Source organism: Thermobia domestica, chromosome 3, assembly GCF_964235325.1.
Source record: "Thermobia domestica chromosome 3, izTheDome1.hap1.1, whole genome shotgun sequence".
Lineage (NCBI taxonomy): Eukaryota > Metazoa > Arthropoda > Insecta > Zygentoma > Lepismatidae > Thermobia > Thermobia domestica.
The window spans coordinates 107,098,019-107,231,356 of record NC_137456.1 but is presented as its reverse complement, the minus strand read 5'-3'; the positions used below and the strand labels follow the sequence as shown (position 1 = coordinate 107,231,356).

The following is a 133,338-nucleotide window of genomic DNA, read 5'->3' as shown; positions in this document are numbered from 1 at the left end:
CAATGCGTTTGAAGAAATCAACACATAGTTATTTAGGGATGTAGCCTGCAAAATTTCCAGCGGAGCAGGTTTTTTATATTAAAAGCAAACCAAAAGTATATCTCCAAATTACGAAGGCTTCAATAAGGCAATAAATATCTGATATAACACACGCACATTATTATTATTATTATTATTATTATTTATTATCATTTATTATTATTATTATTATTATTATTATTATTATTATTATTATTATTATTATTTATTATTATTATTATTATTATTATTATTATTATTATTATTATTATTATTATTATTATATTTTCAGTTTGTTCCTTTCTGAAACCTGGGTTTTGACAGTGCGTGAATTTAAAACTACAGCTTTTGTACAATGTACGAATAAGTTAGTCATACGAAATCGGAAACTGTTCATGAAAGACCATTTGTTTGACTGTCTTCATCTTCTGTATTCTTATATAAAAGAGTTAAGATAAGTGACTTTCTGGTATACTACTTTAAGTAGAGTCGTTACATTTTAATTTAAAAATCATTTTCTTACGAAAGCAGGATATAAGAAAGAATTTTTTTTGAAATACGTGTCGTGAAAAGGGTGGGGTAAGATTTTTTTTAAAGAGTGGCATATCTCGCAAATCTCTGAAGCTAGTAAAATGAAACTTGACATGTTTATAAACTTTCCACTATAAAACATAATCTTTGATTTTAACTTCACGTACAATCAAGGCTCAGGTCTCAAAAATGTAGCATATTTGAATTATTATTATTATTATTATTATTATTATTATTATTATTATTATTATTATTATTATTATTATTATTATTATTATTAAAATAATAATAGATAATTCCAACGGTAACAGCTATGTTAGTAATACTAAAACTATTGTTAGTAATGGTAACGAGGAAACAGTAGTTAATTACGAGTATGACAACTATTTGCTACAGAAAGAGTTGAATACGATAAATATAGAAAAAAATATGTGTAAAAATAATTTACTTCAAATCAACACAAAGAAAGCAAAATTTATGACGTATATAACTAAAACACAACATTATGTTACTAATACAAGGCCAATGGTGTGGAAATAGAAAAAAAAAAATAAAAACAGACATTATGAAAGATCTGGGAATCACATTTGATAGGTAGTTAATATTTTGTCACCATACAAATGCTACATGCAAACAGCAAGGAAGAACAATAGGCTTTATTTATTTTTTTATTTCAGAACAATAGAATATGTATTTATATAATTTACTACTTACTTGTAAGAATTAAGCTAGAAGAGATGGTAGTGCTACAAGAGATTTTTTATGTCCAGTGATGTATAGGTCTTGTGCCGTTTAGGACTAGTGCTGTTTAGGGCTTACGCCGTTTATGACTTGTGCCGCAAAATGATTTTTAGGTCTTGTGCCGTTTGGTCTTATGCCGTTTAGGACTTGTGCCGCAAAACGATTTTTAGGTCTTGTGCCGTGTCCCCATGCACACTATTTACATTTCTGCTGAATAAATTTCTTGAATAAGGTACGTAAATCTTGTTAATTACAATAATATTTGTCATTTTGAGAATAACAAGTGAACATCTCCTAATTTAGTGTTATGTAACTAGTCAAAAACCTTATATTTCAAAGACACAGGTATATACAAAACCGACATTATACCTAATCCTACTGGATATTTTTGTCTTGAAAATAATTTTACATTTCGAATTTTCTAATAAAATGACTCGCGTTCCAATTATGGGTCTTCTCCTAAAGGGGCAATATTAGGAGAAACATTTGTCTTTCCTTTGTAATACTGGCATGTCCATCTCCTCTTTAAGTATGATAAATGTATCAAGTTCGTCAACTTGAAATCCTCTGAAGTAGGTGGGTTATTATTTTCCCTTGATTAGTTCTGCAAGTGCGAACATGCTAATTTTGATGATAAAATAGGTGTATTAGTTTGTTGTCTGTGAAGAGGAAAACTCCAGTAAGGAATACTTTGAGCGCCTTGAAAGTACTAAGAGTAAGCAACAGTTTCATGAAATAAGTGTCTATTTTTTCCTGAGTCTCTATAGTAACTAATTGGATACCATTGAGTACTCTCCCCAAATTGCATCAAAATTCTCGAAACTGATTTTCTCAAGACATTTGAAAACAAAGCTACCAGTTTCTAAGGCTTTACGAATTGTTGTTTTTATGAGTTCTTCTTTCAGTCTTTGAAAACTAGCCTCTGTAGTAGCCACTTGAATTTCACAATTTTAGGTATTAATTGCTGTAAGAGCTCTAAAATTTGTATAGGGTTCTTTATGTTCTTCCCAATATGGTTTAGTAATCTAAAAAAAAAACTCTCCAGTATTTTATAGTAGTATGTTACTGACAAATCTTGGTAGATTTAATGATCTTGTCTGAAATCTTATATCCAAATCAAGGTGTCCTGATGTCATATTTTTTATAATGAAATTTGCATTTTTCAACAGATAGCTTGGCTTCAGTTCATCATAATCTACAAAATATATCTTTCCAGAATTCCTGTAAATACGAGATGCATAGCATATAATACATACAATGCAAGACGTGTTCAAGAAAAGCATTCTCAAGTGTCGTTGTCAAAATTCTATTGTACACAGTTGGCTACCGAGACACCCTTGGGGAAGAGTTCAGAAACGGTAGTTCTCAATCTGTGGAATATTAAATGTAGTGACATCCTTATATTCCTCGAATGCGAACGGCGTAAAATGAATTTTTCATGTCTAAGCCATATAAGTTTTTGTTAGTAAATGGAAAGACTACTTTACTAATACGGGACTGTAAGCAAGAAGTAATAGAAGAAAAATGAATTTTTTTACTATTACTATTTTTATTAGGACTATTACTAAATTTATGGAAAGGAATTTCAAGCCAAAGAAATTATTTGCCCTAATAGTTTAAAATAATTGAAGCTAAGTTATACAAAAAGAAATTTTTTGAAAAGGTATTTACTCCAAAATAAAATATGATAAAATTAATATTCGTCTGAATTAAGTGTATTAAGATTTTTAGAACGAAAGACTATTAGTATTATCTTTCTTAGCCTCGCACTTTTAAGTGTACTTTTATTACTAATATTTAAAATTAAAATGTATTAATAAAGCGAGGAAAAGAAAGAAAACACAAACTAAAAAGACGATCTTTCGTGATCTTAATGTCTTACTATGCTTACGCTCTGAACAACAATTCGACCTTTACCGCGTATGCTGTGTAGACATAGTCAGACATTTAATCTATGTAAAATGTGAAAGAGAAAACTAATTTAGTCAAAATTTTACTTGACATTTTTGTGTTTCTGACTGATGGTTGTTTTTCTCTCTGAATTAATGTTTCGATAGTTTGCTTTGGCACGAGTGTCTAATTGAACCTGATGTCTTTTATTTGGTAGATATATTAACACAACGATAACGTTGATACCAAAATGTGTTCATTATGAAAAATAATTTAATACGCATCTAGATCTGCAATTACTAGATACAGATCACTTTCAAGCTACATTTTTCTATGTTAAGCTTTGAAGTTGTCACTGTTTTTATTTTTGTCTATTATTTTAATTTAACATACGTGTTCTTGCATAAAATGTCGAAATTATTTATTTTTCTAACTCTTCTTGTTTATGGAATCAAACGGAAAAAAACTTTAGCGCACTTTTTATTTGTCTCGAAGGATTAAACTACAGGTACAGTTAAACAGAATTATACGAAATGGTACACTCCATGTAAATTGTTACTTCTTATTGGAACTCAGTAGTTACAGCTACAGTTTTGAACAAAGAAACATAGATTATCATTGTTACATCAGGTGCAAATAAAAAATGTTTCTAAACAATCAACTGGACTATTAAATTTTTCGTACCTGTTCAGAATCACTGTTGTAGATACAAATCTATACGTGTGTTTGCACAATCTCTTGTATATATATATATTAAAATAACGCACACGGAGATACATATTTACTTAACAACATACTTTTGACCACAGAATATCCCACTTCAGTAATATATAACAGCTACCATCTGAATATGTGCATACATTAAAATACTATAAACAATAATATTTAAATAAAATAACCTACTCATCGTGTACACAGTGCCCAATGTTTACGTTTAAATATTTGTATAGGAGCGTTGCCTGAGCATTATTATATAATATTGTTAATAATTATAACATTTATTTATTTTTCAATCATAATCACAATAAGAGGGTTATAGAAAATAGAATGAAGATTCTATTTAATTACGTTACCCGAAATCAAAGGAACATAAAAGCACACACACATACACACTCACAGAATCGAACAAATTATCGAGCCCAGTTGGAAATATATGCTGTTAATGTATTGTCTCCAATGGTATTATTCGTTGCTGTAATATTTTTATCTTATGATTTAGTACCCTGTTGATAGTTCTTCGTGTATAAGAAGTACTTAAAATGAATACATAATTAAATGCTATTACTAAATACATGTATTTACGAGTATTAAGAGGAATATGAAATGCATCTGCGATATTAATGTAACTTTTCTGCATGTATAATATTAAGTATTTAATTTAGATAATGCAGTAACACGAGTGTCGTTTGAAATGTTAAGTAGCAGTTTAACAATATGATGCAGTTCATGTACTCACGATATTTGACGTAACTTGAACGATATTTGGGTTGAATGTAGCTTGCTATTAATTAGATTTCATTACCACAAAATAATTTGAAGAAAACATGAAGATAATTAGGAGCGTATACTTTTGTCATATGTTAAATCACTTATATCTGACCTACTGGCAATCCTAATTATAAACTATTGTGTTTCGATTCTTCGATGTGTAAGTTAGTATTAACCATTATCTTTCAGAAGATATAAATCCTAAATGAACTTATTATCCTTATCTGGAAAGTCCGTACGTAAAAAACCTTATTCTTAAAGGTTTTTAACTTTACAAATGCAATTTCTAATTTGTATCAAGGATGATGCAGGATGAAAAAACAGGAATCGATTAGGATTGAAATTACTAAAATTACTAGAATATTCGAACACTTATGTTAACTACGCTTGAAGATATCTATATACTGCATAAACAAAATCAAGCAATTATTAGTCTTATTCTGAAAACTTAAAAGTGACTTTTCTTTCGTAAGACCTACCTCTTATATGATTACCGGTACAGAACGCCAAAAAGCGGTAAAATGAAGAATTATAGCATAACATAAATATTTAATTTTAGCGCATGATTACTTAAAGTCTCTACGTAAGTAATTCCTCTTAGGTTAGAACTTGGATCTATGTCTCACTTTCATGATCTATCGTTTGTACTTAATACATCATTCTCAGTTACCTCAAGTGGAGAGATGGTCCGGAGCTCACTTTCGAAAAACTATTAACAAAAAGTTTCAAAAATTACGGCTTCTAACATGCATATAATAATCGATTTAGTTTGTATTCTGTGGATATTTCGGCAGAATATTACTCAATATACATTGACACTGTGTTAAAATAATTTAACTTGACAATCTAACTTCAGGCATTTATATGGAGTTTCAAGGAAAAAATCTAGAGATTTAGCTCTATTTCTGTGCATAACACAATTGATTTATCCCTTCTTTTGTCATTTATTATATTACAGGCATCATAATTTTAAATATTTATATTTACACTTTGACATACCTATAAATATATTTTTTTAAAGAAAAATTTGTCAACAACTTAGCCTTACTGCACGAAAATCAAAGTTTTCCTCGTGAATAGCAAAACTTTTTTCTCCCTAATGCAGGGAAATGCTGATTGGAAATATTTTATATCGGATCACTAGTTAGTAAATCAGTGTTTCATGACAGCAAGTGTTTTAAAAATATTTCAATATTAATTTAAGGAAAAAATGTATAGCATACATAAGTTGGTTTCTATTTTAGTGTACAGCAACAAGTTTGCCCGGCAATCACGAAACACCCAATACAGAAACCACATTCATAAAATTATCTGCGTAAGTGTATGTACAGTGTATAGTATTTGTATAATATCTTGACAGTAAGGTCCTTACAATTAATATTACAGTGTGGAAATAAAGATTAATTAAACTTCCTCTTCAGTTGCTCCGTGAATTTCTTCTATAACTTTATTTTCAAATTTAATATTAGCTATATATATATTACGAACAATATATAATGCAGTGGCGTATGATGGTTTGACGTCATGGGCTACCACTGACTTTCTATATTATTAGTAGTAATAATAATAATAATAATAATAATAATAATAATAATAAGGCACGTAGCCAAGGGGTGAGTCCAGAGGGTCCGGACCCCCCCTTCGGATCCAGAAATGAAAAATATTAAGGAAGGATAAAACAAAAAGAAACGAGAAAAAGTTAAATCTACGTCAAAAATACGAAGTACACCAAGCGTTGGGTTACTCTTTCTTATGAGGAGCTTTGTGTGGCGGAAACGGGGCAGGAGGGTCAAGTTAAAAATGGATATTATTCTGACGAAGCACTCCGAATTCCGTCTAGCTCCATGCTAATCCTATGGACTACAAATGACGATCGATAAACCGGTTGGATTAAATAGACTCTCAGGTAGAACTTAAGAAATGCTCAGAATCACCAATAATATGAGCCATTTTGAATTTCGCTGCAACACTAATCCTTTTTATAGGATGTCTTTACCCCCGAAAGAGATCTCGTTGCTATCCTTGACGGCATTAAACGAACATAAGAAAAAGAAGAAGACAAGTAAAACCGAGTTCAAATGACCTCGGAAGACTATCTTTTTCAATACTTTTTTAAAATATTCTTTTACTCAAGATTTCTTCATAGTTTTTTTTATTAAAATAATTACTTACATATCCTCATTTTATTGTCGTAACAAACCAATATGGGTATGTTGTCAGTAAAATAGTTTAGATTGATTGATCTCCTGGTGTGTAACCACAGTATTTCATGTCACGCCCCCTCCCCCGCCCCCATTACGAAATCCTGGCTAAACGAACGAACATATGTTGCCACTAAAATAGCGAATGATCGAGCCCCTGGTATGACAACCACAGTATTTCGTCACGGACCCCCCCTATTGCGAAATCCTGGCTACGTGCCTGATAATAATAATAATAATAATAATAATAATAATAATAATAATAATAATAATAATAATAATAATAATAATAATAATAATAATAATAATAGCAGTACTAGTAGACCTATACAAAGTCTGCAGAACAATGAACAAATAGTGGTTGGTGTGTTTCGTTTGAACTTTTGTTTTGATACCATTAATGTTTTACACTGTAAATAAAATGTCATCATACTCTGTGCAGTTAACTTCTTATGGATTACATTTATAAAATGTTAATTTTTACCAATGTCTCTGACCTTAAGAGTAGCCTCTGTTACTGTCGTTGGTTGTCATTCTTACCAGTCTTCGCAAAAATTCTGAGTTCATCAACGCAATGCAACGCAAAAATGCAGAGAGTTATTAAAATTCTTTTGCTAACTAAATCGCAAATTTTACCTTGTGTTAACGCAAACGGCTATGAAATGTGCACCGTTTTCCCATACAAAATTTTTCGTTCATCAGTTAGCATCACGAAATATATATAGTGTTTTTGCTATTTGACCTTAAAGCCACTATTGAAATGATTTTAGTCTTACAAACACACGTTCTACAGTCAATTTACTTTCTAACAAAATTTTAAAAAATGATAACTTTCTTTGTAGCATTTCATTTTACCGCTAGATGTCACTCACAACACTCACCAGAGTAAATAGAAGTTAACACATTCTCCAATCTACAATACTCTCTGCGGGCATAATTTTGTAATGGTTGGCGCAAAATCTGCTGATTCAACTCAAGGCAAAGAACACAATAAGTAATTATAACTACAATAATAACAATCACCAAATAGAACACAAATTTTGCATTGGATTGACTCAAAGCGCTACAAAATGGTGCCCCGAAATTCTCAGATAGCCCCAAAATGGATGCTATGGTATTGCTCTTAATTTTCATTTACTCGCTCCCCATACGGAAACCGACACACACAGAGGCTAGGACAGTGTTACAGCGAAACTTAAGTGGGCACGCAAGCAGTTACGCGTTTCTTTCTGCTGGCAGTAGGCTGTTTTATCCCAGGGGGTTGCCACATCATCAGTCTCTAATGGGGCGTTTACACTTAGTCGATTTGCGTTCAATTCAGTTGAATTGACGTCACTTTCAACTTAATCGACCGTGTAAACGGGACTTCAACTTAATCGCTTGTTGATCGAAGGCGACTAATCGACTGGCAACTGAATTGAAAGACATTCTACTTTCTGTGGTTGAAATAATTGAACACATCCATCGATCTGATTCGGCCTAGTTGCTTCGATTTAGTGGCAAATGCAGCGAGTCGATTTAGTCGTGCGACTAAATCGACCAAGTGTAAACGCCCCATAAGAAAGCGAGAGAGATTGTGTTCTAAGCGTTAACGGCTGTCTTAGTACGTATTCGCGTTTGCGAAAATTATAGCGAAACTAGTATCATGAAAAGAAGATAATAAACTTTAAAATTCAAGGATGTTATAAATATTTATGCTATTTTATAAGATCCTTGGTAAAATTATTATTTTAAATTAGTTTATACATGTTATATTAACTTTCTATATTAATGATTCAGGGCTACCACCGGTAGCTTCGATAAACCATAAAAAACACCTCTGATATACCTAGGTAATGTATTCATATCTTTAAAATGTTATTTCCATATATAATATATAAGAATTTTGTTTCCAGTTCTAGAAGTACGTTGGAATGACATTTCGAGTCTGGTTTCTGAGATTTAAGTATTTTATTTAAATAATAACAATTAGTTTAGAAACTCTTCAACTGCATACGATTTGATTCTATGACGGCTGGCCAAAAACAAGAGGAAAATCTAAGAGGAAGAGAAATAAATAATCATGAAAGAGAATAAATCAACAGAATATTATATATTGTTATGTTTCAGTGCATTCTTTTCAGCGTAGAAAAATGCGGTTTTTCTTACATTTTGCAGTGTTATAGGAAAAGCTTTCCGTGCCACCTTGAGCAACACTTCCTCTTCTTTCCCAAACACGGGCTGACCTCCTTGTGACCTCCTACTGACAGATTTCAACCGCAAGTGCAATGTGCCCTTGGGTATCTCGTATTTCTCAGCAGCCTGGCAGAGGGACAGTTTTTAAATTTCTTCGAAGGTTTGCGCCATTGTTTGCTCATTCCATCGTTCATATTTTGTGCCATTCTTTACTCTCTTGTAGTCTCTGGGCAGCTGTAATGAAACACGAAACCCTGATAAGGCACTGTATACAAATTGTACAGTAAAAACATCATAACAGCAATACAAAGCTGTGTTCAGTGTCACCCCGTCAAATCTGTTCAGAGTAGCCCCACAACGCAGGTTGTCGGTTAAGTGTTCGTAATTTTTCACAGATGGCAGCACCAGTCAGCATGTAGCAGTCAGGCATGACTAAATCCCCGCCAAACTTCCATGCATCAACAACGTGGTTCTGTGCTGTCTCTCATAGAAATTACACACTATATACACAAGGTCTCAAACTACAGTATGGCTATTTTATTCCTTGATCCTTACATTTGTGTTTGTCTCTTTCGCTTTCCTCCCCAAAACAAACGTGAGGTACTCACGTCGCACGCATATTTAGCTCACCACACAAACGTCTTCCAATTCCACCACTTTCTATTAAACTCAAGGTGGCGGTTTTTGGAAACAATTGACAAACGTTAATATGTTCAGAGTTGCCCGCCGTTCAGAGTCCCCCCACCCCACTCTATATAATAATGCTGAAACATTATTCTGTTGAACCTCTTAAAGGTATTTGTCGATTGACTTCAGGGGACTTAGTTTAGCCCGTAAACACAAGTTTCCTATAGTTCAAACATATCAGATGTACGGTCTTGTTTAATAAAACCTGCTCCTCCCTGTCCTCTATCTGAAAAGTCCTATATTGTTATTCACATATGAAATTCAAAGGCAAAGTCAATCGTCTTTATTCAGTTGTATTTTTATTTCAAGTGTAAGTATTAAAATGCGCTACGCATGGTTGCAAGAGGTTGGGTGGCTTTTTAAAAAACACTGAACTGACATATCTAACATTGGCACTCATCTTCTTTATAAATTGATGTAAGAAACGGCCGATTGATTTCCAGCTAATTACTTCGTCACCTGTATCTTTGAGCAATGAGATAACAATGGAGGACAAACTTCGTTCTTTTCAAACTTGATACTTTGAAAAACTTATGAAAGTGGTTTTGTTATTCAAATACATATTCGCTCTAATCAATTTCAGAAGTAACATTAATCTTAGAATAACGTAATGGCTGTAAGAGTTACCCTGAAAATGTATTTTGTATGTTTTCTTTTTTACGTAATTCAGAGATTCTGTCTGAATTTTACTGGAGTTATAAGGAACCTTCAATTATCAGGCACCCCATTTTAATCGCTTCCCCTCCGCCGTCAATGCAACATTTCTAACCGTCTCCCCAGGGGTCCTGGGTCCATCCCTGATTGAGATGGTACATAAAAATAACTTTGTCTAATCTCTGTCATTATTTAGCATGGATTAGTATTTTTTTAAGAAAAACGATATTTCTGCCACATTTTGAAAACTTTATTTGAAAGTTTTCAAAACGTGGCAGAAATATCTTTTTCTTTAATTACTAAACCATGCTAAATAATGACAGAGATTAGACAAAATTATCTTTATGTACCATCTCAATCAGGGGGTGGACCCAGGACCCCTGGGGAGACGGTTAGGAGGGTGGCGGTGAAAGATTATCAGTTCTCTCTCTCACCAATTTTTGAAGTACATTCGAATATGATGTCAATGCAAAAGAATTTTCTTACTCAAGACCCCGATCGCTCCGCCCCTGACTTGAGCATATGCGTGAAGTGGTTTATTACGAACAAGACAGAAAAAACTGTGATAGATTGATTACAGAACTGTGATAGATTGATTACAAGTAGTCCGGTTAGAAACACTGCTGCTTGCATTTTAGTTCCAAAACCGGCCGCCCGCACTCGTTCCCTGGTTGTGTTATACAAAACGTTATTGCTTGTTTACAGTAACTTATAAATTAGCTAGGCATTAGGTGGGAGGTAATAACTTATCGAATTATTTGTAGTCGTTTATCTAAATAAACACATCTTTCTTCTTTGTTTCCTCGCCAGTGTTGCCACAGTCCTATCTCTGGAGTGGGCTGAAAAATAGTACCAAATTGAAACAAAAAGGGCTGAATTCATTATTTTATACCAGCGTAATACATTGCTCTATAATATGAAACAAAAAGAGGTGAAGGTCTAGAACACTCCCACCCCCTTCTTCCAAGAGTAGAAACCAAGAAAGTATTCTTTCTAAAAACACCCAAATAGGAGTAACACGAACAACCGTGGAAGTAGATGAAACTTTCATTGCACGTAGGAAGTTTAACAGAGGACGAAAATTAAAAGAGAAAACAGTTATCATTTTCGGTACCTGTATGTATCGGAAAGAAATCAAACGCGCCTTTATTTCAAAGTGACCAATAAACCAAAAAAGTATCATGGCCATATGCACTGAGAAAAATCCTTTCTCCGGTCAGCGTTATATTGTACAAATATACGGAATCCTCTCGCTTATTACAGAAATCAGTATGAAGCATACGTTATCCATATGCTACATACGCACTGCCCTTAGGTGTTACATCATGCCGTTGCAGAATGCCTGACATCTAACAATTTTCCGTATATCACATGCATATACTTACGTTACATTCCTCAGCTATATGTTATATACGTCCACTTGTATGTGAGATCCTGACCACCTATATTGTTTCATATGGAAAGTACGTATACATAGAACACTTATACGGAAAGTATTATAGAACATACGTTTTCAGTTACACGTCTGCTGTACGTTAAGTCCAAAAACTACAGGTATTACGCATGTAACCTAGCTTTTTAAGTACGCCACCTACATTTTTTTCGCAGTGTATGAAAAATATAAAACTAGAAACTAATCAATAATCGAGTCTGTGTGTAAATAGTATGTTATAATAAAATATTAAAATATAAATTATTGCTCCTTATTCTTGCTCATTTCACGACCGAAGGAGAAAAATAGAATGTAAGAAGAATATAAGGTAAGTAAACTGACATTTGTAAAAATAAATAAATAAATAAATAATAAAATAAAAAAATGTAAAACCGGTCCTGGTGCGACGGATGGGAATTCTAAGCTGGTTACCCATCGTCACTAACGGGTGTCCGCGGTCCGTCGTACATGGTCCTAGAACTTTCCCTGAAAGTCATCAAAAGACAGAGATGTAGGGAAAGTCTTACTGACACTTGAAAATGTGACAAGTAATTGTTAAATGGTGCTGAATTGGGTAGAAAAGTACCAACTTTTCCACAAAAGGGGCTGAAAATGCCAGCGTGGTACCAACGGGCCGATGAATGACAAAAAGGGCTGAATTTGGTACAATTGTACCAAGTGTGGCAACAGTGTTCCTCGCTGTGTGGTTTTGTGGCGAGGGAACAGTTTGGCGTTTTACAATGGACGAAGACAAACATCGGCTGATTCTCAAATGTGGTCTGCGGGCACATAGTTACTTCTGCGAGTTGAGGTCAGGAAATTTATGTAGCGTTTATTAAACAACGTGAAGTTGGATATTTCTGGAATTGCCTTTGGTTCTATTTGTTATTTTTCGTATTTGGTTTCTTGTATTGTAAAGTTATAAAATTGAGCAGTACCCGATTGCAGAAACTAGGGAGATTGAATTGTTAAAAGGTAAGAAACAAGTAGTAGCATACCTTCTAGTTCTAACCGTTTGGGATTTGTGAGAATTTATGTTGTGTGAAGACCTCATTTTTGAAATATGGCTCAAAATTAAACTGCAAGTTAGTTTCGGAATCGCCTCTTTTAACTAAGTAACCACATGCTATTAAAAAGGGGCTTTGTTATCAGACTAATACCAAGTAAGAAACTTCTGAACCTTATCTAGACCGTCTTCGAACATACTTGTCATTCAAAGACATTTTGACAATTCGAAGATTCCATTCCTTGACTGCTATAAGTAAGTCCGAGTTTACGACTGCTAATACCTTAATTGAGTAATTTGTGGTTTGATAATAACGAAATTAATTCCTTGCTGTGTATAATTGGTTGCTGAAGAGTGAAGTAAGAATCAGAACTTTTTGTACTTATCACCCGATTTTGAATTTTTATAACTACAAGGTAGGATCAAAAAGTAAGGCAACAATGTTTTTTTTTTTTTTAGAAATCTTTGTCTCGGTTGCCTATACTATTACAGGGTATACATGACACTGCAAACAAACATTCCACATAGTCGCCATATTTGTCTAAACACTTGTTCCAGCGGATGACCAATGTATCGATGCCACTATGGAAGAAATCTGTGTCAAGGCTGTTCAACCAGATCTTCAATGCATCCTGTGCCTCTTGCGCTGTGCTGAAGCGCTGTCCTTGAAGATGCTTCTTCATTGGTCCGAAGAGATGGAAATCGCTGGGTACAAGGTCCGGGCTGTATATAGGATGTTCCAAAACCTCCCAGTTGAAACGTATGACATGGTCAGGGTGAAATGGGCTGTGTGCTGTCGAGCATTGTCGTGTAACAACAAGACACTCTCTCTTAATGCTCCAGGTCTTTTCCGGCGTATGGCCTCTCTCTGTCTGTCCCGGTGGAAGGAATTCCAGGTGAATCACGCCAAGGTGGTCCCAAAAGACAGTGGTCATTGTTTTTCTTGCACATGTTACTGTTTTAAACTTTTTGTTTGGGGGCAACGAAGGATGTTTCCGCATCATGGAGGAACGTTTCGATTTAGCTGCTTACAATGGCACAGGTGTCTCATGACCCGTAATAATGTGATACAGAAATGAAGACCCTTCTTGTTGATAACGAGTCAGGTGGTTCAGACTAATGCCCATTCGTCTGTGTTTGTCCGTTTCTGTGAGATTCCGTGGTACCCAATGTGCACACACTTTGCGGTAGCCAAGCGTGTTGTGAACAATACTGTGAACGGAACCATACGAAATGTTCAGTACATCTGCAATGTGTGATAGTGGAATTCGCCTATCCTCCCTAATCATTCCCTCCACCTGACAAATGTTCTGGTCGCTAGCAGGCGTTGACGGTCTGCTACGTCGATGCTCATCGGTGATACCAGTCCTGCTGTTATCAAACTCCCTACACCAACAGCACACTTTGTTTCCTCGATAACACATTGTTGCCATACACTTCCACAAGTTCCCGATGGATCTCGGCTGCTTTCTTTCCCTTCGCATGCAGAAACCTTATCACATTTCGCACTTCAACATTTGACCGTGTTTCCAGTAGCCCTACCATCTTCGAACTGCGCTGCAACTGTGTCACCGTGATGCTCTCTAGCGGTCACCAGGGATACTACCCATCAATACCTACAACACACAAAAAGAGTTGAGTTGATTTTGAGTTTAACGTCCCTTTTCAGCAGCGAGGCTATATGAGACGTGGACCTACTGATTAACGTGGAATCCGAACCACATGAGCTCCCGCCGGGAATCGAACCCGGGTCTCCCGCGCCAAAGGCGCGTACGCTAACCGCTTAGAACACACAAAAAGAGTTACTAGCATATAGTGGTTCATTTTTGGGCACTTGTTACCTTACTTTTTGATCCTGCCTTGTACTATTCAAAATGTTATTCAGATCTGGTATATATTTTCCTATAAACTAGCCTTTGTTAAAAACTCTTTCTCAATTCTGAAGTAAAATTTTTGCAACGGGGAATTGACCCCGATTGAATCCTGTCATCAAATTTATTCAGAATTGAATTGTAGTTGAGGAGATTTATACTGAAACAGCTTAAACCACTTAATTGTGCTAATTTTTGAAATTCGAGAAATAACAGAATTTGTACACTTCAGTAATTGAAAACAGACATGTGTTTTCAGATAATGTGGGACTCGAGTACGCTGGGATATAAGAGAGAAGTATATATATATATATATATATATATATATATATATATATATATAGGGTGTAAAGAAAGGTTGTTTATAACGCTTGGGAGGTGATTCTACAGATGAAAACAAGTAAAAATGTCTATGTAACACAATGTCCATCTCGGCCTTCTAACCGAGTTACGGACGTTCAAAAGGGTGGGAAAATGAACTTTGAAAGCTAATTCTGGCAAAACGACAAGAGATAGAAAGACAGTGTTAGGTGGCCCACACAGACTCTCAACAAGGACTATCCAAAGATACTAAGATTAGATATGTACAAGGCGAGCACAAGGGATTCCCCAAAGGATGCGAAGCATGCCGCGGACGTTATGAGGGCAAAGTGAGGTGAGAGGGTGTGTGTGAAGTGTTCATGCATACAGAAACGAATAGCTGAAGTGTGTATGCGTATTCAAGATGGCGGGAGAAGTGCGTGGTTGCATAACCGTGCAGGAAGCGCAATTTCGACGGGTTTATTCAAAGCATGTTTTCGAGAAAGCAGAAAGGGCAGTCCGGCAGTAGAATAGGGATATATAGCGCTCTACATAGGTTCGACAGTTGTGTAATTAGAAAGCGCTAATGGGAAGGTGATGCAACGTTTACGACAGAGGAACCGAAACCTGTTCCTTTGATAGTATTCTACTCGTAGAAGATAAGCTTCAGCTGATCACTGCAATTGCAATACAAACAGCAAGAATGAAAAACTGAGTAGTTAAGGCTGAATTCGACCACTGCGTTAGAATGTAAAAAACGTTTGAGGATATTTATGACAAAACTATGGATCACACAAAGTTGTGAATTCGGATAATTGTAGATTACCTATGCATTGAAAAAAGTAAAATATTCCTAATCATTGCCATTGTTGTATAAAAAGAGCATTTGAATGAGAAGTTACGGTTTTCGATAATGAGCTGAACTTGAACAGTGGTTCTACTTGTCTCTTATTATTAAAGCAAGTTTTATTTAATAACTAAGCTTTTTAAATTGTAGTTAGAAGTATGAAAGATATTGCGAGGCTGCACAATTTTAAACTACTTCTTGTTTCGACGAAATTATCCACACAAATGGAGTGTTGTTCAGAAGGAATTCACCCGCAAAGAGATTCACACAGTATGGCAAGATACCGAGACACAGCAGCAGTGGGAACTGGCATCCGGGATTGAATATGTTGGTGAAAAGGCAATTCGATGAGCATTAATAAATAAATAAATAAATAAATAAATAAATAAATAATAATAATAATAATAATAATAATAATAAATTATCCTCTCGCGTACTTGGCGCGTCGGGCAACTAACAGCGCCCACTGTTTTATAAAGCAGTAAAACACTTCTAAAGCGAAAAGTTACCAGATGAGTTAGGAATAGCTTTCTGAGGAGTGTTAGAAATCTGGCAACCTTGCCTGTCATTACAAAAGGAGGAAGCAGAGTTCTTTATAACCGACAGACTATGGCGTAAGTGTGGTCGCGTGTTTTAAGAGTCACGTCTAGCCAGATGTTTACTATTTATTAACATAATTTGATACACAGCAAATCAATTATTCCAAGTTTTATCCACGACATGACAAGGTTACTGTGGAATTTAAGGACTTCCCATTGCTGAGTAAGGCTCCTCTAAACGCTCCCCACGTTTCTCGGTTTTTGAAAATTGTGTGAAAACGAAAGAATGTAGTCGAATTTTGAAAATTCGGCCACACAGTGATCATGGAACTCTATGAAGTGATCTTAAATAATTGATTTCCAGAAAAATATTCCATACCTTTGAGGGCAGCCAAATGATTGTTATAGGCTGTCGTATCAAATGTCTCAAATGTTATTTGAATCGTTTCTTAGTTTATGAGTACCATAACTACTATGTGGCCCACTTTCCAAAACCTGAATATTTTATTCAGTTTTCACACGAATTTCATAAATCGGGGGGAGGGAGTTATGGGGAGCGTTTAGAAGGGCCTTAAGTAAATAGCAGAACTCTATGCTTAAGTGTCGAGTCTTTTAAGGTAAAACACTGGAAGGAAAATCATTCAACATGAAGACATTAGCGCTAATTTTTCATTCATCTATTTATCCACACCATGAGAAATCATCCAGATTTACTACACACCAAAGCTGTTCAACGTTCATGCTACACGTAGTCGCAAAGGTGAGTTTAGGAGCTCAGTTTCGTTTGCGGAGCTCAGAAAAAAAGAAAAACAAACTATCTTCACATGTAACCAGTAATACATTTGTAGATTCATATGTAATTACAGTACTTCTGAAAAAAATCTTATCACTCGTTAATTTTGCCCTACACAAACACCGCTATGAATGACAGGATCCGTATGTGTGTAAGTTTCTCCATGATCCAATACGAAATTGCGTCCCCGGGCTACAAGTGACGTAGTTTCTTCGTTCACTAAGCAACATGTGTGGTTCTGTCTCTGGTTTGACACTAGGTGGCGTATCTATTGCACAGGGCTCGTAACTGAATTCCACAACTAGTTGGAGCTGCATTGATAGTTGATGCCGTCGAGTAAATGCTGTTTTGGTGCTTCTTTGTGAGTGTTTGTGTGCGTGTGAGTGTTCGCGTAAAGTGTATAAGGGCCTCAGTGTATAGAATTGAGCAACTGATAACTCGCACGTAAATGACAGTAGAAACAATAGAAACAATAATCATTTAAATAGTTTTACCGCTTATCATTGTGGTAATCCCAGAACCGTGAACGACAGCGCAACTGATAGAATGGCGAACTACTCTTTTACTGAGCTTGCTGATATGCATCTCATATATGGCGAGGCGAGAAGTAACAGCCGGGAGGCAAGGCGTTTGTATGAAGAATGGTTCCTGAATAGGAGATTACCGTCGCACGTCTTCTTTCAAACCATCGATCGCCGACTTCGGGACACAGGATCACTACAAAAACCCCAACAAGAAGTAGGATGAAATCGAAGTGTGCGAACTGTTGTATTTGAGGAAATCGTGCTGGAAGCGTTTACGTCTCATCCTGAAACCTGCACGCGCTCCGTACATCAGGCGCTAACACAAGTCATATGACTGTGTGGCAGGTTGTGCACGAGGAACGAATGCACCCTTTTAAGTTTCAAAAGGTTCATGATTTATCCCCTGCAGACTTTCAACCGCGTGTGGACTTCTGCCAGTGGTTTCTGCAGCGCACTATTGCTGAGTCAGACTTCCCAACAGTTATTTTATGGACGGACGAGTGTATATTCACCAGAGCAGGCGTACTAAACGGCCACAACAGTCATGTATGGGCTGAGCATAGTCCTCACGCAACCCTTGTGAGCAGCATGAGCACAGGTTTGCTGTGAATGTCTGGTGTGGCATCATACATAACTACCTGATTGGACCGTACATCTTACCCAATCGTCTGACTGGTGGCAATTATCTTACCTTTTTGCGTGAGATCTTACCTCTACTTCTCGAGGATGTACCCTTGGCATTGAGACAGCGACTCTGGTTCCAACATGACGGGGCGCCTGCTCATTTTGACCAATGTGTATGGATATTCCTGCATGAAACTTTCGGTAATCGATGGCTTGGTAGGGTGGTCCAGTATTATGGCCACCTCGCTCGCCAGATCTCACACCCATGGACTTCTTCCTCTGGGGGGAAATGAAAAGGGTTGTCTATGAAACACCCTGTGCAAACAGCCGAAGAACTCGTGGCTCGTATTTAGATTGCTGCGGCGCGAATTTTCGATACACCGGAAGTATTTGGCCGTACGAGGCAGTCTGTTATTAACCGATGTCACTTGTGCAATGTTGCTTATGGAGTACAGTTTCAACACACACGCTGAGTGTCTCGATGAATCTTTCTACGCATGCGCGCAGAACATTGAGAGGCACATGACATATTCTACATATGTATCTGTAATATTTAGGGAGGTCATTGTAGTTTGATGTAAGTCCATTTGGGACAACAGGTGGCTAGTACAATGCTGGTAGTGACGGTGCTAATACTAACACTAATACTAAATATTAATACAATAATACATTATTTTTAATCGTATTCCTCACCATCTTCTCCTTCTCCTTCTCCTTCTTCTTCTTCTTCTTCTTCTTCTTCTTCTTATAATAATAATAATAATAATAATAATAATAATAATAATAATAATAATAATAATAATAATAATAATAATAATAATTATTATTATTATTATTATTATTATTAAATGCTTATCGAATTGCCCTTTCACTCTCCATGCGCAGAATCACACGTTGAATCTTGGATGCCAGTTCAAACTTTTGCTGTGCCTCGGCATCTTGCGTACTTTGTGAATCTCTTTACTCAGTTTTTCATTTTTGTTTGTATTGCAATTGTAGTAATCAACTGCAGCTTGTCTTCTACGAGTACTATCACCGGTATCGGTTTCGGTTCCTCTATTGTGAACGTTGCATCACATCCCTATTAGCGCTTTTTAATTACACAATTGTCGACCTTATGTAGAGCGCTGTATATCCTTACCTCACTGTCGGACTACACTTTCTGCTTTCTCGAAAACATGCTTTGAATAAACCTGTCGAAATTGCGCTTCTTTCCTGTACGGTTATGCAACCACGCACTTCTCTCGCCATCTTGAATATGCATACACACTTCAGCTATTCGTTTCTGTATGCATGAACACTTCACACACACCCTCTCACCTCACTTTGCCCTCATAACGTCCGCGGCATGCTTCGCATCCTTTGGGGAATCCCTTGTACTCGCCTTGTTCACATCTAATCTTAGTATCTTTGGATAGTCTATGTTGAGAGTTTGTGTGGGCCGCCTAGCACCGCCCTTCTATTTCTTGTCGTTTCGCCAGAATTAGCTTTCAAAGTTCATTTTCCCCATTCTTTTGGACGTCCGTAACTCGGTTAGGAGGGCGAGATGGACATTGTGTTGTTACATAGACATTTTTACTTGTTTTCATCTGTAGATACACCTCACAAGCGTTGTAAACAACATTTCTTTACACCCTATATATATATATATACAGGGTGTCTGAGAAGTCCTTCCCTGATTACAGAAATTGATAACTCAGGCTAGAAATAAGATAGAAATATGAAACTGGTGTTGAATTGTTTACAAACTATAAAAGTTTTTGTCTGTGTTAGGTTTGTTCTGTTTTACCAAGTCTCAATTTTGTTTGTTTTAGGTTTGTAGTACGTAAGTAAGAATTGAGTGCGTGGGTTTCCCGGGGTTCTCCCGTTTCCTCCCACTTTCTTCATTCCACTATTTCATTCATTACTCATCATCACCGTCTCCTTTATCCTAACAGGCATATGCGTGGGACGTAAAAAAATAATCATATTTGAAAGCTATTTTCATTTTTTGTAACCTGTTTATTGAAGCAGATTATTGTAATAAGTTGATGGTGTAAATTAATCCCATTCTTTTGTTATTGGAACCAAATAATTTTAATATATTCAAATATTCATGTTTTAGTATATATACTTAAGTCCTATTAATTTTATTGTTCTCTTTTCATGGAATTAGCGTACGTGCCTTTGGCGTGGGAGACCCGGGTTCGATTCCCGGCGGGAGCTCATGTGGTTCGGATTCCACGTTAATCAGTAGGTCCACGTCTCTTATAGCCTCGCTGCTGAAAGGGACGCTAAACTAAAATCAACTCAACTCAACTCTTTTCATGGAAATCAGAGGTGTTTAAGGGCATAAAAATATTGACTATAGTAAAATAAAATATCGTTTAAATTCTTGATTAGCTGAGTTCGTGTCCGACTAAGTACCCACTGGTGAGTTCAGGGGTGTAGTCGAAAAAGTTGAAAGTTCCTCCGTGGCTAAGCGGTTAGCGTATGTGCCTTTGGCATGGGAGGCCCGGGTTCGATTCCCGGTGGGTGCTCATGTGGTTCGGATTCCACGTTAATCAGTAGGTCCACGTCTCATATAGCCTCGCTGCTGAACGGGACGTTAAACTCAAAATCAAATCAACTAAACTTGAAAAAGTTGATAACCCTCAATTTTATCAAAATTTAGCTGATACGTTATTATGCATTGTTGTTGAGGGCAGAAGGTACTCACGCTCTTTCAGCTCAAAATCCCTAGTACAGATGGCAGTACAAGTCTTTTTAATAGCCATCCACATCCCAGATTAGCATGGAAAAACTTGATTGCTCTCGTTTGTCAAGATGGCCCTGCAGGAAGTATTTTGAGATTCTTCAGGAAAATGAACAAAATATGAGTTTTTCTTCACAGAGTGAAAATGAAAGTACAGTAATTCAATTTGTGATGACGCGGTGGCTCAGTGGTAGAGCGTTCACCTCCGGTGCTTGGGGTCCCTGGTTCGATCCCAGCTTGCGCCGTGTGGACTTTGTGGTGGACAAACACCGTGCTCGTGGGTTTTCTCGGGGTTCTCCCGTTTCCTCGCACTTTCTTCATTCCACCATTTCACTCATCTCTCATAATCACCGTCTCCTTTAGTCTAACCGGCATAACCGTGGGACGTAAAACTTACAAATTTCATTTCATTTTTTCAATTTGTGATGACAGTGAAAGGGATCCTGATTCAGGCCCGTATCCACGGGGGGCAAGGGGGGCCGCCCCCCTAAATTTCACGGTAGGCTTGCAAATGAACTATAATATGGTGATGAAGTATAATATGATTCGGTCGCCCCCCCTAACTTCTACCGGCCCCCCTCTAAATTTTTGGGCTGGCTACGGGCCTGTCCTGATTATGTCCCGGAAACGCCACAAATGTCGTCTAAGTATGAGGTAAGTAAAGAAATTCCACAAGGTTATACAAAGTCAAATGCTTTGATGCTTAAGAAGTTTTTCCATGTTTTAATGATAACCTTGTAATTGGTTATTATTATGCTGCTATTAAAGGTCTTGTATAGTTCTTGTTATTACCAATACTCCGTAATATCTATATTATAGTGTTAATTGAATGTTCAGTTATAATAAAGATGTTGGGCCTTATGCAAAGTCGTTCTGATGCGTGATTAGTGCCATACTAAAGAGTTCGATTAACATATGTTTCCTGCAGTAGTCAGGCTTTTAGTATGACGCTAATCATACGTCGAAAGCACTTTGCATAAGGCCTGTTATTTTTTGGCTTGTGTAGAATATCAAGTTTTCCCACACCCCTTGCAAGATTGGGTTGATAAAGATCCAGGATTTAAGAAATAATGGAGTGTTAAAATATGGGATAGAAACTCAGCTTGAATTTCATCAAAGGCGAGCACAAACTGGACAAGACGATCTAAGTAGCTACAGAAAAGCTGCAAAGAACGATGCAAATGTGCATGTCATTAACTTTGAGCTAAATCAAGCTCTCTCAATACCACGACTAACGACGGGACCAACTTTCTACGAAAGCAAACTATGGCTATATAACTTAGATGTGCACTGCATGAACATAGAACATGGATTTTTCTTCTTTTGGGACGAGACGTTTGCTGGCCAAGGGTCTGAAGAGATCATAAGCTGCCTTGACAACTACTTTGAGAAAAATGACGTCTGAAGTAAAAAGCTTGTTGCTTTTTCTGACAACTACAGCGGACAAAACAAGAATTGAAGGATGATCGCTTATTGTATTCATGTAGTGTCCACAGGACGTTTTGAAAGAGTGGAACACAACTTTCTAGTTACAGGACACACCATGCTACCTTCAGATGAAGATTTTGGTGTAGTAGAGATCTACATTCGAAGTCATGTAATGCAGATGTACATTCCAAGTGAATGACTGGACGTTTTGGAGAAGAGCTGTAGAAAGAAGCCTTTCCAAGTGTGCGACACGAAACAAACGGATTTCCTAACTATAAGAGGTAGCGATAAGACCAAGCGCAACTTGGTTACTTTCAGCAGAACCTCAATCAAACTGCAAGATGTGGTAAAATTCCGATTTTCCGAGGAAATTCCAACGTTTCAAGTATCTCTATGCTATAATAATGAAATCTGGGAGCAAGTGAATGTACTGTATGCAATAGAGGAAAACCACTCAAATGAAAGAAGTCTCGTAAGTATTCAGAGCTTCGAGCCATTAATCGTGCGAAAGCGAAAGACGTAATGTCCCTGCACACTTACATACTGTCCATTTACATCCACAACTTCTACAATCACACTCTGAACAACCAGGATGCATCACAACGTGCAATACTGGACGATGGTGAAGAAGTCAATGACTGAAAAATATGTAACAAAAAAAGACAGCTAATAAGTAATTATGGTTTCATGTATTTAAAATATTTCTGAGCTTTGCAATTTTAAATTAATAATACTGGATAAAGTTCAATATTCTTCCACTCTACATTGTTATAATCTATTGAACAATTAACTTAATATTGTAAAATAAAAGTATTCCAATGTTATTTTGACATGTGAACACAATGATTTCTGGGAATACTGTTGTACTACAATAGTCTAATACTGTAAATACTGTTTCTTGCCTTACCCAAGGCACTAAAACCAGTATGGATAATATACGTACAACTACCTCTATGGAAAATGGAAAAATATGAGAACCCAGAAACACTATGTTAATTACCACAATAAATCGTTACCAATTTAGGCAAAGAAAAAGTTCCATTAGATAATAATTTAGATGGAAATTTCCTATGTTAATTGGGATGCACTATTTTGCTCATTACTTGTAAGCTTTAACCTCATTTACTGAAAATGTTATTTCTTGAGGGTTATCAACGTTTTCGACCATACCACTCAGTTATGGTATGGTTTTACTTTACTATTGATATACATTTTTTAAACTTTCTGAGATATCAGGCGAGGGAACGCTACAATTTACATGTGTTCAACAATGTTGGGGAAAACAAAGAAATCTACTTTTTTGTTTGATACGATTACTATATATAAGATTAAGTATTTCTGTAACTTTGAAAACAAAGATGGTTGTGAAAGAAAGCGTTTACTTCAACGCAAATAGCAATATTATTCAGTTGAAGCAGTAACTCCCATGATGACATTCGTTTATGTCTTTTCTGACGACTTCGAATACTGCAAAGGCATAACAAGAATGCACCTCCTGGTGCTTGATCAGCTTCGGAGAAAATACCATCCAAATTGAATACTATTTATTTAACTCAGTGTTACAACGCTGAGTAATGTGTTTCCCTCTTGTTGTTTGTATCTTCTTTTTTTCGTAGTTTCACGTCTCTCTTCAAGGCTAAGGCTGAATATGATGCTGCCAATTTATATTAACTTATAATGTTATCTATGAACCATCAAATATCATCTGAGGATGTTATCAAAACACAACACAGTGAAAGCTCAGAATAACAAAGACCGATGGAAAATGATTATTTGTTCGTAAAAGAGACATACCCGTTACAGAGGGGTTATACAAATTTAGATTACTTACAGTTACTTGGTAATGGTGTGCAATATACAGTAAATACGTAAGTTATAAATGTAAATATAGTCTAATATCGAAATTCTGTGCTCAATAATTTCCAGTTACCTGGGGAAATGAGAGTTATATTTCCTTCTGTAAAGAAACAAAAGAATCACTGGGGGATGTGTTTATACGGGCTTTGCTTCAAAGTATAACATTTATGTGATTTATTTTCTCAAGTATAAGTCATACCTCTACGAAAGCCCCTTAATTCGTTTACTGACTGTATTAAAAGTATCCCAATAAGATCATGCAACATTATCATTATAAAATACTGAAAATGTAGACAGAACTAATCAATCACGATGATTTAGTATGAATTTTTTGGGGGAAAGTATGCCGTGTAATCCTGGAAGGTAGATTCTAATGATCAAAACTTGATTATAACTTGCGGGTCAGTTGAAGGTGTGTTTTCAAATAGGAGAAAGGATTTTCGGTGTAAAATGCATGAGTTGAGAATAATTCGTGTCCGTTGTGAAGAGGCTTCTAAAACGATAGGTATCTGTCTGTATCTGACTGTCCTTAAAGGGTTATCTCCAATAACAATAAATACAATTTTTCCAGGACAAAAGAGTATCCGTATTATAGAAATATTTCCTAGCAAGAGATGTCCGTTAAGAGCTCTTTCACTATATAAGTTAATATTATACACAAAAACTAACTTGTTTCCTTGATCGAGACAATCGTTTGTAGCTTGTATGATAGTACTCTTTTCATTAATGTTTATGAATTTGTTTTCTCTATGGGTGCCATTTTAAGAATATTTTATTAATAACATTCTTGATCACGAATTTTGATATCTCTTCCAACAGCATACAGGTTCCAATAAATCACAGTATAACATAAAAAGCAAACAGGAAACAGAATAAGAGAGATTCTGTCTTGTGGTGTCCATTTGGGGTGGTTAACGTAAGTCTTTGCTAAAGATATCCCCCGTTTGCAGGATGAGAATATCCTTCGTTTCCAAGTGACACGAATATCCTGAAAAAATAAAAAATAAAATAAAATAAAAATGTGGTAATTACAATATAACATCAATGTATTTGAGAGTGTCACAGACGTTTCAAAATTGTAGTGTTTCTTAAGTACTGTTAGAAAAGGGTTTCTGATGAAATATTCCTTTATAACTTTTTCCCTGCTTTTAGAAATTATAACAAATAATATACATATACAGTAACTGCGCAATTTTTGTGAGGGCAGCAAACTACTTTACTTGTTCAGAAGAAACTCAAACAAGGAATATGTATAATTATTTAATAACTATTAAGAATGAAGTAGACCTACACATTTATGTCCGCTTATAATTAAAATCGTATATTTATACTCGTTTTATCGTACCTGAAGCTACTACTACTGCTCTCTCATTGGTATAGTGGATAGTACATGCTTTGCTCTGCAGTGCTTTTCGTGCATATGGACCCCTGGTTCGATTCGTGGTCGAAAAAATTGAAATTTGAACATATTACGGTTCGGATACACCTTAAACTATTGATGCCGGAGCTGATTCTCAGGGCACTCAGGAAGCCTACCCACCCACATCCAAAGTTAGACTGAAATCGGCGTCGTTGACTATCGGTCCACATCTTATATAGACTCAGTGCTTGAAAGGTCGCTAAACTTCAATCAATGAAGCATTATTATTATTATTATTATTATTATTATTATTATTATTATTATTATTATTAATAATAATAATAATAATAATAATAATAATAATAATAATAATAATAATAATAATAATATTTACTAAAATTAGGTAAATCCTTTGAAAACTGAAAATTACTACTGAAATAAAATTTTAAGAGTTAATTGAGCTTAATTTAGTAAGGTACATTCAAATGAGCAGTCATTCTAGATAATAGAGGACTACTACAACTATTATGGTGCAAGTTAAGGACTTTACTACAGTCCTTATAAATCTACAGGAAAATCGCCTGGTCTAATCACTCATAGTTGTGGTTTTTACTTCCATCAAACTCAATATAACTTTCTCACATGTCAGTAATCCTTGAGGGTAATTTTAAGAAAGTTTGTCATCTTGATAAGATTAAGTTGGCACTATAAACATAACATTCACCTCAAATTGACATATACTAGACTATTACAGGTTATTGAAAGACTTAAAGAAAAACAAGGCAAGTAACAAATTAAAGATTGATGTACTGAAAGTTTCTCAAAGATCTGATATTCTTTTCTCCTTTTTCCTTTCTTTCTTTCTTTCTTTCTTTCTTTCTTTCTTTTTTATAAAAGGTAAGGGATATGAAATTGCATACGAAGTATATGTAATGTTTGCATTATTGATCTCATTTGGAGTGGATCTGCAGTTCAGCTCAAAGAATGGCAAAAAATTAACCCATTTCTTTCACTCCAAGCTCTGCGATTCAGTATTGATTAAATGAATACAGTGCTCTTATGTGAGACAAAAAACACAAAACTAATATAATTATATGATTTTTATGTATCGATATGCATAAAACTACATGATTTCATTGCTTATTTTGAGTTTTTCGCAATTTACTATATGCCACTTCCACTTCTATATAAATCTGGGAAGTTTCAACACACTAAGGTAATACCTGACAATAAATTAAGACAAAACATATAGACCAATCTGTACGTAGAAATGTGTCCTTTCGGTGTTATGATCAGCCGAAAATGTATTGGAAAAATGCAAACAAAAAATGTGCTGGGAAAACTCGAGAACAAAATGTCGGATCAAAGTCAGATAAATGGAAACATTCATTATTTTTAATCGTAGATGCTATTAAACAATTGAATGTGCTCTAAATGTGGCTCTAAGTATAATCTCCGATAATTACGAAACTCCTGCAGTATTCTAGTAATTTTAACGTACCACGATTCCGCTCCCAAGCTAAGAAATATGGTGATAATGTAATGGATGAAAATTGCGGCATGAAGAAAGTGGGAGGAAACGGGAAAACTACTTGAAAACCCACACACGGCGTCAATCCACCACAAAGTGCCAACAAAAGTACACAATTAGTTAAATAAACATGCATCACTGGAGCCTCAAACAAAGAGACGATTGATTAAATGTCCGGCATCCTGGAAGAATTTTTACACAGCATCTTTCGCAGGTACGGTTACGGCAATTGTTTCGTGAAACAACAGCAGTATGGTATTGTGTGTGTCGACTTCGAGTGAAAATGAGACTGTTGTGTACTACTGTACGATAGGTTGTGGTAACGTTCGGAAAGACAATGATAAGAATACGTAACATACATGCAGACGTATCAATGCATGAGTATGTTATTATGGTTTAATAAGGGGTGTCAGCAGCGAGGCTATACTTGTCACGATAAGGTCAATGGCTGACATATTAAATATTCATAATAAAATTTCTTGAAAACATGTATTTAAAATCAAAGTACTTCAAAATTAGCCACTAAAGCACAGAAAAACTATAAATACTAAAACGGGGTCGTAAAAAGACTAAAAGAACAAAATATCAGAAGAAAAATACATTTAAAATAGCCATATGAATAAAAATAACACGGAAAAGCTAACAAGAAAATATCAGTGAGTTAGCTATTCTAATTTCCCGAATAAAACTGGGAATGCGGTCACTAAAGGCAACATTATTCTAGAAAATTTGACTAAGACTTTCAGGCATCCGTAAGTGTTCTCTGTAGTCTGAGTATTCCCTAAGCATTCCACAAGGATGTACAGAATACTGAGTGGGACGATACGGACGGTTAATACTATACACTAAATAAGAATGTGATAGAAGAACGTGTCCAATACGGAAGCGAGTTGGGATCACTTCATCACGGTAGTTAGTACGTGACGTCTGTCAATTGCGTAAAAGAGATTTTACTGGTGAAGCAATTATCATTTGTCTGGTTCCAATCTGTCAGTGAGAGGGTATTCGTTGGAGGTGATCCAGTGCAACAGCTGCTAATGTGACGTTCTTGGTTGCTATGGCGATACGCTCGTTTCCCCGAATTCCGGCATGTGTTGGCACTCAACAGACAATGACGATACAGCCCTATATGCTGTACCTGATAGTACCTCAAAAGAATATCTTATTCAAGGACGTGTTTGCTAAAGACATTCCGAAGGTTTTTAATAACGCTTTGCAGTCAGTGCATATAACCACATGACAGCGAGAGATCATGCACATTGCCTAGGGCAAGATTAACTACTATTAGTTCAACTGTAAATACTGAACACAGGCGATGCAGACTAAATTCAGAGTTGACCTCATCTGTGACGAAGACGCAACAAACAGAATTATCTTCTTTTGAAACATCACATAAAAGTCGAGGTACCATTCAAATAACGCTCCAAACTCTTGCTGAAACTCCTGGATACTGAGTGCTGTTTGGTGTGTTTGTGTCGTGTGTGACAAATTCGTTTGCGCTAAAGCTTGTAAGCAGGAATATATCATGTGTATCTGGCACAAGAACGTGCTGCATATCGTGCTGCATAACATAAAATTTTGACACTATGCAATCGAAAACTGCAAAGGTGAGCAGAAATACTATGCATATGGGCTGCATAGTTAAGAAGAAATCTCCCTTGACGATAAGCTAATGATGATTCGTTTGCTTCAACATAATGGTTAGTTACAGAACTAGCATGCAAAGCACCAGTAGCTTGCCGAAGTCTCCAGTGATGCACAGTGTCAAACTATTTCAGCAGAGAAAAACAGGCTGATGAGTAAACAACACAACCGTAGTCTAACTTGGATCGAATTAGACTACAATATGATAGCAACAAAACTGTATGATTAGCATCCTAGGTACGGTGGAAAAGTACTCAAAGCAATTTCGGATACGGAGACAAGAATACTTAAGATTTCGAATGTGGTGCCCACGTTAAGCGACAACCAAAAGTCATACCCAAAAATCGTACTGTTTCAACAAATTAGAGACTAATGCCACTAAGATACACGTCCGGATCAACCAAGCAAGTTCGTTGGCAGCAGAAGTGCACACACTGAGTTTTATGTTCATAAAACCAAAAGCCTGTCTCATTTGATTAGCAAACAACACGATATAATGTAGGCTGAAGCTGTCGAGTGTATTGTGAAGATATCTGGAAGAGCAATAAATAACTATACCGTCAACATGTAGCAGACTACAAACAGGAGCCTGCCTTGAGGGACACAATTTTTCTGCAGAAATCGCTCTGAGAAATTAGAACTACACGCATCCAAAAATAACGTTTATCAAGAAAATTACTTCAAAAATATCTATATGGCCACGAAGACTCCGGTCATAAAACTATTTTAAAATTCCGTAACACTACGATATAACATAAGCCTTTTGCAAATCGAAAAATATAGCAACAAGATGGTCACCATGGAAGAAGGTTTTTTGCATCTGGCTTTCAAGAGGATCAAGATTATCAGTAGTGGAGGCAAAAAGTCACAGCGAGATATGCTCAAGGGAGGCTTTTGTTCCAAATACCACACCAGCCGCTTGTTCACCATTCGTTCAAACAGTTTAAGACACAACTCGTGAGATCAATAAATTTGTAAGTGGTCGCATCCGTTGCTGCTTTCTTTTGTTTTAAGATTGGAAGGTCCAGCGCTTCATGCTATTGACAGGAGAAAGTCCCCTCTTCCCACTTACGTTTGAACACCTGCAATGATGCGAACTAGGATTTGTGAGATACATTGTACAACATATCGTAAGTATATATCAATCCCAGGAGCAGTATTTGATGACTCAAGTAAGCCAGAGTCGAATTCGAGAGCTTCGAATGATATGTTGTAATTTTCGGAATTAGATTACAACATACAATTCATGAGTACAAAAGCGACTAAATTCAACTGAATAGTGTGCAGTCAGAGGTAGTGTCGATCCAATATATTGGCTGTCTCTGTGGGGTTAGTCTCTAAAATCTTGTTTACTGTTAAAGCATACTAAGAGAAGAACAGTGGGCATTTATAGAGTGAACTCGGCACATAGCAGTAATAATAAGGCTTTGATTACTGAAAGACCCAACATAATCTTTCCAACTTTGGCGCTTCGAAGATTTAATAAAGTATCTAGCACGGCACGAGAAATGCAAAACTATTAAAAATTCTCGTTACTTAGATGCCTATTGAAATGGTAAAAGCACATCAACGAGCCAGGACAGCCTCAAGGATTTCTGCAAACCACCAAGGAACTCACTGTTCTAGGACATCGCCTCCGCATTCTGGTATAGAATCATCAGCAGCGACGATCACAGTCTACTCAAATAGGTCTACAGCTGCACCTACTCGTAAGTCTTCACGTGTTGTAACTCACTGAGCTTGCGAAATGTTGGCCCATCTTGCTGTTGAAGCGTCGAAAATAGCATGGATTAGTAATATGGATACTCTCAGTGATCACTGGAAAATGGTCACTGCTGTAGAAACTTTCACATTAGGACAACCATCACACTCTCATCGGGAATTTTGTCATGTGACGGCCACTATTTTCAATTCGAATAAAACCCCATAAGCGATGGTAAGAATTCAAATATCCGACAATCAATACAGGAAAATCGAATTGATTGTAAAGTTGAGTCCAATCAGCTACCAAAAATACTTCAGTACAAGAAATATTCCTAGGTACATACAACGAACAGATGGTGATTGAACGAGGGTAAAACGCAAACACTGCAACTGCTTACAACCGAAAGTGTAAGTTAATAAAACGAGAATGAAATAAAATGAAATCTTTGAGTTTTACGTCCCACGGTTATGCCGGTTAGGCTAAAGGAGACGGTGATGATGAGTAATGAATGAAATGGTGGAATGAAGAAAGTGGGAGGAAACGGGAGTACCCCGAGAAAACCCACGCACACGGTGTTTGTCCACCACAAAGTTCAATTGGCGGGGGCTGGGATCGAACCCGGGACCCCAAGCACCAGATCTGAACGCTCTACCACTGAGCCACCGCGGCCCCTAAAACGAGAATGAAAGTCATAGAGAACAGTAATGGCTATGCCGGAAACTAGTAATTGGGCATAGTGCATACAACACTGCTACGAAAGTAAGATAGGAAAACTTGAAGAGAGATGAGGAAAGGAAAATCTGGAAATAAATGCAATAAAGAAAGCAAAAATGTATGAATGGAGTGTTCAATAGTGTATTAATTCAGGGACGTTCATATAGTAGTACTTTCACTAGATCCCAGAAATTAGTTAATTATTTTGGATGTCTCCCTTTCGTTGCTGTTGCTCCACATCGAATTCTGCACTAATGGAATATATAGAATTAAAAATAATAAATGTTTCATACTACTCAACTTTAATCCGACATTTTGTTCTCGAGTTATAAATCTTTCCATTTTTAAAAACAAATTTTTGATTGTCATAATGCGGAAAGAAACATTTTCACTTCCAGATTGATCTATACTTGTCTTACATTGATGTCAGGAATTACCTCCCAAGAGTTGTTGTTGTTTCGAAACACCTTTTCTTTTGCTCTCCCCTCCTCCTATATCTATCTACTGTATTTATCATATTTGATTCTGTTTGACGATACCTTTCGCTTTGAGAACATGCTAATATAATTGGAAGTTATGTAATCCATTGTCTGAACTTCTCTTCTATCAAGTGTACCTTCTCGTACTTTGAACAGAACCATAGAATATTCCAATAGACATGCAAAGACGAAAACGATACATCCTAGAAGCCAGATATTCAAGCTGTGAACCTTTACAGATGGAGGTGCCGAGCCCCTAAAATAAAAGGAAAATTCAAACATTATATTTTGTAACTTATAAGAAGAAGAGCTTTCTACTTTTTAAAAACCCATATATGCCCAGAATATTTTTGTCACGAAATTAAGTAATATTATACACATTAGTAAAAGGTGTGTATAAAAACCAGAATTTATAAAAACATTTTACATATTTGCACTACTTAACGAAAAAATGCGTTGCAAAAACGCAACAATTTACTTTAAATTATTATTGCTCTTGAACTTATCGAATTATACAAAAGATGATACGAATAAAAATTGTTAACCTTACTAAGACATGAAATGTAATTTTAATTAATATCTACTTCAAATTAGAAACACAACATACGTTTCTTCATTAAGATGAACTGCCATTCTGTAGGAAAAAAAAAACACCTTTTCAGAAAGAATACTCTACACACAAAGTCGTTACCAGTAAGAATTTCGAACTCTGCACTAGGATCTGCATCAAGACCTACCCACGCGTGGATTGATGACTTCCAGTAGCAGCAGACCGTTATTTAAGAAAATAAAACGCTACAATTTAATAACACTACAAATGACGCGAAAACGCAACTATGAGCATATATGGGTTTTAAAGACCAAACATTCTTTCCGTAGGGAAATTTAACATGATAATTTGCAATTTACAGATTAGTGAAACTGACAGGCAGTAATTTTGCAAGTATAATTTTCAGAAATACGCAATAAGAGTAACAAATACTGAACCCTAGTTGTTGCGCTTGAGACTTCGCTCAGCTTCATACTATAGGTGAAAATGATGCTTAGTTAAGGGTTCTAAATGTTTACAACTAACTATTTTAGTTTGTCTAATTAACATCTGATTACATAAATATTAGAGTTCAAATCTAAATATAATTACAATTCTTTTCTTAATAATTAACAGTGAAGTAGAGTGCAATACAAATTGAAACAATACAATTTTTAAGTTGCAATTAAATCGTTACAATGGTTTTAAATTGCAAATTTCCTTCAGGCTAACCACAGCTATTGACATCAAGCAGCGCAGCTAGTGTTCCTTATTAGCGGGAAGATCATCACAAAATATATTCTTTTTTTGGGGGGGGGAGATAGAAGATGAAAAAACGAAATCAAAGATTGAACCTTTGTGAGACAGCCACTTGTGTAGAACTGCAACAATTCTGAAACTAGAAGGATTGGTGCCGTGAGAGCTAGATGCAACGATAGGCCACTTTTTACTTAGTAATATAGTGTAAAATAAAGTAATATCGCAGAAAATAGACACCCGCCCTAAGATACGGCAATGGATTGATGTATCTGTCTTTTATAAACATGATAGGCAAAACAATAGTTTATTCATAATCAATAGGTAAAGATATGAAGATATAGGGAAGTACTGCTCTTCAAATACAATTATAACCCTCTGACTCCGGGTTCGATTTCCAGTCGGAATGCTTATTTCGGACCGGGCTGCAAACCTAAGCAGTGATTCGGGTCTCAGTATAAGCGTTAGATTTGTCTCATAAAGCATCGTTGCTGAATCGTTCGGTTATTTCCGTTCCATCTTCAACGAACTTAAAAAGTACGTTACTGAATTCTCTCTCTCTCTCTCACACTATATATATATATATATATATATATATATATATATATATATATATATATATATATATATATATATGTGTGTGTGTGTGTGTGTGTGTGTGTGTATCTGTCTGTTATTTGCATTTTTTTTTAATTTGAAGCCCTCCATTCGATAGAGCATCGAAAACTATCAGAGAAAGTGATGGAATTTTTCGCATCACTGTTACCGTTCCAGAGATACTGGCCAAAGAAGTTCCGACTTCCGGAGATTTAAGGAGCCATATTTCGGGAACCATGTGTTATAGAAAGATTATATTAGTGTTGATCAATACCGAAGAGGATGGTGAACATTTTAGTACCAATAGTAACAGGTACCTATTGTCTAATAAGCCACTGGTTTTGCCAGTGGCTACCGGTTAATATTGGTACCAAAATGTTTACCATCCTCTTATGTATTGATCAACGCCAAAATCATCTCTATGAAGCACCGTTCCCGGAATATTGGCCAAAAAATAGTTCCAATTTCGGGAAATTTAAGGAGAAATATCTCTAGAACCGTATGTCTTAGAGAGATTATATTTTGCGAATTTTTCAATTTTGAGTCCTCCATTTTGAGCATGTCTCTTCATAAAACAACCTTGGTAAAACGTTTTAACAGATCCTTTAAACAAAACATGTATCATGGAAATTATAAATGGATAAATACATTACAAAAATTGTTTAATGAGTGTTTGGAATTATTTATGTATTTAACAGTGTGTATGCCTTGAGATGGCAACAGTGTTCAAGTTGCTTAACGCTTTTCTATTGTTTGTGAACAGTGTGAGAGTGGAGGCAAGAACATGCAGGTTTTGGTGAACCATATATCATGGTCGAGGATCATACAATATAGCACAAACAACAAGCCATTGTATCACAATCATTTACAATTAAAGACCTTGTGAATATGTTTATTCTCGTGTTATTTTTGTGTGCAAACTGAAGTTGTAATCATTTAAATACAGTGAATTTATATTTGGTTGCATTCACGTGGTATACGAATCAAGAGTTAGAGTCCACTACTCAGAAGATTGTTGTTAGCATTGTCATTGTATTTTAGTGAAATTACAAATATATACATTCATATTGTACAATGAGTATAATAATAAAGTGCATAGAACAATTAGTATAAGGCCTGTAGAAATTAAAAAGAAAAATTAATTCCTTTTAATTCATTTGGGTAATCCTCTTGGAGCATTCTTAACTGGGTTTCTATTTTTCTCATATGTATGTTTGTAAACTTTTAAGAATAACACACAATATTTCACTCTATAGTTAGGAGTTGAATATTTTTTTTAAATCGGTAAAAATTTTCTTAATAAATCAAATTTCATTCTTTACATCTTGCGCTACACATTCTAGGAAACAATAATTATACTTAAGATAACTAATCCTTCTCACTGGAAGCAAATTTCTAGTTAAACTGCATGTTCACTTCTTGTATTCCTTGGCTGGAAAGAAAATGTAAACTCAAAACAAACCAGCCAAATATTATATCTTACACTCGTATTGATTTTATGATTCACTTTTTTGCTCTTTTTCACTAAATCTTGATGACACCTTTACCAAAGTTGTATTCGAAATACTCTCAATAAAATAGAAAATAGAAGGTTCTCCTTGTGCAGGATCCCATCTCGAATGATTAATAAATCAAAAATCGAAAATTAAGAATTTGATGTTTAAAAAATCTATTGCAGGACATGTATATTTATTCACGTTTCAGGAAAGCCTCTACTATATTAAGTTGATTTAAAATACACAATGCAACCAAGCAGCATAATGCTATTATTTCGTATAGATCATACAAAACGATAGAAAGTATCTTGAAATGAGTTTTAGACTCTTAATTTAATTCATAGAGGTGAAAGGAAATAAGCAAACTAATATGGATATAAAAAAATATACTCACAAATTCGATTCATACATGGTGATAAGGGTAAGCAGAGTTGTTACAATGAGAACTACCCTCCCAGGAACGATATGTTCAGGAACCAAGAAGCTACCCCAAGATACCATAACAAAAATTGTACTAGGAAAGTAGACAGACAGTATATAGCTGTTAATGTCTCTCCTCATAATAAATCTAACGATGAGTCTGGAAAAGTTACCTAAGAAAAGATAAAAAAGATACGAAAAGAATAAACAGTATTTCTCTTGTAATAATGAATGTATTAAATATGGAATGTTAAAAATACAAGGATTAGCCATATGTCTAGCACTATGGGGATGCAAATTAACATTCAAAGTATAGCCATTTGTGTTCCATTGTCTGCAGCCACCTTTTCGGCAGTTCATCGATTCCACGTCGCTATAATCTCTTGTATTTAGAGGCAAAGAAGTCAATCACTGCTATTTTCACTTCCTGCTGGTTGGTTTGAAGCACGATTATTTCAGGAAGTGCGCCATTGACCGAAACAGGTAGTAATCCGAAAGGGCAGGGTCAGAACTATGTGCCAGATGTGGCATTAGTTTGATGCCATCAAGTTCCTGCATAATTTGTTGCATCTTCCGACCCGAGCGTGGGTTTGCGTTATTCTTGTGGTGCTCCTCTCGTTTTAGTGAAGTAATCCTTTGTACTTATTAACGAATAAGCTATTATTTATCCTCAACAATAAAGGGAAGATAATAATATAAAGGTCTTATAACGAGATACTTTGTATCGATTCATAATTGTATGATTCATAATTGTTTATCCTTCGGGCAGAAAGTGCTTTTACACAAGCACTATACCGTTAATTAAAATAATAGAAGAAGAATGTTTTTAATATAAAAAAATATATACTATGGTCTTGTTGGTTGCTATGTCGTTGTTTATATATGCTTACTTAACATGTTTGATTGCAAGACAGTTTGTGTGAATATACGTTAAAAGGTAATCAAAGAATAAATTATTTAATATTTATCATGCACTTGTAATTTCGTTAAAAAGTGATCATCTTAGTGAATATAACATCAGAAGATATTTTAAGGTATAAATGAGTATTGCCACTAGAGGTATACTTATATTAACTGGACCAGGGTTAACGGCTACCTTTGGTGAGTCGTTGTAAAATTTTTGGTTTACCTCACCCGGGATTCTTGTAAATTCATATCCCGAAGTTTAAAGTAAGGGTGAATTTACCTTAATAAGAAGGTTCATGAATACTAACTCAACCATTCTTAGAAGTGGCAGAGTAATCATAAGAAAAGTCATGATTGGTGAGACAGTAGAGAGTGAAACTGTTGACGGTGTTCACAATGAGCAGAATATAGCTCCCATTACACCTGGAATGTCGACACTAGAGGACAGAATTCTAATAGCATTACAGCGACAGGAACAAAATTTAGCTCAAATGTCTGAAGAATTAAAACAAACGGTACAGCAAAAATCTGAAGAATCTAGTAGACAGTATGAAGAATTGAGTAGACAATTAGAACAAATAGATCAATCTGTAACCCAAGCTGTGAGAGACATCACGCTACAATTTGATGAGAAGTTAAAAAGATTATCTGAAGATTGCAAGGATAACTACAATCATGTAATTCAAGAAGTCAATATTGTAAAAAAAGATTTTGAAGTAATAGAATCTTCTGTTCGTCAGCAAAAGATTCAGGTGACAGATAATTCTAACCAAATACGTGCAAATACACAATTGATATCTACCGTACAGGAGGAAATTAGGGCGTTACAGATTAAAGACAATACATACAACAACAACGTTGTTACTGATCGTTTGGAGTTCCCTCATTCTCAAGAGATGCCCTTGCATCCACCCGAAGCAGATCGACATAGACCTTGCGTTACCTCTTCCTCAAGTAACCCATCCGATGAGGATATTATTTTGGAAAGAATTCAACAAAGGAATATAGATGGGCGGAAAAGAGATGGTGGAATCACGCATAACACAGTAGGTAGAAATTTCCATTTAACGCGAAATGGTGAAAGAAATATAAAGTTAGGTGTAAAAATGAGCGAAATACGAGCTATGAGTAAGTTTAGTGGTAGCAACTGCAATGAAAATGCTACTTCTTTCCTGGAAAAATTTCAGGATGAATGCAGTATAATGTGTATAGATAAATCTCAATATATGAAACTAATCCCTCATTTATTACTCCCACCGTGTTCTTTATGGTTTAAGGCAGTACGGGAACACGTCAAAACATATGAGGAATTCAAAGCAGCGTTGATCGCAAATTATGAGAACGACTTTTTACTTGCTAACAGAGACGCTATGATTAGAAACCAACCTTTTCATCCTCGCCTACATAAATCTATTGTTGATTTTGTTGTGAACACTTACAATGAATTAAAAGTTGTAAATCCACTACAATCTGAATCCAGAGTGATTGCATCTGTCCGAAATCTACTACCTTTTAAATTGCAACAAATTCTGCTTTCTACCCAGTGCATAAGTTTTAATCATCTGCTAATGCTTGTTCAATATTACGAAAGTCAATACCAGGCACAGAATAATCAAACTGGAGTAGGTAAAATTAGAAATAATTCAGATAACCTTAGGTCAGTACCTGTCCGGAATGTAAATATCCGTAATATAAACAATACGGAACATAACCTGAATAGAGTAAATTTAAATAATCAGAATAGGGAAAGATATGATGTGAATCCACCTAACCTAACTAATTGTGATAATAATTATGTCAGACCATTTAACCGAAGTAGGTTCCAAAATAGACGAAATGTATGGCGTAATTCTGGAAATACTGTAAACCGTATTGATAGACATAACTTTAATTTAAGAGATGGCACTTCGTATCATAATCAAAATAATCACGCAATTCCTATACAAAATAATAATGCGGAACATCATCAGGATTGTGCAATACAATGTACTTTATTGGAACCATACACGAGTACGAATTTAAACTGACTGCAGCTGATGTGGTAGGGGTTAAACCCATATCAGCTATTGATTCTTATGAATATCTTCAAATTTATGTGTTAATGTCAATAAGGAAAATATCGAATCAAGATCAATGACTTAGTTTTTGTTAAACAACACCCACAAAGTAATGCGTTGTTAAGGAAGATTTATAAATTTTGTGACATTTTCTCAGGTCCTTATTTATGTTTCAAGGAAATAAACCCTAAAGTTTTTGAATTGTTGAACGCTAAAACAGGTACGTCAATTGGACTTCGTAATATAGATGAGTTGAAGGTTTGGAGGCCTACCCAGTATACAAGAGAAAAATGGATGCAGCTGGTAAAAAGGTTAGTTGCACCTGACATTCTTGCTCAAATAAATAAGAATGAAGGAAACTAAGACTTCTGTTTGTATGAAAATAAATTTAATTCCTTCTTTTCGCTCGCCCGAGCATAGGTTACATTTTATTTTTGATTTTTACTTAATTTAATTTTCTTTAATTCTCATTAACAAATATTAATTTCCAAATGATTTTAAAAACAAAGGTTATTTATATTATATTGATTTGTGTTGGAACTTTATTGTCAAAGATTATATTCAGTATAAGGCTCATTCTATTAAGCTAATTATCCGACGACCGTACCCATGCGTCACCTTATATGATACTCGGATAAGATTCTTTTGTATCCTGACACCTTATTGATATGATACATACTTTAAAATGTCATCTAACGTAATTATTATATAATTCGCTCTGTAAAGATTAACCATTTTTAACATGACCGTTTTTAATAATGCATGAAACTATAGATCATTGTAATTTATGTTTTAGGATGTAATTATCTCTTATGCTTTTGATTTCGCATCCTTCGTTAATTGTATTAGTAAGCGATGACTTTTAATGATAAAAGATAAATAATAGTGGAATGAAAGTTCTATTATAAATGTATTTATATGAGGTAACTGAACGAAGTTATATATATGAAGGGCGATCAAAATGTAAAGAACACAACTATTATCATGTTATTATTATAAACGGGCCAGTGGTTCTTAAATATAAAAGTCAAGCTTCCATGTAACTTTTATATTTAGTCCCTTTATCGAGCGACATTTTATATAACGAGATACTTTGTATCGATTCATAATTGTATGATTCATAATTGTTTATCTTTCGGGCAGAAAGTGCTTTTACACAAGCACTATACCGTTAATTAAAATAATAGAAGAAGAATGTTTTTAATATAAAAAAATATATACTATGGTCTTGTTGGTTGCTATGTCGTTGTTTATATATGCTTACTTAACATGTTTGATTGCAAGACAGTTTGTGTGAATATACGTTAAAAGGTAATCAAAGAATAAATTATTTAATATTTATCATGCACTTGTAATTTCGTTAAAAAGTGATCATCTTAGTGAATATAACATCAGAAGATATTTTAAGGTATAAATGAGTATTGCCACTAGAGGTATACTTATATTAACTGGACCAGGGTTAACGGCTACCTTTGGTGAGTCGTTGTAGTCTTTATAGTGTCCATTGGAAAACTGTAAAGGATGACAGGTTCAAGATAGAAAAACAATTGTTTCGAAAGACGACTCTGTATAATTCGTGTATACAGATAAAGTTTATACAATTAATTTAGCAATATTTATTCGATAAAATGAGCTGAAAAAGAATTGATTAGACAATTGTTATGTAATAATATTAAAGAGTTACAATAACATTTACTATGAATTATCAGGTAAGCATAAATAACTATGGATGTGATAAACATTTATAAGATTGTTATTGTTATTATTGTTATTATTATTATTATTATTATTATTATTATTATTATTATTATTATTATTATTATTATTATTACTTGTAATTAATTTGTTCTATTCTCTTTCCGATGCAGTGATTCTTCAAACACTCAGCATACCGTTTTCCCAGTTCTTCCTACATATACAGTAGATATTAGGTTCTAAGTTGTAGTTGGTACGTATGGTAATAGTAGTACTAATACTTCATAGAATGTTTGTTATAATATACTCGTATATATAGTTGTAAACGTGGATTGTAAATTATAGACTCTGTGTGTTTCTTGTGAGTCTAGACTTTATTCTATTTCAACTTGATAGAATGCATCCATAATATTTATGCTAATTAACGTTAAATCTTGTAGAATTGAAAGCCCTTCCTGAATTTTGTAATGAGGCATTTAAAATAAATTGTTAACTATCAATTACAAAGAATTATATTCTTCTTGCCAACAAAGCTCTATACACATATTTACTCACTTTCCGTAGCCATTGAGTACAGTAGACTTTGCCAATAAGTACCGTATTTCTATAGTATAATCAATCATATTTAATAAAGATAAAATAATTCAACTAGTGTCCTTGCTTTCTTCTCATGTAAGCTTCGTTTTATTTATAGGTTTCAAAATAAGGTCTCGTATCACGCTAGATATCCACAAGGAGTTCTATACGTTATAAGAGAATGATGACTACAGGGTAAGTACCAACATAATACACTAAATCAACTTTCCATAGAACATATTAGAATAATTGCTATCCGTACTGTAATGTGACTTAATTAGAGTTTTGAAAACAGTTTGCTTCAAATTATATGTTGCCTTTGATGTTGCCAAGCTGGTGATTTAGGAAGGAAAGTTATCTTGCTAACCCTTAACGGCTTTAAAATATATTGTACTTCATCCTTGTTCTACCTATAACAACATTCTTTAATATTATGAATTAAAGAAGCGTCTGCATTGGCAATCATAGCTTTACGCACCTCTGTTTAGTTTTGTTCACAACATGAAGCAGATTAGCATGTTTCACTGTAGAAAACATAATGATAGAATATCATCATTTTTACTAGCTCAATAATTTAAACAAGTTTTGTCAGTACGTAGACATAATGAGATAAATCGCCGGGAAAAAATATTTGAACGAAATCGCCTTTCACCGGCCGTATTTGGTTTAAGATCCATCAGCAAATAGCCACATGGATTTTTCGTTGAGTCCGCGTAACTTTCTTGTACTAGGTAAAAACAGTGGATGGTTAGGTATGATTTGATAACGCATATGCTTTATTTGTGACTTGTCAAGTTGTTTTTTAAACAATACCAAGTACGAACAATTTAAACATATATTTCTATTTGCTTTACTTAGATGAAATATATTTTGTGTTATGAAAATCACATTAATATTATGATAATGTGATCCTTTAGTGAATAAATCAACAATACCACTATTTACTTCTCGCATATGATCGTCAAATCAAATGTGACCCATCTTGAGGTTGAAAATCTCATTCTTGGAAGCTCTTCGTGAAATTGTACTGGAATCGGTATAATAGCGTATACGTTTTGCCATTTTGAATAGTACCAGCATATCTTACGGAATTTTGTGTTTATCATACTTGAGAGATTGGACAGTATCATCTCAGAAAATGCATTTTGTCACACCCACTAGGTCCAGCGAAATTATATGTAAATAGATGTTTCAACTGCTTATTCGTGATGAACACTAATACCTTGTTTCAAATGAAATGTGTATTTAAAAGTGGTTTTTGAATATCGCTTACTGTTTACTTTGAGAAGTATGTTCAATTTTTTTGGTTTCAAACTTCCTATTATTTTTAATTTGAAAAAAGTCTTACATTTGATCATTTTAATTTCAACAAAAAATGTTATATATTGTTTAGTTTGAACATTTCGTTTGATTTTTTGTAAGTTAAGTTGAATTACAAGGTGAGCATTGCCTATGATAGGTGAGCATTACCTATGACATGACGTCATTATCCACTACCTATTAGTCAAACCACGTCAACGTCACTTTAGATAGATTCAGAGTTGTACTACGAACATTCCCATACCAATATCTCGATTTTCGAAAAATGTAGAGTTAAGGTGTTTTCGCTTAGGACAGCAGACATGATTTTCCATTATTTTATTCTTCTGACAGCTTTATCCCATAACGATATGAGAAGGAAAGCTTTAAGTAATGATAAGCATTTCTTAAGTATTTTTCCATATATTATGTTAATTATGTTTTATGTATAATTATATGTATTGTAACTTTTATTCTTTTAATATTTTTGGGTTTATTCCTGTATTATTATATCAACGTATCATTATTATGTATTATTCATATTTATTATCTTTAAATTTTACTCTTGTTTTCAATTTTCCTTACCTACTATTATATAATTTTCCTTACCTACTATAAAACATAATTTCGAACATAATTTACTTGGATATTACCTTCATTCTATTTGCAGGTATGTGGTTAAACAGAATGTAAACAATGAAGATTGCAATAGTCACAACGACAACTTATCCTTATGGACCTATATACAATTGTAGATCTAATCACAATTGCAACTTACATTTTTATCACTGTAATTTTGATATTTATAGCTGTAAAATAAACAAATTTTATAAAGCATAACATATATTTGAATCTGTGTTAATCCTGCTTTTCTGCTTTCTTTAGTAAGACAAGTAGATGTACAAATATGTCGTTGTAATATCTAAAAGAAAATTACTTACTTGTATATATTATTTAATGTTTTACTTATGTTAAATTTAGTTCTTATCTGAATTCGACTTCTTAAAACAATTATTTCAACTTCTTTTATTTTTGTGAAAATTTAATATAAAAATTTACACTATATATATATATATATATATATATATATATATATATATATATATTTCTATAAATCAATGTTTAGTTAAGGACAGTAACTATCTATAAATTGGAACATATTTGACATTTTTACAGAAATAGAATTATTTCAACTATATAAAATTTGGAATATATATATATATTTGCGATAAGCTGTTTTTCTTCTTCTAGATGTTGAAATTATTAGCATTTATTTCTTTTCTATTTTGGCTATTGACTTCGTTATTAGCGAATTGCAGTTATATTTAAATATTTAACAAAATAATTGATTAGTAAAACGTGCAACAAATTAATGAAACACGTGACGTTTCTGGGAATAATAACATAAATATCTTCAAATTTTAATTAGATTTATAATGGAAATTAAAAAGGATCTATTACGTTCTAACTTGTATTATGTATTATTCTTCGACTGTGATAATAATAGTTAACACCTTTGCAGTGAAGCCATGATAATTGTATTGGCATACTTTGTATCTGTAATAGTAAGATAATTGTTGTCTATTATGAAATTTTGGGAACAGTTGCATCGTTAGGCATATATGCTCTCTCGGAAGGATCTGGACATGTTATCCATTTATTACGCATGATTTTAGAGTGTATAGCAACTATGGGTTGGTTCTACCTCGCTTCACGGGTCCCACTTCGAAAAGTATTGAAATTGCGGGATAACCGGGACCATAGTAATTAAAAACCTCTTCGAATGAAAGAATATCACATCGGTTGACTACAGATATGCTATAGGAGAGGTTGAAGCATCATTAAGATGGAGACAGGCCAGTGCAAACGAAATGAATCATAAATTTATTTATTTATTTATTTTGGTGTGTTACGAAATTCAAGTATCTTTAAGAATGCCGATGTAAGTACCAAATTTCGGGACATCGTATTAAAACAATACGAATTTATGGTAGAACTTTATAATAAAATTAAGGAACAAGTTCCTTAATATATGTTTTTATATATGTATTTGACATCAGTTTAATGGGCATTCCTATTGACATAGGGTCAGTTAACAATTACATATAAATCAGTACTTTGTGTAATTATTAGAAGACAAATGGAACTCTGTTACAGTAATATATTTTACTCTGGTTTATTTACTCAAATTCCTTTAAAGGCATTATTTGAAGAATCTCGTCAGCTTCTACAGTGACTTCTTAAAGATATTTATTACATAAGATGTAATAACTGTAATGTATATAAAGTTGTTTATAATAATTAGTCTCTTACCTGTTAACCCAGAGAAATGTGCTTCCTTTTTTAATGCACATAATGTGATCGTGTATTTTGGTAAATATTGAAGTGTTTCACCTTTGTAACTGTCAAATCGAACTGGGTTTTCTGAAGCCCATTCCAAGCGAGCTACTTGTCTTCTGTATGACCCTATGAACAAAGTGAACGTAAACTCCCCGTAATTAGTACCTTGTTTGAATTTGCACTTCGTGTAACTTTAAGGAAATGCAGTTTCATATAGATTTTAATCTTATTACATTTTCTTGTGTTCTTGTTATTTAAATCTGTGAATGGTTTGTGTTGATGTATTGTCCTAAATGTTACAATACAATTTTATTTTTATTTAATTTTAATTTTTGCTGTTTTAATTTTTACATTTACTCATTTATAATTAACCAAACTATATGTATTTTACTGTATGAAATAAAATGTCTGAATACAAAAATCAACATGTACAAATCTAAGCTTAAAATTGAATTAAGCTAACATTTAATATTTTTGAGAAGATATTTAGTTAAAATATTGAAATATATACAGGTTATTTTTATCGGCAAAAGAAATTCAAATTTTTAGTGGTGTTTGCAACTACTCTGTACGTATGAATGCTTTTAGTTGTCTGGATAAAAAAAGAAAATCGTTGCTTAGCAACGAAAAATATAGTTACGTTAACATCTACAGAAAAATGTGTTCCTGGTAAGAATATATTTGCTGCTTATAAGTGATTTTCTTAATTCAACAGAAAATTGTATTTATTTGTATATAAAAGAACAATAAATATGGCAGCTTATATTAAAATAGGGGCGAACTTAACCGTACTAATAGCCGAAATTATAAATTATACGTCTGAATGCTGTTTTGTGTTTACTGGAATTTGCTCAGAAGTTCACGGCAGTAAAAACTAGAAGTAACTTTAATTCTTAAGTATTCACTGTTTTGTAACAATTAGGTGTTAATATTGAAAATTAATGTTGTTCGCACAATCAATATATAGAATGTACAAATTTCCCCACCTGAAATACGTTCTTTTGTTCACCTACTTGGTTAATAAGAACCACATGAAATGTAGTTTGTAAATGTGTAGGCATACAAAATAAATGTAATAATTAATATTATATTATCTCAATGTCTTTACAATATGAATATGAAAATAAATATTTTACGTGTATGTAGAATTTAGGTGTTCGTAGTTTGTATGGGTGGGGAAAAATATATTCTGTCTATAGATATAATTGACATTTGAAAACATTCTCAAGCCGATCATTGTCATGGCTCAGATTCACTTTTTGTCAACCCAATAATATTGACTATTAAACAATTATCATAATACTTTTCAATTATCATTCAGCTTTTGATTAAATAATTTAGTAAGATATATATATTAATTAGCATCTACATTCAACGTAATACAAGAATCTGCATATTTAGAGATGAAGTCCAGATGTAAAAATACTGAAAGATTACAAGAAAGAGGCGACAGTGTACATGATCCAGTACAAATTAACAATAGCAATGTGGAATAAGATTTGGGAATGTTACAATGTAAATAATAAAGGTCAATTTTCTCTCGTTGGATAAAAGAACAACTTAATTTTGTCCACATATCACACTTAGAAAAGATTTATAGTTTAAAAATACCATTATATTATTATGATAGGCTGATACTTCAAATAAAAAAAAAGCTCTCAAAATAAACAAATGTATAACAAATATGTGTTAAAGGAAAGTATGAGAATTAGAATACTTACGCAAGGTAATATTGACGTCACACACCTGAATATCAAAAGGATACGCTTCGAAATCAAAAGGACATGGAAGTAGCATAAGGACACTAGAAAGAAAATTTGAATTGACAATTCTTCACATTTAAATTATTATTTTCCTACTATTTTACAACGATTATATTTTTAAAATTTCATAAGAAAATAAAGTATTACTGTATTAAGTGTTGCAATGGTAAAATTGTATATAAATGCAGCAGGTGAACAATATAATGGCAATATCTGTATATTGTGAAAATACTTTTTCTTTGGAAATCCAGTTACTTACCGACAGCGAGTTCAGGTGCAATGTATCCTTAAATCCATTTTTTCCCAAATCTTTTTGTTGTTCCCCTCGCTGGTCATAGACTATGTGTATACCAAACGTAATCAGTAAAGAGTGTAGCAGGGGGGTTAATTGCACTTATGTTTTATTAATGTCCAACACTCATGGCTATTTAACAAAAAACCGAAAGATAAAGTGAAAAGGTAATACAGCTTCAGGAATATAAAGTGGAGACAATTATGCTGTACCTATGGGTGCCCGTAGCAGGCGAGATTTACTGTGGTTAACAAAGCTATGTAATGTTCACCTGTCCTGTAATACTTACTTAAAATGCAAGTATTTGTTATGCTGTCATGCTATTGTGGTAAACAATGCTGTATTTACTAATCTGAAACAAGTTGAATCAATTAATCAATCAAGAACTATTCAATTAAGAACTATTCAGCTATTTTCTTCAGCACTCTATCTACAGTGTTTAATTACAGAGTCTCTCAGGCCACAATTCATTTGTTGAGCTGTATTTAGCCGGTGTAGATTGGACACCCATGTTCCAGACATTTATACTATTCTTCTAAGTTATTCTACATTTGGCTAAAGATTAGTTGGTTGCTTTGGAGCATGGCGTCCCTTTTCAGGACCAAGTCTATATGAACGTCGACGTGCAGCTTAACGTGAATCCCACGGGAAATCGAACCCTGGGTCTCACGCTCCGAAGGTGCGCACATTAACAATACAGCCACGAGAAAGCTCATTTTACCTAATAATTCATTTCTTGAAATACATTTTTTCGAGATAGATGTTTAGCATAAAAAAATGTTTCTATACACCTACAATTTCTCATTTTAAATTTTGAATTTTACCATTAGTAGCCAGTTGCTTAATGTAGATTTTGACAAGGAATATATTCCTTTAGGGTACTTGCCCGAATTTCGAAATAAAAATATACATTAAAATAACGAATTCTAGTTCCAATCCTACGTATGCAATATATCCTGATTTCATAACATGTCTCTGTGATGAGATGGAACGTTAAAATTCAGTCAGATGATCATTTACGATCTTAAATTAGAATGTGCACACAATGTGTCACTAAAGAAAGTTTTACATTATGCAAATAAATCTATTTCAGTATTCTTTTTTTTAATTCGGGAGCCTGGTAATGCTGCACATCTGTTGAGGAGCAAAATGAAAAATTCTGATAAAACTAGCCGTCATCTTCCACGATCAGTTTGTCGGTAGAATACTGGCGTACGTAAAGAATAGTTCCAGGTTTTGACCCCTGTTGAACAAGAGATTATGAAAGAAAAACATTACCATATTATCATATGAATACAAAAATCCTCAAAAGATATGAACTTGGAAGTTTCAACCCCTCTACATGATGAAACCCTACGTATGCTACTGTGCTAGAGTAATTATGATTAATTGTGGTGGCCAGAATGTTCCTAATTATAAGGATAATCAGACTGAACAAGAAAAGTTTACTTATTTCTTGGCATGTGCAATAATTTCATTACTTTTTTCTCTTTCGAGCAAGGTAAACAATTTATTCAAGTACAAGGTGTTTCAAAAATTCCTTACTACCCCTTTTAAAATCCGTACGGATGTATTTATACGGAACTTGATATAGGAAATAGATATACAATAAAGCTAGGGGCAAACCTTTTGGATGATAGTTCGATGACGGCCGCTATCTTGAATTTCAATTTTTTATTTCAAATGATAGGTGTCATGTGATTCATGATCTTAGGCTAAAATTTGCTCGGATGTCAAATATGAAATCAGATTACATGTGTCTTTATTTGGTGAGAACTTAAGGACAACTCAATGTGATTATTCCTCTTCTTGCAGGTGGTGAACTATGCCACTAACAACTGAGGAACGCATCCAGATCATCAAACTGCGGGGTGGAGAAGTTCCCATACAGTAGCAGCCAATTTCAATCAGCGTCATTCATAACGTCACATGCCACATGTTGCAGTGGCAAAGTTATTAAATTTGAGGAGACAGGCGCGGTTGCGTGGTGGACGACCACGGACAACAACGGATGACACAACAGCCACGGCAGTGCTGGCCTCCTCGATGTCACCACAGCGAAGCACACGTCGTCTCTCCATGCAATGTGATGTGAGTTCCAGTTCAGTGTACAGGGTGCTACAGGGGCATAAGTTGCATCCGTATAAGGTGCAAATGGAGCAACACCTATCCGACGACGATCTAGATCGCTGCGTGCAGTATTGCGAGTGGACAATCAAGCAATTAGGGCTAAATCAAAACTTCACGCTCGACATACTCCATTCCGATGAAGTCTACTTCTTCGTAAATGGGGAGGTGACTAGGGAGAACAAGCGCTATTTGTCGCCTAAGAATCCCGCATGGAGAGATTACTCTAAAACGGTGCAGAGAAAATTATATGGGTGAGTATATGGGGAACAAGAATTATCAGTTCTTTTTCATTCATGAAACGTTCACTGCGGAATGATACTTAGAGATGTTACGGATCAGATACTGCAAGGTCTGCTGTAGGAAGATGGTATATTTCCCAGTTTTTTATACAAGACGGTGCACCCCTCCCTACTTTGGCATCCGGTGCATCAGTACCTAGATGAACAATTTCCTGGGGCATGGATTGGTCACCATGAGCCAATTGAATGGCCTGCCTGATCACCAGACAACACTCCAATGGACGTCTATCTTTGGGGATACATTAAGGCTACAGTGTATGGTGTGAAAATTCGTGATCTTTGTCATCTTGAGCAACATATCATGACTGTCTGTAAGCAAATTTCTCCAGCTACCCTGCTCCGTATTCCTAGCAATTGGGAGAAGCGTCTGCACACGTGCATTGCCCAGCACGGAGCACATGTGGAGTACATTGTGTAACAGGTAAACATCAATTGTCGTTGACCATAACTTCTAATCAAATAAAGATACATAAAATCTTATTTCAGATTTGACATCTTGTGCAAATTTTAGCCTAAAGTCATGTATCATATGACACCTATTGTTTGAAATAAAAAATTGAAATTCAAGATGATGGTCGTCCGCGAACCATAATTCAAAAGCTGTGCAACTAGCCCTATTGTATATTTCCTACATCAAGTTCAATATAAATACATCCGTACGGATTTTAAAAGAGGTTTCAAGGGACTTTTGAAACACTCTGTGTTATCTTCCAACGATTCCGTTCATATCTATGCATCAAGAGGGTTCAGCCATCTGTTCGGTTCCGTACTCTGGTTCCATCTACCGAATCCACCGATTCAATGAGTCGACAATACAGAGTGAATCAGTTTTTTAGATTAATCCACGGGAAATTGACTTTCTTTAATTCCACTGAAAGATTCATTCTCTTAAAGTGAATCGTTCAGGAAATACGTACTACTAGCATTTCCCTTAAAACCATATGTAATCGCCTCAAGAGGGCACACAAACAGCTATTCGTGTAAGTAACTGGTCTATGAATGTTGAACGTCTCTCTGTGATATAGTATTACATAAATGGTGTAGATCTTGTTGCAGTTGGGTGATGGCTATCTCTGGAATCAAGCTGGCAGTCATGAACTATCTCACTATACCCTGTGGAGGAAACCAAGCAGGGTAGGTAGAAAACGCATATCAAGTATAGTATATTGTTTTGCACTGGCAGTATGCAGACACGCATTATTCTGGTAGAAGAGAACGTTCGGTATAGTGTCCAAATAACGTCGAAGAATAGGATTGACGAGGTCATGAATGTACGAAATATTGCCCATTCTTCTGTGAATAAAAATCAGATACTAGCGGGATTTCTAACTTTTTGCCCATATACCTGTATAATGAATGCGTTCACCTACCGCATTTCTTTATTACCTTCATGTCCACGGACACGTGCACACTGCTCTCATTGGGTCCAAGGTGGAAACTGTTCTATTCACTGAATACTACTGTCTTGCATTCTCCTTATCACTGTACTTTTCCGACATCATCGAAGACGTTCTCAGCTATGAGCTGTTCTCAAGAGTAGTCGTGCGACAGAAATGCAGGAACGTATACCTACTTTCAACAAGCGAACGGACAGTTTCTGAACTATCATTCTGTTCAGGCACTGCCCAGTGAGATAAAGTTTATATCTATCGGGGGAACTCTGCGGCACATTATGATTTATGTGAGCGGCAATTCTTCAGAAAACGACTGCTCGCCCGCTCACAGCTCCAAGAAACGGCTCTATTTGAGATCATTTAAGGCGAACAATAGGTGCTATTTATAGTCATCCTGGCGTTCGAGGCACAGACTATGATCCATATACAATGGATTTGCAAGCAGAACCATACCAGTCGTGTTGTCCGACGATTCTTAAGATATTAAGAGCATGTCTTCTACAGACACTACGATCAGATTATGTTCTACAATGGCCTGAGTGCTGTGCTGGGATTTTCAACATTTGCCAGACGAAACAAGAAATTCACGAGTCTCATAGACAAACCTAGTTCACCCAAGTTTTAGATCTCAAACACTATTTTAATGTTATGTAATTCATAGTATAAAAATAAACAAATTGATAAAAATGATTGTATGATCACAATGAAAAGCATTTACCTTTAAATATACGCAATCCATTATACTATATAATCCAATAATAAATGTAGTTAAATTTTGTTACATGACACTCTTCGTAGACCTTTTGTGACACGGAAAGATTCTTATAAAATTAAAGAGCAGTTCGAGTTAGAAACAAGTTTGGTGCAATAGAAAGAGTAACAAAAAATAAGGTACCCGTATTTTTTTTTATATCTTGATAGGCCGTCTCGTTCAGCTTCTACAGACATTTGTTTTTGATGAATCGTAAATAGTGACGTCACTGTTGGGATACGCGAGAAACTCAATGTGAGTTAGCAACCACTCCCTTGTACGCAGTTGATAAACCTTTACTAGTGCATTGGATTTAATAGATTGTGTTTTGGATTTGTTTGCAGTCTTGTTCTGTGTTGAATTCTTGAGGGAAGTTTTTGTTAGTTGTTTTCCCTATAGCATTAGTATATATAAAGAGAGAGCAGTAATTACGTTTGTTGTGCGAAACAGTGTTTCTTCCCGACATGTTTTTTAGGGTGGCACTGTCTCCCGGAGCTCTGAGAGATTCCCCCGGAGGAGACCAAAATATTACGTCTATAATAGTACTGTGTAAAAATAATGTGCTTCTCCGAATACTAAGTGTCCCCCCCCCCCGGATTTTTTTTTTCTGAAAGAAACACTACTGTGAAGTAGAAAACACGTGTTAGTACAGCGCGTGCTGTGTCTGTGAAGTGAAATAGAAATGTCTAACACCTGCTGTGTTTTCGGTTGTAATTCTTGTGCAATTGAAGCTGAGGACGTAAAGTATCTTTTCTTACGTTTCTAAGTCGTGAGAAATCACCAGATCGATATAAATTATGGCTCAAGGAAATCAATGAGAAAAAAATGTACCAAATAAAATCACTCGTGTTCCAAACATCTTGAAGAGCCTGCCTTCGAGAAGTCAAGTCTAGTGAAAGAAAAGTTAATGCCAGTGGCTGATCTAGGCTGGGGCCGGGGGCCTAGGCCCCCAGTTTTTAAGTGACAGAATTGATTTAAGCTATTATTTAGATATTTTTGAAAGTTTTTAGTAAACATGATATACATATCATAGTCTGGGTTCTGCCCCCTCCCCTTGAGTTTTTACCGTCAAGATCCACTTCTGGATAATGCCAGGAATATTATTTACACGCAAACTGAGAAAGAATGCTGTTCCAAGTATATTATTTTGAAAGGTTTGAAATCCGAGCCATTGAACAAGCACCGATCTATGTCCAGTTACCAACGTACAAATCGCAACTGAATCGTACAAGACGCAATTGATGGTTGTAGTCAAGACGAGGCATTAGAGGGTAATAGAGACGATGTCACTCATGATTCTGAAGATACTGCTTTAGAAATAAGCTATACAATGTGAATTAGGGAGTGAAATATACCGGCTTGTAGAAGGAATCAGTGACGATGACTGTTCCTCAAGACATTGATTCATCATTTAATTTCTCTGTATCATGTGACAATGATGATGAAACGGGTGATGAGAGTTGCTCCGCGGACAGCTATGAGAATAAAAGAAATTTAACCGATGAAGTGTTTTTCGTATTCTGGCAAACTTTACAGATGTTATTTCATTTTTGCCTCATATGTTGCGCTCCTGTATATACCTTGAAGCACAAAATTATAGGGTCAGCGTTAAAAATTGCAACAAAACGTGAAAATGAACATACTTATGTTCTGGAATCGGAAGAATGCTTAAAGAAAAGGTACTTAGGTGTTGCAGCAATCTCGTCCGCCATCTATTTACATATTGGTTTCGATTTTTTTTTTTTTTTTTGAAACGCTGAACTCATGCTTTATAGGATACGTTTTATAATATTATAAAAACGTTTGTACAGCCCACCATCAGATATCATTTTCTACATGCAGATGATATTCGTAAGTCTTTGCAATAAGTTCTGGAAAAGGAAACCGCACTTAGAACGTACCACCGCACCTTTCACAAACGAAATGCTTGGCACTGTGTAGTGTGTAAGCCTGCTCTCGCTACTTGCCCACCTATGACGTCATCACAAAATCTTTCTTCCTCTGTTACTCGCTAACGACTGAACGTATTGCGATCAAACAAACACCATTCCTTTTAGAATTTTCAACTCTACAAATGGAAATAAATTGTAAAAAATGCATTTCTAAGTCGAACTGCTCCTTTAAAAAATAATGTACAAACATCTGGTCATAAAGTTTGTACATTAACAGAGCGAGACGAGAAAAGCTTACTAGACTCAAGACAAGAAAGGAAAGACTTTTTCGAGAATCGACATGAGACAAGGCCTGTACGAAATTTACAAGACGAGAAGAAAAACCTTATTTTCTTTCTCGCCTCGTCTCCTGGCAGGGACGGCGCCAGAAAATTTTGATGGGGTGGGCGGAAAAGGGCGGACCTAGTTGCTGGGAGGGCGGACAATGAAAATAAGAACTGGGCAATGTAGACATTTTTTGGGACAATAATTAAGTTTCAATATTTAAATTCTTTAGTTAGCTAAGGCTCAGACCGAAATAGGGGAGGGACAAGGATGCGGAAAACAGCTATCTTGGCCTTATAGAAGGTACAATTCCGGCATTCGCCTGTTGGGACTGAAGAAATGCAGAACTTAGGATGGGCTGCGGGAGTTTGTGGCTATATGCTCGACCTACCGAATTCCGCGTAGCAGACACACTACCTCTACTTCCAGTTTTTTTTTTTAGCAATAATAACGGTGTGTACTGTGTAGTTGATGAAGTTCAAGACAGCTTTACCTTCTCCCTCTCCAAGAATGCACATGAATGCATAGAAATAAAGAAGGTTCAAACAACACAGACTAACAGATAATACTCTACCTTTCGTTAATATCATAAAACACACAATAAGTAAGTAAAGTAAAACAAGAATACCAAACATTTTTATCTTTGAAGCATTTTTTACAAAAAAGCAAGAGACAAAAGATATAAATCATTTATATTTTCTCTCGTATATCCTTAATTTGTGCACATTAGATTTTTTGAAGTAATCCCTATATGCAACAGCAAAGATCTATGTTACTAAAAGAATAGGTAAATTCGACAGCATAGTTGTTTGATCATACCTTACACAGAAATCTTTGAAATTGAAACTCAAGTTGAAAAAAAATAAAACAATTATAAATTGGATAAAGAAGTAAATAGCAATTAACAAAACTTCATCATGATTCACATAAACAACAATGCATTTTAAACTATGAAGGGCTAATCACATGGTACGAACAAGCTTACAATAAACTTTTATACCTGCACTTTAATGGAGTACATTGCGTTGATTGTTATGTCCAACATCGAATAATTTTACCACGTTCTCTACAGCAATAGTCATTACAAGTTTTCTTTCTACTAAAAGGAAACAAAGATCGCTTAGGCTACAGTTTGTCATTCGATTTCTTAGATATGTTTTAACCCATCTAAGACACGAAAAAGAACGTTCACATGGTGAACTAGATTACAGGAATGGCGACAGCAATTACGGCTAATTTGTGAATTTCATGAAAAGCAATTTTGAAACGATCCATCACTTCAGTAAACTGAGAAACGGAGGTAATTTTGCATTGCTTTTCCTCCTCATAACGTTTCAAAACTTTCGGGAGAAGTTTCATTTCCACCTCTACACTATCGACATCACATCCATAATGACGTGCAAGTGGTTCATTTTTTTTTTCAAATGAGAGGAAATGTTCACCTTTAGAATGAAGACTGCTTATTAAAGTGTAAATTGGCGTTCAGCCGTATCTGGAATTATGTTTGTAAATAAAACCATTGTTCATTGCAGAGTTAAACGGGTCCTAGTACCTATTACATTACAACCAATAGTAATACGTATTGCTTTTGAAGTATAGGATGTCACTTTCATTATTCTACTTCTGTTGGGGTGGGCGGATGGGTAGGCAAGGCCATTCATCGGGTGGGCGGTCGCCCACCTCCGCCCACCCTTAGTGCCGTCCCTGTCTCCTGGGCAACACTAAAACGAACAGATTCTACAATATATAACTCAGCAAAGTTTTCTTTTGGATTATGCTAGTGTACCTAGTCATGAAACATGCTGAAAGTTGTAGAGAGCTGTAGTTTTAGAGAATCGCCTTTAACTAACTTTTTACTTTAGGATGTAGTAAGTAATACGAACCCAAAGAAGTGTCTAATCCAGTGATCATTTCCAACATAGAAGTAAATCATTTCTTTAAGTCCTATTTTTGGAGTCATGTACTCCATGTTTGGAACATCAATATCTGGCTTCCATAACTGATTGTATTGATTCTTTCGTAGGGTAACTACTTTCTCTTCTGTTGTTACGTATTGATCTTCCCATTTCAAGGCAAAATATAAATTAAGCTTCATATTCTGAAATATACACAAAACGGTCATGTTAGTAAGGCACTTCAAACAAAGGAAAAATTTCAAATTACAAAGTATTTACTTGCTAAAAAGTATGGCGTCCTCCATTTTTTATTTGTTTTTCGGTAAGCACTGATCATGTCACCGTCAACTTTGGTGGAAACAACAGCTTTACAGTTCCTTCGGATAGTGTTGTTACTGTCAACGTAACCGCAGTTGAACCGCTAAAGATTATTTTATTCCACAATAAGTTACGTTTTTAATCTGCTTAAAAAGAAGAAGAGGTTCTCAATGCAATTCAAACCGTTCATATATATATATATATATATATATATATATATATATATATATATATATATATATATATATATATATATATATATATATATATATTGGACTGCACTGATTTTGATTATTCTTTTTGTTTAAAAGAATATACACTCTGGTGATACTACGCGTGATCCTACGGGGTTCTATGGGTCAATCCATGCCAAGTGATCGAGAAAAAAAATAAAAAGTGCCACTCGACATTTTCAAAAAAAATCTAATTTTTTCATGAATGTTTATACTATATCAGGGTACTTCAAAACCACAATTAATTATTTTTTAAAACATCTCGTAGCGACGCAACTTCTACTGTCATTTTGCGTTTTCTTGATTTCAGGCGTTTACATTGCTTTGAATATCTCAGCATGCATTTGTCCTAGCAAATTGACAATTGCTGGGCATGTCCAACTTGTGCAGAGCTAGAACTCTGTCCTCCCTCTCTATTTTGTTTCCTAAAACCACTTGAAAGGGGTGAAATCAGGGCCTACAGTAACAACATATTTGGACATTGAAGACATGTTTGGGAAGAGGAAGCAACTGACGTAAAGGTCTGAATTTGTGTCTGCATGTAGTCCGGGGTCATACGTTTATATAACTTTCCATACCTATAGCTGCTCCCAAAGGTCTGAAAAAATATTGTAAAGTTGGGGAATTATGCCAATTTGGCATCTTTCATTGTCCATTATCTCCAATGAGCCTGGATAAAAAAAAATCTGAAAATTTGAGAATAGTTACTCCTTAAGTATACCATAACACAACACAAAGCGCGTTTTGTGTTTTTGAGCAGAAGAGGGTCAAAGTATTAAGGAATGACGTCATACTCTAGGTGCTGTTTTGTTCAGAAATTCAACTGGAAATTCGTTGTTGTAAAATAAAATAAGGTAGGATGAATGGTTAGTCCAGTCAAGGCTCTCAAGCTCCTTTCTTTCCTCTAATTGTGACTCACTGTTTTATCACCCATAGCAGCATTGGTGAAGAATGCCGCTATCAGTAGAAGGCCAGCGAAGTCAGAATGTATACTTGGCAAAAAGTCTGTAAGTACTCATTGTTGTTTGCTATATCAATTATATTCGAACATGATTATGCTTGTTTTAACTGTTAACTCACGCTGGAGACTTGTCCTTTCGTTTGATCTACATTCCTCAGTCAGTGAACACTCACTCACTGCAAACACTGACTGAGGAATGTAAATTTAACGAAAGGACAACAGTCTCCTGCATGAGTTGACAGCTAAAACAACAATAAACAGAATTGAATACCATTGAAATAGTAAGCAGGAAGATAAATGAGTATTTACGTACTTTTCTTTTTCTTTTTTTCTTCTTTTTTCTTTTTTTCTTTTTTTCTTTTTCTTTTTTTGCCAAGCATGCATTTTGACTTTTCTCGCCTTCTGCTGATAGCGGCATTCTTCACCAGTGCTGCTATGGGTGATAAGACAGTGAGTCACAACTAGCTTGAGAGCCTTAACTGGACTAGCCATTCATCCTACTTTATTTTACTTTACAACAACACATTTTCAGTTGAATTTGTGAATCAAACACCTCCTAGAGTATGACGCCATTCCTTAATACTTTGAACCCTTCTGGTCAAAAACAAAAAAACGCGCTTTGTTGTGTGTTGTGGTATGCTCAAGGAGTAACTATTCCCAAATTTTCAAATTTTTTATTCAGACCCATTGGAGATATTGGATAGTGAAAAATGCCAAATTGGCATAATTCCCTAACTTTATGTTTTTTTCAGACCTTTGGGAGCAACTACAGGTCTGCAAAGTTTTGAGTATAAACGTATGACCCCGGACTACATGCAGACACAAATTCAGACCTTTACGTCAGTTGCTTCCTCTTCCCAAACATGTCTTCAATGTCCAAAAATGTTGCTACTGTAGGCCCTGATTTCACCCCTTTCAAGTGGTTTTAGGAAACAAAATAGAGAGGGAGGACAGAGTTCTAGCTCTGCACAAGTTGGACATGCCCAGCAATTGTCAATTTGCTAGGACAAATGCATGCTTAGATATTCAAAACAATGTAAACGCCTGAAATCAAGAAAACGCAAAATGGCGGCAGAAGCTGCGTCGCTACGAGATGTTTTAAAAAATAATTAATTGTGGTTTTGAAGTACCCTGATATAGTATAAACAGTCATGAAAAAATAGATTTTTTGGAGATGGTCGAGCGGCACATGCTTGATCACTTAGAATGGATTGATTCCTATCAGATGTGCTATGTAGCAATCAGATTTGAGCGACAACTTGTGGGACCTTCCCGTGTCAGTACGGTGTAACACGTTTATAGGCAACCACACATTCTTTAGCGTAATTGTGGTTGCATAACAGCACAGGGCTTATACTGCCTTTAAACGTGGTTTCGGAACATTTTCATATACTGTATGTTAAACTGTCTCTAACATTTTAAACAAGTGGGTTACATGTGTGAAGTAGATTAATTTTAAAATAAAGTTTAGTAATTACTGTCGATAACTATGCATTGTAATCGTTACCACTATTGCAATTTAATATAAGTATTAGTATCCTATTTATTTAAAACAATCATGTCAGTGTGTCACGCTAATTTCTAACAGCCACTCTAATATGTGTCGCTAGCTGTACTCCTTTCCTACCTATCTTACATTTATAGTTATCGCTAGCGTACAGGGAATTTGCAGATTTAGAAATATTGTCACGATTTAATTGCAACTTAAAAACTACATTGTTTCAATTCAATTTACAGACAGTCCCATGTTTTCGTAAATAGATCACTCCAGGACTGCAAAAATCGAAATTTAAGTCGAATTCTTACGATGACCTATGACTTGTCGGGATCATGCATGAAGAAATACAAAAAATATTGTTTAATAGTACTGTAATGTAAAAACTCAATTATATAATATTCTGCAGGCCTATAAATGGGATACAGAACTTTACATTCTTACCTAGTATATCGCTGACGGCAAAACAAATAATAATAATAAATAAAATAATTAATTAACAACAGTTTAACAATAAAAAATCACCTTATTATTTTATGCTTCACTAAAAGACTTTCAAAATAGAATTTAGAAACATTACTAGCCATACTTCTTATGATATTTCCAATGTCAGTACCGTTTGTAGCTTTTACTTATATCAGTCATTTTTTACTAGTTAATCAGAAATTTCTTACCTAGGTATGAACTTGCTTATGCAGAATTTACGTTACATTCTGTATTTGAAAATATGATAAGAGCTGTGACCAAATTTCTCAGCAGATGTGACCATTAATATATGTATATTTTTATAGTAATATATTGTGAAGATATAATTTTGCAACTTAACTGTAATTGGACTTACTCAGCTATAAAGCGCTCGCTTCTGATGTACGGAGTCTCTGTTTAGAATTCAGGCGATGTAAGTTTTTGGTATACAACATCGTGTCCGTGGGTTTTCTAGCGTTCTCCCGTTTTCTCTTAATAATCTTGAATTACTCAAAATGCTCAAGGTGTACATTTGTACACCCAGCAGATTCAGATTCAGCACCCTCAAATGAGCTTAAAACCGCTGAAAAACATTAGACATACTGAAATTTTTGGTTTGGTCCAAAATTAGGGTTTTTCCTCCAGACTATAACACTCTCGATTCATCAGTTCTTTCATTGTACAGTAAATCACTTTCATTACACATCCGTCTCCTTTAGCCTACAGGAACGTAAAACTGAACAATATCATATTTTCAACCAACTAGTATTTTCATCTACACATGCAGAATGTTATTTACTACTTTTCTTCGGTCATTTTTAAAATCTTGAAGAAAATACGTGTCAATTCAAGCTAAAACGCCCCTTGCCGATGGAGGCTGAGTTGGTACTTAAATAGCAATGAGCACCACTACTTATCTCAGTGACACTGATCGTTTGTTTTTGATTATTTTTACATGTCATCCTCTCCCCTCGAATCACGAAAATTATCACTGGAATATCATAACATCTTGGGAAGCTTAAGGTTGATAATCACGCCAAGTATCATATTAATTCCTTCAGTAATTATTCCATTTTTTAAGATTAACTCCTTTGTACAATCCGCGGCAAAAAACCTGCAACATGAGCATATAAGTTTATTGTGAAATGACGAAATCTTTTGCTCCAAAATAAGTGTGCACGGGAGGAGACCGAGGTTTATCCCGGCGTGATTCGTTTCACTTAGACGTTATGTTCATTCCCTGTGCTGTTAGGCGTAGTTTCACAATAAACTTACATCTTCATGTTGCAGGTTTTTTGCCGCGGATTGTACATGCATCGAGGCTACGAGAAACGGTGATGATGAGATGAATGATAACGGTAGAATGAAGTAAGTGAGAGAAAACGGGAGAATTCCGATAGAACCCAAACATACGGTGTTTGTCCACCACAAAATTCACTTAGTACGGACCAGAGATCTCATGCACTGGAGATGAAAGCTCCACACTGAGTCAACGAGGTTCCTAGTAGATATTGTGTGATGAGGTAACAAACTCACATTCGACTTTATATATGTAGACTAGCTTCACGCAGGTCCCCGCTTTTGCTTGACCTACGGCCTCCCTTCTTATTCCAGCATTTATTTTCTAGCACTCTGCTTGTTCACTCACATTTTATTTTTACATATTCCCTCTAGCATCAATATGAAGTTACGAACCTTTTAAAACTACAAAGAGTCAAATTTTTTAAAACCCCATAAACCCCCTAAAAACAAAACATTTTTATTTTTGACAATTTTCTTGTCACTTTTAGAAACCTAATAGCATGACAACTATTGAGTTTCTATTTCAATTTGAAGTATGCATATTTAAACTTTTAAATTTTATTGAAGAATAATCTCATTTGGTCTGCAAGGGCAAATTTTTCTTCTCTATCTTACACCCGTAGAAACTAACATTAACTTTTGCCAATTTTTCTGTGGGTTAGTTCCGGAAGACTACGAACATATTAAATTTAATCATTGTAATCCTATCAAAAGTGCGTAATAATTGTGGAATGTAGAAGACGCCCTATTTAAATAGCATGGGGAAAATTTTTCAGTTCTCCATAAAATTTCAAGCATGTTGAAAACTTTCATGCTTGTTATTTACTTAGATTAAGAACTTACAAATTTCAAGTCTTTGTTCCAATTCTAATTACCTCAAAAATAAGATTTTATGTCCACAAAAACGATATTTTAAGTGGGGAATTTTTTTCAGCATCCCTTTTCAACTTCCGAAAATGTAATACTTTTAATATTTTTTTCTGTTAGGTTCTTTCAAAGAGATATAAGTGTACCAAATTTCAATGATCCACGTCAACCGGAAGCATCCGTGAGTTCTTGTAGCTTTATATATTATAGATAATAAAACCCACCTTGAGCATAACCTGCGTTGTTCAAAACCGTGTTATGCAAGGTATTCATGTACACTGAGAAAAATCCATTATCCGGACAGCGGTATATTGTACAAATACAAGGAATCGTTATGTTTACTAAGGAAATCTGTACGGAGCGTACTTTATCCATATACTACATAGGTACTGCCTTTTACCCGCTTAGATATTACATCATGTCTCTGCAGGATGTCTGATATCTAACAATCTTCTGTATTTTACATACGTATACGTATGTTAAATACTTCAGCTATACGTTATATACGTCCATCTGTGTGTAAGATCCAGACCGCCTATAGACACTCTTTCTTTCGCCATGGCTGACGTCATTGAACTACCGTCTTTTGCTTGCGAAACGAGGTTGTTTACAAACGGAACAGAAGAGAGGAAGGAAACCTGGGAAGCCTGGGTAAGTACAATAGTTAACTTTTCTTTTAGTTAAATATTCCCATTAATTATATATTCTTTTAGTGTAACTTGCTTTAATATAGTACTAAGTAAGTAATGTAGTTTATGACTACAATTCTTACTATTGTAACTCGTAAATGATTGAGGAGAATGGAATGGGTGAATCTGAATTTTGAAAAAACTTTGAATATTAATGTTTTGAAACATATTATGTTTCAAGGTAGCAAAATGAATGTTATGTGTTTATTCATTCCATTTTATATGTGACGATTTATTACTTGGTGCAGATTTACTACAGGACTGCTTAACATAATTGCTAATAAACCGTTTTCAGCGCGGAAATTTCCTTGTGTAGTGAAGATTTAGGATTTAGATTTCTGGGCTTTCGGCATCAATGGCCTTGTTACCCCATATGAGGGATGACTTTCCTCGGCGAGTACACTATCCGGGGAAAGGAAGGGAAGAAAGGATTGGGGAAGGAAGAAAACGGCCTGGGACCTATATGTTAGGTACCACTCCGGCATTTGCCTGCTGTGAATGAGGAAAACCCAAGGAAACCTCATTCAGGATGGCTGGACTTAAAATCTTTTGATACTTTTTCGACCGAGTTCTCCCCCGGGATCGAACCCGGAACCGTTCGCACCGAAGGCGAGAGCGCTAGCGACTACCCTACGCGGGGCCACTTGTGTAGTCTAGAAAACTCATTTTTACTAGGATATTTGCAAAAATTTTTTTTTTTTTTTTTTTTTTGCTTTTAGTTTAACGCCCCATGATTGTACATCAATGTAAGAGAGAAGGTGACAATGAGATACATGATAATGGTGGAATCAAGAAAATGTAAGGAAACTGGAAAGTCTTAAGAATAACCACACCTACAGTGTTCACCAAAAGGCTATTTGTCGGGAGCAGGAATCGAACCAGGGACCTAACGCGTCAGAGGTAAGCGCTCTACTACAAAGCTTTCTTTTGTTTAAAGAACTTGTTTACATTGAAATATATATATTTTACGAAGATACTAACATATTTTACAGCCTGACTGAAATTAAAAAAAAAAAAAAAAGTAGTCAGGGAGAGTTTACTTGTCAGATTTTTATTTTTTAATTTAATTTATTTTTATTTTTATTTATTTTTGCTTTGTTATGTTCCCTAGTTAATTAATGTTTGGGTTACTGAAAATTAAAACCTTTTTAGTATTATTGTTATGTCATCACTTTGGAACCAAAAAAGTTAGATTTTTTTTCTTGTGTTTTCATATAGGAAGTTGGTAAGTTTGTGCCTTAGCATTGATTTGGTTTCTAGAACGTAATTGAAGGTCATGTTGAGTTGAGTCTTGGCGGGTTTAGAGTTCGTGAAGTGTCAGGCACTGCTTGTGCCCCTGTCTTCTGTCTGTGATGTTTCCTGGCTTTGGGCTGTGAGGTATTTATGTTGAGGAGTACCAACGCAGGCCGCGTGATATACAGGTAGCTTCAACAGCTACGAGTGCCAGATGTTCATCTTTCGTTACGGCGTGACTAATGCAGTATAGTACTAGGTTCAAATTCTATGGGTGGTAAAAATGGTCGTGGTGTGGTAAGAAATACAACGTACTACCTATTTCACCCAGGAGTGCCGTTGTTTATTTGGGGGCGCTGATGTAGTCAACATTGAGTCATGCGCTGCCTGTCTCTGTATTGGCGAGTGTTGCTAACGCACAATATCGAAAACGAACTGAACAAAGCGTCACGTTCCAACAAAAGGTCCGGAACATGTTATGAAACATGCTACATTTTGAAACTTTATAACATACTCCTAAAAACATGAAAAATTAAAAAGTTGTAAGAATTTGTCTTGATGGTTTTTAGGAATCCTGCTGTAAGCACTTAGGCATCCTAATGCATCCCTTTGTTAATCCTGTTGTAAGAACAGCATAGTAAGAAAATGTAGAATTGTGAAGGATTTATCCTCATTAGTGGCGTAGCTAAGGGGGTTCTAGAGGTGGCTAAGCCCCACATAAATCCAAGTCTAATCCCACGTAGAAAAATCAAAAGTTAAGAAAAAAAACTCATGGAAAGAACTGCCAAAGATTATTGAAGTTTTACCCAATACAAATTGCATACCGTTCGACAAATAATTTCATCTATACTAAAAACAGAAATGTGAAACCTTACATTTCATATTTCAGTCTTTATTTATTGCTATTTTCTGGTTATTGTTAGTATGCTGGACCAGGGATTAGGGTGCGAAATTGTCCCAACCTAGGTGACGGGGAAGTGGGGGGAATGTTTCTTCTCAAATTGAAATAAAGTAGAAATGACATTTTATGAAGTTTTTAATGGGCGAGATTCCTCCAACCCTCTCGTGAGTGTGTACCTTACCCGGGGCCCACGACCCCCGTCTATATTCCAGTAGGCTCCTATCCTCCCGATATTCCCCGTCACTCCTTTAATAGGTGGTGTTCCATACACTACACCACGGCGGGACCCTAGCCCCATCTAGGCTTTAGTGCTAGCTAAGCAAGAGACAGAGGGACAGTGTTCAAAGAAGTGAACAGGTAAACAAAGCTAAAATAGTAAAATAACTCGCATACAGAAGCATTGCATACTTCCTAATGTGAAATGTATGTCCCAACGATCAAATCTGTTGCTAATTTTCTGCAGATTAGCAAAAGAAACAACAATCTCTTGCAGGGGCGGATCCAGGGGGTCGATCAGGGCAATTGCCCTTCCCCCAGAAGAAAACACTTTTTTATTTTATACATAAATAAAACCCATCCCAGAGTTTGAAGCTCTTAAAAGTAGCTCTAACTAGCAGTATTACAACCCCCCCCCCCCCCGACAAGTCCGTCCTGGATCCGCCCCGGGAAATCAGGCGTAAGCCTGACAACCCTGTAACGTGATGTCTCGTATATCATGATCTGCAGAGATCACGTGGTTGCACATAAGCACGTGGTTTATGAGAACTGTAATATCTGATCAACACCTTATAGTGTCCCGTGTTGTTTTATTTTCGCTCGGGCAAGAGAAGGAAATTAGAGGAAGAGTTATTGTGACGTGTACTGTATTTTCTTGTTTATGTTTCAGTGTTTTATGCACACTTTATTTCTCTTGTTTATATGACTCCTATTGGCGTGTAAAATTTATTATATCATGTGTCTAGGAAAACATGTCATAACCCTATCTTGGATGCAGAACGAAATAAATAAATAATTTTAGGAACCAGCTGGGGTTTCTTTTTTTTTTTTTTTTCGTAACAAGTGCGATGCATTTTGCTCCTCATTCTCACTAAGCTAAAGAAGGAAGGATCACTTTTCTTCGAGGTTTTATCGTGAGCATTTTGTTCTTTCGTATTCAATGGAGTTACAGGTTTTCTAGTACATTGCGTTCGCAACCGTCTCGCCTGTCGAAAGGGGAAATTGTTGAGATAACAAATGATTCGGACACTGATGCATACGAAATACAAGCAGATTATTTTTCTGACGAAATTTGTTATTGATAAGCGAATGGGAGAATCGCTTTTGCCTCCAGTAAAGAAAGAAAAAAGACTCGTAATACAGATGAAGAATTAGGATGGACTGAAAATTTGCAACCATCTCAAAAACCTGAATTTTGCTGAATTTCCGGTTTCAATCCCTCCCAAGTATTTACTGCTATCCCTATCTATCTTTCTTTGATTTATTTTCTTTATTTCTTGACTATGATGCTAGCTATCGTAAATGAAATGAACAGGTACGAATCTCAATAAATTGCAAAGAAGCATCCCGAAGGTGCTTTGAAAAAAATACTCTATATTTTCTCTGTGGAGAGACATCACTCTTCCCGAGTAGAATGTTATTTTGTTAGCACCTATTCAGCATGCCGCTATCTAAACCTAGTTCCATTTGGGTATTTTTATGTATGGTTTAAAAGAAATGATTTTATTCCACGTTACACGTTTATTAGAATATCAGCAAAATGTTCTTTAAAAGTATGACGTCATCACACCCACCTTCCTGTGCACAAGGCATTTAAATCTGTTTCTACATGACAAATGGTTATTCTTCTTTCAGGAAACCAAATTTTATCTTTCTATGTGCATAATTAAGATTTCAGTAATTTTTTTCTAACTCTCAAAAAACCCCAGGACAAGGGGAAAATGAGGGCTGAAATTGTCCAGGATCGAAAGTGTTAATTCGAACACTGGCAGCAAGCCTCGGCTTGCGAGTTCTGTGACTATGACAGAGAAATAGAGAGAGAGAGAGAGAGAGGGCGGGAGATAGATAGATGAATAGAGATAGACTTAGAGAGAGAGGGAGGGAGAGTAGTTGAAGCAAACAATCCTTGTCACTCACATGCCCATACATATACTCCTACGCTAACTTAAACCATGCTTGTTTCCACAAAGAACGTACCATGTTTTCTGCAGAAACGTACTGAGTTTTCAACACTGCAGATTACTGAATCACGAGTGGGCTGTCACGTCTTAGCTGCGTTCTGTTTACATCTTAGTTCTGTGTTTTGCCACCATAAACAACGGCAATCCTATCTGAAATGGGTAGTAATTGTTATTAGTTTATTAGTGTTTCTTCATAGTATAGTTTCACTATTTCTAGAAGGAATTAAGTATTAACGAAGTAATAAATAAGCAAAAGCACACTTTGATTGGCACACTTTGATACACTTTTATTTTTTTGTAAAAGAAAAAGTGCAGAATAATTAAAAGACCCCAAAGGACAAATATAACAAACATCTCATACTCCATTGAGAATGTTTTGATCCTCAGTTGCGCAAACATCCAGTGTGCGTTTTTTTGTTTGCTTACACTGCCTTATAGATGAGCTCCCTCGTGGCTAAGTGGTTAGTGAACACGCCTTTGGCGTGGGACACCCGGGTTCGATTCCCGGCCGGGGGCCGCGGTGGCTCAGTGGTAGAAGGTTCACCTCTGGTGCTTGGGGTCCCGGGTTCGATCCCAGCCCCGCCAAGTGAACCTTGTGGTGGACAAACACCGTGTGCGTGGGTTTTCTCGGGGTTCTCCCGTTTCCTCCCACTTTCTTCATTCCACTATTTAATTCATTACTCATCACCGTCTCCATTAGCCTAACCATCATAACCGTAGGACATAAAACTCAAAGATTTCATTTCATTTTTTCGATTCCCGGCCGGAGCTTACGTGGTTCGGATTCCACGTTAATCTGTAGGTCCACGTCTCATACAGCCTTGCTGCTGAAAGGAACGTTAAAATCAAATCAGCACTGTTTTACAGATGCAATTGTTCGATTCCGAGTTCGAATGAAGCTTTTTACGGGCAGGGGGCGACTTTTATATATACAATCCAAGGATTTTAGTTATTAGTCAGTGATGCAATATATAGACCTATATATATTACAAAATTGAAAGTGACTATGTTTGTGACTCTTAATCTCCTAAGAGCTGCGGTGGCTCAGTGGTAGAGCGTTCACCTCCGGTACTTGGGGTCCCGGGTTCGATCCCAGCCCCCGTCAAATGAACTTTGTGATGGACAAACACCTTGTGCGTGGGTTTCCTCGGGGTTCTCCCGTTTCCTTCCACTTTCTTCATTCCACCTTTCATTCATTGCTTATCATCAGCGTCTCCTTTAGCCTAACCGGCATAACTGTGGGACGTAAAACTCAAAGGTTTCATTTCATTTTTTCTTAATCTCTTTGGAATCTTGTACTTAGGTTCACAGCGGAAGCGACGAAATAACTCGACTCATCCATTGTAGCTCTCTTCGCAACCAGTTTCCAAAATGTTGGCAATAAGTTTGCGAAACGGGATATGACGACTCCAATTTTGGGTGAAAAGTCGCTATAAAAAATAATAGAGAAATTCATTGTCTATAAGCATTGTTTTAAAGTTGTAGATGTAAACTAAACAATATGTTCTACTCACTGGCGCAAATCCGTGGGGGGGGGGGGATGACGGATACATGTCCCCTCCAATCTTGGAACTGAGGGGGACTTCTCCCCAATAATCCGATTTGAAATGTGTTTTTTGGGAGAAATTTGATTATTTTTGTCCGATTGCTACAAAGGAACGTGAGATAAAATAGATGTCCCCCAGAATAAGCCTCAAATCTGCAGCCTCCCAACGCTGAAAACAACTCTGATCCTCCACAACATTGTTTTTCAACTTCATAAGTATTTTGGACATCGTCAAAAAAAAGTATGGTAACGGTCTTACCCCCCCCCTCCCAATGTTGAAGACAGATTTGCGCCGCTGGTTCTACTCACATCTTTGTAAATAGGGCGCAACCAATCCTTTAATTCAGGGATCATTTTTTTGTAAAAGAAAAAGTGCAGAATAATTAAAAGACCCCAAAGGACAAATATAACAAACATCTTCTTCGCCTTTATTCACGCAATCTATAGCTAATCTTGTTGCTATCGGTAATGATGTATTACGTGTGTTTCTCAACGGAAACTCTGCGAACTAAAGGACATCAAGTTTGTAGTTGTTCTTCGTTAGAGGGCAAGGGTAACATAACAATGCAGGATTGTGGGGCAGTGAGTATGCTGTATTTCCAAACTCTTCATCAGTTGCGCTGATTAAAACAAACAAACAGAAAAAAAGAACGTAAAAACTGTTTTGAACTAATAATGCTTCTCTACAGATGAACATTTTGTTTGGAGCAGAAAGTCGCTAAATGTGTAAGTAGGTAAATCGTCATTTAAAAATCACCCAAAAAAGTCTCCAATCGGAAAAAAATATTTTTTGTCGCTATCGTAGGGCGACCATACGTCCCGTTTTGACCGGGACAGTCCCGTTTCAGTGGCGTGTCCCGGCCGTCCCGTAAGTAGATGGAAAAATTAGTATTCGTCCCGTTCTATGTAAATGAAAGAAGTAAATAACAAACCCAGTATCTTTACTCCTTTTAAAAGTATTAATAATTAATAATAACAAAGAGGCAAAAATTGAACTGAAATTCCCTATATTAAACATACTCTATAGTTCGCAGTACTGCTCGAAAGGCAGCAGAGGTTTTAGCAGTTGGTTGTGTGTTGAACAAATTTCAACGTGTCTTTCCTTTTTCATAAGTACCCGTTCTGTAACAAAGAGAGAGAGGAGGAAATCTGATATCAAGGCACTGATAAGAACAAAGGTAGATCTAAAAGTCTAGGGTTGCAAGAACCTGTCCCGTTTTTAACTGAAAATTTTATGGTCAACCTACGCTATCGTTGAGGTCGAATTCCCCTTATTTAGCGACTTTACCCAAAATTGGCAACATTGACCCCCACCGAACAACCAGGGTTGAATTCAGGGGGTAGCCCGGGGGGAATCTCCCCCCCGAAGAAAATTCATTCCCCCCCGGAGAAACTCCCAAAATTTCAGTCACAAAATGTAGAAATTACTTCACCCAATTATTTGCTTTTCTGTCCGTGTACGTGCAGACGAAATCCGATCTCTCAATATACATATAAATGACGCAGACCCATTCTATATAAATGTTAACATGTAACATCTAAGATAGAATACCAAATAGTGAATAAAACTTGTATTTCTTAACGCTATGACTGAGTTTGGCAGAACATGAAATTGTTAACTGTTGAAGAAAGGTTTGTATTTTAGTAGGTACTATACTCTCGCCCTATATTATATATTAGTAGGTAGCACTAGCACAGGTTGAGATACGAAAGGAAAGATAGGGAAGATCTTTCGATCATTCCATATAATCTCTCATGTCAGCAGACTTCAGTTCTTGAAAATATACAGTTCCTACATTATTTGAAATAGGGCGCCTAAATCCCATTTCTCGCATCGGAAGTAACAGACGTAAATGTGTTTTACGATTGTTAAAGTAAACACATCTTTCTTTAATTAAAAATAATTCAGTTAAAGGGTGAGATTCAGTGGGCGTCATTTAGAGGGATCAGGGAGGAACAGTTATCCCTCCTTGATTAGAGACTTATATAGAATTTATCAATATGATAATAGTATATAAGTGAAAGATTGCTATTGAAGGTGGCCAAGATCCTGCTCAGTGCCGTTCCATGGGGGAGGGGCAAGCGGGGCGACGGCCCCGGGCGCCGAAGTAAGGGGTGAAAAATTCGGGAGGGAAAAAGAAAAAAGAAGGAAAGAAAAACAGAGGAATGAAATACATGTGGACATATATAAAATGAAAGGAAAAAAGTAATGAAAAGTGCTCAAAATCAAGGAAAAGCAGGGTTTACTTTTTAAAATTTTCTCACCTTTGGCGGCTGGTCTGTCGACCTCACTCATATATACGGGGATGCCGTCGTATACTCTCGCGCCAAGCGCTGATTTTCCACGACACGGCACTAATCCTACTGAAGATTTCGTCAACTAAACTATTGATGTATATGCAGTGAAGAAACCAAGGCTAATATGTTTGATTTAGAATCAGAAGTGTGAGAAAGAATGATAACTTTTTATTAAGATATTCCTAAGTATGTTTGTTTTAGGAGAAAAAATATTTCAGTTAATTTAAATCTTTTTAAAAATTTTTACATTAGTAACAAACAGTAATTACTGAATATAGGAAATAATAAAAATAGTTACTGTAAATAGCAGTTAAAGTTTAGTGTAAACTATTTTTGCCAGTCTTTATTTAATGTTTTAGATGAAATCAAACGATTGTTTTCTTAAAATTATAATCTCATTGAATATTTATCAGCAATTAGTCTCAATATTAGGTAAGATGTGTATGTGAATGGAATTGTTAAATATGCTGCTTTCTTGAAAAAAATACAGAAAAATAACCCTCCCCCGAGCAGTTGACATTCCCCCCCGGGTGTAAATGTCTGAATTCAACACTGCGAACAACACCCCGTTATCTTTAGCCTAGCCAGCATAATAGTGGGACGTAAAACTTAAAGATTTCATTTCGAACAACACTCCCAGAAACCTATTGTTATACCATTCCCAAAACACCCTTTTGTACAGTTCTCCCTATTCGAAAAAAAAAATTGTAAATAGCAGTGTTCATATATAAATATGGAACTCAATTTCCCTGAATTTTCCAGGTTTTCCAGGTATTAATTTTTCAATTTCCAGGTCTAGTGGAAGAAACTAATAGTACGAGAACACATAAATTTTAAGAATACTATATTTATATATTTGAGAATGGCCACCCTTCTCCCCAATGAACGATTGCAATTAAATATTGAGTCACAAGAAAATAAATAATTAAAATAAATAAAATTTAAGTTGAAAAATATGAAGTTGAGAAACCTACTAAGGGAATTATATAATACTTTTGTTCCATACTTGAATACATTCAAAATATACAAAAATATTGGCTTGGGGAAGAAAAAAGGGCCCGCGAGATTTTAACTGATTCTTATAGTACTCGACAACAGAAATAAATTACTGAAAGAATTTTCAAAATCGGCGCAGGTAAACATGCAGAAAATCGCATTTTCATGTACCGGTTCAAAATGGGGAAGAAAAGACGACCGCGAGATTTTAATTGATTCTTGTAGTACTCGTCGAGAGAAATCGATTAGTGAAGGAATTTTCAAAATCGGCGCAGGCAAACATAGAGAAAATCTCATTTTCATTTTCCGGTTCAAAGTGGGGAAGAAAAAAGGGCCGCAAGATTTTAACTGATTCTTGTAATACTCGACGAGAGAAATCGACTAGTGAAGGAATTGTCAAAATCGGCGCAGGCAAGCATGAAGAAAATGGCATTTTCATGTATCAGTTCAAAATGGGGAAGAAAAAAGGGCCCGCGAGATTTTAACTGTTTCTTGTAGTACTCGACGAGAGAAATCGATTAGTGAAGGAATTTTCAAAATCGGCGCAGGCAAACATGGAGAAAATGGCATTTTCATGTACCGGTTCAAAATGGGGAAGGAAAAAGGTTCCGCGAGTTTGAACCGCTACGATGTATGTTCACGAATGTCCCCGTCTTCTCAAATTTAGTTAATTACTGTGACACTGAAACATGTGACACAGAGTCACATTGTGGATGACTTCAATCGGCAACCACTGCACATATACTCCTCCCGCCCCACAGTTTGATTATTTCGATCCATTCCTCACGTGCTAACGGCATGGTTCAACATCTGCAAGAAAGAGGTAAATGTAACGTTCAATTGGCAATAGCTTTTCACCAAATTAAGCTGCATGAAATCTGATTGCATATTTGACATACTGAGAAAATTCTAGTCCGTGGCCATATGTATCACATATCCCATCAATTCATAAAAATTTTGAACACAAAATTACGGTCGTCCGTGTGACGTACTCCCAAAAGGCCTAATGTGTATCACCCACCTCACATTCAATGAAACCACATCCGTGTAGAATTTAGAAAGGAACTTCTTATGATGTATACAGGATGTCTCAAACGTTCCCTGACATAGGATAACTCTGTTATTATCAGAGTTACAACAAAATGTAAGAGGAAAAACATCTCGAAATATGACGTTTTCAATCTAAAGTGAACACTTTTTAAAAAAAATCGGACGAGATGTTTGTGCTGTATACTCTTTTATGCACCCAATTTTAAATGAAAATGCAACGTTGTCATTTACCTGGACCCACAACATAAGTGAATGAAGTTACTGTTTGAAACGGGGGTTGGCCATCGACATGTTAGCGTAAAAGACAGTAGCTTCACTCACTTACGTTGTGGGTCCAGGTAAATGGCAATGTTGCATTTTCATTTCACATTGGACGCATAGCGAGTGTACAGCGCAAACGGGTCATCCGATTTTAAAAATTCCTTCACTTTAGAATGAAAACATTATATTTGGAGACGCTTTCCAAAGTAGTATAATTTAGTTTGTTTAAATTTACAATTTAATACAAGTAGATTCGGATTTATATGCGTAGGATTTTGTATGCATCTAACTAATGAATTCTTTATTTTCATGCTTAACTTAGTGACTTGGCTTTCGACTGCAACTGATTATTGTAACCCATTATTGCTTGAGAAGAAACAAGATATCCGAATCTTCATTTGGAGAAATCAAACGTCTATTGGAAAGCTGGGGATTACAATCATTAATTTCTACATTTCAAGGTGCGTAAATTATATATTCTGTGTTTGTTGTTAAATTACTATTACTATTATTGGGTTTAGAATCAATCAAGCACTTCATGATATTTTATGGGGATCAAGATGGGTGCCGGATAGATAAGTATTTGAGCGTCAGGCTCTTATTTCTTTTCAATTTAATATTTAATCAATGGTTATTTTTCTCCCTCATTATTCCACCAAATCGTATTCCAAGATCATATATCCATTTTTGATCGATATATCCATATTTTTGATCTCTTTCATATTTCTATATTTTCGATTTTTGATATTGTTTATATTTCGATATTGCTGTATTTTTCGATATTTCGAACAAGTTTCGATAGTTTGTCAATATCGATTATCTATATCTAAATTCGGATATCCCAAAGCCCTATCGAACCCCCTCCGAAATGAAGTTTTTGGCTATGGACCTGATTAGGGATGCGCACGAGACAAGACGAGACAGAATTTTTGTTACGAAATTCGAGACGAGATAGAGCTCTTCCAATAGAAACGGATCCAGTTTTCGAGACGAGACATAACTTTCGCGGCACCTTTTCGAGAGGAGACAATCTCAAATCTTTTCTCTTGCGCATCCCTACACTTGATCATGAGGTATCAAAAAAAAAAAAAAAGTTAATGAGAAATACCGGTAACATGTAAATACAATATAGGTAGCTAAAACATTTTTGTTTTCATTCTTCAGTAATGCATTATTATTAATCTCAGGGGGGCGCGGTGGCTCAGTGGTAGAGTGTTAACCTCCGGTGTTTGGGGTCCCTGGTTCGATCCCAACTCGCGCCGTGTGGACTTTGTAGTGGACAAACACCGTGCTCGTGGGTTTTCTCGGGGTTCTCCCGTTTCCTCCCACTTTCTTCATTCCACCATTTCACTCATTTCTCATTATCTCCGTCTCCTGTAGCCTAACCGGCATAATCGTGGGACGTTAAACTTAAAGATTTCATTTTTTATTAATCTCTGTATTTTATAGTGTATTCTCAAGCTTAAGGTGATGTATAATTAAATTTTGAATTCAGTTAACTTATTTTGTTTCTCAGATTGTTTTTAAAATGTATGTACAAACGTTTATTTTCATTCTTGAGAGTTTAAAGTGACGTATAGTTATTAAACATAGTATTTAATATTGTACTCTTAACGTGGAAGTGATATACAGTTAACTTTTGAATTCAGTTAACATTTTTCTCTCTGAAATTGCTTTAAAAAGTATGTAAAAACGTTTTTATTTTATTTCTTGAGTGCTAAAAGTGATGCAAAGTTATTAAGCTTACTACTTTATATTGTATTCTTAACCCTAAACTGATACACAGTGCGTTTTTGAATAAATTATGTCAAGTTATTTGAGTGACGAACACTGGTAGAAAATCCTGACTACTACTGGAACATTTTGATTTTAAGGTGACGACTACTGGTGCAAGGATTTTAAAATATTGTTTTTCCTCCAACGGCTACTCCTTTTTTAATTCTAACTACATGGTCATTATAGGAAGGATCAGTGAGTCTTTCCAACTATGGTACAGCTCCGACAGATTCACGATGCTCAGAGAAGAGACAAAATAGTATGTTTTCAACCTTAAAGTGAGAACCACTGGCGTTTTTACCCTGCTATGCAAAAGTAAGTGAGTACTCCAATGGAGTTCCAATGCGGTACTTAATTTCTGCGTTTTAGATATATGGAAATACATGTCTCTAAAATGTAAAGAACTGATTTTTTTTTTTTTTTACTGAAAACTGCAACTCGGTAAGCCTTATGGATACCGAGGTATGGGAAAATAAACTATAGGTATGTGGGGCTTGCATACTTGACGCTACAATTCGGAAATTGAATTAAAATATGACTAACGACTATCAAGATGTTGTCAAATAAAGGGAGGACCAACACAGTTAAGGGGTTTTCGTGTTAGATGCTAAAATTTCCGAAATCGGTCATGGAAAGTTAATAAACACCAGTAGCAATTTCATCTTAAAGTAATTAGATATCTTCATGGGGTGTTAGAACATCATGGAGTCTACCAAAATTAAATTTTAAAAGCTTTTGAAAATATAATCTGACATTTGTAAACAGTATTTGAAATATGTATTTACCCAAAACTTCCAGCTAGTACATCTAACATCTGGAGAAACACTGTGAAATAAAAGCTTGAAATTTCGGAAACAATTATTGGTCGCAACAAAATTAAATAAGATGGTACTTCTATGGGTTAAATCAGTACCTCAGTACAATTTCGATCGAAAGATTAGTTCAGTCCTAGGTTTTCTTCAGGCAATTCCAAGGGTTCATCGAGCTGTGCAAAAGAATGAAAATTCGCTGTCAATATCTAAGATAGTAAATAAGATATAAGGAATTATATATTTTATGACGTGAAAATAGAGATCTTTATGGATTTGTACTTTTGGGTCTTTCCTAAAAGAAAAAAATTCAGAAAACTACTGTATATACCTTAATAGACAATTCAGTGGGCGGGGACACAGTAGCTTAGTGGTAGGGTATTTAACTAATCTTTTTTTTTTTTTTTTTTTGCAGAAACTATTGGAGTATTCACTTAACCCATAGAAATACGATCATACTTAACTCCCTATTTAATTTTAAAATTAAATAAAAGGAAATATTTCAGTGTAGCGACCCACGATTATGCATTTTAGTCTCAGGGAGATTATGATTAAAGCAAGTGAATGTTGTTGACAGAATTGATGGAATGCAAAGGTGGGAGGAGAGTACCCCGAGAAAACCCACGAATACGATGTCCACTACAAACTGACTTGGCCGTGGATCGAACCAAGAACCCAATACACCAGAGGTAAGCACTCTACCACTAAGCCACTGTGCCCCCGCCCATTTAATTGTCTATTAAGGTATATACGGTTGTTTTCTGAAATTTCTTCTTCTTACAGCAAATACTCAAAAGTACAAATCCATGTGGGTCTCTATTTTTACGACGTCATAAAATACATAATTCCTTATATCTCGCTTGCTATATTAGATATTGACAAAAAATGTTCACTTTATTTCAGAGCCCGATGAACGCTTGGAATTGTCCAAAGAAAATTTAGAGCTGAATTAATCTTTCGATCGAAATTGTACTGACGAGTCTGAGGTTCTCACTTAACCCATATAAGTACCATCTTATTTAACTTTTGTTAGGATCAATAATTGTTTTCTGAAATTTCAAGATCTAATACGCTTTTATTGTATGGTGTCTCTCTAGCTGCTAGATGTACTAGCTGGAACTTTTAGGTAAATACATATTTCTAATACTCTTTACAAATGTCAAAATATATTTTACAAAACTTTTAAAATTTAATCTTGGTAGACCCCATGATGTTCTTAAACTCCATGGAAATACCTAATTATTTTAAGATGAAATTGCTACTGATGCTTATTAACTTTACATGATCGGTTTCGGAAATTTTACCACCTAACACGAAAACCCCATAACTATATGGATCCTCCCTTTATTTGACAATATCTTGATAGTCATATTTTAATTAATTTTCTAAATTGTACTGTCTAATATGCAAGCTCCACGTACCTATGGTGTCGCTTTTTATTTCACCATATTTCGGTAACTGTTAGGCGTACCGACTTGCGGTTTCGGTAAACACACACCTCTAACGTTCTTTAAAACGTTATTAAGACATATTTTAGAATATTTAGAAATGAGAGTTCTGGGAATATCATGGTACCCGAAAACCCCCATCAGGGCGTGTGTGTAGTGTATTTAATTGAAACTACTTTTGAGGTTGTTGTAAGCCCTCGTAATTACGTTTCCGAAACTGCACCATCTAGTACGCAAACTCCACAGTTCTGTAGTGTCGCTCTTTATTTTCCCATATCTCGATATCCATAAGGCTTACCGAGTTGAGGTTTTCGGTAAACAGATGTCAGTTCCTTACATTTTAGAGACATATATTTTCATATATCTAAAAAATACAGACATTAGGTACCCCATGGTAGCCCGAACACCATTGAGGTACCCACTTACTTTTGAATGGTAATACATTTTGAGTTGTTGTTCAGCATCAATAAACACTTCATAGTTTTTCTACGTGCAACCCAAAAGTCCATACCTGACCTAACAGATTTTGTCCATTTAATCTCAAAAATGTTAAGATACTTTGTATTGTTAAGTACAACCAAATTAAGCACACTGAATATAACATTTTAAATATTTTCTGATTTTTGTTGCAGGTATTTCGTGCATCAAACCAGGATTCTGCTTGAAAGACAGTCAAAAGAAGCAGTGTAGGTTGTGGCTAAAAGTACGCCCTTTCTGAAGACAGACTCAGTTGTACTTACATTATTTTGTACGAATATATAACCCTAATAAAGATACTGTACTACAAATTATTTCTTTCTTCCATAAATTATAATAAAATATTATCTCTGTTTAAAGAAAATGATTGTTAATGTTAAGTCATTTTAATTCTTTTTCTCTGTAATAAGAACATTATCCCTAGCAATATTTTTATCTTTGTGCTATTGCGATTGGATGAAGTAAAATTCTATACGAAGCACTATTATTTCAGACATGCATTAATAACTAATGTATTGTTCTGTATGTAAGACAATGTGTATACTGAACATGTCTAGCGAAGGTGTTGTTTTAATACAGAATCTATAACTCAGCTTTTCAGTAGTCAACTTTATTGGGAATCCGAAGAAAGAAGTTAAAAAAAAAATGTTGGACTTACCAGCGTGTGTGTGTTCGAATTCTGGACTAATCCAAATTATCCAGAGAAATCATTATATATTTCTTTGTTGCTATTTCAGATGTATCCTTTATCCAAGTCGTATGAAACGGAGACTTCATACATCGCTATACTTTGTATGAACTATGTTCCGTATTTACTTAATCACTTTGTAACTTTCTCTAGTGTTGACAAGGCCGCAGGTGTCAATCGAATAGTTTAGTGTTTCACTCATGTCACCTTGTGACTAAGGTACGTCCTGTCGGTATATATATGGTACTGGGTTCAATTAGCGATAAAATACATTTTTAGCGTTAAACAAATGCAAAAATCTATACGAAATGAGATACCGTGATCTCTGACTAATGGTACTAATGGTACTGAGTGTGATTGAGTTTACTAATTACTATTTGGCTAAAATCAGTGTTCCTTTATCTATAGTTCTTTTCGTGCTTTGAATTGCAAAGTTTGAAATAACCGTTTTAAATTATTGTGTATATATATCTTCCGAGTAATTCTGAGAATCATTGCTCTTTCTTTAAGCAATGTATGAGACTGTTAAATTGCTCTTTCCTTAAAATGTTGCACTAAGAAGGATGCATCCAGGAAAGTCCAAATTTGCAGAATGTCTATAGCAGGGAAGAATAAATATGTTTAGTCGATGGCTGCACAACGCCTCCGCTGTCACCACGTTGTCACACAGCGAATACAGCGAACGTTTAAGAGTATTCTGCACTTACTATTAGGTATCGGCCTGGGAACTTTGGCGCATCTACCCAGTCTCCTTCTTGGTGTTTCATTTTTAATGGCGAGTACTGAGTAGGAATAATATTGTAAGCGAATGCGTTTCCGGCTGACACCACACTTTTAATTATTGCGACATTTAAAAAAAAAAAAACCTGTTAATTAAAATGAACAGAGAAGTTATTTCTGGAAAATTCTATTCAGGCCTCTTGTGGTAACAACTGCACTTTAGTAGAAGATACTATTAAGGAAAAGAATGAGGTAAAATAATCTTTATATCGTACAAGCAATGGATGATAACAGCTTAATAAATGATTGTACGTAAATCTTGTTTGAGTTTGAATATAGGATTGTATAAGGCTGTGCATTTTGCATTATTATTGAGGTGCTGCAACTAACTAACTGCAAACCATATGATAAATTCTTACAGTAATATATCACATATTGATTTACTCTGTATGGAAACGAAAATAGTTTAATATATGGTTAACCTCCTTTGTGCCAGGGGCGGATCCAGAGGGGGGCGATCGGGGCGATGGCCCCCCCGCCCCACAAGAGGAAACTTTCTTATTTTATATATAAATAAACCCATCCATAACAAGTTTGGAGCTCTTAAAAGTAGCAGTATTACCGCCGACCGCCCCCCCCCAGAAGTCCGTTCTGGATCCGCCCCTGCTTTGTGCCCATAATTTTAAAATTAACGCTTGTGTCACTTTTCAACACTTGACTTTGCAGTAGCTTTCCAACGAATTAGCAGGAAGCCCAAACTTATAGGACACCCTGCAGGTAAATACATTTCTTTGGACAGTTTCACTGCTCCAAACTAAGATTTGAAAAGTGTAGTATTGTTAATTTTATTATTATTGGCACAAAGGAGATCAACCATATTTTAAGCTATTTTTGTTTTCATACAGAGTAAAACAATATTTGACAACATTACAGTAAGAATGTATCATGCACTTTGCAGTATGTTGCAGCACTTTAATAATGGTGCACTATACGTACACTCTAGATCCTGCATATGTCCGATCCATACATTACAAGAAGGCAATACGTATTCGATACAGGTAAAATCTGTATATTTCATATGGACAACCTATTAGCTATATACATCCAATCTATACATTACATATGGCCAACCTGTACGCGACATACGTATAATCTATATGCTGCATGCAGACAGTCTGTAAGCTACATATATGCACTCTGTATGGTGCATACGGATATTCTGTATGCTGTATCTGGACAAGCTGTGTGCGACATAAGGAAAATCTGTATAATACATACGTACAATACGTATACTGTATCTAGTCGTACGTATGGGGCACAAGTACAATATAGATGCTGTCTCGGGGTTGAACGCAAGAAACATACGTACAGAACGTATATTGCATACTTCTTGAAATCATGCTCCGTCCTGATAGTCAGTGTATGTCGTCATTATTAACCCACATGCTACATACGACCCTGACGTCACAAAGCTAGATATTACCTCCGTATATACTTGTTACTGCAGATAACGTCACACGAATGACGTCATTGCACTTGTGCAGACAGTACGTATAATACATACTTTTTCAGCTATACGTTTGCTGCAGGATGTTATATACGGTTGTACGTTAAGTCCAGAAACTACAGGAATTACGAATGTAACCTACGTTTTTAAGTATGCCACCTACATTTTTTTTTCTCAGTGTACCTGATTCATATGGAACTTTATTTTTTGATAGCCAACTAAAGAATGATATCTTATTAGTCAAGTTGGTTAATATGTATTTGCAGCTATCTTACATTTCTTGCTGTGATTCAATTTTGCGAAAAGAGAGAGAACTTCTATAATAATGTAATATTATTCACCCTTTTACTTACCCTTTTCATTTCGCTGATTTCTGCTATTTGATAAACCACAATTCGGAGATATACAATTACTGGTTTTCCTGCAGTCAATGAAAAAAAAATTCATAGTAATTGCATTACACGATAACACTGTATATAGAACAAGTAATAAATAACAAATCTAGATTTGTATATCATAGTTTTCTTCAAAAGATTTTGTGTATACAACAGATTTTGCACCGATTTTAAATGAAATCTCTGTTCTCTTTAAATTAACCATTTGCTAATTTAATTTCAGTTTATATAGAATTCGTGATTTTTGTCTATGCATATTCTGTATAGAGCTACATTTCACTCAGCCCGAGGTCAAAGTATCCATTATTTAGTTTGATTCAGTGATCAGTAAAATATAATGTAGTAGATAAATATGAGATTTTAAATTGATCTCTCCCATATAGAATCACAATCCAAGAAAATAATGCACGTACAATATTTTCAAACCATTCCAGTGACGGCTTTTGAGGGAAGTCATATTGGTATATATATATAAAAAAACTTAAATTTTATTGTCAGAAGCTAAGGAAAGAAAGCTTACCTAATATACTAAATCTAGTATTGGCTACATTTCTTGTCTTACCGGTTAGATTGTAACGAAAAAAATATTTTTATGACCTTTAAAATTTATCATTGTATTATTTTATTCTATATATGGGGCCTCTACAATAGTAACAACGCATGTTAGACTGTGGAGAAATTTATGCGTTTTCTATCTACAATTTATCCTGTTTTTAAGTAATTTCTTCCAATACAATTAAATAAATTATTACTTCCACAATGTAGAAGACGAAAGAGATCTAAGTTAAAAGTAATTACAGAGAATAAATAAATATATACATGAGAAGAAGAACATTGTTGTACACAGTGTTTCTTTCAGAAAGAATGTTCCGGGGGAAGGCACTGCTGACTATTCTATTTATTGTTATATTATAGAAGTATTATTTTGGTCTCCTCCGGGGGACACTCTCAGAGCTCCGGGGGGAAGTGCCCCCCAAAAACAGGTCTGGAAGAAACACTGGTTGTACATGTTGCATTGTTAGTTACAACAAAGTTGATATTTGTGTGTCAATCTGAATAATGAATTATGCCGACTACCTTAAAAACAAAGAGTGGAATTGTAAGATGAGGGAGGTTGTAATTCTTTCTCCTTTCTACAAAAATAGTATCAACCTCTATGCAGCTACACAACGCAACAATACTTTACAAGAGATGTTACATAATTTTGCTCTGTTTCATATTTGCCGGCGGTATTATAATAATAATAATAATAATAATAATAATAATAATAATAATAATAATAATAATAATAATAATAATAATAATAATAATAATAATAATAACGTTAAGTATTATACGTCTAAATACGTAGAAGTTTTGCCCACTCTAACTTCCGTAATACTTTTCCCGATTTTCTAACATTTGGTCACTTCCTTGCTTTATTACATGTGCGATATTCAGTTTACGTCTGCAAGAAGATTTTGTCAAATAGTATTAAGTTTTGGAAAATATTACTTTTTATATGTATAATACGTACAGTGAAAAAATTAAAAGAAAGTATAGATAATGGGGTTAGCCTTATACTCCTTTAAACACTGTATTTATTAGGATCATGTTAGTGGCCTTATACGATTATAATGTTAGTAGGTCCATCCGCCCATTATGCCATGCGTTAACTCTTAAACGGAAGGGAATTTTTGAATTCTGTTTTTTGCAATAGATATAGAGAAGTTTAATAGTGAAGGATAATAGTGACTTTAACCGTAACTATCTATTTCCCATATGCCACACATGGAAATATATGCTTAGACAGGGATAAAAGTGGATCTGTAAAGGTGGGGAGACGGTAGGTAGCGGCATGATGCGACGCCGTTTCTCCTGCCTGTCTTTGCCCATTGTAATTTTTTAGGAATTGGGGGACGCCGTACATATTTTTTCGTGATGGCGCGGCGTACCAACGCAATTTTACCCATGTGCTTAGATCAAAATGTTATTTGAGGTTCAAAGATAAAATATTGTTTGAGGTTAATAGATTTCTTTGATTTACCTAAAAAAAAATGTTCGCGGGATGAAACCTCACATATTTGGAATATGAGAGGGTATATATCACTCGCTGTTTCAACTATCAGCATAGATTCATTCATAAACCTAAGTTAAGCGTGATATCTTTATTATTTCAACCAGAGTTTATTTCTTATGTGGTAAGATACTCAATTTGACGTAGGCTATCTTCTACCCAAGATACTGCGAGACATCACAGTTGGCGTGGGTCAATGAAAACTTGACCCACGACTCACTGACCCACCACCCACCGTGACCCACTCTGACCCACGACCCACCACCCACCGTGACCCACTCTGACCCACCACCCACCGTGACGTTTACACTTGTAATAAAACAAGACTGTGAAATTGTCACTAATCGGAGTTTGAATTTCTAGTCAATCGCTCAAGCACCACTTGAACGCGCTTGCGCAGGAGTTGAGAAGGAACATATATTCTGGTGAGAGCGTATTGTGTGAAGTCAGTGGAAGAGAACTATAGTATGCTGTGCTGTGCGCGTACAGTTTCCCTCCGAATGCGAAGTACGTGCGGTAATCAGGTTTTCCACGCTAAGAAACTGTCGCCATCAGAGATCCACCGCCAATTGTGTGAAGCGTATGGGTTGAGTTGATTTTGAGTTTAACGTCCCTTTCAGTAGCGAGGCTTTATAAGACGGGACCTCCTGATTAAATTGAAATCCGAACCACATGAGCTCCCGCAGGGAACGGAACCCGGGTCTCCAACGCCAAAGACGCACACACTAACCGCTTAGGCACGAAGGAGGTCGTGTGAAGTGTATGGATCGGATGTCATGAATGATGATATAACCACTAGATGATGCAGAGAATTTACAACAGGCAGCACTAATGTAACAACGGACACCATGTTGTCCGACCGTGCTTGGTTACACTCGAATTGGTAGAAAATATGTAACAAGCAGTTCTATAGAACCGCCTTTTCACAATGTCCGAACCCTCATGTCTGTTTCCGCAGACCTCTTGTTCCTTGCCACATGAGATCGTCTGCTATTGCAAGTTGTATGCACTATGAGTTCCAAAACAAGTGACAGTGGAGCACAAGAAGAAACATCTAGTGTGGATTTTGAAAAAAATGAAATGCAATCTTTAAGTTTTACGTCCCACGGTTATGCCGGTTAGGCTAAAGGAGACGGTGATTATGAGAGATGAGTGAAATGGTGGAATGAAGAAAGTGGGAGGAAACGGGAGAACCCACGAGCACGGTGTGGATTTTGATCTTCTTGTTGTGTTACACCGGGAAGGTGATCAGTTTCTAGATCACATCATCTGGGACGAAACATGGGTTAACACGTGATGCCAGAGATCAAGCAACAGATCATGCACTAGCGACATGGGGTTCCTGAAGTGATTTCTGGCCCGACAACGTTTCGACAAAGGAACTAAATTACAGACAGTTGCAACATTCTATTTCCAGTTCTTGTCTGCAGAATTCATTGACATTAGGCATACAAGCGCTGGTAAAGCGTTACGACAAATGAATGGTTAATATGTTGGAAAGTAGATTATGTATCGCTAATTTCACAGAAAATAAATCATCTCTTGATCTTCGTCTTTAATTTTATAGTCTATGGAAACTTACTTTCTGATTCCGCCTTGTATTTCTGTAAGCAAAGTTTAGACGAAAATAGTTTTCCTATTTATGTAATGTTGGGAAGATAATCGAGCTTAAACTATAAGAAAATAAATACTTAAGAGTGCTATTTAGTTTCATTAAATATTTAATATAAGCTATTATCTTTTGTTCTGAATTTAATTTTTGTAACTATTTGGCACTTACCGTCTACAACAGGTGGCCTGTCATGTCTGTAGCCTTCAGAAAGAACAAATGGTGGTTTTTCATCGTATCCCATGGTATCTGACACTCCAGCGCTGGAAAAATAAAATTTGTTTTCAAATAAAGTAATCTGACTTATTTCAATTCCTTTCCAGATGAGAGTAATACATAGATGTATCAAAATACCAGGTATTAATTTTAGGACCTGCCCTCCTCATTACACACTGCTGTTTCTGAAAATTGCAACACGAAGAAATACACATGTGAGATGATTACGTAGAAACTTTACAATTTCCAAACTCTACAACACCTTTAACCTAGATAATTAAGTATGATGTGAAGCCTTCATGTGCTATAATCAGAATCTCTACTTCATTGTGCAATGGAATAAACTAAAGACATAAGCACTGTCTGCTGATGAATTGTAATGAGCAAGATGAATACAAACCAATATGTTTTATGGGCGACATGTTATATGACTGTGAGGACGAAGAGCAGAAGTATCTATCGTTCTTCGAAGAAGGTTTGGCACACTCCGGGATACATGTAACTGGATATTGTCCTGTTGTAATATGACGTCCGGATTTGTCTAAAGAAAGTGTATGACTTCTGCCTCTAGAAATTCCTAAATGTAGCAGTCACTGCTGAGGTTGAACTCAACGCCTAGCAGCCGAGATACTTGTTTTTCCCTATGGCGCCCCACACCATCACAATTACCACATTATGACGCCCAACAATTCACGCTGATAAATCCCACTTATCCTGGTAGCTCATCACTGTTAAACAGGTTGAAATAACTCTTCCAAAAAAACACACGATCGTCTTCCACTCAGCATGCCAGCAGCAGTACTCACACCCCCATTCTAGACTGATTAGGGATGCGCACGAGTCGAGACATGTCTCGAATCTCGACTCGACTCGACTCGAATTCGAGTCGAGACACACTTTGTAAAATTCGAGACGAGTCAATACAAACGTATTTCTCGACTCGAATTTTCGAATCGAGACACGGAGTCAAATCGAGACAGCTCCTAAAAATCTCGACTCGACTCGAATGTCTCGAAAATCTTTCTATAACTTTTAATATTTTTTATCATATTTATATATGCTTTATAAAAAGATTCATTTCACATGGCTTTCGAGAAAAAATAACAGTTATGAATCATCTCAATATTGTTTTTGGTAAACTTTTAATATTATTTTGAAGAAAATACTCATTCAGAAACACTCGGCACGAGAATTTCGGAAACTGCAGAACTTGTCATGTGTTCGAGGAGTGTTGTGGTGAGTGTCTTCAACAAGTGGCGAAACTAAGGGGAAACGACGTCCAAACGTCGAGGGGTTGGGCGCCCCCCACCTCATTATATTTGTCCGACGTCGTAGGCTGCGCAGACTGGTAAAACAGGACTGGCAGCGAACTGCGTCGGAACCAACACCAGAATTTAATGCTGGGCAAAGTACAAGTGTGTCTGAACTAGTGTTGTAAAATTTCCGGAAATTTTGAACATATTGGTAAAAAACCGCTTTTTTTCGATTTCTTTCTTGAAAAATTGGAAAAATTGAAAAATAAAAATATTTGTATTAGGTTAATTTTACTAGTAATCATATCTTTTTTCTTCAAACGCGTGAAAAATATAAGTTTAAAAATTTTAATATTGCGAATATTAAAAAATAGCACTCGAAAATAAAACTATTCCAGTCATTATCTATATATTAAAATGCTAGATTTACGCGTATATGTTTGTCCCCACAGAAAAGTTTATATGTTTGTCTCCAGTCCTTTCGACGATGAGATCTTGAACCCACAAGTGCTAGAAACGTGCCGTTTTCATTGGTCGATTCCAAATTTTGTGTAAATTGTCCAGTTCTAATTGAATGTTAAAAAAAATATGGTCAATAGTTCTTTATTACATTTTTAGGGGTACAGTGGAAGTACTGAAATTTTTGAAATAGTAAAGCATCATACCCTATGAGTTATATATTCTAACATCGCATAGTTGTATATAGGAGTTGTATATCCCTCAGACGTTTATTTCGTGGCCAAATTATAAGAAAACGAGGGATAACCATTTCTCCAGTCTAAGATGAATCTTCATTGTTTGGGGAGTTTTTTTTCACAATGAACTCAGTATATCTCTGACATAATTAATTGTGTGTGTAATTTATTTACTTATTACATAATGCATACAAAAAGAATGGAAACATTGGTCATATATGAATTAGGAATTCCAACTTTAAGTGGGATCAAATCTTGCAAACGGTGCGAAATATTTTTAAAAAATCGAAACAAAAAATCCCGTTTATGATACCCCTTGCCGATTTTTATGAAGGCGTTCTTCACTTGTATCTGTGAAGGGACATGTACAGATATGAGTAGAGGTCTGCGCGGATGCGGATATCCGCATCAAAATGGGTATTTGCGGATATATATCTCTTTTCTGTGCGGATAGCGCATAAAGTTGAGGATAATGTTTCCTACATTTTTTCTACCTAAAAAAATGCTGTGAATTTTCTGATAATGGTGGAAAAAGCACTAGTAACGTTCGTTTTGAATTAAAAGTTTCAAAACCAGTTGAAAAATACTAAAATCAAAATACAAGTGTGTTTGAAGCTTGTGACTGAGTGACAGCAAAAGGACAAAAAAATGACACGAGTAGGGATGCTCTCGAGTCGAGACATGTCTCGAATCTCGACTCGACTCGACTCGAATTCGAGTCGAGATTCGAGTCGAGACACTCTTTGTAAAATTCGAGACGAGTCGAGACAAACGTATTTCTCGACTCGAATTTTCGAGTCGAGACTCGAGTCGAGTCGAGACAGCTGGTAAAAATCTCGACTCGACTCGAATGTCTCGAAAATCTTTCTATAATTTTTAATATTATTTTGAAGAAAGTACTCGCTCAGAAACACTCGGCACGAGAATTTCGGAAACTGCAGGACTTGTCAGATGTTCGAAGAGTGCTGTGGTGATTGTCTTCAACAAGTGGCGAAACCAAGAGGAAAAGACGTCCAAATATCGAGGGGTTGGGCGCCCCCTACTTCATTAAAGGTGTGGAGAATAAGAACGAGGACAGAAAAAGAGAAAGAGAACACTGACCGTTGGGAATTATCCCTTGTTGAAGCGATGGTTGGAGTAATAAAACCAGTTAGTATTTCCGCTGTTGTATTGTTGATTTCACAGAAATGTTCAAAAATAAGCAAAACGTGACTCTGCACAAGATGTTTACTTACCCATAGTTTTATTATTGTCAACTGAACCCTGAGTGTCTGGGATGTTTCTGTCCCTTCTCACTTTACAACTTGAGAGGGGAGGGGGTATTATCATCAGGGTACCACTAGTAGTACACCGCTAAAAGAAATGCTTTAGTGCTGCGTCGGAAGCGGCATGTTTTGTATATATTTCTTAAAATGTTATCCATTCATAAAGTATAAATTCTCCCACCCTCCCCTCATTCTGTTTCCAATACAGAGAACCGACTCTTTAAATGAAGAACGAACTTTGAACCTTCCCGAAAATGCGTACAAATAACAAATCTGTGGATGAATCAGAAAATGCAGATACATGAGCAGATACTTGATGCAGTGCATTCCAAAACATGTAAATAGATTTGAAGTGTTCATATTTGTGTATGTGTACGTGTGTATGTGCTTGTTTCTGAGTATTTATATGCGCGTGTGTCTCGTAATTGTTATATTAATATCCACTGGATTAAGTGAAAGTATAAAATGGATTTGATGACTGCCAAATTGACACATTGATAAGTCATTATTTTTTAATATTAATAATATTAAATTAGATTATAGTTTAGCGTCGTTTTTAGGAGCAAAGCTCTACAAGACGTGAACGTACAGTTTAATGTCGGATTTGAAACACATGAGCTCCTACAATGAATCAAACCTCGTTCGAGAAAGGCGCATCGCTAACAACATAGCAACGGGGAGCTAAACATTTAGTAATATGTATATTAAGTTGTAAAATTATATTCGTTTAATTTTCACTAATATAATCTTCACAATGTAAAGCATTCGCTAGACACGTTATCTTGTTTAAAAACAAAAAGCCTATCTCTTATGTTTCCGTCTCGGGGTTGGACTGCGGGATGATAGAAATCCGAAAGAGATGTTTTTATTATATTTTGTACAGTAGATCTGCTCCTTCATAATCTCCGTGTTTGATAAGAATGAACCTCCCTGGCTCACAAAAATGTATACGTAATATAACAAACCATGCACATTAAATGCCAGACTAATATAGCAAACATTGAAGATGTTCCCCTAGAAAATTTTCTTCTGCCGTCCATGTCTGGAGGTACACAATTTCGCAACTCAGTGGATACGACGTGGATGTATTCAAAGTCCACTGATTTACCCATCAAATTTAAATTTTATAAAAATATTATCAGTGAATACTAACCTGAGGATAACATTTTTTTTTAATTCGAACGCAAAAGCAGTTTTTTTTTTCCCACCAGGTCTCGGTAATCATCCGGTACGAAAACTGAAGTTTGTACAAGTGTTTCCCCAGCAATTTCTTTGAAAAAGGGGTCCTCCAGGAGCGTTATTTATGGGGTAATTCCTGCGTTTGTTATATACATATATAGATATAAATATAGATATACTGTATACATATAAAGATAACGAGGAGCGGGTCTTTAAAATTAGTTCGGAAAGATAATATGAAAATCTGGTATAATTTCCAACAATCTATCTAGTCCAATAGAAATAAAATAAACAGTTTGTTTGAGTGTTTGTCTGTCTGTATGCGGCCTGGGGACCAGACGAGTGGACCGAGAGTTACCAAATTTTGGTCAGGGGTACCTTGGCCTAGGCCCGAGATCAAGACGAAAAGTTGTTTTCAAATTTCGAACCAGGGGAGTCTCATGGGGAGGCGTTTACCGGAACTGGCTTGGGAACCAGAAAAATTGACCGAGAGTTACCAAATTTTAGTCACGAATACCTTGGTCCAGGCTCCAGACCAGAGTTAAACGATTTTGTCAAAATTCGAACCAGGGGGGTCTCAGGGGTGGTTACTGGGACATGTAAAAGTAGTAGAAAATAACAGATATTAGTGTTGAGTTCATAGTTTTCGCGGTCGCTGAAATCAATGGTGAAACTCCGATCGCATTAACTTCCAAATTCATGCTATGCGGCACCGGGTCGGGGGTCAACGGGAAGGGGGAGTTGAGATATCGAGACATATAAAAGTAATCCACAATGACCGATATTAGTGTCAAATCCATAGTTTTCGCGGTCTCTGAGATCAATAGTGACACTTCCATTAGCGATGATTTGCAAATTCAGCTACAATCGCATGTGGGCCGGGAGTCAGCGGGGAGGGGGGAACCGAGACAAGTAAAAGTAATCCAAAATGACCGATATTAGTGTCAAATCCATAGTTTTCGCGGTCGCTGAGATGAATGGTGACACTTTCATTAGTGATCACTTGCAAATTCAGCTACCATTGTGTGCGGACCGAGAATCAGCGGGGGGGGATATACCGAGACATGTAAAAGTAATCCAAAATGATCGATTTAGTCTCAGATCCATAGTTTTCGCGGTCGCGGAAATGAGGGTAATACTTCCACAGGCCTTGACTTCCATGCGAAGAATGGGTATATTTATCTAATATATATATATATATATATATATATATATATATATATATATATATATATATATATATATATATATATCAAAAATTAGGGAATCAGATGAAAACACATGTAAAACTTCTTACGAATAATGTGAGAACACTGTATCTTGTCCAGTTCAGATTAAAATCCTGAAGGCCCAAAGTGCAAACGAACCGTTTGAAACATCTGTGCACGTGATCAGTGACGTGGCGCTAACAGATATCATTTTGTAGTGTGGCGCTGCCAACACATTCCAGCTCCATTATACCTTCGTTCTCATTGTGTTTAGTGCGTCACAAATCTACGTAGTGAAATTGCGCAACAACGTGATTTGCCAGAATCGTTGGCATGGCGAGCTGTCGGCAGGTTGGAAGCTGGTCAGTTACAGCGGGAGGTGTCACATGCCATAGGAGTGGCACAAAGTGTGATTTCCCGATTGTGGAATCGATTACAAACAACTTGAAGTGTTCTTCGAAGAAGACAAGGACAGAGCCGTCCACTAGCAACCAAAGCCAGAGACGATCGTTATCCCTTGTTAACAGCCCGTCGAAACCGGCGTCAGAATACAACTCTGCTCCCGCAAGCCTTCCGAACAACAACAGGACGTACAATATCCACTCAAACGGTCCGCAATCGCCTTCGAGAAGGTGGTCTCTACGCACGTAGGCCTATGGTGTGTGTCCCATTAACTGCACGACACCGTGTTGATCGAAGAGCGAAGGCAGAGGAACATCGTGGGTTGGGACGCAATGAATGGGGCAATGTTTTGTTCTCTGACGAGTCTCGATTCAGTGTGGAGCCTGATAATCGACGTGTTTTCATCTGGAGAGATTGTGGAACACGACAGAATCCCATGTTTGTGCGAGAAAGATCCCAGTATCATGGTGGTGGACTGATGGTGTGGGCAGGAATCAGCATTGGTGAGCGTACTGAGTTCCACATTATCCGAAATGGCTCTTTGACGGCTCTCAGATATAGGGATGAGATCATGAAAACTCTTGTTCTTCCTTATGCTGGTGCCATTGGTGATTCGTTCCTTTTCATGGATGACAATACTCGTCCTCACAGAGCTCTGTTAGTGGATGAAATGCTGGATGCTGAGGGTATCGCTCGGATGAAGTGGCCAGCATGCTTTCCGGATCTAATTCCAATTGAGCATGTCTGGGATATGCATGGCAGACGAATTGCCGCTAGGCCAGTAAATCCATTAACCATTCTAGAGCTGGAAGTCGCTCTTCTGGATGAGTGACACAACATTCCCCAAGAACTTATCGATAATCTGATTGAATCCATGCCACGCAGGTGCGAGGCTCTGTTGGCTATTCGAAGTGATCATATGACATATTAAGGAACAATCAGTGTTGTTGCCTTGCCTGTTTGTGAGCAGTTCGAGAGGTACACACATAACCGTCTTGTGTCATGAGTCATGTGAACAAGGTTTTCCATGCCCCAACACCAGTATGTGCCCCATTTTTCTAGTGTATCTTAAAGCATTCCTTCTTGTATGATATATATGAGTCAAACACAAGCTTATTCATACACTATCTTAAGGTGATCTGGTACCCCTAGCAACCTTGAAAGTTAGTCCATTTAAAAAGCATAGCAAAGTTTTTCACTATTTTCTTCTTTATTATTAAAGTTACAAACGTCAAAATTTGAACAAACCTAGAGGAGACATATATCTATGCCTTGTGTGTTTTAGATTTTGAAAAAAACACAGTAAGGAAACTTTTATCTTCAACTTTGAAAACATGGCAACAGTAAGACCTGAACTCCCTGCGACGGTATAGTTTTCCTTTCCGCCCGAGTCGAGCGGCAAGTTCAGTTCTCTACCTCGCTCAAGTTGTTCCAATCAGGTGACTCATAAACAGCGGTACAATCGAAACCTTCTTTTCTCATCTCTCTCTCTCTTTTTTTTTTCTTTCTTTTCATTCTGCGAATTCCTGGAAGGGTAGTTGTCACTTGTCAGCTTACCATTTCCGCAAAATAACATAGTATAGATGTCAGTTTGTGATCTTTGGGAAAGATTATAGAAAAAATATTGTTGGAATCAATCTAGGACAAAATTACCCTTTGAAAGCGAGGTCAAAACCCTCTCTTCAGAAATAATTGAAAGATATTTACATGAATAATTTTTGAGGGAAACATGATCAAGTGAAATGGCATGTGGGCAAAATTCCTGGGGCCTGCTTTTTTAAAAATCACTTTCGTTCTTTGTTGCCTGTCCACATGGCCACTTCTATACTATCCCCTAGAACTTTTTTAATTTTTCATGCACATATGTCCGGTGACAATACAATATTGTATAAATTACCATATACTCATGTGTAATGTCTATATCTCCCTTTTCCTGGAAGCGGAGAAGGAAAAAAATATAGATCCATGTAATGTTCACACTAGCATTTCCTAATTTTAGATTTTTTTTTCTAATAAATGAAGTTCGCAAGGCGCCTGAAGGCTGTGAGATTCTACCTGGGTATCATGTGCATAGAAATTCCCCTCGATCAAATTCGTGTGAAATATCTTGTGCAAACTTTCATTGTGAGTTCGAACAGAAGAGAACCAAGATTGATAAAGCTGGGTAACGGCTAATGCAACATTTTATGTTCTTGTAAGTAAATGATTGATGTTGGCTTATTTTAGAATTGAGCATGATTAGGGATGCGCACGAGACAAGATTTGTGGTTGTCTCGTCTCGAAAATTTGTTGTAAAAGTGATGTCTCGACTCGAAAAATGTATATTTCTCTATTGGAAGAGTCGTGTCTCGACTCGTCTCGTGCGCATCCCTAAGCATGATTTAGTAGTAAATTTATTTTGCATTATACAAATTTGTTTAAATTATGTAATATCTGTGAAAACCTTGTTGACCAGGCTCGCAACCAGCCACTGAAGTTTGGGGAGCATAAATATGCTAGAGGGGCAATCGTAACAATTCTGGGTCTCCGTATCAATGTCATACGGATACTCTGTACTCCTCTGACACTGTCCGTCTTCATATAAACATTTCCCACCCCCACCCCCACATCTTTAAATTCCAATCAGTCTCGGTGGTCCGTCTCTCTGTTTATTGTTAATTTCACTGGAATGCATTTCTTTATAGTCTTCAATCTTTGCATAAAATTAAGTCCTCACCTAAAAGATGTGTGGTGTAGTGTGCGACGCAATACTTCCCTCTGGGAAACCCTGGAAATGTACGTATTGCAATCGGGCATCTCACCTGAGTCTCCCGTTTAATCAGTAAGTACGCTGGGAATTTTATTTTGTGAGGTGTTCAAAACCCAAGAGGGAGAGCATTTAGAATAGTGATACATATTTTTACAGAAACGCAAAGGAAGCAATATATTTTGTTACGCCCAGGGATGTGTGTAAAGAAAGTTTGGTTGGTGTTAGGGGGTGTTTATGGGGTTGGGAAAGATTTTAAACAAAGAAACTTCATTTCCTAGCCATCTCTGGATTACAGGGGTGCCCACAGTCAGGTTTTGGGGCACAGGTTGCACCTATGATTTTTTTTTTTTTTTTTTTTTTTTTTAGAGGGACATAATTTGTCATTGAAAGTGGAACAATCGAATTTTAATTATACCACAATGATGCTTTTATGAACACGAGTGGCGTATTTAGGAATTTGTTTCGGGAAGGGGTATGCACAATACGAGAATAAGCACTTATATTTTTCCTCTTCGGTGCCGACAAATTTTAATGAAATTGTGAATATAACAAATTTATTTCGGGGGGGGGGGACCTTGAGCTCGATAGCCACCGACTGAACACTAAGTATGAAGGAGAACTTAGCATGAATAACATTTTTAAATAAGTATTTGTCATAATAAAGAATGGTAAATTTGGGGGGAGGACAGTAAATGAGAAGAATGGTAACCTTCAGGCGAAAATAGGGACCTCTGCCTGGGTGTGTATATTCTCTACTCATTTACATTTTCTAAACATTGTGATGTGTCGTCGTACGTATATGTAAGCCTCTTCTCCACACAGGAAGATTGTTGTTGATCCAACATGAAAGCTAAAATCTTCTCATTTCAATAGATATGAAAGGAGGGATTACAACCTGTACCAATACATCTTAAAGTACGCCACTGTTTGAAAGTATTTCTTTACTATTGTACATACTTTCCAAGAACTTCAGTTTGATGTGTTAGGTCATATATATCGTTTCTAGCTATTTATCGTTTTTAGAAAATATTTTTGTGCATTTATATGCTTATCTATCTATATCTTTGTCTCTCTCTCTCTCTCTGGTATATATTACTTCTATCTGTTTACCTGTTTATCAACCGTTCGATTTATCATCTTTCATTCAACATTCAAATACTGCATTGAAATAAAGGTATATAGAAACGGAAGAAATAACCACGGAAATATGAAACACAATAGCACTTCTTTCTTCTCTTTTCTTATGTTTCTGAAGGCGAAAGTCGGTGCGATATTTTTCCTCGTCGGCAGGAATATCTTGCTTTCCGTTGTCTTTTCACGGCAGACATTTGTACTGCTATCCCTCCTGCTGTCACTCATAAAGTGATTATCCGTCGATATTCACATTTCAAGCAACCACGACTCGAAGGACAGGCAGAAAGACGACCGCTAAACGCGGACAGGGAGGTTCACACAGGAGTCAATAGACATTTCAACAAAAGGAGACAAGAACTCAAAATTTGAGTGGGAGGGTTACATCTGCGTTGCCAAGTTTTCAAAGTCAAACATGGAAGCATTTTTACTGTGTTTTTTTCAAAATCTAAAACACACAAGGCATAGATATGTGTCTCCTCTAGGTTTCAAATTTTGACGTTTGTAACTTTAATAATAAAGAAGAAAATAGTGAAAAACTTTGCTATGCTTTTTAAATGGGCCAACTTTCAAGGTTGCTAGGGGTACCAGATCACCTTAAGGTCTTGTGTGATGTTTCAGCTGAACCCCTAATTTTTTTGAGCATTATATACAGTATAGTGGCGGATCCAGGATATGATCAAGGGAGGGGCTAAACCATAGTTTGCAGTTTTATCCAGTGTAAAGCAGGATTGAAGCCCATTTTATGCAGTGTATACTTAAGTGTGAAGAGAGGAGGGGCAATAGCCCCCTTGGATCCGCCTCTGTGTATATATATATATATATATATATATATATATATATATATATATATATATCTGATCGAAAATAGCCTCGAATCCATACCCGCTGAGATGAACAGAAGATGCCGTTTAAATCCACAAATTCAGCCCCATTAGTACTCTAAGGGGGATAGTGACATGTAAAGATAATTGAAAATTATCGGTATTAATGTCAAATTCATAGTTTTGGGGCTCCACAACTTCATTGGGGACAGTTTTGGTGCCCTTTGTGTCCAAAATGAAACGTATTCTCCCCGTGCGAAGAACGGATATTCTGCTAGTCTGTAATAATAACTAACGGAAGTTTCACTTAATATATTTCTCGCCGCTCAAATTTACTCACTTGTGCGGTATATGTGTGTAAAGTAGAATTAAAACCTGCTGCTTTAAGTATTTTTCCGTTAGCGAAATACATTGCATATATAGTAGGATGTCGATAATCCTAACGTAAAAAATCCGAACGCGGTCCCTAGAAGCTTTTTACATTTTGTCTTAACGCTAGCGAGAAACAAACAATAGCGTGTCCATCGACGTTATGTGAAGTCAGTGTTTTTACAAAAGTTCATTTATATGTAATTGTTTGTCATGTATTTTTATTTTTTTTTTCTTAGGCCTATAAATTTTAAGTGTGACTTACAAGAACAGTGTTATTTAGAGTACAAGCAGGTTCTTCAGAAACATTAAATGTAAGTAGCTTTACGTACGGTATTGTAATTACCTTATGTACTGAATAACCACTGTATCGATAGAAGAACATACCGTACAGTATATGTAAGCCTAAATGGCATTTTCTTGGTCATTTTCGAAAATTCGAACAATTTGAAAATCCGAACTACCTGTGGTCCCAATTAGTTCGAATTTTCGACTTCCCACTGTATATGTTGCAGACATGTTACAGCAAGTAAGATTACTAGGATCAGGCCAACAAATAGTTTTTAAACTATATTTTCCTGTTTTTGCCAATATTTCCGAACAAATGATTTTTTTTCTAATGGTTTCAACATTTCCGGAATTTTACATAGAACAATGAAGATATCTCTATGAAATATGTTGGATTTAACATATTAACTACAATGATTCTGTGATTAGCAGAAATGATGATTCTGATAATACCCAAATTTTCCGTTTTTCCCCAGCTCGGGAAAACCGTAAAAAAAACTGTTTTTTACCCAAAATTTCTGTTTTTTTCACAGACCTTCACAACACTAGTCTGAACACATAGTGCACCGAACACTCCTACCGATGGCGATTGTTAACACCACGACATCGGCAACTACAACTGAAATGACTACGTTACCATCGCCACTAGAGCTTGGCACAATGCCAGAGCGTTGCATTATCTGATGAATCCCGATATCATCTTCATCATGACGATGTGAAGGTGCGAATCCGTCGTGTTCCAAGGGAACAGCTCCTTGACATCTGTACTGGGGGGCGGAGACAAACTGGCTGCGGCTTAATTATTATCTGGGGAACATTCAGCTGAGCATCCATGTGTCTATTGGAGCTCGAGGAAGGCACCATGACGGCCAAGGCGTCACACGCTGCTTGCAGACTACGTACATCCCTTCATGACGGCCATGTTTCTCATCGGTAGTGGCATTTTTCGACAAGATAATGCACCATGTCACAAGGCCAGGAGTGTGATGGAGTGGTTCGAGGAACACAGGAGCGAGTTCCAAGTGATGTGCTGGCCCCCAAACTCTCCGGATCTGAACCCAATCGATCACATCTGGGATGTGATTGAACGTGACCTGAAGGCGATCACCCCCTCCCCGGAATTTACGGAAATTAGATGACCTGTGTATGCATATGTGGTGCCAACTCTCTCCAGCGACCCACCGAGGAACATTGCCACCACGCCAAGACGCGTTGCCGTTGTTATTCGTGCCAAAAGGTGGACATACTAACAATTAGGTAGGTAGTCATAATGGTCTGGGTGATGTGTGTGTATATTTTAACTCGTATATTTTGTCTCGACTCGAATTTCGAGACGTCTCGACTCGAATTCGAGTCGAGTCGAGACAGAGACTGTCGAGTCGAGACACGAGTCGAGACAGCAACATATTTTCGAGTCGAGACACGAGTCGAGACAACATTTTCTCGAGTCGAGTCGAGACAGGCTTAAATCTCGACTCGACTCGACTCGTGCGCATCCCTAGACACGAGAGAGTTGTCCTTTTATTGCTGTTTTCAATATTTTTAGCAACCGTTTTGTAGGTGAATGACATCTCTGACCTAAACAGAAAGAAACGACAGACCCCATCGCTACTCCTCAAGTACCGCTATTTGCTGTAGGAAAGAAAAATAATTGCCGCCAAAGCCCCTCTGATAAAGCTGAAAATTTTCAGACCATTCGCCTTGAAGAGGAAGCAATGTCTTCAAATAAAGTCTTTCTAGCCTGAGAGGTCAGGAACCAAAACCCTAATTTAAAACACCGCATCCCCTTCCATAAAGTGAAAACTGGTCAGCAGAATTATCTTTGCCTTTTGTGACAAACTGGAGAAGCGTGTAGGTCACCGAAATAGTAAATCATCGCCAGTCGGCGATGAGTAAACAAATAACATCATACGGCCATCTTTCTCTCTCCCTCTCTCTTAAAAAAAAAAGAAAAAGAAAAAATCTTCTTCACTGTTTCCTTTGAAGTACAGCAGATACTGAATGCACATTTGCGACCCCACAGATTTCTCTCTTCGGAGATGTGCCACGGACCTCAATGAACATTCCGAGGGATGGGAGTTTCATAACAGCAATTGTTTCTCTCTCTTTCTTCTTGTGTGTATGTGTATATATATATATGTATGTTCTGGGCCTCTGGCAAAGAAAGAAAGAAAGAACAACCAATGCGTTGTTACTCCTACCCTAAATGTGTTCAACAATGAGTGGAGTCTGCAAAGAAAAGCAGTAAATTCTAAACTTCCTCTATTGCGTCTTCCCGAAATTAACGTATAGACTTCCTATTTGTATTCGAAGTTATTTTCACTTCTAGTTTCATTAAAAGCGTGGTCGTGAAAGCTTGAGTTGATTTTGAGTTTAATGTTCCGTTCAGCAGCGAGGCTATATGAGGCGTGGACCTACTGATCGATGTGGAATCCGAACCACATGAGCTTCCAGCGGGAATTGAACCCGGGTCTCCCACTCGAAAGGTGCGTACGCTAACCGCTTAGCCACGAAGGAGCTTGGTCGAGAAAGCATGCATTGTATTGCGTTGTTAGTTTCGTCAATTATTTTTTTTTTTAATTTAGTGAAATTACTGGTGCTAGTGTCAGTTCGGGATATGTGGATGTGTTTGCGGTCCTGTGATTAATTTTTATTTCTTAATAACGATTATTTCTATTTCGCCTTTGTGTTTAGAGCAAATGTCCTTTTTTTTAAATGAGTAATAATGAAGTTTAAAAACTTAATGACGTGCTCTAAAATTAGTCGATTGAGGGGATATTACCTACGTGGCACTATTTTGGTCTGGTATCTGCATTTGAAGATCTTCGGTAAGTACATAAATCGTTCATTAATTTCTAATTTCTATCTGCACGGTTTATATTGCATTTTATTTATCGTAGTTGGTATTTGATCACGAGGAAACTTATATAATATATTGTTTCGTTTGATTCAGAAAACTACATGTATTATAGAATATGTAAGTTGTATGTATTTGCTATCTCATTATCTGTGGGTGCGGATAGAGATGTTGCGGATGCGGATAGAGATGCTACGGATGCGGATGCCATATTTTGTATCCGCGCAGACCTCTAGATATGAGGAATGACAAGAAGATTCATGCTCATATGTGAATGATGCGCTTTGTAGAGAGCACAGGTTCAGCTAGCTGAAAATTAATAGTCTGCACTTATTTCTATAATGTCATTTATTCGTCTATGTGCATTAATTACAGAACTTTTACAGTTACATACAGTACAAGCCTCCTGACATGAAGTGTTTCTGTTGCAACAAATAGGTCTCTTGAATGATTGAATGAAACTAAGTTTTTAATTTGCTCTTTAATCTAGTGAAGGTTTTGTTAATTTTAACCAAATCACTTCTTAAGAGAAAGAACAGTAGGCAAACTTCACTAATGCTCATACACTAAAACATATAATTACTATTATTTAATATTTAATATAGACACTTATATAAACTTAATGTACAAAATCCTGTATGTAAACAAACATGTTTTCTAGTGAGAGATTTTCTATTACAATCAAAATGAAAGTGACTATTCGCCTTATGCAGAGTCGTTTTGACATATCATTAGCCGCATACTAAAAGCCAGACTACTGCAGGAAACATATGTTAGTCGAACTCTTTAGTATGGCACTAATCACGCTTCAAAATGACTCTGCATAAGGCCCTATGTTTCTAACTTAATAACTCCTGAATCATCAGACCGACCTTGATAAAATTTTGAACATAGATGAGGTTCGGGATGATTTTTATCATTTCACTTTGAAGGTGCAACTTTAGGGAAGGGGAGAGGGGAAAATGACAGACATTAGTGTCGAATCCATAATTTTCGGGGTCTCTGAAATAAACAATGACACTTCCGATGCCGTTTAAATCAAAATTTGGCCCCACAACATGGAGGAGGGAGAATATATATAAAATTATTGAAAATGACCGATATTACTGTCGAATTCATAGTTTTCGGGGTCGCTGAGATGAACAGTGACTCTTCCGGCCGTTTAAATCAAAATTCATATATAGCTATATATATATATATATATATATATATATATATATATATATATATATATATATATATATATATATATATATATATATATATATAGAGAGAGAGAGAGAGAGAGAGAGAGAGAGAGAGAGAGATACATGATCGGAAATGGCCGTCGAATCCATACTTTTCGGGGTCCCTGAGATGAACAGAAGATGCCGTTTAAATCCACAAATTCAGCCCCATTAGTATTCCTAAGGAGGGACGGGAACATGTAAAGGTAACTGAAAATTAAGGACAGTAGTGTCGAATTCATAATTTTGGGGCTCTATAATTTCGTTAGTGACAGTTTTGGTGCCCTTTATGTCCAAAATGAAACGTATTCTCCCCATTGAAGGTATTCGGCTAGTCTGAAATAACGAACGGAACTTTCACATATTCAACCCTTTAATATATTTGTCGCTGCTCAAATTTACTCACTTGTGCGGTATATGTGTATATGTGTGAATAAGATCATTTCTCTTTTTAAGTTATTCGAAAAACATACAAATAATAAAGAGGGAAGATTTTACGAGAAATTAGGAAACTAAAAAGTAAAATTAAAACCTGTTGCTTTAAGTATTTTTCCTGTTAGCACAATACATTGTATATATGCTGCAAACATGTTAGAGCAAGTAAGATTACTAGCATCGACGAAGAAATAGTTTTTAAATTATATTTTCCGATTTTTGCTAATATTTCCAAACAAATTATTTTTATATTAATGGGTTCAAAATTTTTGTATATATTACCGACCTTGATAAAATTTTCAACATAAATGAGGCTCGGGATGGTTTTTATTATTTTACTTTGAAGGTGAAACTTGAGGGAAGGGGAGAAGGGAAAATGACAGAGATTAGTGTCGAATCTATAGTTTTCGGGGTCGCTGAAATGAACAATGACACTTCCGATGCCCTTTAAATCAAAATTCGGCCCCACAACTTGGAGGAGGGAGAAGATATATAAAAAGTATTGAAAATGATCGATATTACTGTCGAATCCAAAGTTTTCAGGGTCGCTGAGATGCACAGTGACACTTCCGGCCGTTTAAATCGAAATTCAGTTCCATTAGTACTCTAAGGAGGGATGGTGACATGTAAAGATAATTGAAAATTACCGGTATTAATGTCGAATTCATAGTTTTGGGGCTCCATAAGTTCATTGGTGACAGTTTTGTGCCCTTTGTGTCCAAAATGAAACGTATTCTCCCCGTGCGAAGAACGGGTATTCTGCTAGTCTGTAATAATAACGAACGGAAGTGTCACATACTCAACCCTTTAATATATTTCTCGCTGCTCAAATTCACTCACTTGTGCGGCATATGTGTGTATGTGTAAATAAAATCCTCTCTCTTTTTGAGTTTTTCGAAAAATATAGAAAGAATAAAGAGGGATTTTACCAGAAATCAGAAAACTAAAAAGTAAAATTAAAACCTGTTGCTTTAAGTAAGTATTAGCGAAATATAATACATTATATATAAAGTAGGGCGTCGATAATCCAAACCCGGTCATTTATATGTAACTAGCAGCGTTCACCCCGCTTCGCTGCGGTCACCCCGGAACGCAATAAACTTTGTTACTTAGATAATTTTTACTTTTTCGCTTTCAAATTGCAGTAAATGTTAACATTATAGCGCCTGTCATTTATGTTAACCCGCCGAGTGACACGGTCATGCGGGTTGCATATAAATACGTTTATTTTTATACCTATGATGAACTAACAAAGGATTTGTACGTTATGAAAACTTGAATGGTCAATTATCTCAAGACACTGGTAATTAAAAATTAAAGTGATATGATAAAAACCATCTAGGGTCCAAATCCTAATAACCCCCCAAAAATGAAAGAAATTGGTTCAGCCGTATTAGCGTGATGAGCTAACAAAGGATTTGTGCGTTCTCTTTTATATAATAGATTGTTTGTCATACATATTTTTATTTTTATTTTCTCTTAGGCCTATAAGATTTAAGTGTGACTTACAAGATCAGTGTAATTTAGTGTACCAGCTGGTTCTTCAGAAACATTAAATGTAAGTAGCCCTACGTTCGGTATTGTATTTAATGTATGTACTGAATAACCACTGTATAGATTCAAGAACATACCGTACAGGCGTATAGTATATGTAAGCCTAAATGGATTTTTTTTGTCATTGTAGAAAATCCGAACTACCTGTGGTCCCAATTAGTTCGGATTTTCGACTTCCTACTGTATATGCTGCAGACATATTACAGCAAGTAAGATTACTAGCGTCAGACCAAAAAATAGTTTTAAACCTGTTTTTGCCAATATTTCCGAACAAATTATTTTTTTCTAACGGATTCAAAATTTCAGGAAATTTTACAAAGAACAAGGAAGATATATCTATAAAATATATGTTTGATTTAACATATTAACTAAAATGATTCTGGCCCCGTTATTTTAACACTTCCCTGCCATCAAGGGGGAACTTCATAAGTAGACTTCGGAATTTTAGGCACCAAAAAGTTTAATTTTAGGCGCCTAAAATAGGTACTAAAAATAGGAAAATAGGCGCTAAAAATTAAAAATAGGCTCTAAAAATAATAGTATAAATTATTACATACCCCTTTTTATTAACATCTTTTGTTTTCAGTGAATCAGGTGATTCATTCAGTACACAACTTGCTCATTCGTAATTTTGGAAACAGTAAATTACCAACAGTTTCTCAAAGTTTTCGACTGTCAATCTCTCTCTTTTGTCTGTAAGGATCATCTTTGCTGCCGAAAACGATCTTTCCACTGAGACAGATGTTACAGGAGCATACTTAAATTTCGATATATTTTTCATTTCCACTTCGTCGGGGATGGTTTCATCCTCTCCCATCAAAACTTTCCCTATACGAGCCAACACAAGAAATCCCTCATTCTTCTTCACTACACTTTCCCACTTACACTGCACTTTTTCCCCAACTTTCCCCGTAGCACTTTGGATTTTCTTTTCGGCTTCGTTAACTACTGACACCTGTTCACTAAGTGGCTTTCCCGTAGCTTCCAACTTAGTGATCGTCGTAGGTAAGAATGAAAAATTTGACTTGATATATACAAGATCTCTTTTGAGAATGGGATCTTTGAAAAGTTCCTTCAAAACTGAAACACTTGCAATGTTTTCCACACCAGGAAGTTCGCCAACAACACCAGCAATAGCGTCCAAGTTCTCTGCGTAATACAAAGCTGCTTCAAGCCATGTTCCCCAGCGCGTTAGGACAGGTTGTGGAGGAAGAGAAATGCCAGGCAGTTTTTCTTTAAAGACAGCGATTCTCGATGGGGCTTTGCAAAAAGTTTTTTTCATGTTAGAAATGAGGGCATTGACTTGAGGAAATTCGTTCCTGATTGTTTCAGAAATTCTATGAAAAGCATGTGCTACACAGGTAACATGGATGAGGTTGGGGTAGAAAGGTTTTAGGTTCTTAAACGCAGCAATCATGTAAGAAGCTGCATCTGTGCAAAGAAGAAGAATTTTAGAATCATCCACACCACTAGGATACAGAAGTTGCAAACTTTTGTTCACGGTGTAAGCAATTGTTTGGGCACTCACTTTCTTAATTTCCTTGCTACTTAACAAGTGAGGAGTTGAAGGTCCATCTTCATCAAGTTTTCCTACAACAACATTCACTATGTATCTATTGCATGCATCAGTAGTCTCATCGACGCCTACCCAAATGCTGGAATCGCCAATATCCTTTCTGATTGTATCAAGTGTATTGTTGTATTCAGAATCCAAACACGTTTTCCTGAGTGTTGACTCACACGGTATCGATTGCTGGCACCACTTCTGTAAAAACTGTCGGAATGTTTCATTTTGAAGTGTGTTCCATGGGATGTTGGCAGCGACAAGGGCTCTAGCAAGATCCGCATTAAATGTGTTCGCAGTTCCAGATTCAGATCCAGATCCAGAAGGCTGAGTTAACTGTGTCTGTTTCTGTTGTTTCTTCGCTTTAGATTTGGCAAGATGTCCAGCACCATCAATGTGTTGCTTTAAGTGGCACTTCTTTTCCTGAGAAACCTTAAAAAAAAAAAAAACGCTTAGAAATATATTTTCAAATGCTTCTTACAAAACTAGTGAAGATGGTGGCGTTTTAACTTTAATTTCGGTTTCAAATTCTCTAATTTTCTTCGTGTACATTGCGACTAGTATTTTCAAACGGGTCAGTTCGGGTCAGCTTATTGTTGGACACCCTCAGTAACGGGTCGGGTCAGGTCAGCCTAACTCGGGTCACGAGTCTGGTATCGTTAGACCAACTCAGTTCACCAGTCGGGTCGGGTCAAACTATCTCGGGTGACCCGACTCGACCGGTGAACTGAGTTGGTCTAACGCTACCCGACCCGTGACCCGAGTTAGGCTGACCTGACCCGACCCGTTACTCGAGGGTGTCCAACCAAAAGTCGACCCGAACTGACCCGATTGAGAGCACTAATTGCGACAACTACCATCACTGTTTGCTTGCCTTTCTGGTCGTAATGTGCTTTTTTTTTTTTTAATCGGTGAACGTTACATTATTGATTTAAAGTTGACAAAAAGGCAAACTTGTTGGTCTACCTCGTTAAAGACCAATATACCCCAGTCCCATTTCGAATCAGAACAGATCAAATAAAAGACTAATCGATGAGCATTTTACTTCAGAATAATCCCCAATTTACAGACAGAAGCAATAAAATTGTATATCAATATCTGAGAAATAATATTTAATTTTAAGCACTGTAACTAATTTAATTTTAAGCACTATATTTTATTTAATTTCGAATGCTGACACACTCCAACTTGGCAAAAATTAAAACATAATTTGGCAATATTTTGTTTGAGATTTGGATGCCAAAATAATTGCATGAAAAATTTCAAAATATCGTCCCTTTAAAATTTTCTTTAAAACTGTAATTTACAAAATTTTTAACTGATTTGAACCAAATTTTCCCCAAAATATGATTAAAATGTTTCAGTGTGAAAATCAGTGACCTGTCAAAAATTTAAAATAAGGGCCGTTTTAAAATTTCAAAAATTCAAAATTTTTGCAACTATCAACTGACAGAAACCAAAGTTAGAACGAAAATAAAGTATTAGCAATGCCTTAGTTGAGCGTGAACATCAGCATGATACAATAAATAAAATTGGCGTTTTTTAATTTTTTTTTTTTTTTGGAAATTAGTTGTCTCTTGCGGCCCTGCGACAAAAGGTGTATGGATATTCTTCATCAGGAGAGAGAGAGAGAGAGAGCAATCGATTAGAATTCCTTTTTTTTTTTTTTTTTTTTTTGGCTTTGGGGAGAGAACATCAGAGACAAATTCTTCCTTTCTTAAGATCTGTCCTAAAATAAAATTATCCGCAATTGTAATTCTTGTTAGACGAGTGTCAGACTGTTCTTTTCTTGCCCCTGTGTGGAATTTATTTGTCTGTAACTATGGATGGAAATCAATAGCATCTTAAGACAATAGACAGTAGCACCTCGAGCAAAATTGATAAATAAAAAAACAAAGAGACAAACAAGTTTCTGCTTCGTAAAACAAGTTCTGAGACAATCTATGAACCTCAAACGCCGTTATTTAACTATTAACAGATCTTTTCTTTCTTTTTCGAGAAAAATAACAAAAAAAAAAAAAAAAATGGCCTTTAAACATTTTTCCTATCTTTTATGCTTTTCAAGATATTGACATTTCTAGTTTTTCTTTCAAACTGAAATCCTCGTTTTTAGATATTTTCGGGATGAAAGGATATATCCAGTTTCCTTAACTTTTTAAAGATAATCAATATTGGCATTGCACATTTCTTCTTTCAAACTTTTGGAACTGTTGGCATTTAAAAAAAATTGAATCCCGCCTTTCTTAACTTCTTTCGTATTTTTTTTTTTCTTTTGAAAAACGAGATAGCAAAAATATGTTTTCTTAAGCTCCTGAAACTGTCGAGTAATTGCTGGCATTAAACATTTTTCTCCGAAAAGAGGACCCCTTTTGGAGTTACTGACACAATATGTCAACTTTAACTTACATTGTTTTTAACCTTTACCGCTTTTTTTCGGGGGGGGGAGTCCTTCGGAAAGAACCGAGAATGCCATGTCCGCTTTTCTCAAGATCCCCGAGAATCCCTAAAACTGTTGAATGTGTAAGTCTAGACACTTTCTTCCATTAGCACTTTCAAAACCATCGTTCATATATTTCATTTAAGCAGGCTGCTAGAAGTCTTTACATTTTAAAGATTTTCCTGTGTTACAGGATTATTTTTATGTTTTTTCTTAACTGATCTAAATTCCATGTAAATTAGATTTTCACGAGTTCAGCAGCTCAGTAACGTTGTCTCTTAAAATAGTTAACCTCCCATTGATAAAGGTTTTACTTTAGCTAGCTATACAGAAACAAGGAGGGGGGGGGTGTACAATTGATTTAATTAAATTTATAAATTCTGTAAATAAAAATAGCTTTTCTTACCTGCTTGCTGCACAATGGACAAAAGATTATTCTTCCATCGTATGTTAGATCTGGAAATTCTTGCAACCACTGGCGAATCAAGGTACTTTTTGAAGACTTCTCCTTTGGCATTGTTGCGTATGATACAAAACTTCTTTTTAAGAATCCTCAAGATCTGTGACTGGGCTGTAAGCCGTTGAGTCCAATTGTTCATGCGTTGTAGAGACGATGTATCGTTCTTGAACTACGTGTTTAAGATAAATCACTGCACTGACCCGAAAATGATACATGGATGGATACTCCAGTCAACTGAACCGCGTCACTTCATGAATCGTTTCTGTTCGTGGACTTTGGTTTTTCCCAAATATTGAAAGCGAAGACCCGAAGAGATTCTTGCTTCAATAGAGCTGTGTGTTGATTTGTGAATGTGTGTGTGTAAACTATTGTCCAAATTCCAGAGAGCTGAACGGATCACAGAAGAGCTGAAGTGAGCCGCTACAGAAGAGAAAAGGTGGAATAGTTCCAAGAATGCAGAACGGCAGGGAGGGGAATATTGGTTACTGCGATATGCACTTAGCAATAGCTTTGGTTTTGCCCCTGGGGAAAGAGAGACAGACAGAAAGAGATAGAGATCTTTCAGTACAGTGTCTGCAGGATGCAAAGGGATGGTTTGTCTTTGTCTTTCACAAATGGGCTTGACCTTGAGCAGAAATAGCTCAACTTTTAGAAACAATTTTTTACATACAACCACCCTCTGCGTTTCACTTCTTCATACGAGTTAGACTAAAATTAGCCTCGACAAACACACTCACTCTGCCTTCAGATTTGTCAATTAAATTTCACTCAACACTAAAAAAAAAGTTTATTTAAAAAATACAGGAATTTTGTATTTTTTGCAGTTTTAGGCATTTTTAGGCCAAAACGGCCAAAATAGGAGCTAAACTCCATTTTAGGCATTTTTAGGGCACTTATAAAGTGTTTTAATAGGCTTAATTCCTCATGATTCGTAAAGATCCGAAGTATTTTTTACTTCCTATAAAGGGAACAAAATAGGCATTTGCCTTAAAATCCGAAGTCTATTCATAAGATTGCTCAAGATAATTTTAATGCGTCTATACTAATTAAGCTAAATAGGATTATATTTTAGTTTCTTTTGTAGCCATAACTCCATTCTATCACGGTGCGAACTTTGAAGTGCTTGGTTGAGCTGTGCACAAAATTTCCCTATTCTAATACAAGAAACATAAGTACTCAATTTTCTTAACTCTAAACTAGTAAATACAAAATAGTTTTAATTTGGAAAGCATAATATAATAATATATTCGAAAATTTCAATTTTACCCAAATTTTCCGTTTTTTTCCAAGCTCGGGAGAACCGTAAAAAAATTGTTCTTTTAAACCCAAAATTTCCGTTTTTTCCCAGGCTTTCACAACACTAGTCTGAACACACATTGCACCTAACACTCCTAACGATGGACCTTCGCAGTCGATGACCCATTCATGTGCGAATGTTAACAAACGACATCGACAACTACGACTGAAATGAACACGTGACCATCGCCACTGGACCTTGGCACAGTGGCAGAGCGTTGCATTATCTGATGAATCCCGATACTTCTTCATCATGACGATGAGAGGGTGCGAATCTGTCGTATCCGTCTGTCCGGGACAGCTCCTTGACACTTTTACTGCAAGACGGAGACAAGCGGGCTGCGGCTTAATTATTATCTGGGGAACATTCACGTGAGCATCCATGTGTCTAGTGGAGTTCGAGGAAGGCATCATGACGGCCAAGATGCATCGCACACTGCTTGCAGACTACGGACACCCCTTCATGACGATCATGTTTCCCAACGGTAGTAGGATTTTTCGACAAGATAATGCACCATGTCACAATGCCAGGAATATGATGGAGTGGTTCTACGAACACAGGAACGAGTTCCAAGTGATTTGCTGGTCCCTCGACTCGCCGGATCTGAACACAATCGAACACATCTGGAATGTGATTGAACGTGACGTCACGGCGCATTGCCCCTTCTCCGGAATTTACGGGAATTAGGTGACCTGTGTGTGCATATGTGGTGTCAACTCTCTCCGGCGACCTACCAAGGATCATTGCGTCCATGCCAAAACACGTCGCCGTTGTTATCCGTTCCAAAGGTCGACATACTGAAAGTTAGGTACGAGTCATAATGGTCTGGCTGGTGTGTGCGTATATTTAACTCGTACATTTTGTCTCGACTCGAATTCGAGTCGAGTCGAGACAGAGACTGTCGAGTCGAGACACGAGTCGAGACAGAAACATATTTTCGAGTCGAGACTCGAGTCGAGACGAGTCGAGACAAGCTTAAATCTCGACTCGACTCGACTCGTGCGCATCCCTAAGACTGATACATTTGCATTTCTGGCTCGATTGAAGCCGGCGCAATAGTATAGGGATGGCAATCCAGCGCTTAGCAGTCACTGTCCAACCACCAACATAGGCAAGTTTATATCGTTATCGTGATCAGGGTCGAGAGAACATTGTGAACGCTGCTGTATACTCAGTCAGGGCCATGCAGAGATGTCTGTCATTCCATTGTATGCTTGCGTTGTGGTGATTGAATCCAACTAATAACTCAAAGAAGTAAGCGGGGTGAAAAGTTCTCGGCCTGACCCAGAGATGGAACTCTAATCAGCAAAATTGTATTGTTCTTGCCTGGGGGCGCTTTTCAGTTGTTCGTATAACAAATGTCAACTTGTTCTCTCAAGTAGTTTGTGTGCAGGCATTGTTGCAGTTAGACGTCGTGCGTGTTAGTTGTGAAAATGGATAAACTTGAATATAATGCGGTAATCAAATTTTTCGTTTTGGATGGATTAACCTCTACGGAAATTCATCCGAAGTTGACAGAAGTTTACGGGGACTCTGCTCCTTCCATGTCAACCGTTAAAAAGTGGGCAACTGAATTTAAACGTTGTCGCACATCCCTCGAAAATGATCCACGTGAAGTAAGACCGAAAACCGCAACCACACCGGAAACAATCGAAAAAGTGCATGATATCGTGTTGGACGACAGGCGAGTGAAGGTGAGTGAGATAGGGAGAGTGTGGAGATATCGGAGGAACGGGTGCGAAACATCTTGCACAAAGAACTAGGAATGCGAAAGCTCTGCGCAAGGTGGGTGCCGCATTTGCTGAGTTCCGACAAAAAGCAAATGCGAAAAGGATTTTCGCAGCAATCTTTGGATCGATTCAAAAGGGATCCGACCGATTTTGTGCGGCGATTTGTGACAATGGATGAGACAATACACGCCAGAAATGAAACAGCAGTCCAAGCTGGAAACCGGTAGTGCAGCGCCGAAGAAAGCGAAGACGATCGTATCGGCCGGAAAGGTCATGGCCAGTGCGTTTTGCGATGCGAAAGGGATCCTGTTAAATGATTACCTTGCAAAAGGAAGAATAATTACAGGCAAATATTATTCCAACCTTCTTGACCAGTTGGATGCCAAAATTAACGAGAAGAGGCCTGACTTGAAGAAGAAGAAAATCATCTTTCACTAGGACAACGTACCTGTGCACAAGGGTGCGTTGGGGACGAGAAAACTGCGGGATTTGGGTACGATTTGCTTGGTCATCCCCACATTCTCCTTATTTGGCACCATCGGACTTCTATCTGCTCCCGAAGTTGAAGAAATTTCCTTCTGGGAAGCGCTTCACATCGAATGAAGAAGTTGAGAGGGTCTATTTTCACAATCTTCCAGACTCTCACTTCCGGGAAGGAATACTGATGTTGGAGAAATGCTGGACCAAGTGTACTGAAGTTAAAAGAGATTATGTCGAAAAATAAAATAATTTTGAACTGAAATTCGCAGTCTTTCGTTGTCAGGCCGAGAACTTTTCACCCCGCCCTCGTAGTTGCCCCGTATCAAACTGAAACCTCATACTGACACTAAATTTTCACATGCTGTCTCTTAAAATAGTTTCTTGGTGAGGAGTTCAACCGAAGGTATACAAGACATTAGGCAGGAGTTGAGAAGGAACACGTGCTCATAAAATATATGCCAGATCCTATCGCAAATGTTATCTAACAAAAACTCACTGCATCCAGATCACTTGGGACCTCAACGCCTCAAACTCGTGTGTGACAATTCTGGATTTTTCGATTACAAAAGAAGCTATGGCTAGCACATTGTTATGATCATATATGAACATTCTTGAGTATATATTCTGCGTTGAACACAATTTAACTCTTTGAGGAGCAAAATAGGCAAGTGACATTTTGAGTGGAACATATGTAGTGTTTTATTTATCGTGCTTTTTAATAGACAAAAACTCTTCATGGTCTGTTATGCTTGTGAAAAACGAACAATTTCCGGTGATTAGTACAGGTAACCACTGCTCACAAAATACACGTTATTTTGTGTGATACTCCATGGAACATTAGTTTTTCTCCAAGCCAAGTGCAATTTTGCATTGCTGCACTTCCTCAGAATTCCTATCGGCTTCGTCTTTGTGCTGCAATATTACTAACACGTATATCTGCAAAATACAATATTGCTAATTTATTTGAAAAATGCAGTATTATTAATATCTTTGCAAAGAATATAAATTGCATTTGAGGAAATACAAACTATACTATACTTAATACCACATATTTAATTATATTATAGACTAGTTTTTAAAATTAAATTTATATTCTTAATAGAGAAGAAACACATTATATACATAGATTAAAATATTATATGCTAACATTTACCTCCCATCCAAGAGAAGCAGAATGAAAATAGCAAACATTGGAACAAATTGAAGCCACGTCGATTTTATCCGCATAGTGTCCGGAATGGGTATTACAGACTCCTCTCTTATAACTGCAAAACAAATGTAGAGCAGTTTGTAGTGAAATTACTTTTTAGAAAATGGAAGAAAGATGACAGAATATAAGATTTCCAGCAATCAAATAAAGCAAAAACACAAGTAAAAACACGTTATCGTAATCAGTGTGGACAAGATCTTAGAATACAATATTAACAATCCATGGGTACTCGAAGAGGAGGGCAAAGTGAGGTCCGGCTCCCCTCCTGGCTCACGAAAATGTATACAAATTAATACAAATTCAAATAAAAAATGCCAAACAAATATAGCAACCAGAGAGATGAGACCCTCCCTAGAAAATTATTTCGGTCGCCCATGTAACAGTCATATCAGGACCTCAAGATCAGCAGGATTTAAAACAGGATTCTTCAGGGTTCTCTTCTTTCCACAAAACATTTCCATACTCCCTTATTTGTTTGGCTGCGTTACATGTGAAGCCTATAATTTTAGCACCTGCTTCTTCAAGGTGTAAAATTATTTGTATGAGAATTTGTGATAGTGTATCTCCAAGTGTTGCATTTTTCTGGCATAAACTGCTACAGATTGTACCTAACTTTCCATAAAAGAATGAACATGAAAACTGAAGCATAGTTTACAAGGTGATTTTTCAGATCTTTTAGAGTTAGTATTTCGAAATCTACGAAACAATCTACTTTAAGTGAATCAGCGGAAGATAACTCTTTCGAGTTGACAGAAACGATATCATCGATTTAGCAATGGCGCCAGAGACAATGCAGAAGAAGGTGATAGCCCATTCAATATATATATATATATATATATATATATATATACGGACGGAAATCAATGGAAGCAGCATTGCCATTTGTCAAACAACAGGAAAAGTGTACTCCTCATGAGTTCTATTATCGAAGCGATTGAGTCATATTGCCGCAAATAATTGAGGGAAATAACTGAAAGAAACAAAAGATAATTAAGAACTTTTCAGTACATGTAATTAAATTCAAATTTAGTGTTTGTGAAGTCAAGTATTGTTCATGAACAATTTTATTTTTCTGTACCATTTTTAAATCTATTTTTCTTTTGAATTGTTTTTCTTTAAATTCATTTTCCTATAGACTTAATATTCAATGTATTGATAATAAAGCCGTTTTAAATTCAGTTACTTGTTCAGAAAGGTCGACTTAGAAAAATGTTTTCCTCCATATTATCCGAAGTTGCCTCGGTCTTAATAATCTCAGATAATAATCTGGAGTATACTGTAGAATGATGCTGGTAATATTTGAATAAAAGTTAAATTCTAAAGATCTCTTTCTTTGCTTTTCTTTTTTCTTACTTCTTTCTTTTTCTTTTAACTAACTCATTTGCTATTCTGAACCAGTTTAAGATTACAAGACAATCTTTCCTTTCCTCTATTTTAAATCATCTCAACACAAATCTTGATATATATATATATATATATATATATATATATATATATATATATATATATATATATATATATTACGGATTAAATAAAAGAGAAGACTTACCTATTTTACGTAGATAACAATGAAAATTTAATTAAATGCCCAACGAAGAGTTTAATAAGGATGTAAATGCTAAAGTGAGTCAGTCATAGTAGGCACAGTATTCTGAGATTTAAATTCATTTTTTTCTATTCTGCATAATCTTTCTACATGATTACCTAAATTATAAAATTGATCCACTGCAAATACGGAGGCATTCCCCATGACAATTTGGAACTATTCAAACTATTAGGCATAGAAAGAGTCACTATACATATACGTATGACGCGCATTACAACCTTATAAACTTGTTCAAGAAACAGAATCTACTTAAAAATGGGACTCGAATTACTCTAGACATCGGAATTCGAATCTAACTATGTGTGAATCTAATCAGGCATCATGCTTAGCAAAAATGAATGCTATAGCTATTTATACAGCAGAGAATTAAGGTTACAATAAAACTTATAAAGTGTAAATTAAATTCAAAAATGTAAAAAGCTAATAAAGTATTTTCAGTCGCGCAAATCTGTCTTCAACATTGGAGGGGACGGGTAAGACCATTCCCATATTTTTTTTAAAGCGATGTTCAAAATATTTATAAAGTTGAAAAACAATGCTGTGGAGGATCAAGGGAGCAGGATTGTCTTCAATATTGGAAGTTGGGCAGATTTGAGGCTTATTTTGGGGAGGGAGATGAGACTCATATTTTAATAGATGGATATGGTTTCTGAGATGAAACTGTTGTATATTAAACACCAATGAACATCAATTTCATCTCACTTTCCTCTGTGGCAGTCGGACACAAATCATCACAGTTCTCCCCCATAAACACATTTCAAGTCGGATTATTTGGGGGGGGGCAGTCCACCAATTCCAAGATTGGAGGGGACATGCCCCCTTCATCCTCGCGCGATTTGCGCCAGTGAGTATTTATCCATTTGAAATACAATGAAATACATATTATTGTAGTAATTTACCTGTTTGTTAAACCAATGATCGGACTTTCTGAGATAAACACAACAGTCAGAAAGATTGCAATTGTTAATACGCCGAAAAATCTTAAACTTCTCATTATGAGTCGATTAAATAGTCTTGTTGCTCTCTAACGGTTATCTGTTATTGAATAACACTGCAGTTCCAACAGAAAGAAAACATACTATAATATGGGCATCAACAGTATTATTATTATTATTATTATTATTATTATTATTATTATTATTATTATTATTATTATTATTATTATTATTATTATTATTATTATTAGTTTAGTGTCCCTTTTGAATACCGAAGTTGTAAGAGATAACATTTATTCCCTTAAAATCGAATGTGAATCACTATTTAGAATTTACCCTAAGCTTCACACACCATTGAGAGATTGAATCGGCGAACACATGTAGATATAGCAGAAGCTTTAGCCATTTAACGAGTTTACAATAACTCTACAGTCAAGAATAAAGTGAAAAAATAAATAGATACATAGAAATATAAATAGAAAAGATAAATAGTAAGATGGTACTACTCGTATTTATAGGAGTCTTTTTCAATTTCACATAATTTATTTCGAAACTATCGAAATGCAATCAAAGCTTGATCCTCGAAACCAAGATCAAGACAAAACCAACACGACGATTATGGATTCAAGACCAAACCAAGTCCGTTTCTTTATTTGTTAGGGTCAAATCTTGAAACGTATGTACTATAAAGGAAATCAAGAAAGTTCTGTTGCTTTTACACCACTTTAGAATATCGATATGTCATCTAAAACGTACCTGGAGCATCAAAAATAGTCCAAATCAGCATCGACGGTCTTCTGCCAACGTTCTGGAAGGTCATGGATTTCATTGCGGTAGAACTTGGTGGGCCGTGAAGCGAAGAAGGTATCAAGTGCATTTTGCATTTCTACTATGGATTTGAACTGGTGTTCTCTAAGGCGATTGTCCAAGGGATGGAACAGGTAATAATCGGTCGGAGCAATGTCCAGGGAGTATGGCGGATGTAATCATGTTTCCCATCCAATGCTTAGAATAGTGTTCCGGGTCATCCTAGCCACGTGGAGCTTAGCGTCGTCCGGTAACAGGAGGACAACTTTGCGATTCAGAAGTGCTGGTTCCAGAGCCTTAAGTTTTTCTTGAACACGGCTCACCTGCTGACAGCACACAGTTGCATTGATGATCTGACCAGCTGGTAGAAGTTTCCGATGCACGATGCCGCGAGAACTCCACCAAACAAACAGGAGAACATTCTTCTGGCGCAGTGCTGGTTTCATCTGTTTTGGAACGGTTCATGGAACACTAACCAATGATGATGGCGCCATTGAGCTTCGTACAGGACCTATTTCTCGTCACATGTCAACAATCTGTCCAGAAATTGCTCCTTCCTCAGACGAGACAGCAAAGAAACACAGGTGTTTTCTCGCGTTGCCTTCTGGCCCAGAGTCAAATCATGTGAAACCCATTAACCCAATTTGCAGTGCTTGCCAAGTTGATGGCGGTGCTGCCGAATTATTCCTTCACTCACCCTAAATTGTAGTCCCAGTTCCTCACATGTCTGGACACTGTTCGCCTCAATTGCTGCCTGAAGATCTTCATTTTGTACGTGTGTTGGTCTTCCGGCAAGTGATGCGTCTTCAAGTATTTCGTAACCATCCTTAAAGTTGTTAAACCTCCGCTGCACTGTCCGCGTAGTCACGACACCCTCACCAAAGGCCTGGCATATCTTCAGCCCCGCTGAAAGGTGTTTAAGTCCAGTTTGAACTCGTACAGCATACACGCCTTTATGACGCTCTGTGGAAGTTCTATGTTCACCCTGTCCTTACGCAGGTTCACGGTGTAACTGAACTGCCACAACCAGGTAGTATGTTGTATATATCCACACCAACAACCGACTTTCGCCTTATCTCCATTCGCATTCAACTCATGGTGTGAGGGCCAATGGAACACAGACTTCCACAAAAAGCGACAGAACGTTTTTGGTCACCTTTATAACTCGATATCTGAAACATTGTACAGATACGTAAACACGATGACAATATAATATTTCTACATTATCTTCGTTGTAACTTACAGTTTTATTGTAACACTAATAAAAATGAATTATTTAGAAATAATTATTGAACATACCAACATTGCTTATACAACCCAAATTTTCATAGAGGTGTGATTGCCTGCAGACGAGTAGGCATCTTAGAGACTTCAAATCAAGAAGTTTGAAAGATCGAAAAACAAATAACCAGGATTTATTATCATAATTCTAGACTGTGCGGGAGAAACAGTATGTCAGAAATTGTCCAAAATGAAATAAATCAAAATTGGAGATCTATGTGTCATACTCCATCTTCTGTTAACTTAGTATAAGTCAATTCGTAAGTTGAATAATTGCGTCTTGGTACTGTTAATATAAGTGATTCACACTTATGCTTTAAAAGAAAAACCCCTCCTGAACGCCTGTTTTTTTTTTTTTAACTTATACTGTTCCTCTGCGCAGTCTAGGATGAGTATAATAGTATAGTAGGGTACCTACTACAATTTTTCCCTCCAAAGGTTCAATCAAGACTGAGTTTGAAATCATCTTATAATAAAAAGTTAATAATAATAATAATAATAATAATAATAATAATAATAATAATAATAATAATAATAATAATAATAATAATAATAATAATAATAATAATAATAATAAATGTCTAAAAATATTGCTTTTATAAGTTGGGGTAAAATGAAGAAATTGGACTGACTAAAAGAATTGACCACTTTTCCTAAGGTTGAGGAGTAAAGTTTTTCTGGATATCACGAAACTGGACCGCTAAAATCCATTATAGTCACTCATGTCTAATTCTAGCCTTAATCCAGTTTCTTCATTTTACACCACCAATATATATATATATATATATATTCACCTGTTTAGTGCATTTTCACTAAACTTTTCCTGATAAGACAATAACACTGAATTGTCCCATCTAAATATTATTTTCTTCGTATTAATATACTTTACAAAAGCCTTTTCGAAAGATTTCAAAAATGGTTATTATTACCTTTGCTCGTATAGCTGATTTTTTAAGTTGTGAAATGAATATGTCAATATGAATAAATTTCCAAAGCTAAACACATGTTGCGTTGTGCAAATGTTAAGACATCTATTTTGAACGAACACTGCCACGCCAGAAACAAAGCAAGGAATCAATGAGTTATTGTGAAATATCTAGAACTGTGTCTCATATATTTAAAGACTCAGTGATCTAGTGTCGACTTCTTTTTAGATTGTAATTACGATTTCTACTCAATTGTCACTTGCTGAATGTTACTACATGGGACATATGCCGAACATAAGATAAATTGAAGGAAATATTTGCAATTGCAGACGGAAAAAAAAAAATCTATCTACGAATCACTAAAGGATCGCTCAATAACTATTTTTATATTTCACACAAATTAACAGCAAAGACAATTAAAAATGATTGATGGACTACAGTAGACAGAGCTACTGAGCCTAAGATAGAAGCACATTTTTTTTTACTTCTGGCTTATTGTTGTGATTGATTGGAGAAAGTATTGCAATACCAAAATAAATAAATAAATAAATAAATAAATAAATAAATAAATAAATAAATAAATATTTCAGCACAATTAATAAGCTTAGCATTTATATATATATACGATTTGATTTCGTTTAAATTTCATTAATATTTGATATCTTATCAATGATTGTCTAATACAGAGATAACTCATTTTTCATTTCTTCGACAAATGCATAAAGAGCAACTAAATGAGAAAGTTCGTGTGGTGGATTTAAACTTTTTGTTAATTTTAGCTTCGAAAGATAAATTGGCGGACATTTCGAAATTTTCATAAAGTAGCTGAAGAAAGTTCTTTTAGTTTAATTCTAGTAGACAAAAGCAGACATTTCAGTTCAAAGAATACAAATTTTCATCTTGGTGTCTTCATACTATCCTCGTAATACGAAAATATTTCCGTCTGTTTGTCACTCTAATTCCTTCAATGTTATGCACACTACAAGACATTTAAGAGTTTCAGGTTGGATAATCATCTAGGGCAAATATTTAGTTATTCTTAAAGATGTTTCGAAGACTTGGGGGAAGGAGGAGCAAGTAGTTATTTAAATATAATTATTCACAGACTATTAACATTTGCTCCTTTTGATTCAGGGTTAGATAAAACGAAAGGAACTGTTGTTTGCGATTTTACTTTCAGAAAGAGCAAATAGTTAATCATTTATTATCTATGGTATATTAATCCTTCATCTCTCTATGCACTATCTATCAAGATTTGTCTTGGTATTGTTCTACATTGTAATTCTCAAAGCAATTTGTCTGCATTCCTATTGATTGCAAGGTTCACTGTCAGAAGAATGATGGAACGCACTATTCCCAATTAACTGGAGACACATTCCAATGGACTTTTCTTGAAATTCTTTTCTTTTTCTTTCTTTCTTTCCTTCTTTTCTTTTCTTTTCTTTTCTTTTTTCTTTCTTTTTTTGCATATATAGTAGAACAATTATCCAACTCTTGCTTATTTCACTACGTGTAGATTTCACGGTTATATTAGCTGTTAGCTACTTCATGTCTAATATTTGCGTTATGCTAAATTATTTTATGATTAATACACTTTATAAAATTTAGAGAGAAATAATACCTAATAACCATTTTCTTCATCCTACTGGGAAAACTAGGATTAATTTTAAAAAATAAAGCAATATGTAGTGTGTAAGAGCGATGTTTTTGTTATCTTCAATGCTTGCAAATACTACAGGGGTTAAAACGATTATACAAATTAGAAAATAGAGCGAAATATTTAACTCTTTAAAGAAAAGTTGCTATAGTACGCATCAAGCAACCTGGCGAATGATCTTCAGCGCTGCTCTTACGTCGGCCAACCGGTTGGCGACATTGCCAGCGTAATAAAGTAGAAGACTCTTTCAACAAATATCGAAATTAATAAAGAAAGGCTAAGTTCCTGATCTAAACCAATAAGTAAGAGTTCTACCTAGGTAGAATACACTTTTTTTCGTGAATCTAGGTTCCTTTGTTCGTATTTTACAATCGCTTCATTTTTTCCTATGATTTCTTTTGTGGTTACTGCTTCACTATGAAGGTGTATTTTACCAATGAGAATTAGCAAAAGTAGATTAATTTTATGAATCGCTTCTAACTTTAAATTGCGTTATGCCCAGTATTATATCAAGCATAAGATCAGTTCCAAATTGGGATAACATTTTCCAGACGATTGAATTTACAACAGTATAGTACGATCCAAATTACATAGTTTCTGAGAGTGCATGCTCCTCCTACTATAGGTATAATATGCAGAACTGTTCAAAGATATAAACCTCAAACATTCTTTTTTAAAATCGTTATTATTATTATTATTATTATTATTATTATTATTATTATTATTATTATTATTATTATTATTATTATTATTATTATTATTATTATTATTATAAGTATAGGTTACAAAAGCGGTTTCTAAACCTCCTGTAAAAAAAATCTGAATTATTAGGTATTGAAGATGGAACTCGCCAACTTATAAATATTGTCAAGAAGACAAATCGAATATAGATGTAACTATCACTACATTAAATATAATTTAAAAAATGAAGGGTACTAGATACTACAAGCAACAATGATCACAATATAATATTATTTGACATAGAAAAATACATCTTAGAGGAAGGAAATTTGGAATAATAGGAAGACAAAATTATAAAATATAATCCTAATAAAATCAATTGGGAAATATTTTGGAGCATCATTAAACTGCCGGAAATAACCGAAGATAGAAACTTAGAAGATATAGCAGAGGAAATTGAAAAAGAAACAATCAGGGCAATTAGTAATTCAACCAAAGTAAAGTTAACAAATGCGAAAAATAATAAACCAAATAACTTTTGGAATGAACAACTTAGAAAATTAAAGAATAAGTGCAGGAAAGCTCGAAAATTATATCAATATATCATCCCAGAGAACCTAAGATAAGTCATATTAAGAAAATATAGGGATCTAAAGAGGAAATAGGAAACTAAACTAAAAGAAACAAAACAAGAAAACTGGAAAGTTTATACAAACGAAAATTTAAATCTAGTTCCATGGGAAAATTCAAATAAAATAACGAATAACAAAATACACAGCCAACATCATTATCAACTTTAAAAGAATGAAAATGAGGCATACACAGGTGTAATGGAGAACACCATAAAAGATCTTATGGAAATCGTATTGTCATAAGATAGTGAGGAAAATGAAAGTGAACAGCATGTGGAATTAAAAAAACAAATTGAAATCATACTTGACGTACAAACAGAATGTGAGGAAGTAACAAATCAAGAAATGGAGGTATACATAAGAAAACTGAAAAACCAAAAATCACCTGTCTAGATAACATAAAAAGCAGAAATTTATAAAAAGAATATTAGTAAATGGGCACTATACCTGACAAGATTATTCAACATGTGTCTAAAAAAAAGACAAACACCGACCAAATGGAAAGAAGCGAAAATAGTAATTAAAAAAGAAGATAAAAAGGGAAGATTCCAATTCACATAGACCTATAATCCTATTAAACGTAATCAGGAAAATATTTGAAAGAGTATTGGTATAGAAAATAAAGGACCCCGCACTTTTCTTATGGAAAGTGGCTTTCGGCTAATGTTGTTGAAACTTCGCTGGTTGATAGTTCTTAACATGTGGATCAAAAGTCTCAATGGGCACAAAGACCGAAATCCACTCCTTCCCACCAAAAAACCGCCTCCAAGTAGCTGGGGGGAAAGAACTGATTTCAGCATGTAAAACAATTTGTTGTTTTAATCAACTCAACAAGGACCCCAAACAACCACATGTTAGACTATCAAACTACCCTACTTAACACCGCCCTTTGCCCCCCACATATCCCCCCCCCGCGAATTACCTTACGGATGTTCCATATTACTGTAGTTTATAGTTGCGCGTATGTGTTGAAATACCTAAGGTTTTGGTCTCACCGACGATATAATGGGTTTCACGTATCGCTGATTACGAATCTGAGGTGAGAGTTCTAGAATTCAAGATGGAGGATCAATATGGCGGATCAAAAACACGAAACTCCTGAATGTAGCCACAAATAGCTTTTTACTAGGGTATTTTGGGTCGTTGGTTACGAATCTGAGGTCAAAATTCTTGAATTCAAGATTGCAGATCCAATATGGTGGATAAAAACGTCGAAGCCACAAACCGTAGTAGACTAGAGTGTTTTTAGATCGCTGTTTAAGTACGCAACATTCCTTGATACTTCAGCCACTATGTAGAATTATTCTGCACCCTTGCCCTTTACCAAAACCCACCACAGATATCTTAATGCTGAACACTGTTAAAATAATTCATCAATTATCTGTTCATTATTTTCATCATTTCGGTTTGCAGCATGTAATGTGGTACTTAGCAATGAGTCATCGGGATATCTAATATTCTGTAAATGTCGTGCATGGCCTAAATACCACAAGACACTTGCAACGTGCGCACATTTACCTAATGTACGAGCACCGCTTTGACATGTACAGTAGTAACCTTGAATAACATTTTGATCATAATCCTGGTCATTTTGTTAGTAGACAGAGGATACCGCGATGCAATTCCTTTACTGGAATATTTAGGAATTGATCATAGAATTCCCGCACTCCTACTACCACGTGAAAGGCAACTATCAACAGAAGATGCGAATACTTCTCGACTAGTTACTAAAAGTCGATGGATAGTCGAGGCAAGAAACGGGCATCTAAGATATGTTTTTAAGTTTCTAGCACAAACGTTGAATCTGCAACATGCAAAGAAACTGAATAGTTTCTATCGCATAGCTGGAGCTGTTTTAAACAGATACCATCCCGTTATTTTCATGCAAGATGCAACCATTGAATTAGCTAGAGAAATGAGAAATAGGTCAATCATGCCGAATGTTGTTAAAGCAAGAGTGGAGGTAGATAATCTTATTAGAAGGAACGGTCAATGGGTACCGCTGAATGATCAAGGCCTAATTGATTTCTCTGTACTTAACTTACTTACGAGATTTGACTGTAGGCACATATCAAGTAGATCTCTCATCCTCTTACGTCCAAGATAAACTAATACGAGATAAGGATGAGCAATTCCAGCTTGATGAAAACGTAAGTGAACCGGGATTCTTGCGCATACGTCTCTACTCAAGGTTCCGCAATGCAACTAAGCATCAAGTTTTCATAGCATATGTAGCCAATGATGAAGATGACCAGGATTATGATCAAAATGTTATTCAAGGTTACTACATGTCAAAGCGGTGCTCGTACATTAGGTAAATGTGCGCACGTTGCAAGTGTCTTGTGGTATTTAGGCCATGCACGACATTTACAGAATATTAGATATCCCGATGACTCATTGCTAAGTACCACATTACATGCTGCAAACCGAAATGATGAAAATAATGAACAGATAATTGATGAATTATTTTAACAGTGTTCAGCATTAAGATATCTGTGGTGGGTTTTGGTAAAGGGCAAGGGTGCAGAATAATTCTACATAGTGGCTGAAGTATCAAGGAATGTTGCGTACTTAAACAGCGATCTAAAAACACTCTAGTCTACTACGGTTTGTGGCTTCGACGTTTTTATCCACCATATTGGATCTGCAATCTTGAATTCAAGAATTTTGACCTCAGATTCGTAACCAACGACCCAAAATACCCTAGTAAAAAGCTATTTGTGGCTACATTCAGGAGTTTCGTGTTTTTGATCCGCCATATTGATCCTCCATCTTGAATTCTAGAACTCTCACCTCAGATTCGTAATCAGCGATACGTGAAACCCATTATATCGTCGGTGAGACCAAAACCTTAGGTATTTCAACACATACGCGCAACTATAAACTACAGTAATATGGAACATCCGTAAGGTAATTCGCGGGGGGGGGGGGATATGTGGGGGGCAAAGGGCGGTGTTAAGTAGGGTAGTTTGATAGTCTAACATGTGGTTGTTTGGGGTCCTTGTTGAGTTGATTAAAACAACAAATTGTTTTACATGCTGAAATCAGTTCTTCCCCCCCAGCTACTTGGAGGAGGTTTTTTGGGGGGAAGGAGTGGATTTCGGTCTTTGTGCCCATTGAGACTTTTGATCCACATGTTAAGAACTATCAACCAGCGAAGTTTCAACAACATTAGCCGAAAGCCACTTTCCATAAGAAAAGTGCGGGGTCCTTTAAAAAAAAGAAAGATAGGTAATTGTACTCTGCAGAGTGGTTACAGAAAATAATGTACAGAGACAGCTATTAGAAGATTACTGGAATTAATTGAAGAAGAAAATACTGAACAATATCAGTTTACCATTTTCGTAGAGATTAGTGATACATTCGACAACTTATGGTGGCCAACTCTTTTCAATAAATTGAAGAAATTGAAACAAACAATATTCTATATGAAACAATGAAAAGTTATTGTACAGGAAAAAAATATTAAATTGCAATGACTGGATCAGAGCATAACTAAAATCACAAAAGGATGTCCACAGGGCTCGACATGTGGACCCATGATAATACACCCTTGTTTAGAATTAATAGAACACATGAAAGTAACAGTTGGAAAAGTCGGATATGCTGACGATATTGTAGTAATAATAAAACGATCATCAAGAAGGTAAATTGAAGATAAGGGACATAATGTGTTCGAAGAATTAAATAAGTGATGCAACAAAAACAAACTAAAATTGTCCAATATAAAAACAAAATATAAGATATTTGGTTGAAAACTAAAATAAAAATTAGTTCTCAAAATAAATAACAAGAATATTGAGAAGGTAGAGAATTTTAAATATGTAGCGGTGTGGTTGGGTGAAACTTTAAACTATCAAAAACAAATAATGGAGGTAACTGAAATGGCAAAAAATTAGAAATAAACTGTTAACCTTAGGTAAAAAAAAGATGATAACTTCTTATCCTACAGAATTATAAAATTGCATAATAAAACAACAATAATACCAATACAAAATCATTGTTCCGGAGTATAGGGACAGAGACTTTTTGTAAATGGCACATTAAAAGATATAGTAAATAGAGTTCGGAGAAATATTCTAAAGAGTTAGTAATATTATCAGAACAATTCCGATAGAAAGCTTAAAAATATTACAGAAGAGCCTGCATATTTACTAGTTTTGAAAACTTCATTACGATCATAGATAAAATTTTAGAAGGCCAATAAAATTCTAGAAATCATAAGAAAAATACCAGAAAGCGAGGTAGAAGCTAATGAATTGATAGAAAATATATGGAATAAGGAATGGATAACTACTCGTAAGGAATCTAAGCTAAAAACATATATATCAACAATAGATATAAGAAAGAAAATAGATCTTATGGAGAAAGAAACAATATTTTTTTTTTATCAGAACACGGACCAGTTAAAACACATTTAAAAAGGCTAAATATAGAAAATAATTATATATGTGCCTGTGGGGAAACCAAAGTCAGAACATATGGTATGGAACTGTGAAAATTTCATTAAGAAAGAAGAAATAAAACAAGGGGAAAACCTGCGAGAAATGAACATAACTTCTATACCTTTCGACAGATTTGAAAAAGTAATAAACTACATAATCGAAACAGAATGAGAAAATTGGAAAAGCTTATAGTACAACTTAAATTGCTTAGATACAAGTTAAGTAAAACAATGAAACACAAGAAATGCCAAGAGAAAACAGTAATAATTCCGATACTAATCAAGAATTATTAGCAAATTTTTATATACAGGGTTGGTCCGGATAGTAGTAGGACTGATTTTTCTCTCCAAAACGTGGTGACGGAGGGGATAACTCTATTTTGTTGCGAAATAAAAGAGCTCTATCAGCTTGTTCACAGTCGGTTCGCAATTGGCCCATAAATTGTTAATTTAAATTCTTATAATTAAAGATTTAATATTTCGACGAAAAGAACCCTATAGAACTTGACAAGTGCTACTCAGAACTCCATCTCATTGCGAAAAGAAAGTGTTCTATCACTTTGTTCACAGTCGGTTCGCAAATGGTCCATAAATTGTTAATTTAAATTATTAGAAATAAAGATTTAACCATTCTACGAACATACCTTTATAGAACTTGACGAGTGCTACTCAGCACTCTCATCAGAACTCTATTTCATTACGAAATAAAATAGTTCTATCACCTTGTTCGCTGGCGGTTCGCAAATGGTCCATTAATTGTTATTTTAAATTGTTATAAATAAAGATTTAACCATTATACGAAGAGAACTATATAGAACTTGACGAGTGCTACTCAGAACTCTATTCCATTGCGAAATGAAAGAGTTCGATTACCGTGTTCACAGTCGCTTCGCGAGTGGCCCATAAATTGTTAAATTAAATTGTTATAAATAAGGTTTAATAACTGTACGAACAGAACTTTATACACCTTGACGAGTGCTTTTAGAACTCTTTTATTTCGCAATGAAATAGAGTTCTGATGAGATTTGTGAGTAGCATTCTTCAAGTTCTATTAAGTTTTGTTCGTAAAATTCTTAAATCTTTATTTATAACAACTAAATTAACAATTTATGGGCCAATCGCGAACCGACTATGAACAAGGTGACAGAACTCTTTTATTTTGCAACGAAATAGTGTTCTCATAATAGTTCTGAGTAGCACTCGTCAAGTTCTATAAGGTTCTGTTAATAGAATGGTCTAATATTTATTTGTAACAATTTAAATTAACAATTTATGGGCCAGTTGCGAGCCGACTCTGAACAAGGTGATAGAACTTTTTTTTTATTTCGCAATGAAATAGAGTTCTGCTGAAAGTTGTGACTTGCACTCGTCAAGTTCTACAAAGTTCTGTTAGTAGAATTGTTAAATCTTTATTTATAACAATTCAAATTAACAATTTATGGACAATTTGCAAGCCGACTGTGAACAAAGTGAGGGAACTCTTTTATTTCGCGATGAAACGGAGTTCTGAGTAGCACTCGAGAAGTTGTTTAAAGTTTTGTTCGTAGAATAGTTAAAATCTTTGTTTATAACAATTCAAATTAACAATTTAAGGTCCAATCGCAAAACGACTGTGAACAAGGTGATAGAACTCTTTTATTTCGCAATGAAATAGAGTTCTGATGAGAGTTCTGAGAAGCACTCGTCAAGTTCTATAAAGTTCTATTCGTAGAAATTTTAAAATCTTTATTTGTATCAATTTAAATTAACAATTTAAAGGCCACTCGCGAACTGACTGTGAAGAAGATAATAGAACTCTTTTATTTTGTAACGAAATAGACTTCTGATGAGAGTTCTGAGTAGCACTGGTCAAGTTCTATAAAGTTCTGTTCGTAGAATGGTTAGATCTTTACTTTTAACAATTTAAATTAACAATTTATGGACCATTAGCGAACCAACTGGGAACAAGATGATAGGACTCTTTTATTTCGCAATGAAATGGAGTTCTGGTGAGAGTTCTTGGTATCACTCTTCAAGTTCTATAAATTTCTGTTCGTAGAATCATTAATTTTTTATTTATAACAATTTAAATTAACAATTTATGGGCCACTAGCGAACCGACTGCCAACAAGTTAATAGAACACTTTTATTTCGTAATGAAATGGAGTTCTGAGTAGCACTGGTCAAGTTCTATAAAGTTCTGTTCGTAGAATGGTTAGATCGATGGTTAGATCTTTACTTTTAACAATTTAAATTAACAATTTATGGACCATTAGCGAACCGACTGTGAACAAGATGATAGAACTCTTTTATTTCGCAATGAAATGGAGTTCTGGTGAGAGTTCTTGGTATCACTCTTCAAGTTCTATAAATTTCTGTTCGTAGAATCATTAATTTTTTATTTATAACAATTTAAATTAACAATTTATGGGCCACTAGCGAACCGACTGCCAACAAGTTAATAGAACACTTTTATTTCGTAATGAAATGGAGTTCTGAGTACTGCTCGTCACGTTATATAAAGTTATGTTTGCAGAACGGTTAAATCTTTATTTATAACAATTTAAATTAACAATTTAGGGCCTCTCGGGAACCGACTGTGAACAAGATGATAGAACTCTTTTATTTCGCAATGAAATAGAGTTCTGATGAGAGTTCTGAGTAGCATTCGTCAAGTTCTATTAAGTTCGATTCATAGAATGATTAAATCTTTATTTATAACAATTTAAATTAACAATTTATGGGTCACTCGCGAACCGGCTGTGAACAAGGTAATATAACTCTTTTATTTCGGAATAAAATAGAATTCTGATGAAAGTTCTAGGTAACACTCGTCAAGTTCTTTAAAGTTCTGTTCGTGTAATGGTTAAATCTTTATTTATAACAATTTAAATTAACAATTTATGGGTCACTCACAAACCGACTGTGAGCAAGGTAATAGAACTGTTTTATTTCGTAATGAAATAGAGTTCTGATGAGAGTTCTAATTAACACTCGTCAAATTCTTTAAAGTTCTGTTCGTAGAATGGTTATATTTTTATTTATAACAATTTAAATCAACAATTTATGGGCTATTCGCGAACCGTCTGTGAACAAGGTGTTAGAACTCTTTTATTTCGTAATGAAATAGAGTTCTGATGAGAGTTTTCAGTAGCACTTGTCGATTTCTATAATGTTTTGGGTAACATTGGTTGATTTTTATTTTACATGTGTTATATATTTGTTAATGATTTGCACCGATTGCATGTGTGATCAATAGGTTATGAGGAAACATTTATTTCCCGTTTACTCCCTTATTTTGCGAGAGCTCTTCTAAATTTTCATGAGGAACTTTAGAACTCTGCGAGTGCTACTCAGAACTCTAAAAAAATACCCATTTTAAGATTTTCGGTTTTGCGTGAAGTTAGCGCTGAAACTTTAAAATCGCTATAAATTTTTTATTTACCCAGAACTATTGGTCTAACATAGCAGGAACTCTAGAACTCTTTAAGTGCTACTCAAAACTCTAAAAATATATCTATTTTTTAAACTTTTGGTCGCTAACTTCAATGGGGTGGTTCCCTGTACACATCCATCCTTATCAAAAGGGTTCCATTACTTCCAAAATTTACATTTTTTGAAAATTTTTATCCATGAAAGGGAACGAAATTTATAATGATATTTGTTAGGGTCCTGTAGTAGTATACCAAATTGGGCAATTTCTAAACTTTAAGGGGTGGATCAATGTACCTCTGCCAAATTTTAAGATGAAAGCATCAATGTACTTACTTATGCCTTATAAAAGAAAATAGACCCCTGAACACAATTATATGTACATCAAAAATAATAAAGCCCTCATTAAAGAGAATAAATTGGGTCAATAACCTCCGAAATTTAAATTTTTGGCAATTTTTTTATCCATGAAAGGAAACGAATGGACCACCCAAATTTATGGTGATACTCATTAGGGTCCTATAGTACTATATTAAATGTTTAAATTTGGCAATATCCAAAATATAAACAGAACTTTATAAAACGTCATTAAAGGGGGTCAATACCCTCCGAAATTTGAATTTTTGGCAATTTTTACCCATGAAAGGGAACGAGGTGGACCATCCAAATTTATAGTGGTACATATTGAGGTCCTATACTATTATACCAAATGCTTAAATTGGACAATTTCCAAAATTTAAGGGGTGAGCCAAGGTACGAGGAGGGCCACCCAAATTTATAGTGATACATATTAGAGTCCTATATATGATACCAAATGTTTAAATTTAGCAATTTCCAAAATTTAATGGGTGGGCCATGGTACCCCTCCCAATTTTTAAAGGGTGCATTAATGTACCCACGTCTTATGAAAGGGAATGGACCCCTGTACACTCCCATATAACTGTATAAGGTAATAAGACCTCATCACAGGGGATAAATTAGGTCAAAAACCTCCGAAATTTGACTTTCTGGTAATTTTTTACCCATAAAAGGGAACGAGATGGACCCCAAATACTGATAGAGATACATACTATGGTCCTAGGCTACCATACCCAAATTTTTAAATTTGGCAATTTCCAAAATTTAAGGGGGTGGTCCTATGTACCCCTGCCAAATATTAGGGGTGGCCCAAGGTACCCCTACCAGGGGGTGGTCGTAGGAACTCGTAGGTCATTGACCTGGGCACCAGAGGCGCAAACTTTTGGTGGCGGCGGCGGGGCCACGCTCCAGGGGGCGGAAAATTGTCCTCATGTTATGCCATTACTACTAGTACCTTCAACAATATGAATAGTAATTTTGGAGCTATTCAATGTTAAAATTCATTTTTTCCCATTTTTATGTCTCCAACTCTCCAAGGAAGTAACATTCGATGTATGTTTGCTAAAACTTATGTGCTTCTTTTGAGGAGACCTATCAAACCCTTCATTTTATTATGTTACGGGGGACATCCTGAATGTGTAGCATAGTATGAGTTAAATCATTTAGTCTTTAAAGGAGTCGCTGTTTTGCTATTTTTTTTATTAAGTTGATTGTATCAAGGTGTAGTTTCCATTTCACTGGGTCAGACGTATTAAATTTAACATAGAATAAAACCTGTATAGCTATTTAATTGTTTATTCATTCGTAGAACCCGTATGTAGGTTCTTTCAACACAAATATTTAGTAAAGTGAATTTGGACGGACTTTACTTCTACGTCGTGGTTGAAGAAAGAGAATTTTTTGTATTTCCTTGCCCTTCATTGTTAGGAGCCAGCGATTATATTATCGTATAAATTGGTAAGCACGAAGGTATTAACGTCTTTTTAGTTTAGGATCCCATGATTATGCTCTGGGCTAAGGGAGACGGAGAAGCTGATAATAAACGAAATATTGTAATGGAGACAGTGGGAGGAAACAATAGTGCTCCGAGAAAACCCATGCATACGGTTTATGTCCACCACAAAAGCCACTAGACAAGAACTAGGATAGAACCCGGAACCCCAAATACCAAATAAGTATCTACCATTTAGCCATCACGACCCGAAGGTATTATTGATCCATGTGTTCGATAAACCACATGGCACAGCTAGAATAAGAGTTCATATCCAAAAGGAAAGAAGCATCCAGTAATTGTATAATAAATAAGCTTGACTGAACATACTTATATGTTAGAGCAAGGTATAAACCCTCATACTTGGCTGGTCCTTCCTTAGCAGACGATGCGCTGCTTTTTTCCTTGACGCAGTGTTTCCATCACCATATTTTCTCACCAGCTGACTTGATTACGTACAATATAACTATTAAGCGTGTACTTTAGACTTTCATTGCCTCTCCCCACCAAATGACAGATTTAACTTATTTAATTCTGATATTCTTCACACCAGTCGACATAGCGGTGACAGACTCAAACAGATGTACAATTATCTGAGAGACAGTACAAATAAGTAAAAACAGAAGTTTTGTTACAGAAATGTTCAACAGACTGAGATAGGTAGCAATTTGTGTTGAAAAATATCAGGTAACCAAAAAGGTTCGTACAGTTTTCAAGAACGGTTACTTTTGTCGCGTTAGTGTGGTCAAATTGATTCTGATGACGTCATATGATTTCATTCCTTTCAATCTTTATTCAGCAAGGAGTTGTACTACTATGAGCAAAATAAATGACGCGTCTCTTTATTTTAAAGTTGTTTGAAAATATCTCCGTTTTCTTTATATGTTCGAAATTTCGGAAGGTTTCCCCAGCAGGACAGGTTAATAACAAACCCGTTTTTAATATTTGTGTTAGATATTAGCTTAAAATAAATAAATTAGAAGCAAAAAACATTAAATCGACAGAAATATCGAGAATTACCAACTCTGCTAAAGTGGGAAATTTTCAAGAACGCGAGGGAAATCTGCAGTTCAACACGAAGCAGCGACTTCTATTTCGTTGAGAGGAGCGTGGATTAGATCTACAAACGAAAATTTTAACGAAATATTTCTAATATGTCTTATTACATGCATTTTCAGCGAACTCCAAATATATGAATCTATGCTAAGTATTAACGTATAGATAGAGTAAATAGTGGAAATTACCTATGGAAAAAGACGAATTGTTATCCCAATCGTAATGAAAAATTCTCTTTACGGTAGAAGAGAGTCAGTTTACGTAAGAAAGCACATAGCTCAGTTAGTTAAAGCAACAAGTCTGTATGCCGGATGTAGTGGGTTCGAACCCCGTGGAAATATTTTTGTCATTTTTATTACTAAGGTTATTTTATTTATTTTTTATTTGGAAAAGAATCAAATTGTAACATATGTGTAAAACTCATGACGATACCAAAAAAAGACAAAATATCGTCGCATTTGCATTAGTGTCTCTAATTTTTGTTTGCAAACAGATTCGTAATTATTTCCCCTGTGCTCACTGATGCATAACGAATGTTTTCCAGTAAATGTTAATTCTAATTTGGAGAATTTTATAGTTTCACAATGTTTCTCACTACATAGTCTTCTATCTACGTGTTTGGATATTTTGATAACAGATTTACCTATTAAATGTTTAATTTTCTCTATAAATATTTGTCTTAAATTGAAATTGTTTTGAATTTATTAAATACTACATAAGCAAAGTTGCCCGAAGGAGGAGAGCTCAAGTAATAGATATTCTACGTAAAAGCAACCTATTGTAGAATGATGATGCTTCTTACCTTCAGCACATAATGTTAACGTTAGAGAGTCAGAGAGAGAAAAATCCTGTCACGCTAAACTCAAGCAAACAAACAAACAATACTTAATTCCCGGCCCTCTTTATTCTACATGCCATCTCTCAATTTTTCGATACAGCCCCCTTAGTACTATGAAACTCTCTTCTTCCATAGTGAAATGGAAGAAGATCATATAATTGCCACTACTTTACAAGAATATAAACCAAAAACGTCAGTAGAAAGCACATTATAAAATTTACTTTTTGAGGCTCGTTTTGGTGCCCCTCTTTCTCTGGCGCCCCGGGCAGTCACCCGGCCCTTAGTCCGCCCTTGAAAGTACGGACGCATAACTAAGGACTGCGGAGGAGAGGTTAACCTTCATGTTATGCCACTGGTTTGACGTGTTTGAAATGTCCAGTAAGTGATCGGTTAGTGAAATAATTTGGACGGTTACTGATGTTTAAAGTTTAGCTAAGACAAAGCTACCTAATCAAATACATTTGATATCGCAATGTCACAATTTGATTTTTCCTCACATAAAAAAGATAAAAACAATAGTAATAAAAACCCTTACTCGTACTGGGCTCCTAACTAACTAACAACCTAATTCTTACAGACTAGTTGCTCTGACCAACTGAGTTTCGATTTCTTGCGCGAAAGACGTCAGTTATATTAAGAGGCATGCTTTTCATTATCAAAACTGTTCGAAGTAATACAAACATGGCTTAAGAACAGAGACGGAACTGAATTACCACTCGATTGACCTTGAGGGCAAATCACCAATGCGTAGCTATAAACGTAAGTTCAGCATGCATTTCTGTGGAGTTCTGTTCAGTATTCCTATCTGCCAATCACGCTTGTATGTAAGAGTAATATTTTACAAACCTAACCTTTTGATAGAGCACAGTAGCAAAAGAATCAAAGGGAAGGAATTCTTGCCCTTGTTTACGTTGGATACCACCATGTGCAATAAAACTGTCGCGTCTCCTTGAAGTGATATTTTATCGAAAATAACTCTTTTCCCTTTATATATCCGAAGTTTTTGAGGGTTTCAAAATGAGGAAACGTTACTGACAAACAAGGACGCATTTAGGGGTGGATACAGGGGGTCCGGACCCCCTCTGAAATCCCAACTTTTCTGTAAATTTAGCCTAATTTTTGGGATTATCTTTTAAAATTTTATTATAATTTATCCTAATATTGAAGTCGGGCCCCTTCCGAAATAAATTACTGTATACGTGCCTGCTGACAATTTTCAATATATTCGTTAAATAATAAAGTAAAATAATTAAATTAGGAGCAAAAAGCTTCAACACGGGCTAACTTTTGTCCACTGCCAATATTGTTAGAAGGGATATTAATAGCAAAAACTGCTAGTCAATGCTGAACCTTGAAACTTCACCCCGAACAGCAAGCCTATTATTGAGAACTACATATGAAACATTTTATCAAAACTTATCTAGCTTTTATCTGGCATGAAATTATTATATACACTAAAATGCACTATCCTAAAATGTGTATCTAAACATTGCTCTCCGTATCTACGAAGCAATGAAAATTTTTTATCGAAATATGTGAGCAGGAAACTCTAACAGCCAGCCATTTTATTTAAATCGTAATAAACCCTGTAACCGTACGTTAACGTGAGGACAAAGCTTTGTCCATTGGTAAATTGTTTGAAGAATAAAAACTCAATGTTCGTAGTTCGAATCTATCCAGTCACCACAACATTTTATTCTTATGTGTAACGTCGATTCCCGGCGGGAGCTCATGTGGTTCGGATTCCACGTTAATCAGTAGGTCCACGTCTCATATAGCCTCGCTGCTGAACGGGACGTAAAACTCAAAAATCAATCAATCAATCTTATGTGTAACGATGAAATAAGAAAAAAATGTATAACCGTTAAGACAAAACTTCAACCAAGTCTGAAGAGAACAATACTAAAATAGTAACACAATGAAGTCAACTAAAAATTATTTCATGTAGCGTTTGGACGAAATTACAGCTGTTAACAATTGCAGAAATAAAAACAGGCTGATAGCTGTAATGCAGTCTAGACTTCTGAATGCATTTACTTCCTGAAAACTTCCGTCTCGTCATTGGTATGCCGTTAATCATTGTAAAACCTTTCAATTGGAAGTGAAATGACACAAAGTAAAACAGTTTTAAATCAATAAATGTCTATGTGTAAAAGTACTGTAGTTCTGAGTTCCTTTTACTTTGAAGTGACAAATGAGAGAAGAAAGTATGGTGTTCGAAAAAAAATCAAATTTGAGATTTCAACGAATTTACACGTATTATAGCCCCTAACACCGAAAAAGTTATTTTTCGATACATGTCTATCTGTTCGTCCATCCGTTCGCTACACTTTTCTGTGCACTCGCCTAGAGGCCATACCGTTCAACTTATCTGCACCAAATTTTAGTTTAAGATTTTCATAGTATTTCCTATAGTTTTTTTTATTTCCCTCCTACTCCCAAAACAAGGGTAGTTTCCTGTACGATGAAAATAGAAAAAAGATATTTTCTCATAACTGGCTCTAACGATCTTGTTTTCTTTCTTTTTTTATAAATCAATATTTAATTAGCAACCCTATTTTGTGGTATAAGGCATTTATCTGAGAAAAATCTACAAGGGGTAGTTTATACTAAGGGGGTGAGTTTTTTCTCAGTGATTTTCTCAAAATGGACTCAAATGTTTTCGTTCATATTTCATAAATAAAGATTTCATTAATAACTTATCAATATGGCATAACTCGTTTGTCCTAAAAAAATGCGAGGGGTAGTTTATTCTTGGTGGAGTGTTGTCTGGGCGATTTTCTCAAAAACGACTCAAAAGAGTTTATTCATATTTCAAAAATAAATATTTCGTTAATAACCGAACAATATGGCAAAACTCGTTTGTCCTGAAAAAATATGCGAGGGGTAGTTTACTCTTGGGGGTGTTTTTCCTCCACGGTTTTC

At 35.8% G+C, this 133,338-nt stretch overlaps 2 protein-coding genes and 1 long non-coding RNA gene across 3 annotated transcripts; 1 reads left to right on the top strand and 2 right to left on the bottom strand.

The window, feature by feature from the left end:
- Nucleotides 1-12,535: 12,535 nt before the first annotated feature.
- On the top strand, nucleotides 12,536-43,037 carry LOC145681482 (uncharacterized). Its single transcript, XR_014130789.1, has 4 exons — nucleotides 12,536-12,792; nucleotides 40,403-40,482; nucleotides 40,924-41,000; nucleotides 42,775-43,037. It is a non-coding gene; the product is annotated as an uncharacterized LOC145681482 (long non-coding RNA).
- LOC145681481 (glycine receptor subunit alpha-2-like) lies at nucleotides 24,941-35,714 on the bottom strand. The gene is made up of 3 exons (XM_081753129.1): nucleotides 35,546-35,714; nucleotides 31,834-32,029; nucleotides 24,941-25,328 (listed from the first exon to the last, which is right to left on the bottom strand). Exons 1-3 carry the CDS (start codon nucleotides 35,710-35,712, stop codon nucleotides 25,116-25,118), a joined length of 576 nt encoding a protein of 191 aa, XP_081609255.1. The 5' UTR covers nucleotides 35,713-35,714; the 3' UTR covers nucleotides 24,941-25,115.
- Nucleotides 43,038-46,038: 3,001 nt separating the features above from the next.
- LOC145681480 (acetylcholine receptor subunit alpha-type acr-15-like) lies at nucleotides 46,039-83,725 on the bottom strand. Its single transcript, XM_081753128.1, has 4 exons — nucleotides 83,633-83,725; nucleotides 79,755-79,822; nucleotides 55,173-55,387; nucleotides 46,039-46,248 (listed from the first exon to the last, which is right to left on the bottom strand). Exons 1-4 carry the CDS (start codon nucleotides 83,703-83,705, stop codon nucleotides 46,134-46,136), a joined length of 471 nt encoding a protein of 156 aa, XP_081609254.1. The 5' UTR covers nucleotides 83,706-83,725; the 3' UTR covers nucleotides 46,039-46,133.
- Nucleotides 83,726-133,338: the final 49,613 nt, after the last annotated feature.

What these genes read in the sequence shown, in the direction of transcription:
- LOC145681481 (XM_081753129.1), bottom strand. Translation starts at nt 35,712, where the DNA reads ATGAGGAGAGACATTAACAGCTATATACTGTCTGTCTACTTTCCTAGT. An exon ending in ACCATGTATGAATCGAATTT is followed by an intron (nt 32,030 to 35,545) that starts GTGAGTATATTT and finishes CTTTTATTTTAG; the next exon opens with GGGCTCGGCACCTCCATCTG. An exon ending in GCATGTTCTCAAAGCGAAAG is followed by an intron (nt 25,329 to 31,833) that starts GTATCGTCAAAC and finishes TTATTTTTTCAG; the next exon opens with GATATTCGTGTCACTTGGAA.
- LOC145681480 (XM_081753128.1), bottom strand. Translation starts at nt 83,705, where the DNA reads ATGGGATACGATGAAAAACCACCATTTGTTCTTTCTGAAGGCTACAGA. An exon ending in AAATCAGCGAAATGAAAAGG is followed by an intron (nt 55,388 to 79,754) that starts GTAAGTAAAAGG and finishes TGTATATTTCAG; the next exon opens with AATATGAAGCTTAATTTATA. An exon ending in TGGATTAGACACTTCTTTGG is followed by an intron (nt 46,249 to 55,172) that starts GTTCGTATTACT and finishes TTTTCTTTCTAG; the next exon opens with TGTCCTTATGCTACTTCCAT.